General features: G+C 47.8%; 1 protein-coding gene across 1 annotated transcript; it reads right to left on the bottom strand.

Annotated features, from left to right (window-relative positions):
• Positions 1 to 28,899: 28,899 nt before the first annotated feature.
• Positions 28,900 to 141,804, bottom strand: LOC141240294 (beta-2-glycoprotein 1-like). The gene is made up of 8 exons (XM_073668624.1): positions 141,649 to 141,804; positions 76,703 to 76,879; positions 74,110 to 74,206; positions 30,462 to 30,538; positions 30,158 to 30,346; positions 29,869 to 30,048; positions 29,597 to 29,794; positions 28,900 to 29,261 (listed from the first exon to the last, which is right to left on the bottom strand). The coding sequence occupies exons 1-8, from the start codon at positions 141,710 to 141,712 to the stop codon at positions 29,179 to 29,181; spliced, it is 1,065 nt and encodes a 354-aa protein (XP_073524725.1). The 5' UTR covers positions 141,713 to 141,804; the 3' UTR covers positions 28,900 to 29,178.
• Positions 141,805 to 144,179: the final 2,375 nt, after the last annotated feature.

The raw sequence follows: 144,179 nt of genomic DNA, 5'->3' as shown, positions 1-144,179 counted from the left end.
GTGGATTCAGGAGTGACTTATTCACTATCGGTGTACAGGTGGATTCTGGAGTGACTTATTCACTATCGGTGTACAGGTGGATTCAGGAGTGACTTATTCACTATCGGTGTACAGGTGGATTCTGGAGTGACTTATTCACTATCGGTGTACAGGAGGATTCTGGAGTGACTTATTCACTATCGGTGTACAGGAGGATTCTGGAGTGACTTATTCACTATCGGTGTACAGGAGGATTCTGGAGTGACTCATTCACTATCGGTGTACAGGAGGATTCTGGAGTGACTTATTCACTATCGGTGTACAGGAGGATTCTGGAGTGACTTATTCACTATCGGTGTTCAGGAGGATTCTGAAGTGACTTATTCACTATCGGTGTACAGGTGGATTCTGGAGTGACTTATTCACTATCGGTGTACAGGAGGATTCTGGAGTGACTTATTCGCTATCGGTGTACAGGTGGATTCTGGAGTGACTTATTCACTATCGGTGTACAGGTGGATTCTGGAGTGACTTATTCACTATCGGTGTTCAGGAGGATTCTGGAGAGACTTATTCACTATCGGTGTACAGGTAGATTCTGGAGTGACTTATTCACTATCGGTGTACAGGTGGATTCTGGAGTGACTTATTCACTATCGGTGTACAGGTGGATTCTGGAGTGACTTATTCACTATCGGTGTACATGAGGACTCTGGAGTGACATATTCACTATCGGTGTACAGGAGGATTCTGGAGTGACTTATTCACTATCGGTGTACAGGAGGATTCTGGAGTGACTTATTCACTATCGGTGTACAGGTGGAATCTGCAGTGACTTATTCACTATCGGTGTACAGGAGGATTCTGGAGTGACTTATTCACTATCGGTGTACAGGAGGATTCTGGAGTGACTTATTCACTATCGGTGTACATGAGGATTCTGGAGTGACATATTCACTGTCGGTGTACAGGAGGATTCTGGAGTGACATATTCACTGTCGGTGTACAGGAGGATTCTGGAGTGACTTATTCACTGTCGGTGTACAGGAGGATTCTGGAGTGACTTATTCACTATCGGTGTACAGGTGGATTCTGGAGTGACTTATTCACTATCGGTGTACAGGTGGATTCTGGAGTGACTTATTCACTATCGGTGTACAGGTGGATTCTGGAGTGACTTATTCACTATCGGTGAACAGGAGGATTCTGGAGTGACTTATTCACTATCGGTGTACAGGTGGATTCTGGAGTGACTTATTCACTATCGGTGTACAGGTGGATTTTTCAGTGACTTATTCACTATCGGTGTACAGGTGGATTCTGGAGTGACTTATTCACTATCGGTGTACAGGTGGATTCTGAAGTGACTTATTCACTATCGGTGTACAGGTGGATTCTGGAGTGACTTATTCACTATCGGTGTACAGGTGGATTCTGGAGTGACTTATTCACTATCGGTGTACAGGAGGATTCTGGAGTGACTTATTCACTATCGGTGTACAGGTGGATTCTGGAGTGACTTATTCACTATCGGTGTACAGGTGGATTTTTCAGTGACTTATTCACTATCGGTGTACAGGAGGATTCTGGACTGACTTATTCACTATCGGTGTACAGGTGGATTTTTCAGTGACTTATTCACTATCGGTGTACAGGAGGATTCTGGAGTGACTTATTCACTATCGGTGTACAGGTGGATTCTGGAGTGACTTATTCACTATCGGTGTACAGGTGGATTCTGGAGTGACTGATTCACTATCGGTGTACAGGTGGATTTTTCAGTGACTTATTCACTATCGGTGTACAGGAGGATTCTGGAGTGACTTATTCACTATCGGTGTACAGGTGGATTCTGGAGTGACTTATTCACTATCGGTGTACAGGTGGATTCTGGAGTGACTTATTCACTATCGGTGTACAGGTGGATTCTGGAGTGACTTTTTCACTATCGGTGTACAGGAGGATTCTGGAGTGACTTATTCACTATCGGTGTACAGGAGGATTCTGGAGTGACTTATTCACTATCGGTGTACAGGTGGATTCTGGAGTGACTTATTCACTATCGGTGTACAGGAGGATTCTGGAGTGACTTATTCACTATCGGTGTACAGGAGGATTCTGGAGTGACTTATTCACCATCGGTGTACAGGAGGATTCTGGAGTGACTTATTCACTATCGGTGTACAGGAGGATCCTGGAGTGACTTATTCACTATCGGTGTACAGGAAGATTCTGGAGTGACTTATTCACTATCGGTGTACAGGTGGATTCTGGAGTCACTTATTCACTATCGGTGTACAGGAGGATTCTGGAGGGACTTATTCACTATCGGTGTACAGGTGGATTCTGGAGTGACTTATTCACTTTCGGTGTACAGGAGGATTCTGGAGGGACTTATTCACTATCGGTGTACAGGTGGATTCTGGAGTGACTTATTCACTATCGGTGTACAGGAGGATTCTTTAGAGACTTATTCACTATCGGTGTACAGGTGGTTTCTGGAGTGACTTATTCACTATCGGTGTACAGGAGGATTCTGGAGTGACTTATTCACTATCGGTGTACAGGTGGATTTTTCAGTGACTTATTCACTATTGGTGTACAGGTGAATTCTGGAGAGACTTATTCACTATCGGTGTACAGGAGGATTCTGGAGTGACTTATTCACTATCGGTGTACAGGTGGATTCTGGAGTGACTTATTCACTATTGGTGTACAGGTGGATTCTGGAGCGACTTATTCACTATCGGTGTACAGGTGGATTCTGGAGTGACTTATTCACTATCGGTGTACAGGTGGATTCTGGAGCGACTTATTCACTAACGGTGTACAGGAGGATTCTGGAGTCACTTATTCACTATTGGTGTACAGGTGGATTCTGGAGCGACTTATTCACTATCGGTGTACAGGTGGATTCTGGAGCGACTTATTCACTATCGGTGTACAGGAGGATTCTGGAGCGACTTATTCACTATCGGTGTACAGGTACATTCAGGAGTGACTTATTCACTATCGGTGTACAGGTGGATTCAGGAGTGACTTATTCACTATGGGTGTACAGGTGGATTCTGGAGTGACTTATTCACTATCGGTGTACAGGAGGATTCTGGAGTGACTTATTCACTATCGGTGTACAGGTGGATTCTGGAGTGACTTATTCACTATCGGTGTACAGGTGGATTCAGGAGTGACTTATTCACTATCGGTGTACAGGTGGATTCTGGAGTGACTTATTCACTATCGGTGTACAGGTGGAATCTGGAGTGACTTATTCACTATCGGTGTACAGGTGGATTCTGGAGTTACTTATTCACTATCGGTGTACAGGGGGATTCTGGAGTGACTTATTCACTATCGGTGTACAGGAGGATTCTGGAGTGACTTATTCACTATCGGTGTGCAGGAGGATTCTGAAGTGACTTATTCACTATCGGTGTACAGGAGGATTCTGGAGTGACTTATTCACTATCGGGGTACAGGTGGATTCTGGAGTGACGTATTCACTATCGGTGTACAGGAGGATTCTGGAGTGACTTATTCACTATCGGTGTGCAGGAGGATTCTGCAGTGACTTATTCACTATCGGTGTACAGGAGGATTCTGGAGTGACTTATTCACTATCGGGGTACAGGTGGATTCTGGAGTGACTTATTCACTATCGGTGTACAGGAGGATTCTGCAGTGACTTATTCACTATCGGGGTACAGGTGGATTCTGGAGTGACTTATTCACTATCGGTGTACAGGAGGATCCTGAAGTGACTTATTCACTATCGGTGTACAGGAGGATTCTGGAGTGACTTATTTACTATCGGTGTACAGGTGGATTCTGTAGTGACTTATTCACTATCGGTGTACAGGTGGATTCTGGAGTGACTTATTCACTGTCGGTGTTCAGGAGGATTCTGGAGTGACTTATTCACTATCGGTGTACAGGAGGATTCTGGAGTGACTTATTCACTATCGGTGTACAGGAGGATTCTGGAGTGACTTATTCACTATCGGTGTACAGGAGGATTCTGGAGTGACTTATTCACTATCGGTGTACAGGAGGAATCTGGAGTGACTTATTCACTATCGGTGTACAGGAGGATTCTGGAGTGACTTATTCACTATCGGTGTACAGGAGGATTCTGGAGTGACTTATTCACTATCGGTGTTCAGGAGGATTCTGAAGTGACTTATTCACTATCGGTGTACAGGAGGATTCTGGAGTGACTTATTCACTATCGGTGTACAGGAGGATTCTGGAGTGACTTATTCACTATCGGTGTACAGGTGGATTCTGGAGTGACTTATTCAGTATCGGTGTACAGGAGGATTCTGGAGTGACTTATTCACTATCGGTGTACAGGAGGATTCTGGAGTGACTTATTCGCTATCAGTGTACAGGTGGATTCTGGAGTGACTTATTCACTATCGGTGTACAGGTGGATTCTGGAGTGACTTATTCACTATCGGTGTTCAGGAGGATTCTGGAGAGACTTATTCACTATCGGTGTACAGGTAGATTCTGGAGTGACTTATTCACTATCGGTGTACAGGTGGATTCTGGAGTAACTTATTCACTATCGGTGTACAGGAGGATTCTGGAGTGACTTATTCACTATCGGTGTACATGAGGACTCTGGAGTGACATATTCACTATCGGTGTACAGGAGGATTCTGGAGTGACTTATTCACTATCGGTGTACAGGAGGATTCTGGAGTGACTTATTCACTATCGGTGTACAGGTGGAATCTGCAGTGACTTATTCACTATCGGTGTACAGGAGGATTCTGGAGTGACTTATTCACTATCGGTGTACAGGAGGATACTGGAGTGACTTATTCACTATCGGTGTACATGAGGATTCTGGAGTGACATATTCACTATCGGTGTACAGGAGGTTTCTGGAGTGACTTATTCACTATCGGTGTACAGGAGGATTCTGGAGTGACTTATTAACTATCGGTGTACAGGTGGATTCTGGAGTGACTTATTCACTGTCGGCGTACAGGTGGATTCAGGAGTGACTTATTCACTATCGGTGTACAGGTGGAATCTGGAGTGACTTATTCACTATCGGTGTACAGGTGGATTCTGGAGTGACTTATTCACTATCGGTGTACAGGGGGATTCTGGAGTGACTTATTCACTATCGGTGTATAGGAGGATTCTGGAGTGACTTATTCACTATCGGTGTACAGGAGGATTCTGAAGTGACTTATTCACTATCGGTGTACAGGAGGATCCTAGAGTTACTTATTCACTATCGGGGTATAGGTGGATTCTGGAGTGACTTATTCACTATCGGTGTACAGGAGGATTCTGGAGTGACTTATTCACTATCGGTGTACAGGAGGATTCTGGAGTGACTTATTCACTATCGGTGTGCAGGAGGATTCTGCAGTGACTTATTCACTATGGGTGTACAGGAGGATTCTGGAGTGACTTATTCACTATCGGGGTACAGGTGGATTCTGGAGTGACTTATTCACTATCGGTGTACAGGAGGATTCTGCAGTGACTTATTCACTATCGGGGTACAGGTGGATTCTGGAGTGACTTATTCACTATCGGTGTACAGGAGGATTCTGAAGTGACTTATTCACTATCGGTGTACAGGAGGATTCTGGAGTGACTTATTCACTATCGGTGTACAGGTGGATTCTGGAGTGACTTATTCACTATTGGTGTACAGGTGGATTCTGGAGTGACTTATTCACTATCGGTGTTCAGGAGGATTCTGGAGTGACTTATTCACTATCGGTGTACAGGAGGATTCTGGAGTGACTTATTCACTATCGGTGTTCAGGAGGATTCTGGAGTGACTTATTCACTATCGGTGTACAGGAGGATTCTGGAGTGACTTATTCACTATCGGTGTACAGGAGGATTCTGGAGTGACTTATTCACTATCGGTGTACAGGTGGATTCTGGAGTGACTTTTTTAGTATCGGTGTACAGGAGGATTCTGGAGTGACTTATTCACTATCGGTGTAAAGGAGGATTCTGGAGTGACTTATTCGCTATCGGTGTACAGGTGGATTCTGGAGTGACTTATTCACTATCGGTGTACAGGTGGATTCTGGAGTGACTTATTCACTATCGGTGTTCAGGAGGATTCTGGAGAGACTTATTCACTATCGGTGTACAGGTAGATTCTGGAGTGACTTATTCACTATTGGTGTACAGGTGGGTTCTGGAGTGACTTATTCACTATCGGTGTACAGGAGGATTCTGGAGTGACTTATTCACTATCGGTGTACATGAGGATTCTGGAGTGACATATTCACTATCGGTGTACAGGAGGATTCTGGAGTGACTTATTCACTATCGGTGTACAGGTGGATTCTGCAGTGTCTTATTCACTATCGGTGTACAGGTGGATTCTTCAGTGACTTATTCACTATCGGTGTACAGGAGGATTCTGGAGTGACTTATTCAATATCGGTGTACAGGAGGATTCTGGAGTGACTTATTCGCTATCAGTGTACAGGTCTATTCTGGAGTGACTTATTCACTATCGGTGTACAGGTGAATTCTGGAGTGACTTATTCACTATCGGTGTTCAGGAGGATTCTGGAGAGACTTATTCACTATCGGTGTACAGGTAGATTCTGGAGTGACTTATTCACTATCGGTGTACAGGTGGATTCTGGAGTGACTTATTCACTATCGGTGAACAGGAGGATTCTGGAGTGACTTATTCACTATCGGTGTACATGAGGACTCTGGAGTGACATATTCACTATCGGTGTACAGGAGGATTCTGGAGTGACTTATTCACTATCGGTGTACAGGAGGATTCTGGAGTGACTTATTCACTATCGGTGTACAGGTGGATTCTGGAGTGACTTATTCACTATCGGCGTACAGGTGGATTCAGGAGTGACTTATTCACTATCGGTGTACAGGTGGAATCTGCAGTGACTTATTCACTATCGGTGTACAGGAGGATTCTGGAGTGACTTATTCACTATCGGTGTACAGGTGGATTCTGGAGTGACTTATTCACTATCGGCGTACAGGTGGATTCAGGAGTGACTTATTCACTATCGGTGTACAGGTGGATTCTGGAGTGACTTATTCACTATCGGTGTACAGGTGGAATCTGGAGTGACTTATTCACTATCGGTGTACAGGTGGATTCTGGAGTGACTTATTCACTATCGGTGTACAGGGGGATTCTGGAGTGACTTATTCACTATCGGTGTATAGGAGGATTCTGGAGTGACTTATTCACTATCGGTGTGCAGGAGGATTCTGCAGTGACTTATTCACTATCGGTGTACAGGAGGATTCTGAAGTGACTTATTCACTATCGGTGTACAGGAGGATTCTGGAGTGACTTATTCACTATCGGGGTATAGGTGGATTCTGGAGTGACTTATTCACTATCGGTGTACATGAGGATTCTGGAGTGACTTATTCACTATCGGTGTACAGGAGGATTCTGGAGTGACTTATTCACTATCGGTGTGCAGGAGGATTCTGCAGTGACTTATTCACTATCGGTGTACAGGAGGATTCTGGAGTGACTTATTCACTATCGGGGTACAGGTGGATTCTGGAGTGACTTATTCACTATCGGTGTACAGGAGGATTCTGCAGTGACTTATTCACTATCGGGGTACAGGTGGATTCTGGAGTGACTTATTCACTATCGGTGTACAGGAGGATTCTGAAGTGACTTATTCACTATCGGTGTACAGGAGGATTCTGAAGTGACTTATTCACTATCGGTGTACAGGAGGATTCTGGAGTGACTTATTCACTATCGGTGTACAGGTGGATTCTGGAGTGACTTATTCACTATCGGTGTACAGGAGGATTCTGGAGTGACTTATTCACTATCGGTGTTCAGGAGGATTCTGGAGTGACTTATTCACTATCGGTGTACAGGAGGATTCTGGAGTGACTTATTCGCTATCGGTGTACAGGAGGATTCTGGAGTGACTTATTCACTATCGGTGTTCAGGAGGATTCTGGAGTGACTTATTCACTATCGGTGTACAGGAGGATTCTGGAGTGACTTATTCACTATCGGTGTACAGGAGGATTCTGGAGTGACTTATTCACTATCGGTGTACAGGTGGATTCTGGAGTGACTTATTTAGTATCGGTGTACAGGAGGATTCTGGAGTGACTTATTCACTATCGGTGTACAGGAGGATTCTGGAGTGACTTATTCGCTATCGGTGTACAGGTGGATTCTGGAGTGACTTATTCACTATCGGTGTACAGGTGGATTCTGGAGTGACTTATTCACTATCGGTGTTCAGGAGGATTCTGGAGAGACTTATTCACTATCGGTGTACAGGTAGATTCTGGAGTGACTTATTCACTATCGGTGTACAGGTGGATTCTGGAGTGACTTATTCACTATCGGTGTACAGGAGGATTCTGGAGTGACTTATTCACTATCGGTGTACATGAGGATTCTGGAGTGACATATTCACTATCGGTGTACAGGAGGATTCTGGAGTGACTTATTCACTATCGGTGTACAGGAGGATTCTGGAGTGACTTATTCACTATCGGTGTACAGGAGGATTCTGGAGTGACTTATTCACTGTCGGTGTAAAGGTGGAATCTGCAGTGACTTATTCACTATCGGTGTACAGGTGGATTCTGGAGTGACTTATTCACTATCGGTGTACAGGAGGATTCTGGAGTGACTTATTCACTATCGGTGTACAGGAGGATTCTGGAGTGACTTATTCACTATCGGTGTACATGAGGATTCTGGAGTGACATATTCACTATCGGTGTACAGGAGGATTCTGGAGTGACTTATTCACTATCGGTGTACAGGAGGATTCTGGAGTGACTTATTCACTATCGGTGTACAGGTGGATTCTGGAGTGACTTATTCACTATCGGTGTACAGGTGGATTCTGAAGTGACTTATTCACTATCGGTGTACAGGTGGATTCTGGAGTGGCTTATTCACTATCGGTGTACAGGTGGATTCAGGAGTGACTTATTCACTATCGGTGTACAGGTGGATTCTGGAGTGACTTATTCACTATCGGTGTACAGGTGGATTCTGGAGTGACGTATTCACTATCGGTGTACAGGAGGATTCTGGAGTGACTTATTCACTATCGGTGTACAGGAGGATTCTGGAGTGACTTATTCACTATCGGTGTACAGGTAGATTCTGGAGTGACTTATTCACTATCGGTGTACAGGTGGATTCTGGAGTGACTTATTCACTATTGGTGTACAGGTGGATTCTGGAGTGACTTATTCACTATCGGTGTACAGGAGGATTCTGGAGTGACTTATTCACTATCGGTGTACAGGTGGATTCTGGAGTGACTTATTCACTATCGGTGTACAGGTGGATTCTGGAGTGACTTATTCACTATCGGTGTACAGGGGGATTCTGGAGTGACTTATTGACTATCGGTGTACAGGAGGATTCTGGAGTGACTTATTCACTATCGGTGTGCAGGAGGATTCTGCAGTGACTTATTCACTATCGGTGTGCAGGAGGATTCTGAAGTGACTTATTCACTATCGGTGTACAGGAGGATTCTGGAGTGACTTATTCACTATCGGGGTACAGGTGGATTCTGGAGTGACTTATTCACTATCGGTGTACAGGAGGATTCTGGAGTGACTTATTCACTGTCGGTGTGCAGGAGGATTCTGCAGTGACTTATTCACTATCGGTGTACAGGAGGATTCTGGAGTGACTTATTCACTGTCGGTGTGCAGGAGGATTCTGCAGTGACTTATTCACTATCGGTGTACAGGAGGATTCTGGAGTGACTTATTCACTATCGGGGTACAGGTGGATTCTGGAGTGACTTATTCACTGTCGGTGTACAGGAGGATTCTGCAGTGACTTATTCACTATCGGGGTACAGGTGGATTCTGGAGTGACTTATTCACTATCGGTGTACAGGAGGATTCTGAAGTGACTTATTCACTCTCGGTGTACAGGAGGATTCTGGAGTGACTTATTCACTATCGGTGTACAGGTGGATTCTGGAGTGACTTATTCACTATCGGTGTACAGGTGGATTCTGGAGTGACTTATTCACTGTCGGTGTTCAGGAGGATTCTGGAGTGACTTATTCACTATCGGTGTACAGGGGGATTCTGGAGTGACTTATTCACTATCGGTGTACAGGAGGATTCTGGAGTGACTTATTCACTATCGGTGTACAGGAGGATTCTGGAGTGACTTATTCACTATCGGTGTACAGGAGGATTCTGGAGTGACTCATTCACTATCGGTGTACAGGAGGATTCTGGAGTGACTTATTCACTATCGGTGTACAGGAGGATTCTGGAGTGACTTATTCACTATCGGTGTTCAGGAGGATTCTGAAGTGACTTATTCACTATCGGTGTACAGGTGGATTCTGGAGTGACTTATTCACTATCGGTGTACAGGAGGATTCTGGAGTGACTTATTCGCTATCGGTGTACAGGTGGATTCTGGAGTGACTTATTCACTATCGGTGTACAGGTGGATTCTGGAGTGACTTATTCACTATCGGTGTTCAGGAGGATTCTGGAGAGACTTATTCACTATCGGTGTACAGGTAGATTCTGGAGTGACTTATTCACTATCGGTGTACAGGTGGATTCTGGAGTGACTTATTCACTATCGGTGTACAGGTGGATTCTGGAGTGACTTATTCACTATCGGTGTACATGAGGACTCTGGAGTGACATATTCACTATCGGTGTACAGGAGGATTCTGGAGTGACTTATTCACTATCGGTGTACAGGAGGATTCTGGAGTGACTTATTCACTATCGGTGTACAGGTGGAATCTGCAGTGACTTATTCACTATCGGTGTACAGGAGGATTCTGGAGTGACTTATTCACTATCGGTGTACAGGAGGATTCTGGAGTGACTTATTCACTATCGGTGTACATGAGGATTCTGGAGTGACGTATTCACTGTCGGTGTACAGGAGGATTCTGGAGTGACTTATTCACTGTCGGTGTACAGGAGGATTCTGGAGTGACTTATTCACTATCGGTGTACAGTCATGGCCAAAAGTTTTGAGAATGACACCAAAATTATATTTTCACATGATCTGCTGGCCTCTGGTTTTTATTAGTGTTTGTCTGATGTTTATATCACATACAGAAATATAATTGCAATCATATTCTGAGTACCAATAGGTTATATTGACTGTTAGAATGAGTTAATGCAGCAAGTCAATATTTGCAGTGTTGCCCCTTCTTCTTCAAGATCTCTGTAATTCTCCCTGGCATGCTCTCAATCAACTTTTGGACCAAATCCTGACTGATAGCAGTCCATTCTTGCATAATCAATGCTTGCATTTTGCCAGAATTTGTTGGTTTTTGTTTGTCCACCCGTCTCTTGATGATTGACCACAAGTTCTCAATGGGATTAAGATCTGGGGAGTTTCCAGGCCATGGACCCAAAATCTCTATGTTTTGTTCCATGAGCCATTTAGTTATCACCTTTGCTTTATGGCAAGGTGCTCCATCATGCTGGAAAAGGCATTGTTGGGCGCCAAACTGCTCTTGGACGGTTGGGAGAAGTTGCTCTTGGAGGACATTCTGGTACCATTCTTTATTCATGGCTGTGTTTTTAGGCAAGACTGTGAGTGAGCCGATTCCCTTGGCTGAGAAGCAACCCCACACATGAATGGTTTCAGGATGCTTTACAGTTGGCATGAGACAAGACTGGTGGTAGCGCTCACCTCTTCTTCTCCGAATAAACTGTTTTCCAGATGTCCCAAACAATCGAAAAGGGGATTCATCAGAGAAAATGACTTTGCCCCAGTCCTCAGCAGTCCACTCCCTGTACCTTTTGCAGAATATCAGTCGGTCCCTGATGTTTTTTCTGGAGAGAAGTGGCTTCTTTGCTGCCCTCCTTGAAACCAGCCCTTGCTCAAAGAGTCTCCGCCTCACAGTGCGTGCAGAAGCACTCACACCAGCCTGCTGCCATTCCTGAGCAAGCTCGGCACTGCTGGTAGTCCGATCCCGCAGCTGAAACAGTTTTAAGATACGGTCCTGGCGCTTGCTGGTCTTTCTTGGGCGCCCTGGAGCCTTTTTGACAACAATGGAAGCTCTCTCCTTGAAGTTCTTGATGATGCGATAGATTGTTGACTGAGGTGCAATCTTTGTAGCTGCGATACTCTTCCCTGTTAGGCCATTTTTGTGCAGTGCAATTATGGCTGCACGTGTTTCTTTAGAGATAACCATGGTTAACTGAACAGAAACAATGATACCAAGAACCAGCCTCCTTTTAAAGTGTCCAGTGATGCCATTCTTACTTAATCATGACTGATTGATCGCCAGCCCTGTCCTCATCAACACCCACACCTGTGTTAATGGATCAATCACTAAAACGATGTTAGCTGCTCCTTTTAAGGCAGGACTGCAATGATGTTGAAATGTGTTTTGGGGGTTAAAGTTCATTTTCTGGGCAAATATTGACTTTGCAAGTACAGTAATTGCTGTTAAGCTGATCACTCTTTGACATTCAGGAGTATATGCAAATTGCCATTACAAAAAATGAAGCAATAAACTTTGGAAAAATTACTATTTGTCTCATTCTCAATACTTTTGGCCATGACTGTACAGGTGGATTCTGGAGTGACTTATTCACTATCGGTGTACAGGTGGATTCTGGAGTGACTTATTCACTATCGGTGTACAGGTGGATTCTGGAGTGACTTATTCACTATCGGTGAACAGGAGGATTCTGGAGTGACTTATTCACTATCGGTGTACAGGTGGATTCTGGAGTGACTTATTCACTATCGGTGTACAGGTGGATTTTTCAGTGACTTATTCACTATCGGTGTACAGGTGGATTCTGGAGTGACTTATTCACTATCGGTGTACAGGTGGATTCTGAAGTGACTTATTCACTATCGGTGTACAGGTGGATTCTGGAGTGACTTATTCACTATCGGTGTACAGGTGGATTCTGGAGTGACTTATTCACTATCGGTGTACAGGAGGATTCTGGAGTGACTTATTCACTATCGGTGTACAGGTGGATTCTGGAGTGACTTATTCACTATCGGTGTACAGGTGGATTTTTCAGTGACTTATTCACTATCGGTGTACAGGAGGATTCTGGACTGACTTATTCACTATCGGTGTACAGGTGGATTTTTCAGTGACTTATTCACTATCGGTGTACAGGAGGATTCTGGAGTGACTTATTCACTATCGGTGTACAGGTGGATTCTGGAGTGACTTATTCACTATCGGTGTACAGGTGGATTCTGGAGTGACTGATTCACTATCGGTGTACAGGTGGATTTTTCAGTGACTTATTCACTATCGGTGTACAGGAGGATTCTGGAGTGACTTATTCACTATCGGTGTACAGGTGGATTCTGGAGTGACTTATTCACTATCGGTGTACAGGTGGATTCTGGAGTGACTTATTCACTATCGGTGTACAGGTGGATTCTGGAGTGACTTTTTCACTATCGGTGTACAGGAGGATTCTGGAGTGACTTATTCACTATCGGTGTACAGGAGGATTCTGGAGTGACTTATTCACTATCGGTGTACAGGTGGATTCTGGAGTGACTTATTCACTATCGGTGTACAGGAGGATTCTGGAGTGACTTATTCACTATCGGTGTACAGGAGGATTCTGGAGTGACTTATTCACCATCGGTGTACAGGAGGATTCTGGAGTGACTTATTCACTATCGGTGTACAGGAGGATCCTGGAGTGACTTATTCACTATCGGTGTACAGGAAGATTCTGGAGTGACTTATTCACTATCGGTGTACAGGTGGATTCTGGAGTCACTTATTCACTATCGGTGTACAGGAGGATTCTGGAGGGACTTATTCACTATCGGTGTACAGGTGGATTCTGGAGTGACTTATTCACTTTCGGTGTACAGGAGGATTCTGGAGGGACTTATTCACTATCGGTGTACAGGTGGATTCTGGAGTGACTTATTCACTATCGGTGTACAGGAGGATTCTTTAGAGACTTATTCACTATCGGTGTACAGGTGGTTTCTGGAGTGACTTATTCACTATCGGTGTACAGGAGGATTCTGGAGTGACTTATTCACTATCGGTGTACAGGTGGATTTTTCAGTGACTTATTCACTATTGGTGTACAGGTGAATTCTGGAGAGACTTATTCACTATCGGTGTACAGGAGGATTCTGGAGTGACTTATTCACTATCGGTGTACAGGTGGATTTTTCAGTGACTTATTCACTATTGGTGTACAGGTGAATTCTGGAGAGACTTATTCACTATCGGTGTACAGGTGGATTCTGAAGTGACTTATTCACTATCGGTGTACAGGTGGATTCTGGAGTGGCTTATTCACTATCGGTGTAGAGGTGGATTCAGGAGTGACTTATTCACTATCGGTGTACAGGTGGATTCTGGAGTGACTTATTCACTATCGGTGTACAGGTGGATTCTGGAGTGACGTTTTCACTATCGGTGTACAGGAGGATTCTGGAGTGACTTATTCACTATCGGTGTACAGGTGGATTCTGGAGTGACTTATTCACTATTGGTGTACAGGTGGATTCTGGAGTGACTTATTCACTATCGGTGTACAGGAGGATTCTGGAGTGACTTATTCACTATTGGTGTACAGGTGGATTCTGGAGTGACTTATTCACTATCGGTGTACAGGAGGATTCTGGAGTGACTTATTCACTATCGGTGTACAGGTGGATTCTGAAGTGACTTATTCACTATCGGTGTACAGGAGGATTCTGGAGTGACTTATTCACTATCGGTGTACAGGTGGATTCTGGAGTGACTTATTCACTATCGGTGTACAGGTGGATTCTGGAGTGACTTATTCACTATCGGTGTTCAGGAGGATTCTGGAGTGACTTATTCACTAACGGTGTACAGGAGGATTCTGGAGTGACTTATTCACTATCGGTGTACAGGAGGATTCTGGAGTGACTTATTTAGTATCGGTGTACAGGAGGATTCTGGAGTGACTTATTCACTATCGGTGTACAGGAGGATTCTGGAGTGACTTATTCGCTATCGGTGTACAGGTGGATTCTGGAGTGACTTATTCACTATCGGTGTACAGGTGGATTCTGGAGTGACTTATTCACTATCGGTGTTCAGGAGGATTCTGGAGAGACTTATTCACTATCGGTGTACAGGTAGATTCTGGAGTGACTTATTCACTATCGGTGTACAGGTGGATTCTGGAGAGACTTATTCACTATCGGTGTACAGGTAGATTCTGGAGTGACTTATTCACTATCGGTGTACAGGTGGATTCTGGAGTGACTTATTCACTATCGGTGTACAGGAGGATTCTGGAGTGACTTATTCACTATCGGTGTACATGAGGATTCTGGAGTGACATATTCACTATCGGTGTACAGGAGGATTCTGGAGTGACTTATTCACTATCGGTGTACAGGAGGATTCTGGAGTGACTTATTCACTATCGGTGTACAGGTGGAATCTGCAGTGACTTATTCACTATCGGTGTACAGGTGGATTCTTGAGTGACTTATTCACTATCGGTGTACAGGAGGATTCTGGAGTGACTTATTCACTATCGGTGTACAGGAGGATTCTGGAGTGACTTATTCACTATCGGTGTACATGAGGATTCTGGAGTGACATATTCACTATCGGTGTACAGGAGGATTCTGGAGTGACTTATTCACTATCGGTGTACAGGAGGATTCTGGAGTGACTTATTCACTATCGGTGTACAGGTGGATTCTGGAGTGACTTATTCACTATCAGTGTACAGGTGGATTCTGAAGTGACTTATTCACTATCGGTGTACAGGTGGATTCTGGAGTGGCTTATTCACTATCGGTGTACAGGTGGATTCAGGAGTGACTTATTCACTATCGGTGTACAGGTGGATTCTGGAGTGACTTATTCACTATCGGTGTACAGGTGGATTCTGGAGTGACGTTTTCACTATCGGTGTACAGGAGGATTCTGGAGTGACTTTTTCACTATCGGTGTACAGGTGGATTCTGGAGTGACTTATTCACTATTGGTGTACAGGTGGATTCTGGAGTGACTTATTCACTATCGGTGTACAGGTGGATTCTGGAGTGACTTATTCACTATCGGTGTACAGGAGGATTCTGGAGTGACTTATTCACTATCGGTGTACAGGTGGATTCTGAAGTGACTTATTCACTATCGGTGTACAGGTGGATTCTGGAGTGGCTTATTCATATCGGTGTACAGGTGGATTCTGGAGTGACTTATTCACTATCGGTGTACAGGTGGATTCTGGAGTGACTTATTCACTATCGGTGTTCAGGAGGATTCTGGAGTGACTTATTCACTATCGGTGTACAGGAGGATTCTGGAGTGACTTATTCACTATCGGTGTACAGGAGGATTCTGAAGTGACTTATTCACTATCGGTGTACAGGAGGATTCTGGAGTGACTTATTCGCTATCGGTGTACTGGTGGATTCTGGAGTGACTTATTCGCTATCGGTGTACAGGTGGATTCTGGAGTGACTTATTCGCTATCGGTGTACAGGAGGATTCTGGAGTGACTTATTCGCTATCGGTGTACAGGTGGATTCTGGAGTGACTTATTCACTATCGGTGTACAGGTGGATTCTGGAGTGACTTATTCACTATCGGTGTACAGGAGGATTCTGGAGTGACTTATTCGCTATCGATGTACTGGTGGATTCTGGAGTGACTTATTCGCTATCGGTGTACAGGTGGATTCTGGAGTGACTTATTCACTATCGGTGTACAGGTGGATTCTGGAGTGACTTATTCGCTATCGGTGTACAGGTGGATTCTGGAGTGACTTATTCACTATTGGTGTACAGGTGGATTCTGGAGTGACTTATTCACTATCGGTGTACAGGTGGATTCTGTAGTGACTTATTCACTATCGGTGTACAGGTGGATTCTGGAGCGACTTATTCACTAACGGTGTACAGGGGGATTCTGGAGTAACTTATTCACTATTGGTGTACAGGTGGATTCTGGAGCGACTTATTCACTATCGGTGTACAGGTGGATTCTGGAGCGACTTATTCACTATCGGTGTACAGGAGGATTCTGGAGCGACTTATTCACTATCGGTGTACAGGTGGATTCAGGAGTGACTTATTCACTATCGGTGTACAGGTGGATTCTGGAGTGACTTATTCACTATCGGTGTACAGGTGGATTCAGGAGTGACTTATTCACTATCGGTGTACAGGTGGATTCTGGAGTGACTTATTCACTATCGGTGTACAGGAGGATTCTGGAGTGACTTATTCACTATCGGTGTACAGGAGGATTCTGGAGTGACTTATTCACTATCGGTGTACAGGAGGATTCTGGAGTGACTCATTCACTATCGGTGTACAGGAGGATTCTGGAGTGACTTATTCACTATCGGTGTACAGGAGGATTCTGGAGTGACTTATTCACTATCGGTGTTCAGGAGGATTCTGAAGTGACTTATTCACTATCGGTGTACAGGTGGATTCTGGAGTGACTTATTCACTATCGGTGTACAGGAGGATTCTGGAGTGACTTATTCGCTATCGGTGTACAGGTGGATTCTGGAGTGACTTATTCACTATCGGTGTACAGGTGGATTCTGGAGTGACTTATTCACTATCGGTGTTCAGGAGGATTCTGGAGAGACTTATTCACTATCGGTGTACAGGTAGATTCTGGAGTGACTTATTCACTATCGGTGTACAGGTGGATTCTGGAGTGACTTATTCACTATCGGTGTACAGGTGGATTCTGGAGTGACTTATTCACTATCGGTGTACATGAGGACTCTGGAGTGACATATTCACTATCGGTGTACAGGAGGATTCTGGAGTGACTTATTCACTATCGGTGTACAGGAGGATTCTGGAGTGACTTATTCACTATCGGTGTACAGGTGGAATCTGCAGTGACTTATTCACTATCGGTGTACAGGAGGATTCTGGAGTGACTTATTCACTATCGGTGTACAGGAGGATTCTGGAGTGACTTATTCACTATCGGTGTACATGAGGATTCTGGAGTGACATATTCACTGTCGGTGTACAGGAGGATTCTGGAGTGACATATTCACTGTCGGTGTACAGGAGGATTCTGGAGTGACTTATTCACTGTCGGTGTACAGGAGGATTCTGGAGTGACTTATTCACTATCGGTGTACAGGTGGATTCTGGAGTGACTTATTCACTATCGGTGTACAGGTGGATTCTGGAGTGACTTATTCACTATCGGTGTACAGGTGGATTCTGGAGTGACTTATTCACTATCGGTGAACAGGAGGATTCTGGAGTGACTTATTCACTATCGGTGTACAGGTGGATTCTGGAGTGACTTATTCACTATCGGTGTACAGGTGGATTTTTCAGTGACTTATTCACTATCGGTGTACAGGTGGATTCTGGAGTGACTTATTCACTATCGGTGTACAGGTGGATTCTGAAGTGACTTATTCACTATCGGTGTACAGGTGGATTCTGGAGTGACTTATTCACTATCGGTGTACAGGTGGATTCTGGAGTGACTTATTCACTATCGGTGTACAGGAGGATTCTGGAGTGACTTATTCACTATCGGTGTACAGGTGGATTCTGGAGTGACTTATTCACTATCGGTGTACAGGTGGATTTTTCAGTGACTTATTCACTATCGGTGTACAGGAGGATTCTGGACTGACTTATTCACTATCGGTGTACAGGTGGATTTTTCAGTGACTTATTCACTATCGGTGTACAGGAGGATTCTGGAGTGACTTATTCACTATCGGTGTACAGGTGGATTCTGGAGTGACTTATTCACTATCGGTGTACAGGTGGATTCTGGAGTGACTGATTCACTATCGGTGTACAGGTGGATTTTTCAGTGACTTATTCACTATCGGTGTACAGGAGGATTCTGGAGTGACTTATTCACTATCGGTGTACAGGTGGATTCTGGAGTGACTTATTCACTATCGGTGTACAGGTGGATTCTGGAGTGACTTATTCACTATCGGTGTACAGGTGGATTCTGGAGTGACTTTTTCACTATCGGTGTACAGGAGGATTCTGGAGTGACTTATTCACTATCGGTGTACAGGAGGATTCTGGAGTGACTTATTCACTATCGGTGTACAGGTGGATTCTGGAGTGACTTATTCACTATCGGTGTACAGGAGGATTCTGGAGTGACTTATTCACTATCGGTGTACAGGAGGATTCTGGAGTGACTTATTCACCATCGGTGTACAGGAGGATTCTGGAGTGACTTATTCACTATCGGTGTACAGGAGGATCCTGGAGTGACTTATTCACTATCGGTGTACAGGAAGATTCTGGAGTGACTTATTCACTATCGGTGTACAGGTGGATTCTGGAGTCACTTATTCACTATCGGTGTACAGGAGGATTCTGGAGGGACTTATTCACTATCGGTGTACAGGTGGATTCTGGAGTGACTTATTCACTTTCGGTGTACAGGAGGATTCTGGAGGGACTTATTCACTATCGGTGTACAGGTGGATTCTGGAGTGACTTATTCACTATCGGTGTACAGGAGGATTCTTTAGAGACTTATTCACTATCGGTGTACAGGTGGTTTCTGGAGTGACTTATTCACTATCGGTGTACAGGAGGATTCTGGAGTGACTTATTCACTATCGGTGTACAGGTGGATTTTTCAGTGACTTATTCACTATTGGTGTACAGGTGAATTCTGGAGAGACTTATTCACTATCGGTGTACAGGAGGATTCTGGAGTGACTTATTCACTATCGGTGTACAGGTGGATTCTGGAGTGACTTATTCACTATTGGTGTACAGGTGGATTCTGGAGCGACTTATTCACTATCGGTGTACAGGTGGATTCTGGAGTGACTTATTCACTATCGGTGTACAGGTGGATTCTGGAGCGACTTATTCACTAACGGTGTACAGGAGGATTCTGGAGTCACTTATTCACTATTGGTGTACAGGTGGATTCTGGAGCGACTTATTCACTATCGGTGTACAGGTGGATTCTGGAGCGACTTATTCACTATCGGTGTACAGGAGGATTCTGGAGCGACTTATTCACTATCGGTGTACAGGTACATTCAGGAGTGACTTATTCACTATCGGTGTACAGGTGGATTCAGGAGTGACTTATTCACTATGGGTGTACAGGTGGATTCTGGAGTGACTTATTCACTATCGGTGTACAGGAGGATTCTGGAGTGACTTATTCACTATCGGTGTACAGGTGGATTCTGGAGTGACTTATTCACTATCGGTGTACAGGTGGATTCAGGAGTGACTTATTCACTATCGGTGTACAGGTGGATTCTGGAGTGACTTATTCACTATCGGTGTACAGGTGGAATCTGGAGTGACTTATTCACTATCGGTGTACAGGTGGATTCTGGAGTTACTTATTCACTATCGGTGTACAGGGGGATTCTGGAGTGACTTATTCACTATCGGTGTACAGGAGGATTCTGGAGTGACTTATTCACTATCGGTGTGCAGGAGGATTCTGAAGTGACTTATTCACTATCGGTGTACAGGAGGATTCTGGAGTGACTTATTCACTATCGGGGTACAGGTGGATTCTGGAGTGACGTATTCACTATCGGTGTACAGGAGGATTCTGGAGTGACTTATTCACTATCGGTGTGCAGGAGGATTCTGCAGTGACTTATTCACTATCGGTGTACAGGAGGATTCTGGAGTGACTTATTCACTATCGGGGTACAGGTGGATTCTGGAGTGACTTATTCACTATCGGTGTACAGGAGGATTCTGCAGTGACTTATTCACTATCGGGGTACAGGTGGATTCTGGAGTGACTTATTCACTATCGGTGTACAGGAGGATCCTGAAGTGACTTATTCACTATCGGTGTACAGGAGGATTCTGGAGTGACTTATTTACTATCGGTGTACAGGTGGATTCTGTAGTGACTTATTCACTATCGGTGTACAGGTGGATTCTGGAGTGACTTATTCACTGTCGGTGTTCAGGAGGATTCTGGAGTGACTTATTCACTATCGGTGTACAGGAGGATTCTGGAGTGACTTATTCACTATCGGTGTACAGGAGGATTCTGGAGTGACTTATTCACTATCGGTGTACAGGAGGATTCTGGAGTGACTTATTCACTATCGGTGTACAGGAGGAATCTGGAGTGACTTATTCACTATCGGTGTACAGGAGGATTCTGGAGTGACTTATTCACTATCGGTGTACAGGAGGATTCTGGAGTGACTTATTCACTATCGGTGTTCAGGAGGATTCTGAAGTGACTTATTCACTATCGGTGTACAGGAGGATTCTGGAGTGACTTATTCACTATCGGTGTACAGGAGGATTCTGGAGTGACTTATTCACTATCGGTGTACAGGTGGATTCTGGAGTGACTTATTCAGTATCGGTGTACAGGAGGATTCTGGAGTGACTTATTCACTATCGGTGTACAGGAGGATTCTGGAGTGACTTATTCGCTATCAGTGTACAGGTGGATTCTGGAGTGACTTATTCACTATCGGTGTACAGGTGGATTCTGGAGTGACTTATTCACTATCGGTGTTCAGGAGGATTCTGGAGAGACTTATTCACTATCGGTGTACAGGTAGATTCTGGAGTGACTTATTCACTATCGGTGTACAGGTGGATTCTGGAGTAACTTATTCACTATCGGTGTACAGGAGGATTCTGGAGTGACTTATTCACTATCGGTGTACATGAGGACTCTGGAGTGACATATTCACTATCGGTGTACAGGAGGATTCTGGAGTGACTTATTCACTATCGGTGTACAGGAGGATTCTGGAGTGACTTATTCACTATCGGTGTACAGGAGGATTCTGGAGTGACTTATTCACTATCGGTGTACAGGTGGAATCTGCAGTGACTTATTCACTATCGGTGTACAGGAGGATTCTGGAGTGACTTATTCACTATCGGTGTACAGGAGGATACTGGAGTGACTTATTCACTATCGGTGTACATGAGGATTCTGGAGTGACATATTCACTATCGGTGTACAGGAGGTTTCTGGAGTGACTTATTCACTATCGGTGTACAGGAGGATTCTGGAGTGACTTATTAACTATCGGTGTACAGGTGGATTCTGGAGTGACTTATTCACTGTCGGCGTACAGGTGGATTCAGGAGTGACTTATTCACTATCGGTGTACAGGTGGAATCTGGAGTGACTTATTCACTATCGGTGTACAGGTGGATTCTGGAGTGACTTATTCACTATCGGTGTACAGGGGGATTCTGGAGTGACTTATTCACTATCGGTGTATAGGAGGATTCTGGAGTGACTTATTCACTATCGGTGTACAGGAGGATTCTGAAGTGACTTATTCACTATCGGTGTACAGGAGGATCCTAGAGTTACTTATTCACTATCGGGGTATAGGTGGATTCTGGAGTGACTTATTCACTATCGGTGTACAGGAGGATTCTGGAGTGACTTATTCACTATCGGTGTACAGGAGGATTCTGGAGTGACTTATTCACTATCGGTGTGCAGGAGGATTCTGCAGTGACTTATTCACTATGGGTGTACAGGAGGATTCTGGAGTGACTTATTCACTATCGGGGTACAGGTGGATTCTGGAGTGACTTATTCACTATCGGTGTACAGGAGGATTCTGCAGTGACTTATTCACTATCGGGGTACAGGTGGATTCTGGAGTGACTTATTCACTATCGGTGTACAGGAGGATTCTGAAGTGACTTATTCACTATCGGTGTACAGGAGGATTCTGGAGTGACTTATTCACTATCGGTGTACAGGTGGATTCTGGAGTGACTTATTCACTATTGGTGTACAGGTGGATTCTGGAGTGACTTATTCACTATCGGTGTTCAGGAGGATTCTGGAGTGACTTATTCACTATCGGTGTACAGGAGGATTCTGGAGTGACTTATTCACTATCGGTGTTCAGGAGGATTCTGGAGTGACTTATTCACTATCGGTGTACAGGAGGATTCTGGAGTGACTTATTCACTATCGGTGTACAGGAGGATTCTGGAGTGACTTATTCACTATCGGTGTACAGGTGGATTCTGGAGTGACTTTTTTAGTATCGGTGTACAGGAGGATTCTGGAGTGACTTATTCACTATCGGTGTAAAGGAGGATTCTGGAGTGACTTATTCGCTATCGGTGTACAGGTGGATTCTGGAGTGACTTATTCACTATCGGTGTACAGGTGGATTCTGGAGTGACTTATTCACTATCGGTGTTCAGGAGGATTCTGGAGAGACTTATTCACTATCGGTGTACAGGTAGATTCTGGAGTGACTTATTCACTATTGGTGTACAGGTGGGTTCTGGAGTGACTTATTCACTATCGGTGTACAGGAGGATTCTGGAGTGACTTATTCACTATCGGTGTACATGAGGATTCTGGAGTGACATATTCACTATCGGTGTACAGGAGGATTCTGGAGTGACTTATTCACTATCGGTGTACAGGTGGATTCTGCAGTGTCTTATTCACTATCGGTGTACAGGTGGATTCTTCAGTGACTTATTCACTATCGGTGTACAGGAGGATTCTGGAGTGACTTATTCAATATCGGTGTACAGGAGGATTCTGGAGTGACTTATTCGCTATCAGTGTACAGGTCTATTCTGGAGTGACTTATTCACTATCGGTGTACAGGTGAATTCTGGAGTGACTTATTCACTATCGGTGTTCAGGAGGATTCTGGAGAGACTTATTCACTATCGGTGTACAGGTAGATTCTGGAGTGACTTATTCACTATCGGTGTACAGGTGGATTCTGGAGTGACTTATTCACTATCGGTGAACAGGAGGATTCTGGAGTGACTTATTCACTATCGGTGTACATGAGGACTCTGGAGTGACATATTCACTATCGGTGTACAGGAGGATTCTGGAGTGACTTATTCACTATCGGTGTACAGGAGGATTCTGGAGTGACTTATTCACTATCGGTGTACAGGTGGATTCTGGAGTGACTTATTCACTATCGGCGTACAGGTGGATTCAGGAGTGACTTATTCACTATCGGTGTACAGGTGGAATCTGCAGTGACTTATTCACTATCGGTGTACAGGAGGATTCTGGAGTGACTTATTCACTATCGGTGTACAGGTGGATTCTGGAGTGACTTATTCACTATCGGCGTACAGGTGGATTCAGGAGTGACTTATTCACTATCGGTGTACAGGTGGATTCTGGAGTGACTTATTCACTATCGGTGTACAGGTGGAATCTGGAGTGACTTATTCACTATCGGTGTACAGGTGGATTCTGGAGTGACTTATTCACTATCGGTGTACAGGGGGATTCTGGAGTGACTTATTCACTATCGGTGTATAGGAGGATTCTGGAGTGACTTATTCACTATCGGTGTGCAGGAGGATTCTGCAGTGACTTATTCACTATCGGTGTACAGGAGGATTCTGAAGTGACTTATTCACTATCGGTGTACAGGAGGATTCTGGAGTGACTTATTCACTATCGGGGTATAGGTGGATTCTGGAGTGACTTATTCACTATCGGTGTACATGAGGATTCTGGAGTGACTTATTCACTATCGGTGTACAGGAGGATTCTGGAGTGACTTATTCACTATCGGTGTGCAGGAGGATTCTGCAGTGACTTATTCACTATCGGTGTACAGGAGGATTCTGGAGTGACTTATTCACTATCGGGGTACAGGTGGATTCTGGAGTGACTTATTCACTATCGGTGTACAGGAGGATTCTGCAGTGACTTATTCACTATCGGGGTACAGGTGGATTCTGGAGTGACTTATTCACTATCGGTGTACAGGAGGATTCTGAAGTGACTTATTCACTATCGGTGTACAGGAGGATTCTGAAGTGACTTATTCACTATCGGTGTACAGGAGGATTCTGGAGTGACTTATTCACTATCGGTGTACAGGTGGATTCTGGAGTGACTTATTCACTATCGGTGTACAGGAGGATTCTGGAGTGACTTATTCACTATCGGTGTTCAGGAGGATTCTGGAGTGACTTATTCACTATCGGTGTACAGGAGGATTCTGGAGTGACTTATTCACTATCGGTGTACAGGAGGATTCTGGAGTGACTTATTCACTATCGGTGTTCAGGAGGATTCTGGAGTGACTTATTCACTATCGGTGTACAGGAGGATTCTGGAGTGACTTATTCACTATCGGTGTACAGGAGGATTCTGGAGTGACTTATTCACTATCGGTGTACAGGTGGATTCTGGAGTGACTTATTTAGTATCGGTGTACAGGAGGATTCTGGAGTGACTTATTCACTATCGGTGTACAGGAGGATTCTGGAGTGACTTATTCGCTATCGGTGTACAGGTGGATTCTGGAGTGACTTATTCACTATCGGTGTACAGGTGGATTCTGGAGTGACTTATTCACTATCGGTGTTCAGGAGGATTCTGGAGAGACTTATTCACTATCGGTGTACAGGTAGATTCTGGAGTGACTTATTCACTATCGGTGTACAGGTGGATTCTGGAGTGACTTATTCACTATCGGTGTACAGGAGGATTCTGGAGTGACTTATTCACTATCGGTGTACATGAGGATTCTGGAGTGACATATTCACTATCGGTGTACAGGAGGATTCTGGAGTGACTTATTCACTATCGGTGTACAGGAGGATTCTGGAGTGACTTATTCACTATCGGTGTACAGGAGGATTCTGGAGTGACTTATTCACTGTCGGTGTAAAGGTGGAATCTGCAGTGACTTATTCACTATCGGTGTACAGGTGGATTCTGGAGTGACTTATTCACTATCGGTGTACAGGAGGATTCTGGAGTGACTTATTCACTATCGGTGTACAGGAGGATTCTGGAGTGACTTATTCACTATCGGTGTACATGAGGATTCTGGAGTGACATATTCACTATCGGTGTACAGGAGGATTCTGGAGTGACTTATTCACTATCGGTGTACAGGAGGATTCTGGAGTGACTTATTCACTATCGGTGTACAGGTGGATTCTGGAGTGACTTATTCACTATCGGTGTACAGGTGGATTCTGAAGTGACTTATTCACTATCGGTGTACAGGTGGATTCTGGAGTGGCTTATTCACTATCGGTGTACAGGTGGATTCAGGAGTGACTTATTCACTATCGGTGTACAGGTGGATTCTGGAGTGACTTATTCACTATCGGTGTACAGGTGGATTCTGGAGTGACGTATTCACTATCGGTGTACAGGAGGATTCTGGAGTGACTTATTCACTATCGGTGTACAGGAGGATTCTGGAGTGACTTATTCACTATCGGTGTACAGGTAGATTCTGGAGTGACTTATTCACTATCGGTGTACAGGTGGATTCTGGAGTGACTTATTCACTATTGGTGTACAGGTGGATTCTGGAGTGACTTATTCACTATCGGTGTACAGGAGGATTCTGGAGTGACTTATTCACTATCGGTGTACAGGTGGATTCTGGAGTGACTTATTCACTATCGGTGTACAGGTGGATTCTGGAGTGACTTATTCACTATCGGTGTACAGGAGGATTCTGGAGTGACTTATTCACTATCGGTGTACAGGTGGATTCTGAAGTGACTTATTCACTATCGGTGTACAGGTGGATTCTGGAGTGGCTTATTCATATCGGTGTACAGGTGGATTCTGGAGTGACTTATTCACTATCGGTGTACAGGTGGATTCTGGAGTGACTTATTCACTATCGGTGTACAGGTGGATTCTGGAGTGACTTATTCACTATCGGTGTTCAGGAGGATTCTGGAGTGACTTATTCACTATCGGTGTACAGGAGGATTCTGGAGTGACTTATTCACTATCGGTGTACAGGAGGATTCTGGAGTGACTTATTCACTATCGGTGTACAGGAGGATTCTGGAGTGACTTATTCACTATCGGTGTACAGGAGGATTCTGGAGTGACTTATTCACTATCGGTGTACATGAGGATTCTGGAGTGACATATTCACTATCGGTGTACAGGAGGATTCTGGAGTGACTTATTCACTATCGGTGTACAGGTGGATTCTGGAGTGACTTATTCACTATTGGTGTACAGGTGGATTCTGGAGTGACTTATTCACTATCGGTGTACAGGAGGATTCTGGAGTGACTTATTCACTATCGGTGTACAGGTGGATTCTGAAGTGACTTATTCACTATCGGTGTACAGGTGGATTCTGGAGTGGCTTATTCACTATCGGTGTACAGGTGGATTCTGTAGTGACTTATTCACTATCGGTGTACAGGTGGATTCTGGAGTGACTTATTCACTATCGGTGTTCAGGAGGATTCTGGAGTGACTTATTCACTATCGGTGTACAGGAGGATTCTGGAGTGACTTATTCACTATCGGTGTACAGGAGGATTCTGGAGTGACTTATTCACTATCGGTGTACAGGAGGATTCTGGAGTGACTTATTCACTATCGGTGTACAGGAGGATTCTGGAGTGACTTATTCACTATCGGTGTACAGGAGGATTCTGGAGTGACTTATTCACTATCGGTGTACAGGAGGATTCTGGAGTGACTTATTCACTATCGGTGTACAGGTGGATTCTGGAGTGACTTATTCAGTATCGGTGTACAGGAGGATTCTGGAGTGACTTATTCACTATCGGTGTACAGGAGGATTCTGGAGTGACTTATTCGCTTTCGGTGTACAGGTGGATTCTGGAGTGACTTATTCACTATCGGTGTACAGGTGGATTCTGGAGTGACTTATTCACTATCGGTGTTCAGGAGGATTCTGGAGAGACTTATTCACTATCGGTGTACATGAGGATTCTGGAGTGACATATTCACTATCGGTGTACAGGAGGATTCTGGAGTGACTTATTCAGTATCGGTGTACAGGTGGATTCTGGAGTGACTTATTCACTATCGGTGTACAGGAGGATTCTGGAGTGACTTATTCACTATCGGTGTACATGAGGATTCTGGAGTGACATATTCACTATCGGTGTACAGGAGGATTCTGGAGTGACTTATTCACTATCGGTGTACAGGTGGATTCTGGAGTGACTTATTCACTATCGGTGTACAGGTGGATTCTGGAGTGACTTATTCACTATCGGGGTACAGGTGGATTCTGGAGTGACTTATTCACTATCGGTGTACAGGTGGATTCTGGAGTGACTTATTCACTATCGGTGTACAGGAGGATTCTGGAGTGACTTATTCACTATCGGTGTACATGAGGATTCTGGAGTGACATATTCACTATCGGTGTACAGGAGGATTCTGGAGTGACTTATTCACTATCGGTGTACAGGTGGATTCTGGAGTGACTTATTCACTATCGGTGTACAGGTGGATTCTGGAGTGACTTATTCACTATCAGTGTACAGGTGGATTCTGGAGTGACTTATTCACTATCGGTGTACAGGAGGATTCTGGAGTGACTTATTCACTATCGGTGTACAGGTGGATTCTGGAGTGACTTATTCACTATCAGTGTACAGGTGGATTCTGGAGTGACTTATTCACTATCAGTGTACAGGTGGATTCTGGAGTGACTTATTCACTATCGGTGTACAGGTGGATTCTGGAGTGACTTATTCACTATCGGTGTACAGGTGGATTCTGGAGTGACTTATTCACTATCAGTGTACAGGTGGATTCTGGAGTGACTTATTCACTATCAGTGTACAGGTGGATTCTGGAGTGACTTATTCACTATCGGTGTACAGGTGGATTCTGGAGTGACTTATTCACTATCAGTGTACAGGTGGATTCTGGAGTGACTTATTCACTATCGGTGTACAGGTGGATTCTGGAGTGACTTATTCACTATCGGTGTACAGGTGGATTCTGGAGTGACTTATTCACTGTCGGTGTACAGGTGGATTCAGGAGTGACTTATTCACTGTCGGTGTACAGGTGGATTCTGGAGTGACTTATTCACTATCGGTGTACAGGTGGATTCTGGAGTGACTTATTCACTATCGGTAACACATGAAGCACGGTTGTGATCGATATCTATTAATAAGGAAGCTAATCATTTCCTCCAGAATATTTATTTCCTTTGCTCCTCGTCTTATCTGTGATGTTGGTCAGTGGATCAGTTTTTTATCATTCGAATGTTTCTACTTCAGACTTCTGTGATCCGATTTCTCGCACATAATCGCCTTCATCCATGACGATCCATTCTCCTTTATCATCTGTTTCTTTACTAGATCATTTAGAATTATAGAATTTGGAGCTTTTCTATCCTCTGTTATGATGGAGAGGTGCGGAGCCTTTGGTTTATTACTCCGCTCGGTGGCGCTCCGCCGTCTCGCTATACTCCACGCTGCTGCGTTTCCTGGGGGCACGGCGTCATCGTTGAGGGGTCACTAGAGAGTAAGTGGAGAAGTCCTGGTTCTGGAGAAAAAAAAAACAGAAAAGTGGAGTCTGAGTCCATTATCTGTGCTGCGATATAGCCGTGGACGGCGCTGTAGTGATGGCGTCCATTACCGCCGGATGCAGGAGGATAGGGGTGGTTGTCTTCTACATTCACTATTCATACACCTGCGGTGTCATTGCTTCATACTCTTCCCAAAAGTGAGTGCACCCCAGCCTGGCAGCGGATTGTCTGCCACCGGAGCCAGACAGGAGCCGGGTGACAACCTCTGCGGTAGCTTTACGCTGCCATGTTGGTCGTCACCCAGCTTTTCCAGTAACAGAGGAGTCAGCACGGGAGAACAGGGGGCACTTACTTTTGTAGCAGGCGGGTACGGTGAAGTTGCCGTTGTGGCACCGGCTCGGCACGCTGTGGGCGCACTTCTCCGTCTTGTTCTTGCAGTAATAGGTGATGACGTCTCCATGTTGGATCTGCTGCCGGGAGATCTCGTCCACTCGTGTCTTCCGCCCATTGTGCAGGACGTTGGCCTTCGGTGTGGGCACGTGGCACGGGGCTGTAATAATGGCGACACCGTGAAGTGAGCGCTCCACGATGGCGGAGGTGCCGCAGAGCGACGGCGGATCTTACCCTGGCAGAGAGGCTTCGGGGTCCAGTCTCCATCTTTATCGCAGTAGGAGGAGCGGGAGCCGACCAGGGCGTACGGCGGGTTACACCCGTACGTGACCACCTCTTTGTAGTTGTACTTGCGGTACGGGGCGAAGCTCATGTACCCGTTGGCGATCTCCGCCGGCCGCTGACATTTCACATCTACAAGGAATAATCAGGATGATATCTGTCCCTGGGACGCGCTCCGGGAGCTGCACGGGGCCATAGTGGTTGTCACCCGGCTCCCCAGACTCCTGGCGGCTGATCTTACCCCGACATTCTGGAACGTGGCTCCAGGTGCCGTTGGCGCGGCACGTAGCCGTCTCGTTTCCGATCAGGGCGTAGTTGAGGTTGCAGCCGTAGCGCACCACGTCCCGGTAGGTGGAGACGTTCCCTTCCCGGGGCTGATAAAAGTCCAGTCGCCCCAATCTTGGGATCTCGGGATAAGGGCACGTCACATCTTAAAGGGGAAAGAACCATTTTTACAACCTATGGAACAAGGATCTCAGTGCTGCCGAGCTCCACCATGTACCCCAGTATCTCCAGGTGCCCCTAAATTGACTATGTGGACTTACTCTCACAGACTGGTAAAGGGGCGCTCCAGGCTCCGCTCGCCAAACACTCACTTTCATTGGCGCCATGTAATCGATGCCTGGAAGAGGACACAGCTGAGGGTTTGTTACAATGTATCAGAGATTAGGAAGTTCTTTCCTGTTTATTGTATAGCGGTGGATTTATGTGAGCCCCGTCCTTGCTACCCCCTGCGATGTGGGGGGCTCTAATTACAGCTTCTTACACCATTTACAGTAATTGCTTCTCAGCACACGGAGCGTCCGAAAGAAGTGGAAGACGCCGCTCCCTCATTACCGTAATCTCATGTGACAGCTGAAATCACCGCTCATCATTCAGGGAAAGGGAGGACGACGGTTCTGTGGGGTCTGTCGTCAGGAATGATTGCCGGGGGCAGGACCGGCCTGACCGCTGCTGCTGGTCACACGGGACCAGGGAAATAAACTGTACAAAATTCTGATCCCCTGGAGCGGACGCTCTGCCTCTCCCGGAGGTCTCAGATACTTCCCTGCAACAGTCAATGGTGGATGATTCTGACATGACAGGCAGCAGACCAGCGAGACCAGGGATTGCCTGCAGTGGTCACATGAGTAGAGGAGGGAGCGTAGGAGCGAGAGTTCTTTTGTTTTCTATGCAGTTTACTTTTTACCATATAATTTATTCATAAAAACACAAGTAAGGTCGTCAAACATTATAACACTTGTTGGGCAAAAATTATTACTTTGATAACTTTTTATTTTCCCTCCAGACTCCATTGTTCTCCTGCTTCTCCTCTCTCCAGAATTCACTGTCCTGCTCCTCCCTCCAGACTTTTATTTCTTCCTCCTTTGTGCGCCTCCTCTGTCCTCTTTTTTCTCCTACCTTCAGACACTTCTGTCCTCCTCCCCCTCCCTCCATACTCCCCTGTCCTCCTTCTCCTCCCTCCAGACTCCTCTGTCCTCTTCCTCCCTCCAGATTCCTGTGTCCTCCACCTTCCTCCACACATCTCTGTCCTCCTCCCTCCAGACTCCTGTCCACCTCCTCCCTCCAGACCCCTCTGTCCTCCTCTTCCCTCCAGACTCCACTGTCCACCTCCTCCCTCCAAAAACCTCTTTCCTCTTCCTCCCTCCATACATCTCAGTCCTCCTCCTTTAAGACTTCTTTGTCCTCCTCCTCCTCCTTCTTCTGTCCTCCTGTTTCTTCCAGACTCCTCTGTCCTCCTCCATCCAGACTCCTCTGTCCTCCTCCTCAATCCAGACTCCTATGTCCTTCTCCTCCTCCCTCCAGACTTTTATGTCTTCCTCCAGACTCCATTGTTATCCTCCTCCTCCTCCCTCCAGGAATTCACTGTCCTCCACTACCCTCCAGACTCCTCTGTCCTCCGTTTTCTCCTACCTTCAGACACCTCTGTCCTTCTCCTCCCTCCAGACTCCTCTGTCTCCACTGTCCTCCTCTCTCCTGTCCTCCTCCTCCCTCCAGACTCCTCTGTCCTCCTCCTCCCTCCAGACTCCTCTGTCCTCCTCCTCCCTCCAGACTCCTCTGTCCTCTTCTACCTCCCCTCCAGACTCCACTGTCCATCTACTTCTCCTTCCTCCAGACGCCCCTGTCTTCCTCCATTGTTTTCCTCCTTCTTCTCTGTCCAGAATTCACTGTCCTCCTCTACCCTCCAGACTCCTCTGTCCTCCGTTTTCTCCTACCTTCAGACACCTCTGTCCTTCTCCTCCCTCCAGACTCCTCTGTCTCCACTGTCCTCCTCTCTCCTGTCCTCCTCCTCCCTCCAGACTCCTCTGTCCTCCTCCTCCCTCCAGACTCCTCTGTCCTCCTCCTCCCTCCAGACTCCTCTGTCCTCTTCTACCTCCCCTCCAGACTCCACTGTCCATCTACTTCTCCTTCCTCCAGACGCCCCTGTCTTCCTCCATTGTTTTCCTCCTTCTTCTCTGTCCAGAATTCACTGTCCTCCTCTACCCTCCAGACTCCTCTGTCCTCCGTTTTCTCCTACCTTCAGACACCTCTGTCCTTCTCCTCCCTCCAGACTCCTCTGTCTCCACTGTCCTCCTCTCTCCTGTCCTCCTCCTCCCTCCAGACTCCTCTGTCCTCCTCCTCCCTCCAGACTCCTCTGTCCTCTTCTACCTCCCCTCCAGACTCCACTGTCCATCTACTTCTCCTTCCTCCAGACGCCCCTGTCTTCCTCCATTGTTTTCCTCCTTCTTCTCTGTCCAGAATTCACTGTCCTCCTCCTCCCTCCAGACTCCTCTGTCCTCCTCCTCCCTACAGACTTCCATGTCTTCCTCCTTCCTCCAGACTCCATTGTTCTCCTCTCTCCAGAATGGGCAGCACGGTGGCTCAGTGGTTAGCACTGTAGCCTTGCAGCACTGGGGTCCTGGGTTCAAATCCCACCAAGGACATCTGCAAGGTGTTTGTATGTTTTTCCAGTATTTGCAGGGGTTTCTTCCAGGGTCTCTGGTTTCCTTCCACACTCCAAAGACTGATAGGGAGCGTAGATTGTGAGCCCCAATGGGGACAGCGCCGATATTGTCTGAATTGTAAAGCGCTGCAGAATATGTTGGTGCTATATAAATAAAAATATTATTATTAATTCACTGTCCTACTCCCCCTCCTGACTCATCTGTCCTATTTTTACTCCTACCTCCAGACTCCTCCGTCCTCCTCCTCCTCCCTCCAGACTCCTGTGTCCTCCTCCTTCTTCCACACATGTCAGTCCTCCTCCCTCCAGACTCCTCTGTCCACCTCCTCCCTCCAGACCCCTCTGTCCTCCTCTTCCCTCCAGACTCCACTGTCCACCTCCTCCGTCCAGACACCTCTTTCCTCTTCCTCCCTCCATACATCTCAGTCCTGCTCCTTTCAGACTCCTCTGTCCTCCTCCCTCCAGACTCCTCTGTCCTCCTCCCTCCAGACTCCTATGTCCTTCTCCTCCTCTCTCCACACTCCTATGTCCTTCTCCTCCTCCCTCCCGACTTTTATGTCTTCCTCCAGACTCCATTGTTCTCCTCTTCCTCCTCCCTCCAGGAATTCACTGTCCTCCTCCACCCTCCAGACTCCTCTGTCCTCCTTTTTCTCCTACCTTCAGACACCTCTGTCCTTCTCCTCCCTCCAGACTCCTCTGTCTCCACTGTCCTCCTCCTCTCTCCGAACTCCTCTGTCCTCCTCTTCCCTCCAGACTCCTCTGTCCTCCTCTACCTCCCCTCCAGACTCCACTGTCCTTCTACTTCTCCTCCCTCCAGACTCCTCTGTTCTCCTCCTCCTCCCAGACTCCTCCATGCTCCTCCCACTAGACTCATTAGACTCCTCTATCCTCCTTCTCTTTCCTCCAGACTCCTCTGTCCTCCTCTTCTTACTTTCAAACTCCTCTTTCCTTCTCATCCTTCCTCCAGACTCCTCTGTCATCCTCCTCCATCCAGACTCTTCTGTCCTCCTCCTCCCTCCAGACTCCTCTGTCCTCCTCCCTCCAAACTCATTTGTCCTCCTCGCTCCAAACTCCTTTGTCCTCCTCCTCCCTCCATACATCTGTCCTCTTCTTCTTCCTCTGTCCTCCTCCTCCCTCCAGACTCCTCTGTCCTCCTCCTCCTCCCTCCAGACTCTGTCCTCCTGCTCCTCCCTCCAGACTCTGTCCTCCTGCTCCTCCCATCACACTTCTCTGTCCTTTTCCTCCCTCCAGACTCCTGTGTCCTCCTTCTTCCACACATGTCAGTCCTCCTCCCTCCAGACTCCTCTGTCCACCTCCTCCCACCAGACCCCTCTGTCCTCCTCTTCCCTCCAGACTCCACTGTCCACCTCCTCCTTCCACACACCTCTTTCCTCTTCCTCCCTCCATACATCTGAGTCCTCCTCCCTCCAGACTCCTCTGTCCTCCTCCCTCCACACTCCTATGTCCTTCTCCTCCTCCCTCCCGACTTTTATGTCTTCCTCCAGACTCCATTGTTCTCCTCTTCCTCCTCCCTCCAGGAATTCACTGTCCTCCTCCACCCTCCAGACTCCTCTGTCCTCCTTTTTCTCCTACCTTCAGACACCTCTGTCCTTCTCCTCCCTCCAGACTCCTCTGTCTCCACTGTCCTCCTCCTCTCTCCGAACTCCTCTGTCCTCCTCTTCCCTCCAGACTCCTCTGTCCTCCTCTACCTCCCCTCCAGACTCCACTGTCCTTCTACTTCTCCTCCCTCCAGACTCCTCTGTTCTCCTCCTCCTCCCAGACTCCTCCATGCTCCTCCCACTAGACTCATTAGACTCCTCTATCCTCCTTCTCTTTCCTCCAGACTCCTCTGTCCTCCTCTTCTTACTTTCAAACTCCTCTTTCCTTCTCATCCTTCCTCCAGACTCCTCTGTCATCCTCCTCCATCCAGACTCTTCTGTCCTCCTCCTCCCTCCAGACTCCTCTGTCCTCCTCCCTCCAAACTCATTTGTCCTCCTCGCTCCAAACTCCTTTGTCCTCCTCCTCCCTCCATACATCTGTCCTCTTCTTCTTCCTCTGTCCTCCTCCTCCTCCCTCCAGACTCTGTCCTCCTGCTCCTCCCTCCAGACTCTGTCCTCCTGCTCCTCCCATCACACTTCTCTGTCCTTTTCCTCCCTCCAGACTCCTGTGTCCTCCTTCTTCCACACATGTCAGTCCTCCTCCCTCCAGACTCCTCTGTCCACCTCCTCCCACCAGACCCCTCTGTCCTCCTCTTCCCTCCAGACTCCACTGTCCACCTCCTCCTTCCACACACCTCTTTCCTCTTCCTCCCTCCATACATCTCAGTCCTCCTCCCTCCAGACTCCTCTGTCCTCCTCCCTCCACACTTCTATGTACTTCTCCTCCTCCCTCCCGACTTTTATGTCTTCCTCCAGACTCCATTGTTCTCCTCTTCCTTCTCCCTCCAGGAATTCACTGTCCTCCTCCACCCTCCAGACTCCTCTGTCCTCCTTTTTCTCCTACCTTCAGACACCTGTCCTTCTCCTCCCTCCAGACTCCTCTGTCTCCACTGTCCTCCTCCTCTCTCCGAACTCCTCTGTCCTCCTCTTCCCTCCAGACTCCTCTACCTCCCCTCCAGACTCCACTGTCCTTCTACTTCTCCTCCCTCCAGACTCCTCTGTCCTCCTCCTCCTCCCAGACTCCTCCATGCTCCTCCCACTAGACTCCTCTATCCTCCTCCTCTTTCCTCCAGACTCCTCTGTCATCCTCTTCTTACTTTCAAACTGCTCTTTCCTTCTCATCCTTCCTCCAGACTCCTCTGTCATCCTCCTCCATCCAGACTCTTCTGTCCTCCTCCTCACTCCAAACTCCTTTGTCCTCCTCCTCCCTCCATACATCTGTCCTCTTCTTCTTCCTGTCCTTCCCATCCTCCCTCCAGACTCCATAGTCACTCTCCTCCACCCAGACTTTTCTGTCCTCCTCCTCCATGCTCCTCCCACTAGACTCCTCTATCCTCCTCCTCCCTCCACACTCCTCTTTCCTCCTCTTCTTTCCTCCAGACTCATGTGTCTTCCTCCCTCCATACCCCTCTGTTCTCTTCTTCCTTTCAAACTCCTCTTTCCTTCTCATCCTTCCTCCAGACTCCTCTGTAATCCTCCTCCATCCAGACTGTAATCCTCCTCCCTCCAAATTCCTTTGTCTTCCTCCTCCCTCCATACATCTGTCCTCCTCTTCTTCCTTTCAAATGCCTCTGTCCTTCTCCTCCTCCATCCAGACTCCTCTGTCCTCCTCCTCCCCCCTCCAAACTCCTCTGCTCCTCCTCCTCCCTCCAGACTCCTCTGTCCTCTTCCTCCCTCCAGACTCCACTGTCCTCCTCCTTCTCCTCACTCCAGATTCCTCCATCCTCTAGACTCCTCTGACCTCCTCATCCTTCCAGACTCCTCTGTTCCTCCTCCACCTTCCAGACTTCTCTGTCCTCCTCCTCCTTCCAGACCCCACTGTCCTCCTCCTTCTCTTCCCTCCCAACTCCTTTGTTCTCCTCTTCCCTCCAGACTCCTCTGTCCTCCTCCTTCCTCCAGACTCCTCTGTCCTCCTCTTTCCTCCAGACTCCTCTGTCCTCCTCTTCCCTCCAGACTCCTCTGTCCTTCTCTTCCCTCCAGACTCCTCTATCCTCCTCTTCCCTCCAGTGTCAGGACTCAAACCCAGAAGCTCTCGTGCGCCAGGCGGCAGCTCTTGTGCACCAGGCGGCCAGCTCTCGTGCACCAGGCGGCCAGCTCTTGTGCACCAGGCGGCCAGCTCTTGTGCACCAGGCGGCAGCTCTCGTGCACCAGGCAGCAGCTCTTCCCTCTGAGCTATTCAGCTCGCTGGACAGTTCCTGGCTAACCCAGATTCTAGTACCTGTGTTGTTCCTGAGCGGCTCCACCCTGTGATTTCCTGATTGAACACCCTATATAAACCTGGCCGGGCACCTCTTTCCTTGCAAGATTATTGAGCTCCCAGCCTCCAGTCTAGTCTAGTCTCCCTTCACCAGCTGCCTCATACAAGACTATACCGCTGTTCCTGAGTACCGATTCCTGACTTTTCCTGACTACGCTACCTACAGGAGAAGTCCCAGAAGACTGGAGAAGAGCAAATGTTGTTCCTATCTTCAAAAAGGGGAAGAAGGTGGACCCAGGGAACTATAGGCCGGTGAGTCTGACTTCTATACCAGGAAAGATCTTTGAACAAATTATTAAACAACATGTATGTAAGTACCTGGATAAGAATGAAGTGATTAACCAGAGTCAGCATGGGTTTGTAACTAACAAGTCATGTCAGACTAACTTAATTTCCTTCTATGACAGAATCACTGACTGGGTGGATCAGGGAAATGCTGTAGATATAGTATATCTTGACTTCAGCAAAGCATTTGACAAAGTACCTCACACCATCCTTATTGAAAAAATGACCAAGTATGCAATGGACCAGGCAACTGTTAGGTGGATTCATAACTGGCTTAGTGATCGGACTCAAAGGGTGGTTGTAAATGGCTTCACATCCAGCTGGATGAATGTCTCAAGTGGGGTACCACAGGGCTCCGTCCTGGGACCTGTATTGTTCAACATCTTTATCAATGATTTAGATGAAGGAATTGAGGGTAAACTGATTAAATTTGCTGATGACACAAAGCTAGGAGGGATAGCTAATACTAGAGAAGAGAGAGAGAGGATTCAAAAAGACCTAAATAAACTGGAGCAGTGGGCAGCAACCAACAGAATGGTTTTTAACAGGGAAAAATGCAAAGTACTACATCTGGGCAATAAAAATGAAAAAAGCATATACAGAATGGGAGGAATAGAGCTAAGCAACAGTACATGTGAAAAAGACTTAGGTATACTAATAGATCATAGACTGAACATGAGTCAACAGGGTGATGCAGCAGCAAAAAAGGCAAATACAATTCTGGGATGTATTAACAGAAGCATACAGTCTAGATCACGTGAAGTCATTATCGGTCTTTACTCCTCTTTGGTCAGACCTCATCTGGATACTGTGTCCAGTTCTGGGAGGTATTAGGAGAAGCATACAGTCTAGATCACGTGAAGTAATTATCTCCCTCTACTCCTCCTTGGTCAGACCTCATCTGGATACTGTGTCCAGTTCTGGGAGGTATTAGGAGAAGCATACAGTCTAGATCACGTGAAGTAATTATCTCCCTCTACTCCTCCTTGGTCAGACCTCATCTGGAATACTGTGTACAGTTTTGGGCACCACATTTTAAAAAAGACATAGACAAACTGGAGCAAGTTCAGAGAAGAGCGACCAGAATGGTGACTGGTCTGCAAACCATGTCCTATGAGGAACGGTTGCAGGATTTGGGAATGTTTAGCTTGCAAAAAAGAAGACTGAGAGGAGACTTAATAGCTGTCTACAAATATGTCAAGGGCTGTCACATTGTAGAAGGATCATCTTTATTCTCATTTGCACAAGGAAAGACTAGAAGCAATGGGATGAAACTAAATGGGAGGAGACACAGATTAGATATTAGAAAAAACTTTTTGACAGTTAGGGTGATTAATGAGTGGAACAGGCGGCCACGAGAGGTGGTGAGTTCCCCTTCAATGGACGTCTTCAAACAGAGGCCGGACAAACATCTGTCTGAGATGATCTAGTGAATCCTGCTTTGAGCAGGGGGTTGGACCAGATGACCCAGGAGGTCCCTTCCAACTCTACCATTCTATGATTCTATGATTCTATGACCTGCCGATGCTGCCCCTAGTGGTTGTAATATCACTACTCCAACCCAGGTCAGTTCCTATCAGAATAATCTCCTGCACAATATGGAGTCTGTGCAGCCACCGTGAGACAACAAGTTGCTGATCTTCAGGATTTTGGTGCCACAAACCAAGAAAACTTTTCTAAGTTGCAAACTCAGGTGTTGGGTCAACAAAAAGAAATTATTGAGTTGCAGAAGCAACTTCTGGATTAGCGCAACTCAGGCCCAGAATCCAACGCATGCATGCCGCTGCCCGCAAAGCTCAGTGGGGATCGCCATCATTACCGTGGATTCCTTAACCAATGTCACATCTACCTCCAGATGCAACCTTCTCCGTTTACCAGCGACAGGAAGAAGGTTCATCACTAATCTCCTGACCGTCGCCTGGGCCTCACCTTACGTGGAAAAGAATTGTGACCTCCTAAATGACCTCGTTTCCTTCATCACAGCTATGGATCAAGGGTCTGATGACCTGAATCGTTGTGCTACCGCTGAAATCAAGTTGCATAGTCTACCTCAAGGGCGGCGCTCTGGAGCTGAATACACCTCACAATGCCGCCGCTGGGTGGCAGACACCACATGGTATTTAGCTGCCCAGAGGAGTCAATATCGACGAGGATTATCAGAGCTAATAAAGGATGAACTAGTAAGGGTCAATGTGGCACCCTGCTGTTCACAGGTACCACAGGACCCAGGGTGCATGGATGGACTTCTCCACAAGAGGCCCTCACTATATACAAACACCTCCACCCTTCCACCTCATACCAGCAGAGGGAGCCCGTTAGGGATATATATATATATATATAGAGGGTGGAGCTAGGCAGGTCAGTTCAGACAGAGAGTTGAGTCTGAGAGCGTGCTGACGCTGAGAGCAGCGAAGACGCAGCGCGTCTGCTGCAGTTCTGAGGGCCCTGAGTGAGGCCGAAGGCAAGAGGAGAAAGGAGAGAGGAGTTTAGGGGGCAGAGGAGCATCATAGGCTAACCCCGAATATACAAACCGGACCCCGGGTCCGCGCCTACAGGGTCCTTTATACCAAGTAGGGACCACCGGCATTCCAGGAGGACTACAAGTCCCCGGCAGACCTGAAGCTAGACCCATTACAGGACCAGGAACCACGAAGGCCCCGGCGACCAGGGAGAGTGGTTACCAGCAGAAGGTCCTACTACCGAGCGACAGGTGAAGGAACAGCATGACACAGAAGCTAGGCCCAGTTGCAGGCTGGCCAGGAGCATACAGAGAGGGAGACACGGACCAGGAGGCCTTATACCCGCTCACTGGGGAGAAGTCCTGAAGTGCACCCATCCTACTAAGTACCCTGGACCGTACCTGCCGTCTACACCAGTAAAGGTATTGAAGTGAATCCCCTGTCTCTGTCAGTTACTCCTGCTGCGCCATCCCGCCAGCATCACCACCCAGCAAACTCCACACTGCCCCGGGGGCCTGCTCCACCTGTGGGGAGCAAAAACACCTCAGCTGCCATCCCATCACCCCCCGGAGGTCTGCAGCAGCGCTGGTAATCCTTACCAGGTACCACAGGTGGCGTCACAAACTATTTACTTTGTTTTTATCTCTATCCAAGTTACAATCCCCTTTTTGGTTGACCGCCCTGGGCCACGGACCAGGCCAGCCACTGTGACATATCCCCCCAGCATGCATAGGCCCGGGCACCGAGTACCCCACTGCCCTGGGGGCGCGTCATCAAGACCCCTGATAATTTAGGGGACTTTATTCAATTGTGCATCGGAATTGATCAGAGACTCACTGAACGAAGAAAGGAAAGACGGCGAGTATTTGGAAACAACTCTAACTACTCCTTTACTCAATCAGCATTAAAAAAACACTGTCCTAATAAAAGGACTATGGCGTTCACCAGTGCCAAAACTGCACCAATCTGGACCTTTCTGAACGGCTAGATCCGGTTATGCCGACCATCTCACCTGTAATGCAGGATAAAGGCAAAGAGCAATCACCATCGTCTCATTTTGTCGTTCCCATACAGGTCATAATCGGGAGCCAAGAAACACAATATTCTGCCATTTTAGATTCTCGAGCAGGAGGGAATTTCATGGACTTACAAGTAGGACTAAATCCAGGCCAAGCGATATGGAAACTGTGGATGGATCACCTTTATCTTCTGGACCTTTTACTCACGAGACAATTGAACTTGAAATCAGTTGTGACAAAAGTCACTGGTAAAGTACTAGAGGGGAGATATGTAGCACTGAGATTATTAGCTCCAGTAATTCTACATAGGAAAAATGTTCCGGCACATAAAGGAATGAGGGGTTAATCAGCCATCTTTAGTGCTTGGATTATTAAACACCTGTAGAGAGGGAGGAATTCAGAGGATAAATGTCAAGGGTGTGTCAGGTGTAATAGACAGTCGCTCTGAATCTGGCTGTAGAAGGTCACTGAGCTTGACATTACAGATGCCTTCTTAATCCTTCTTCCTTTAGGACCCAGTGGTGACACACCCTTGCCTGGGAGTTAAAAACACTCAGTTTGCTCCAGGGAATCGCTGGTGATACTTCTATGTACCTTTGTGCAGGCTTGGAGCACTAGCAGTCAGCTAGCTTCTTCTCTGGTGCCCTTGGAGGACAGTTGGTGTTACTCCTCTGGTATCTGCTCAAGCTAAGTTTATCCCCTTTGTTTGTCTACCTTGTTGTCTTTAGTTTGTAGTGGGGCCTGACCAGTGCTTACCCCTCCCCCCCCTATCTAGGGCCAAGCTCTAGAGACATCCAGGGCTTAGGGTCCTGCTCGGCGATAGGTGTGGAAATTATATAGGGACGGTAGGGAAGACAGGGTGATATTAGATCTGCTTAGGGGTCTCCACTCCCTCTTTTCCTAATGTTTGGGCTTCCTCCCCCTCTTCCCTTCGTGTTGCACTTAGTCTTTCCCACACCTTGCGTGACAATAAATTCCCAGCCTTTTAGAGCAATTGGTGTGGGGAGAGCCTGGAGTGAAAGCTCTGAGCTGTATTGCCATGTGAACATAAGCTAAACCTTGTGTTGTTTGTTCCTGAAGCGGGCGGTTACCTGTAGAAACAAGGACTGTGACATGCGTTATGTTTTGTTTTTCCTGTTAGGCCAGGAAGGCCGTGTTTGTTTTGCTAACATTACCATGGTTTATGCAGTGCTCTTAATAAACCGCAGAAGATTTAAAGAGACAGTACTCCTGTGTCTACCTCTATGTGCAACCAAGTGAGCCGATCTACCACAGTTGGTGGAGAATGCGGGCAAGATCCCCAGGAAGCAAGTGTGATGGCTGGGAACAAACTGCATGTCCTGGGTGAAGGCGGCTGTGAGGATAGAACAGCGGTCAGACAAAATGGAGGAGCTGATCAAGCACCTGGTCCAAAGCCAGCACCAGCAACAGCTGCAGCAGCACCAGGAGCAGCACCAGCAGCAGCTACAGCATCGGGAGCAGCTTCTACAACAGCAGCAGCAGATTGAATTACTCAGGCGATTTATGGCACGGCAGCAGCTCTGACCCCAATGTCAGCTCATTATTTCTCTCTCCGGAAGGCAGTGAGGAGAGTCTTGCAGAAGATCACCCCAGGTGATGACATAGAGGCCTTTTTAACCATTTTTGAAAGGGTCGCCAATAGAGAAACTCCCGCCAGAGCAGTGGGCAGAAGTCCTGGCACCATGCTTAATGAGGAATCCACAAAAGGCCTACTATGATTTGGCTTTACAGGACACCAAAGAATATGAAAAATTGGAAACAGAACTTTTAGCGCTCTCGGGGGTGACAATGTCTGTCAGGGCACAACGGGTCCACCGCTGGGCATATCACCGTGACAAACCCACTCACTACCAAGTGTTTGATCTGCTGCACCTCATCCAAAAGTGGTTACAACCAGAGTCCTCTACCCCAGAGCAGATGGTGGAGTGAGTAGTATTGGACTGGTTCGGGTACTCCCTTTCGAGCCCGATTTAGACTTGGGTTTCTCAGGGAGATCCCCGGAACGCTGATGACTTGGTTGGACTGGTTGAAAGGTATCAGGGGGTCAACGGTTCTTGGGGAGGCAACCCACTCCATACTGGGGGGTGTAGGTTAAAAAGCGGGCGGGGTGTCTAAAGTCCAAGGGAGCATCAAAGATCACGCCAAGGCCCTCATTGGGGGATGTAATTTGCTGGAGATGTCACGGCCCAGGTCATATAGCTACCCATTATCCCCTCACAACCGAGCAAATGGACTGTAGCATGGGACGCTGATGTTCATTCTACACATATCCAGCTTGCAGGGTGGGCTGTCCACCCAGAAAAGGGCCCCAAGCTTGTCCTGTAAAGGTGAATGGCCTGCAAAAGACTGGACTACTAGACTCAGTAAGTTTGGTAACCCTCGTGAGGGCCACACTCCCTCTCCAATTAATCCCTGGGAAGAAAGTTGGTGTCCACTGCATTCACGGGGATGCTAAAGACTATCCGGTGGCCAGAGTGGTAATTGAGATGGCCCGAGGTACCGAGTCTCATGAGGTCGGTGTGGTCCCATATTTGTTGCACCCAATGATCATAGGCCAGGACTTTGTGTTCTTTTGGGACTTCTGGGGGAGGGGCAGAGACATAGATTACTCAGGTAAGAAACGTGGGTTGACCCTAAAAAAGTCTCATCAACCTCAGAGTCTGACGGGTTTTCCTTCTGTGTATTGGGAGAAGGTAGTATTTCCTGAGGCAGACATTCCTAAGATAGGGGTGACCAGAGAAAATTTGGGATTCACCCAACATAGGGACCTATCACTAAAAGAAGCGTTCAATAATGTAACTGTCATAAACGGCATAGCACGGGAGTCGGGGGCTGACATCAGGTTTCCCTATTTTATGTTGAGTGGGTTCTTATTGCACCAAGTTAATAAGGTGAGGGAGGAGATAGTGGAGCAGCTGGTCGTACGAAGACAAAGACCTATAGACAAAGGGTGTTGGACAGAGCCCATTCACATGTCTTGGGTGGCCATCTAGGGGTGGACAAAACTCAAGAACGGGTCATGCAGAGGTTCTATTGGCCCAGAAGTCACCAGGTAATCCTAAGATATTGAAAGTCCACCTGCCAGTTAACTGCTACCACCTCTCTCTTCCAAAATCCTCTCATGCCAATATCCATCAAGGCAGCGCAACAGAGGGATCCCGTTGAACCTCTATGCGGGCTGGACAAGGCAGAAGGGGACACTGAGGATGGCAGAGACACTGTCACCGGCCCAGAAACAACAGGGCCGAGGACAGCTTCAGCGGAACCAGGACCTGTTCTCAGAGTTGCTAGAACGTACGTAGGTGGTTAAACATGAAATCCTGATGGAATCACATGTGCGGATGACTGCGGGAGAGTCGTGTTTCTGCAACAACCACAGGAAACTAAATGTGATGTCGAAATGTGATGCGTATCCGATGACCTGCATTGATGATCTTGTAGAGAAGCTAAGGTCAGCCAGATACATCACCACCCTGGACGTAACGAAAGGTTACTCCCAAATCCTTCTTTCTCAAAGTGCCAAGAAGAAAGACGGCCTCTTCTACACCTGACGGTTGCTTCCAGCATACCAGAATTCTGTTCGGTCTGCCTGGAGCCCCAGCTACCTTCTGGAGGGCCATGGACCAGACCTTAGTCCCTCACAAAAAGTATGCCTCAGCTTACCTCGACCATATTGTGATATTCAGCCCGGATTGGGGAATCATCTGCAGAAGGTCCAAGCCGTGCTGGATGTGCTGAGGAAAGTGAGGTTTACCATAAACCCCAAAAAGTGTGCCATCGGGAAAATACCTGGGCTACATCATCGGAAGAAACAAAGTAAAGCTGCAAGTGTATAAGGTGGAGGCAAACTTTGCTGAAACAGCTCTCCAAGGAACAGTTCCAGGCATTTCTGGGAATGGTGGGATACAATGAGCGGTGTAGCCCGAATTTTGACATGATTGCCGCATCCCTGACCAACCTTCTTAAGGGTACGAAGACAGTGTTGACCAAATGGCGTCTTGAAGCAGAGATGGCGTTCCAAGAGTTTAACTCAGGGCTACAGGACTTCAACTTTCATGTGGAATACAGGCCTGGGAAGCTACTTGGTAACTCAGGTGCCCTGTTTAGACTTCCCTGTTTGGTGACTGAAGGTACCAAAACCTACAGCTTTGGGCAGAGGGGGGGGATATGTGACAAAGTCACTGGCAAAGGACCGGAGGGGAGATATGTAGCACTGATATTGTTAGCTGCAGTAATTTAAACATAGAAAAAGTGTTCCAGCACACAAAGTATAAAGGGGTTAATCAGCCATTTTTAGAGTTAGTGTGATTAAACACCTGTAGAGAGGGAGGAGGTCAGAGGATAAATTCCCAGCCTTTTAGAGCATTTGTCATGTGAAGGCAAGCTAAACATTGAGTTGTTTGTTCCTGAAGTGGGCGGTTAGCCATAGCAACAAGAACTGAGCAATACGTTATGTTTTATTTTTCCTGTTAGACCGGGAAGTCCGTGTTTGTTTGGCTAACATTGCCGTGATGTCAGGGAAATATTGAGGAATATTGAAAGTCTGTCATATATATTGACCATTTCTCCCAAGCCTCTCTTCACCCCCTCCCTTATCCCCCTCACCACTGGTCAGTACAAAGCTGTCTCCATAAAAAATCTCAGCACAAAGCCCCAATTAACACAGTCATGAGTAAGGCCTTAAACAAACTGCCGGCAGCCAAGACGTGGTATAACTTAGTTAAGATGTGAGCATCTTGTCCCTGGAAGATGCAGGGGGTGATTAAAACACAGGATTGCAATAATTTGCGTGTAACTGTTGGAGCTTGCTTCCCGAGCTTCAAAAAGAAATCTCCAGACGCTTCAACTCCGAAATGAAATATGAGATATTGTAAGTTTCATGCGTCCGACAATAACGGGACCTATATTTTTAGTGGCAGAATCAGCCAAGGAGCAATATGCATATTCCCTGTCACTGTAAGTGTCTGCGTAGAGCTGTAGCGCAAAAACACCAGGATAGCAGACTGCAACTATACGATGTGTGGTCTCTACATGAAGGTAAAATCATAATAGAAAATATGGTATCACTTTTGGGAGTATATGTCTATCACAGCGGAAGACCCTGTTTGATAACAGTTTAAACGGAACGTCTCCCTCCATCTATATTGATTCATCACAGCGGTCTTTATAGTGTAAGTTTCTCTTTTTTTATCTTGTTTTATTTGTGTAACTGCTTATGTATTTTAATGTCTCCTTTGTAACATCCTTGTATATATTGTTCCTAAACACTGCCTCCATTTTGGATTAAATATAAAATGTAATAGTTATACTTCTTTTGTCCTGTAATCGTTCCCTCCCCCGAAGCCATACATGCTACCAAAACGCAGGTGTCCAGCAAGGCCTGTATTATATTTCAAACTCGGCCGGTGGTGGCAGCGAATAATATTAATAATCGGGCTATTGTGAAGCTGACAGAGACCGTACAGAGGGCATAAACACATATTCCATGCGTTGGAATCCCGAGTTGTGACGCCATACGCTCACAGGTCGCTTGCCGATACCTAAGGAGTGAGTAGTCTGGATCGCGTGCTCGCGATTCCAGACGAAATACTGACAGCGTGACGGTACGGTAAGATATTGCGTGATCTCCTGGGTGTCGTCGCTGTGGGAATTCCATAAACACGTGGTTTATGCAGTACTCTTAATAAACCACATTCGATTTATAGAGACAGTGTCCCTGTGTCTACCTCTGTGTGCAACCAAGTGAGCCGATTTACAACAGTGTATTGAACCAAATCATCATGAAGCTGTTAGTTTTCATCTTATTTCCTTGCCAAAATTTCCAGTTATTCTAGGAATTCCCTGGTTTTCAACCCATAACCCTTCCATCAACTGGGCATCGATGACCATTACCTTTCCTTCTGAGTACTGTAAGAACAATTGCCTTGCTAATTTATCTGTTCTCAAACAAATTCAAGTATCTGAGATTTCCCATCAGAATTATGATAAACTACCACCTGAGTACCAGCAGTTCAGTGAGGTCTGCCGTAAGAAGAAAGCCGGTCAGCTGCCTCCTCATCGTTCTTATGACTGTTCCATTGAATTGCTTCCTGGGCATCCATTCCGTTTGGGCGAATTTACAATCTCTCTTAACCAGAATTGAAATATCACCCTGTCTCCCCTACCGTCCCTATATTGGTTCCTCACCAATCGCCAAACAGGAAACCTAAGCCCTATATATCCCTAGAGCTAAGCCCTGGATAGGGAATGGGGGAGGATGAGCACTGATCAGTCCCCACTATAAACTAAAGATAACAAGGGAGACAAACACAGGGGGGAGAAACTTAGCTTGAGCAGACTTCAGAGAGATTACACCAAACGTTCTCCAGAACACCAGAGAGGAAGTAAGCAGACTGCAATAGCTCTAAGCCTTCACAAGGGAACATGTGAATATCACCGGCACCTCCCTGCAGCAAACTGAAAGTATTTAATCACCCAGGCAAGGGTGTCAATCAAAGCAGGAGGGAGGTAGCCGCTGGGTCCTAAAGTAGGAAGATTTAAGAAGGCGTCTGTAATGCCAAACTAGGTGACCTTCTGCAACCAGCTGCAGAACAACTGTCTGCTACATCTGACACACCAGTGACAGTTCTGCCAAGATTTTCACCAAACTCGATCTAAAAGGGGCTTATAATCTCATATGAATTCGCTGGGAAGATGAGTGGAAAACCGCCTTTAGAACTAAATATGGACATTATGAATACCTGATTATGGCTTTCGACCTTAGTAACGCCCCTGCCACCGGTCAGCACTTCATTAATGATGTTTTTTGAGATTTCTTGGATTGATTTGTTGTTGTTTATCTCGATGACATTCTTATATTTTCAGACACCTCGGAGGACCATCGCAGGAATGTCCAGTTAGTCCTGGAACGTCTACAGGAGAATCATCTCTATATCAAACTCGAAAAATGTGAATTTGAACAAGCCAGTACTCAATTTCTGGGATATATCATCTCTCCAGAAGGTCTGAGCATGGATCCCAGTAATATCAGAGCGGTAGATGACCGGCCTACCCCAAGAAATTTAAAAGACATCCAGCGCTTTACAGGAATTTGCAAATTTCTATAGAAAATTCATTAGAAACTTTTTAAAAGTCATTTTGCCAATTACTTCACTCATAAAGAAAACTAAAGTGTATTTCTGGTCTCCAGAGGCACAAGAGGCTTTTGACAAACTAAAGACTAATTTTACTTCGGCACCATTGCTAGTTCACCCAAATCCTGAACTGGCGTTTGTGGTTGAAGTAGACGCCTCGGACTCTGCGGTGGGAGCCATTTTGTCACAGCGTGTTGGAGACAATATACATCTTCATCCATGTGCATTCCTTTCTCATACCTTGTCATCTTCAGGAAAGAACTATGATATTGGAAATAAAGTACTGTTAGCTATTAAAGTCGTCTTCCCCGAATGGAGACATCTTTTGGAAGGGGCTGATCATCTGGTGACTGTCCTTACTGACCCCAAAAATATAGAATTCATCCGTACAGCTAAAGAGGTTGTCTGCAAGACCAAGACAAGAACGCTGGGCCTTATTTTACTCCAAGGTTTAATTTTGTAATTTCAAGAAACGGCAAGGCTGACGCTCTGTCCAGGACACCCCAGGAGAGGTCTAACACTGACTATACTATTCTTCATCCAAAAATTTTTGGGGAATACTGGACACTAAAGAATTTTTTACGAAGATTAAAGATGGACTTTTTTCTTAACCATCCTTCTAAAGTCATTGATTTTTCTTCAAGGAGGAGTTTTGGATGCAGAAGCACCAGATATATGTTCCTGAATCTGCTCGACTTGAAGTCCTCAGACTTGGTAGGACACCCTGGAGTCATGAAAACTGAAGAGCTACTGCTCCATTTTGTTGGTGGCCTAATTGTAGGAGGGATGTGAGAAAATCTGTTTCCTCCTGAGAAACATGTGCACGGTACAAGGCACCACGATCTTCTCCTTTAGGACTTCTTCAGCCTCTTCCAGTTCCATCCAAGCCTTGGGGATCAATCTCAATGGATTTTATGGTGGACCTACCTCCATCTGACTGTTCTCCTTGTTGTGGTGGATGGGCTCACAGCGATGGCCCATTTTATTCCACCTAAAGGGATTCCTACAGTTGAATTAATGGTCGGAGAGATAGTCAGGCTGCGTGGAATTCCTGACAAGGTCATTCCTGATAGACGTCTTCAGTTTACATCACAGTTTTGGAAAAGCTTCTCTACAGAAATTCATAGGAACGTTTCAAATTTCTGCACAAATTAACCAAGTTGCTTTCCTCTTAAAACTTCCTAACAGCCTGAAAATTCACCCTGCGCTCCATGTATCCTGGCTGAAAGCTTTCAGTGAGAACCTGTTTCCAGGAAGAACTCGGCCACCTCCTCCACCAGAAATAGTCCATGGTGGATAAAATTCTGGACTCCAGAAGATTTGGTGAATGGAAGGGTTACGGACCGGAAGATAATTCTTGGGAGTCGGAGTGCAATGTCCATGCACCCAAGCTTATGAGTAGAGATGAGCGTTGTTCGACTCGAACTGTTCGCCAATCTCAAATTCGAGCTGTTTTGGACGGTGTTCGAGCCGTTCGACGAACCCGAACGATTTGCAAAAAATTCGGCTGTTCGAGGTTATGTTCGATAACTGTTCGTGCACCAAAATCATAACCGGATTTTTTTCTCAGTAATGATGAAAATTAATGTTAATCCGCAGTTTGAGTGTACAGCGGGGTGGGGGGAGGGGCAGGGGATGGATCTCTGCAGGAATAATGAAGATCTCCATTTTTTTTTCTCTTTCCCGCATTTGCAGTGGGGAGGTGCAATCTGTCAGCCTATCAGCAGCGCACACACGGAGCGAAGTGCTTTTTTCACACAAGCAAGGGCATGTGTCATTGGCAGTGTATGTCACATGTCCTTGCCCTATAAGACCAAGCCATTTTCCCCGTCGCCACCATTTTCTCACTGCTGCAGCTGCGTGTTAGACGGCACCGCTGCTGCTGTGGGCGCTATACTTTGTAACTGTGTGAATTGCAAGCGAATTTGCTCTTAATTAGACAGATAGGTTTAGGGAGTAGGGATTAATTGTAATTGCAGTCCTTTTCAGGGCTAGGTTACATCAGTTCCTATCAGTTTTTGCCAGGCAGGTCTGTGCCAGTGCTGTGCAAGTTTTTTTCACAGCATTTGGCTGAATCTAGCTAAGCCAATCCTTTTTGGCCTATTGCAGTGTGTGTTAGTCAATGGAGTAGCCTATCTGTGTTGCAAGCTATACCACCTGTGTATCTAATACCAATTTTTTACTGCATCTAGCCAAGTAAAACCATTTGGGCCTGTAGCAGTGTCTGTTACTCATTGTAGTAGCCCATCTGTACCAAGCTACACCACCTGTGTATCTAATAAAATTGTTTTACTGCAGCTAACCCAGCCAATCCTTTTGGGCTAGTACCACAGTTTGGCCACTCAACTCTGCTCGGTTCCCATCCATTGTTTTTTTGTGCAAACAACTCCAGAGTTGTGAATTAGTTAACCACCAAAATGAGTGGAAAAAGGCCTGCTGCTGGTGGAAAGGGGAAAAAAGGTTGTGTCCGTGGGGTAGGTGTTAAAGCAACAGTAACATCTGCAGAAGAAAGACCATCTTCCAGCCAAACTAAGATGTCTACTTCTTTTCGTGGACAATGTGATAAGATCCCTTTCTTACGGCCACGCCAATCGCTACAAATTCCAGATGAGGCTCAAAAACAGCAGGTGCTTCAACGGATATCAAGTGCTCCTTCAAGTGGGCTCTCCTCCACATCAACTTCAACATCACAAATACTCCAGTCCTCAGAGGTGTCACCCCAATCGCACTTGGTTCCTCACAGCTCCCAAGTCTCCAGCTGCCCGTCTGAGTATGGGGTAGAACAGATGGTTGAGTCTGCAGAGCTGTTTACTCATACTATAGCCTGGGAATCAGAGGTCTGCTCCAAAGCTTCAGTGTCTGCTAGTCAGCGGAGTAGCCACCGCCTGTAGATCTAATTACAAATTTTTAACTGCATCTAGCCCAGGCAATACTTTGGGCCTAGTAGCAGTGTCTGCTAGTCAGTGGAGTATCCCAGCTGTTAAGCAAGCTACACCACCTGTTGTTTGGACACTTAATTTTTTTCAAAGGAAACGCTTCGGACCCCCGGGACACTCAGTGAAGAGCATCGGGGAGGCGCCCCAAGGCAAAGGGCCTGGGACTGGTGGAAGCACGCCTTGCGGTGGACCGCCAAGCTCGATCCTTATAAAAGCTTTTTAACTGCAGCAGCTTTAGTGGACGCTACTGGAGCTGGAAGTGTATTCATTCAAATTACAGAGCCAATTTAAATTACAGAGCTTAGACCTGCCTCCACCGCGGGGGGGCTCGACCCACCAGCGGACAGGCACCACTATTGGGAGAGGGGGGGCTGGCCGTCAGGGTCCACCGCTGCTCTGGCACAAACCCGGCGGAGGTCGCACAGGCAGGAACGGACTGGCGTGTAGGCTTCGCACTCCAGCGTAGTCCCTTTGCCCGCTCGCGCTCGTAACCTCAAAGGGATGCGCAAGCGGCTTCTCTTCCCAGGGCTGTTCCCCGCCCAGCAGGAACATGGGGGAGCTCAGGTCGGCCTTCCACTGTACTCCCTTACCTCCCTCGCCCTCTTTCCTTCTTCCGTTCTCCATCAAACCCCTCGGCTCTGTGGTGTCCGCTCTCCCTCCAGCTCTCTCCTTCTCACAGGTGGACTACCGCGTGTATTCACACTGTGGCGAATCTTTTGGGCCCAGGCATAAGAAATTGGCGAGGTAATGGATAATATGTGCCCCCTTAGAAACGTCCATTACAACCCATTCGAGGAAGCAACTAAACGCCTCAAATAGTGAGCAGGATCTGGAGCACCCCATGGGCAAACAGCGATCTATATAGTATGCTCCTTCCCAGAAGCAGCCCAATAGGTGGACACTATTCGGAGGCACAGGTAGTAAGTAACCGGAACGCCGCATCAATGTCTGTTTTGGCCATTAGGGTGACCCTTCCCAACTTCTTGATCCGCCTGATTGCCTGATGTACAGTATATACTACTGTACTTGGTTCCGCGTCGATGTTGTCGTTTACTGACCTGCTCCTTGGATATGACAAATGGCGGATTAGTCCGAATGTATTGGGTTCCGTTTTTGCCACAACTCACAACGGGGATACCACTACGTCTTGTAAGGAAAGTGTTCTGAATGGAACCGCCGTTCTACCTAAAGATATTTCTTTTTTTAATTTTCTTGTCACGACGTCTGGGTGTTGGTAGGCTGATTTTAGATTTTTACTCCAGCCTTTCTTGATTTTAGAAGGGCATGACATGCCTATATCTGTGTCTCCCCCTCCTTTTACTCCTCCACCTCTTTTCTTTTCGCATGACTATATGTACTTGTCACTTTTCCATGTGTTAGTTGTGTCTTCTGAGCAGTTTGTCAGCTTTTGGACACCTTTGAAGGTGTTTTCTATGTGTTTCTATGTGTTTTTATTTGCCCTGCCATTGGTTTTAACGGTGTTCACCGAACCGAACCCAAACACTACGGGGGTGGCTCAACTCTACTTATGAGAGACATTCATCAGAGACATCCAGAGAGGCCAGCACCTGAGATGTCCAGAGGCCATCCTTGAAGGAGGGGACTACCGTCAAGACTCAAACCCAGCAGCGCTTGTGCGCCAGGCGGCAACTCTTCCCGCTGAGCTATTCAGCTCACTGGACAGTTGCTGCCAACCTAGATTCTAGTACCTGTGTTGTTCCTGAGAGGCTCCACCCTGTGTTGTTCCTGAGTGGCTCCACCCTGTGTTACTCCTGAATGGCTCCACCCTGTGTTACTCCTGAATGGCTCCACCCTGTGTTACTCCTGAGCGGCTCCACCCTGTGTTATTCCTGAGCGGCTCCACCCTGTGTTACTCCAGAGCGGCTCCACCCTGTGTTACTCCTGAGCGGCTCCACCCTGTGTTGTTCCTGAGTGGCTCCACCCTGTGTTACTCCTGAGTGGCTCCACCCTGTGTTGTTCCTGAGAGGCTCCACCCTGTGTTGTTCCTGAGTGGCTCTGTGGCACCCCAGGGGTCTGGTTTCCACAGTAATAGCAGTATTACGTCTGTGAGCAGGTGGGAGGTCTCCTGGTCAGGAATCCTAAGCATGCCACACCTCCTGCTCAGTCCTGGGAGGGGAAGAACTTCCCCTACATAAACTGGGGCTGAGGCAGGGTTAGAGAGAGGAGTTCCAGACAGAGACGGAGTCTGGTCTGGACACGCAGAAACAGGGACAGAGAGACATCAGGAGCTCTGTAGGAGCCTAGGAGAAGCGCCAGGGGCTGGAGCTGTGCAGAGCTCGCCCTGGGAGAAGGTACTAAAACCGGACACAGGAGTCCGAGGCTGTGGGGACTAAGATATACCCAGCAGCAGAATCCATCCGGCAGGGGATTCCAGGTCCTCTGGCCATAAAAGCCCGGAGGCTCAGTCACAACGAAGGGACCAGCACCGCCATCCCGGAGCGGAGGCTAACAGGAGGCCCCAGGTCACCAGCCATACGGATGAGCACCACACGGTATACCCAGGGACGTGGGCTACTTGTAACCGCCGAAAGCAGGGTAGCCAGGAAGGGTACAGACTAACGGGAAGGCCTACAACTCCACCTGGCCAGGGGAACTCCGGCTTACTCGCAGACTAACCAGGCCCCAACTACTAGCCAGTACTCCCGGGGGAATTTGCCTTGTACCATCAGTAAAGGCCCTGAACTGTACCCTCGCGTCTCCGTGCTTCCTTGTCGCACCGTTAGTGCTGGGACATCCACACCATCACTCCCAACATCACCCAAATCCGCTGCCCTGAGGCCATACCTCTCCCGTTGGGGGTTATATTAACATTGCTGCACACCTATACCACCGGCCTCAGCGGTCTGCCCTGCAGCGGCGGTTTCATAACCGCATTCAACGGGTGGCGTAGTCGGACACTAATACCATCATACCAATAACTGCCACTTAGTTTGACCACCCTGGGCGCGGACCGGGTCACCGCCACACGAAGACTACTACCCCCATCGGATCCGGCTCCGGGTATCCCCCGCGCGCACGCGCGCCGTACTACAGCACTGGCCCAGGGGGTGAGTCAACTTTGGCGTAGTTGGCAGGATTACGTGCCCGCAACCACCGGGTACTGCGTGCCTGAAAAAAAGAGACTTTTATACTTACCTGTGGTGAAGATTCCCGCCATCCGACGCCATCTTCTGCCTTCTTGCCGCCATCCGTGGAGTTTTCCCGCCATTGGACGCCATCCTGAGGGCGTCGCGCGGGAAGAAGAGGGGCGTGGACTCCGAAAGCGCGCGAGAACTGAAGCCCCGCCTCACGTCCGGACGTTGCGTAAGGTCCTGGAAGGAGCCCAGCGGACGCCGACGTCACAGGAGCGCGACGGAAGGTCCTCAACCCTGACGATCGACTGCGGAGCCGCGGCCTACGGAAGAGGATCATCGCAAGGTAGGCCACGGTCCACTAGGGGGGAGGAGGATGTCGGATACGGAGGAGAGTTTCACCGCCACAGCCGCCGCCAGCGCCACCGCTGCTGCGGTCATGCCTTTCACCATGCCCTATATCCCGGGAGCGGCCTGGCTACCCCAGTACTCAGGGGAGTCACATACCCTAAATGACTTCAGAGAAAGGCTGGATAGCCTCTTCCAGGTGTATCCCCTCACGGAGGCGCAAAAAGTGAGCATCCTGGTGGCCCAATTAATCGGGGCAGCCCAAAGGGAGGTAAAGTCCTGGCCACCTGGGAGGAGGACTGTCAGAGACATACTAACCCGGCTGAGGGACACTTTTGACACCCGCACCTCAGCCGAAATAAAACTAAGATTTTATGGGTGCAAACAACGGGCACATGAGAGTATAAGAGACTATGCTCTAAACCTACAAGAGGCCCTGAGAGCCATTAAGCAGGCAGACCCTGACAGCGTGGGAAATGAAGATAAGCTGTTGACTGAACAATTCATTGAGGGTCTACTGTGCAATGCCCACCGAACCCAGTTGCGGGCAATGGCCTTACAGGACCCTGACCTGGACTTTGCACAGTTCAAGGACAGAGCCATCCGGGTGCTCCGAGAACCGGCACCAGGTGGCGCTGTGACCCACAGGCGCCCTGCTATCACTTATCACCAGGAGGCGGCGCCCTTGTCTGCAGGGCCTGTGGGAGCTGATGCGCAGGCTTTAAACAGTGACCCGGCTACAGACCTGCACCATCAGGTCCAAGAGCTAACTAAAAGCGTTGCCGCGCTAACCCGAACTGTGCAGTCTTTACAGGTTTCTACTGCAGGGAAGATCGAGCTGGCATCCGGACCGGAGGACATCCCGTGGCGCCGACCAAGGAGGACCCCACCGGCCAGAGGAAGACCCAGCGACCGATACAACGAGGACGGACGACCTATTTGCCGCCGCTGCAATCAACCCGGACATGTGGCAAGGTACTGTCATTTAAACGGGCACAACCTGGGGTAGAGGGCCAACCCCCAGGCATAAGACCATCAGGCCCATCAAACTGGCGTGATAAATACGTAGGGGGACGTCCAATCTTGCCTGTGGTACTGGATGGCATTCCTATGAGTGCCCTACTAGACACTGGGTCACAGGTCACCACCATCCCGTACGTGCTCTTCAAGCAGTACTGGAATGATTCGGACATAACCCGCTACCCAGACGACGACCTGAGTATCATCGCCAGCAATGGTCAGCCCGTGCCGCAGGTGGGATTCAAGGAGGTGACCATTAAAATCGGTAAAGTCGAACTGGCGGCACAAGGACTGATTATAGTGGACATAGACCGTCATGAGAGTCACCCTAGAATCACCCTGGGAACCAATGTAATTGAAAATTGTCTTGCAGAGGTGATTCTCATTTTACAGCAGGTTGCCAAGAACGCCAGTTCCAGCCAGCAGCGAGTGCTCCAAAAAGAGATCCGGGCACTGATGAAGCGGCAACAGGTGGAACTATCTGGTGGTGAGATTGGTAGCGTGAGAATGTGTGACCCGTTCCCTATTGCCATGCCCCCAAAAAGTGAGATGATGATTTGGTGCCGGGCAGCTATTGGTCTAAGAGGTAGAGACTACCAAGCAATGGTAGAACCCGTCTACTCAGACAGTAGGCCCACCATTCTGACAGCACGGGGGGTGGTTGATGTACGCCATGGGAGGGTGCCCGTTCGCATCATAAATATCGGTGAGATAGAAGTACACCTGCCCTGGTATGCCACGCTAGCCAAATTGTTCACCATAAACCAGAATTCTGTACAGGCCGTAGAACCCTTGCCTCCATCTCAACCAGAGGAAGGTAACGGCTCTAAGAAACCAGTGGAGGACTGGTGTCAGCAACTACATCTGGGTACTGACTCCACTCCCTCACATCAGAAACAAGGAGTCTATCGGGTGGTTCAAGAGTACGAGAGAGTGTTTAGTAAACACCCGTTAGACTTCGGGCGAGTAAAGGGGGTAGAACACCACATCCCCACGGGAGACCATCCTCCCATAAAGGAGAGATACCGATCCGTACCCCCTGCACACTACCAACACGCCAAGCGGATGCTTAGAGACATGAAGGAGGCTGGGGTAATCAGGGACAGCTGTAGCCCCTGGGCAGCTCCACTAGTCTTAGTGAAAAAGAAGGACAACACTATGAGAATGTGTGTAGATTACCGGAAAATCAACCGTATCACACACAAAGATGCGTACCCGTTACCAAGGATAGAAGAGTCCTTAGCTGCATTAAAATCTGCTAATTTCTTCTCTACTTTGGATCTCACTAGCGGGTACTGGCAGGTTCCTGTAGCAGAGGCGGACCGAGAGAAGACCGCATTCACCACCCCGATGGGTCTCAGCAAATTTAACTGTATGCCGTTCGGGCTCTGCAACGCACCAGGAACCTTCCAACGGTTGATGGAGTGCTGTCTGGGACACCGGAACTTCGAGACGGTCCTGTTATACCTGGACGATGTCATCGTCTATTCCAAGACCTACGAGGACCACCTGAAACACCTGGCAGAAGTGTTCGAAGCTCTGGCAAACTACGGCCTAAAGGTGAAACCCTCCAAGTGTCACCTCCTGAAACCAAAGGTGCAATACCTGGGACACGTGGTGAGTGCTGACGGAGTGGCTCCTGACCCTGATAAGATCACCGTGATTAAGGACTGGCCAAGACCCTCCAGCATAAAGGAAGTGCGGCAGTTCCTCGGGTTGGTAGGCTACTACCGAAGATTCATTCCCGGTTTCACCAAAATGGCAGCCCCTATGCAGGACCTCCTGATAGGTCAATCTCGAAAAGCCAAAAACCAGAAGCCGCCCTTCAGGTGGGAAAAGCTGGAAGAGGAGTCCTTTTGCCAGCTGAAGATGGCCCTCACGGGGGATGAAATCCTGGCATATCCAGACTACAGCCAGCCCTTTATCCTCCACACGGATGCAAGTAACATCGGGCTAGGAGCCGTGCTGTCCCAGATCCAGCAAGGAAAAGAACGGGTAATCGCTTACGCTAGCCGAAAGCTACGACCCACCGAGAGGAACCCTGAGAATTATAGCTCATTCAAACTGGAGTTCCTGGCAGTAGTGTGGGCAGTGACCGAACGTTTCAAGCATTACCTTGCCTCCTCCAAATTCATCGTGTACACGGATAACAACCCGTTGACACACCTGGACACTGCAAGGCTCGGTGCTCTGGAACAGAGATGGATGGCTCGCCTGTCCAACTTTGAATTCACCATCAAATACCGGGCAGGACGCTCAAATGCCAACGCGGATGCCCTGTCTAGAATGCCGAACTTACCGGACGTAGGGGAAGATCCAGAAGATCTGGAAGAAGTTGAGCTCCCTGCGTTCCACCGTCATGGGATTACCCTGTATTCCCACCGTGTGAAGGACAGGTGCTCCGCGACGTTCAATCCCTTGCCCCACTACAACTGGGCGGAGACGCAAGACAGTGATCCTGCAGTCCGTCTGGTGAAGGAAATGCTGACCCAAGCTGATGCCAGTCTGGACCCAGACGCCCCAGAGGAGACTAAGCAACTGTGGAAGGAGAAAAGTAGGCTGTTCCTCTACAGGGAGAAGTTGTGCCGGAGAATGGTTAACTCTCGAACACATGAGTTGACCTGGCAGGTAGTGGTCCCCAGACGAGACGCGGCTATGATTCTGGAGGCGTACCACAACGGAGCAGGACATTTCGGGTGGAAGAAGCTGGAGTTCTTGTTGCGTGAACGGTTCTACTGGGTAGGCATGAGAGGAGCCATCGAGAGGTGGTGCAGAGACTGTGGACCGTGCCACCTAAGAAGGAAGGACCGTGCCAGCCAGAAGACTCCCTTGCAGCCCATCATCACCCGACAGCCACTGGAACTGGTAGCCCTGGACCATGTGAAACTGGCTCCAAGCAGATCTGGGTATGTCTACGCCCTCACAATCGTAGATCATTTCTCCCGGTTCCTGGTGGTGGTTCCGGTCAAAGACTTAACGGCTCAAACAGCAGCTAGAGCCTTCCAGCAGCACTTCTGCCGTCCACACGGGTACCCGGACCAAGTGCTGACAGACCAAGGGCCAGCCTTCGAAGTGGAAGTCTTCCAGGAGTTCTGCAACCTGTATGGCTGCACGAAGATAAGAACAACGCCCTATCACCCACAAACTAATGGACTCTGCGAGAAGATGAACCAGGTGGTGATAGACCTCCTGAAAACATTGCCCCTGGAAGAACGCAGTCTGTGGCCTGAGAAGCTGCCTGATCTGGTGGACCTATACAACCACATCCCTGTAGGTTCTACCAACTGTACCCCGGCTTACCTAATGAGAGCGAGACCTGGTAAGCTGCCTATCGACCTGGATATGGGAGTCCTGACGCCCGAGGACACCTCGCCAGAGGCAGACTGGGATACAGGACGGCAGCAGCAGTATCGGAAAGTGCAGGAGAGCGTGGAGCGAAGTCTGTCTCAAGCTAGAGAAAGGCAAGAGAGGGCTTATAATCAGTATGCTCCCGCTGTTCCCCTGGTACCTGGAGAGCAGGTCTTGAAGAGGAAAAGACGGCTCCACAAGTTGGACGACCAGTGGGAGAAGGACCCGTACACCGTACTGCCATCAAGCCATGAGAACCCAAAGATTTGCGTGATCAGTAAGGATGGGGGAGAAACTACAGCCGTTGTCTCCAGAGACCACCTGAAGAAGTGTCCCGAGCAGCTGCAAAGCCCTGAAGAAGAAGATCAAGAAAACCCTCGACCCGCAGAGGAAAGGGAAGAAATGATCAGGACTGTACTCGGAGACTTCCCCCGGTCTTGGACACAAGTAAACGGTGCTGTCGTGGTACCCGTCCTCACCTTTCTCCAGCCAGCCCCGCAAGTGCCTACAGAGGAACCAGTAGAGCTGGAAGAGCAGCCGGCCCAAGAGGCAGAAGAGTCCACACCAGCAGTACAGGAGGATCAACCCTCTGCTAGTAGTGAGCCTGCCGTGCCCCTAGTGAGCCAAAGAGTGCGCAGAAAGCTGCCCAGCCTGCCCATAACACCTCCTACACCCTGTAGTGCAGGACCAGTTAGTGAGCTCCGTAGGTCCACTAGGGTTACCAGAGGCCAGTTGCCCGTACGTTGGAGAATCTAAGTTGGCTAGTTGCTTTAACTATTTTATGTTTACCTGTTTTGTTGTAGCCGTTGCTAATTATGTTTTTCAGTTACAGATTTCTTTATATGGACTGACAGGTTATGGACAGTGAGTAACCGGAACTCTGTTGTAAATATGTTTGGAGCGTAACCCAGGAATGGACTAAAGACTGTTGAAGACTCGGGGCAGGACAGACCCCTACCTGGTTACGGCTCCCTGTTCTTTGGTGAAATGGGCACCCTTATTGCCTCCCGGTTACGGACACGCCGTGACCATCTCATGTATTTAATTGTTATTGTTTATACCCTGTTATGTTTTGGAAAAAAAAATTTATGTTTAGTCCGGGAGTACTAAATTTCACTAGGGGGGAATGTGGCACCCCAGGGGTCTGGTTTCCACAGTAATAGCAGTATTACGTCTGAGAGCAGGTGGGAGGTCTCCTGGGCAGGAATCCTAAGCATGCCACACCTCCTGCTCAGTCCTGGGAGGGGAAGAACTTCCCCTACATAAACTGGGGCTGAGGCAGGGTTAGAGAGAGGAGTTCCAGACAGAGACGGAGTCTGGTCTGGACACGCAGAAACAGGGACAGAGAGACATCAGGAGCTCTGTAGGAGCCAAGGAGAAGCGCCAGGGGCTGGAGCTGTGCAGAGCTCGCCCTGGGAGAAGGTACTAAAACCGGACACAGGAGTCTGAGGCTGTGGGGACTAAGATATACCCAGCAGCAGAATCCATCCGGCAGGGGATTCCAGGTCCTCTGGCCATAAAAGCCCGGAGGCTCAGTCACAACGAAGGGACCAGCACCGCCATCCCGGAGCGGAGGCTAACAGGAGGCCCCAGGTCACCAGCCATAAGGGTGAGCACCACACGGTATACCCAGGGACGTGGGCTACTTGTAACCGCCGAAAGCAGGGTAGCCAGGAAGGGTACAGACTAACGGGAAGGCCTACAACTCCACCTGGCCAGGGGAACTCCGGCTTACTCGCAGACTAACCAGGCCCCAACTACTAGCCAGCACTCCCGGGGGAATTTGCCTTGTACCATCAGTAAAGGCCCTGAACTGTACCCTCGCGTCTCCGTGCTTCCTTGTCGCACCGTTAGTGCTGGGACATCCACACCATCACTCCCAACATCACCCACATCCGCTGCCCTCAGGCCATACCTCTCCCGTTGGGGGTTATATTAACATTGCTGCACACCTATACCACCGGCCTCAGCGGTCTGCCCTGCAGCGGCGGTTTCATAACCGCATTCAACGGGTGGCGTAGTCGGACACTAATACCATCATACCAATAACTGCCACTTAGTTTGACCACCCTGGGCGCGGACCGGGTCACCGCCACACGAAGACTACTACCCCCATCGGATCCGGCTCCGGGTATCCCCCGCGCGCACGCGCGCCGCACTACAGCACTGGCCCAGGGGGTGAGTCAGCTCCACCCTGTGTTACTCCTGAGCGGCTCCACCCTGTGTTGTTCCTGAGAGGCTCCACCCTGTGTTGTTCCTGAGTGGCTCCACCCTGTGTTACTCCTGAGTGGCTCCACCCTGTGTTGTTCCTGAGAGGCTCCACCCTGTGTTGTTCCTGAGTGGCTCCACCCTGTGTTACTCCTGAGCGGCTCCACCCTGTGTTGTTCCTGAGAGGCTCCACCCTGTGTTGTTCCTGAGTGGCTCCACCCTGTGTTACTCCTCAGCGGCTCCACCCTGTGTTACTCCAGAGTGGCTCCACCCTGTGTTGTTCCTGAGTGGCTCCACCCTGTGTTACTCCTGAGCGGCTCCACCCTGTGTTATTCCTGAGCGGCTCCACCCTGTGTTACTCCAGAGTGGCTCCACCCTGTGTTATTCCTGAGCGGCTCCACCCTGTGTTACTCCTGAGCGGCTCCACCCTGTGTTGTTCCTGAGAGGCTCCACCCTGTGTTACTCCTGAGCGGCTCCACCCTGTGTTATTCCTGAGCGGCTCCACCCTGTGATACTCCAGAGCGGCTCCACCCTGTGTTACTCCAGAGCGGCTCCACCCTGTGTTACTCCTGAGCGGCTCCACCCTGTGTTACTCCTGAGTGGCTCCACCCTGTGTTACTCCTGAATGGCTCCACCCTGTGTTACTCCTGAGCGGCTCCACCCTGTGTTACTCCAGAGTGGCTCCACCCTGTGTTACTCCTGAATGGCTCCACCCTGTGTTATTCCTGAGCGGCTCCACCCTGTGTTACTCCTGAGTGGCTCCACCCTGTGTTACTCCTGAATGGCTCCACCCTGTGTTATTCCTGAGCGGCTCCACCCTGTGTTACTCCAGAGCGGCTCCACCCTGTGTTACTCCAGAGTGGCTCCACCCTGTGTTGTTCCTGAGCGGCTCCACCCTGTGTTGTTCCTGAGCGGCTCCACCCTGTGTTATTTCTGAGCGGCTCCACCCTGTGTTACTCCTGAATGGCTCCACCCTGTGTTACTCCAGAGTGGCTCCACTCTGTGTTATTCCTGAGCGGCTCCACCCTGTGTTACTCCAGAGTGGCTCCACCCTGTGTTATTCCTGAGCGGCTCCACCCTGTGTTACTCCTGAGCGGCTCCACCCTGTGTTACTCCAGAGTGGCTCCACCCTGTGTTATTCCTGAATGGCTCCACCCTGTGTTATTCCTGAGCGGCTCCACCCTGTGTTACTCCTGAGTGGCTCCACCCTGTGTTATTCCTGAGCGGCTCCACCCTGTGTTATTCCTGAGCGGCTCCACCCTGTGTTACTCCAGAGCGGCTCCACCCTGTGTTACTCCTGAGCGGCTCCACCCTGTGTTACTCCTGAGTGGCTCCACCCTGTGTTACTCCTGAATGGCTCCACCCTGTGTTACTCCTGAGCGGCTCCATCCTGTGTTACTCCAGAGTGGCTCCACCCTGTGTTACTCCTGAATGGCTCCACCCTGTGTTATTCCTGAGCGGCTCCACCCTGTGTTACTCCTGAGTGGCTCCACCCTGTGTTACTCCTGAATGGCTCCACCCTGTGTTATTCCTGAGCGGCTCCACCCTGTGTTACTCCAGAGCGGCTCCACCCTGTGTTACTCCAGAGTGGCTCCACCCTGTGTTGTTCCTGAGTGGCTCCACCCTGTGTTACTCCAGAGTGGCTCCACCCTGTGTTATTCCTGAGCGGCTCCACCCTGTGTTACTCCTGAATGGCTCCACCCTGTGTTACTCCAGAGTGGCTCCACCCTGTGTTATTCCTGAGCGGCTCCACCCTGTGTTACTCCTGAGCGGCTCCACCCTGTGTTATTCCTGAGCGGCTCCACCCTGTGTTACTCCTGAGCGGCTCCACCCTGTGTTACTCCTGAATGGCTACACCCTGTGTTACTCCAGAGTGGCTCCACCCTGTGTTACTCCTGAATGGCTACACCCTGTGTTACTCCTGAATGGCTCCACCCTGTGTTACTCCAGAGTGGCTCCACCTTGTGTTACTCCAGAGTGGCTCCACCTTGTGTTACTCCTGAGCGGCTCCACCCTGTGTTACTCCTGAATGGCTCCACCCTGTGTTACTCCTGAGCGGCTCCACCCTGTGTTACTCCTGAGCGGCTCCACCCTGTGTTGTTCCTGAGCGGCTCCACCCTGTGTTGTTCCTGAGCGGCTCCACCCTGTGTTGTTCCTGAGTGGCTCCACCCTGTGTTACTCCAGAGTGGCTCCACCCTGTGTTATTCCTGAGCGGCTCCACCCTGTGTTACTCCTGAGTGGCTCCACCCTGTGTTACTCCTGAGTGGCTCCACCCTGTGTTACTCCTGAGTGGCTCCACCCTGTGTTGTTCCTGAGCGGCTCCACCCTGTGTTGTTCCTGAGCGGCTCCACCCTGTGTTGTTCCTGAGCGGCTCCACCCTGTGTTGTTCCTGAGTGGCTCCACCCTGTGTTACTCCAGAGTGGCTCCACCCTGTGTTATTCCTGAGCGGCTCCACCCTGTGTTACTCCTGAGTGGCTCCACCCTGTGTTACTCCTGAGTGGCTCCACCCTGTGTTACTCCTGAGTGGCTCCACCCTGTGTTACTTCTGAATGGCTCCACCCTGTGTTACTCCTGAATGGCTCCACCCTGTGTTACTCCTGAGCGTCTCCACCCTGTGTTAAATCCTGAATGGCTCCACCCTGTGTTACTCCTGAGTGGCTCCACCCTGTGTTGTTCCTGAATGGCTCCATCCTGTGTTGTTCCTGATCGAACACCCTACATAAACCTGGCCTGGCACCTCCTTCCTTGCGAGATTATTGAGCTCCCAGCCTTTAGTCAAGCGCTCCCTTCACCTGCTGTCTCATACAAGACTATACTGCTGCTCCCGTGTACCAACCTCTGGCTATTGCTGACTACACTACCTTCCGGTGCTGCCCCTAGTGGTTGCAATACCACTAATCCAACCCAGGTCAGTTCCTATGGATGATACCATTAGTTATAGGTCGGGGGGGACGGGACACTATCGCCTCCTGTGGATTATACCATTAGTTGTCGAGGAGGATACCATTAGTTCATTAGTTATCAGCCGGGGGGCACTATCGCCTTTTGTGAATGATACCATTAGTTGTAGGGGGGGACACTATCGTCTCCTGCGGATGATACCATTAGTTATCAGTCGGGGGGGGCGCTATCGCCTTCTGTGGATGATACCATTAGTTGTCGAGGAGGAGGGACACTATCGCCTCCTGTGGATGATACCATTAGTTATCAGTCGGGGGGGAAAACTAACGCCTCTTGTGGATGATACCATTACTTGTCGGGGGGGACGACACTATCATCTCCTGTGGATGATACCATCATTAGTTATCAGCCAGGGTGGCGGGTGGCGCTATCGCCTTCTGTGGATGATACCATTAGTTTCGGGGGGGCACTATCGCCTCCTGTGGAAGATACCATTAGTTGTTGGGGAGATACTATCGCCTCCTGTGGATGATCCCATTAGTTATCAGTCGGGGGGCACTATCGTCTTCTGTGGATGATACCATTAGTTGTTGGGAGGGCACTATCGCCTCCTAAATATGATCCCATTAGTTATCAGTCGGGGGGACACTATCGCCTTCTGTGGATGATCCCATTAGTTATCAGTCCGGAGTACACTATCGCCTCCTGTGGATGATACCATTAGTTGTTGGGAGGGCACTATCGCCTCCTAAATATGATCCCGTTAGGTATCAGTCGGGGGGACACTATCACCTCCTCTGGATGATACCATTAGTTATCAGTCGGGGGGACACTATCGACTTCTGTGGATGATCTCATTAGTTATCAGTCCGAAGTACACTATCGCCTCCTGTGGATGATACCATTAGTTGTCGAGGAGGGGGGATTCTAACGCCTCCTGTGGATGATACCATTAGTTGTCGAGGAGGTGGGACACTATCGCCTCCTGTGGATGATACCATTAGTTATCAGTCTGGGGTGGAAACTAACGCCTCTTATGGATGATACAATTAGTTATCAGTCGGGGGGGGGGGCAATATCACCTTCTGTAGATGATACCATTAGTTGTAGGGGGGGACGCTATTGCCTCCTGTGGATGATACCAGTTATCAGTCGGGGGGGAAACTAATGCCTCTTGTGGATGATACCATTAGTTGTCGGGGGGGTGGGGACACTTTCGTCTCCTGTGGATGATACCATTAGTTGTCAGGGGGGGACACTATCGCTTCCTATGGATGATTCCATTAGTTATCAGTCAGGGGGGCACTATCACCTTCTGTGGATGATACCATTAGTTGTTGGGGGGGCACTATCGCCTCCTGTATATGATCCCATTAGTTATCAGTCGGGGGGACACTATCGCCTTCTGTGGATGATGCCATTAGTTATCAGTCGGGGGGACACTATCACCTCCTGTGGATGATCCCATTAGTTATCAGTCAGGGGGGCACTATCGCCTTCTGTGGATGATACCATTAGTTGTTGGGGGGGCACTATCGCCTCCTTTATATGATCCCATTAGTTATCAGTCGGGGGGACACTATCGCCTTCTGTGGATGATGCCATTAGTTATCAGTATGGTCACTGTCAGCTTCACGATAGCCCAATTAATATTATTTTTCGCTGCCACCACCGTCCAGATATGAAATATAATACAGGCCTGGGTGGACGCCTGCGTTCTGGTAGCGTATATGGCTTTGGGGGAGGGAACGATTACAGGACAAAAGAAACAGAACTATTACATTTTATATTTAATCCAAAAGGGAGTCAGTGTTTAGGAAAAATATATACAAGAATTTTACAAAGGAGACATTAAAATACATAAGCAGTTACACAAAATAATAAGGATTAAGGAAGAAACTTACTATACGATCGCTGAGTCGATTCAATATAGGTGGAGGAGGGGCTTCCCGATTTGATTAGACTGTTATCGAACAGGTTCCGTTGCTTATAGTCCTTATACCCCTCTGGCAATGAATGAATGAATCTCCAACCTCAGCAAACTATTTTATGCTTAAGGGAGAGACCTGTCCACACCCCCTTGTGTTGACATCACATGGGCTGGGGCTCCACCCTTCATGTTTGAATTAAAAATATGTTTTTGGGGATAACTTATCGCTGGTTGATCCCAGAAGCCCAAAAATGATACCATATTTTCTATTATGATTTTACCTTCATTTAGAGACCACACATGATATAGTTGCAGTTTGCTATTTTGCCACTTTTGCGCCACAGCTCCCTGGTTTGGCTTGCAGCAATGAGAAAATATGCATACGTTCCTTGGCTTTCCCTGCCACTAAAAATATAGGTTCCGTTATTATCGGACGTATGGAACTTACAATATTCCATATATTGTATCGGTGCAGAAAATCCTGCAGTCTGGGGAATTGTTAAACTCTCATGGAGACTAAACGAGCCATTTCCTCCTTCCTTTCATCTCTGCCCCTATACTGGAAGGTATCAATCTATCCCAGGTCTGTGATAAGAGTTAAGAGGAAATGCATTAGTATGCTATGTGGGTCCTGTAGCCTTCTCTTTATGCCAGCATCTGGCTAATTGGCTGTTTTTCCTGTGTGCTGGGACTTGCACACAGACAGCTGCGTGGAGTGTCAGCTCTGGTCTCGTGACAAATGATGGATAAGGGAGAAGTGAGGGGGGCTTCAAGGAGGGAGAAATGGTTAATATTTTCTTAATATTTCCCTGACATTAATATCTACCTGACCCCATTAGTTATTATCAGTTGGGAGGACACTATCGCCTCCTGTGGATGATACCACTAGTTATCAGTCGGTGGGGGGGCACTATCGCCTCCTGTGGATGATATCATTAGTTATCAGTCGGGGGGACACTATCACCTCCTGTGGATGATACCATTAGTTATCAGTCGGGCGGACACTATCGCCTCCTGTGGATGATACCACTAGTTATCAGTCGGTGAGGGGGCACTATCGCCTCCTGTGGATGATACCATTAGTTATCAATCGGGGGGACACTATCACCTCCTGTGGATGATACCATTAGTTATCAGTCGGTGGGGGGCACTTTCACCTCCTGTGGATGATACCATTAGTTATCAGTCGGGGGGACACTATCACCTCCTGTGGATGATACCATTAGTTATCAGTCGGGCGGACACTATCGCCTCCTGTGGATGATACCATTAGTTATCAGTCGGGGGGGGGGCACTATCGCCTCCTGTGGATGATACCATTAGTTATCAGTCGGGGGGGGGGCACTATCACCTCCTGTGGATGATACCATTAGTTGTCGAGGAGGGGGGATTCTAACGCCTCCTGTGGATGATACCATTAGTTGTCGAGGAGGTGGGACACTATCGCCTCCTGTGGATGATACCATTAGTTATCATTCTGGGGTGGAAACTAACGCCTCTTATGGATGATACAATTAGTTATCAGCCGGGAAGGGGGGGCAATATCACCTTCTGTAGATGATACCATTAGTTGTAGGGGGGGACGCTATTGCCTCCTGTGGATGATACCAGTTATCAGTCGGGGGGGAAACTAATGCCTCTTGTGGATGATACCATTAGTTGTCGGGGGGGTGGGGACACTTTCGTCTCCTGTGGATGATACCATTAGTTGTCAGGGGGGGACACTATCGCTTCCTATGGATGATTCCATTAGTTATCAGTCAGGGGGGCACTATCACCTTCTGTGGATGATACCATTAGTTGTTGGGGGGGCACTATCGCCTCCTGTATATGATCCCATTAGTTATCAGTCGGGGGGACACTATCGCCTTCTGTGGATGATGCCATTAGTTATCAGTCGGGGGGACACTATCACCTCCTGTGGATGATCCCATTAGTTATCAGTCAGGGGGGCACTATCGCCTTCTGTGGATGATACCATTAGTTGTTGGGGGGGCACTATCGCCTCCTTTATATGATCCCATTAGTTATCAGTCGGGGGGACACTATCGCCTTCTGTGGATGATGCCATTAGTTATCAGTATGGTCACTGTCAGCTTCACGATAGCCCAATTAATATTATTTTTCGCTGCCACCACCGTCCAGATATGAAATATAATACAAGCCTGGGTGGACGCCTGCGTTCTGGTAGCGTATATGGCTTTGGGGGAGGGAACGATTACAGGACAAAAGAAACAGAACTATTACATTTTATATTTAATCCAAAAGGGAGTCAGTGTTTAGGAAAAATATATACAAGGATTTTACAAAGGAGACATTAAAATACATAAGCAGTTACACAAAATAATAAGGATTAAGGAAGAAACTTACTATACGATCGCTGAGTCGATTCAATATAGGTGGAGGAGGGGCTTCCCGATTTGATTAGACTGTTATCGAACAGGTTCCGTTGCTTATAGTCCTTATACCCCTCTGGCAATGAATGAATGAATCTCCAACCTCAGCAAACTATTTTATGCTTAAGGGAGAGACCTGTCCACACCCCCTTGTGCTGACATCACATGGGCTGGGGCTCCACCCTTCATGTTTGAATTAAAAATATGTTTTTGGGGATAACTTATCGCTGGTTGATCCCAGAAGCCCAAAAATGATACCATATTTTCTATTATGATTTTACCTTCATTTAGAGACCACACATGATATAGTTGCAGTTTGCTATTTTGCCACTTTTGCGCCACAGCTCCCTGGTTTGGCTTGCAGCAATGAGAAAATATGCATACGTTCCTTGGCTTTCCCTGCCACTAAAAATATAGGTTCCGTTATTATCGGACGTATGGAACTTACAATATTCCATATATTGTATCGGTGCAGAAAATCCTGCAGTCTGGGGAATTGTTAAACTCTCATGGAGACTAAACGAGCCATTTCCTCCTTCCTTTCATCTCTGCCCCTATACTGGAAGGTGTCAATCTATCCCAGGTCTGTGATAAGAGTTAAGAGGAAATGCATTAGTATGCTATGTGGGTCCTGTAGCCTTCTCTTTATGCCAGCATCTGGCTAATTAGCTGTTTTTCCTGTGTGCTGGGACTTGCACACAGACAGCTGCGTGGAGTGTCAGCTCTGGTCTCGTGACAAATGATGGATAAGGGAGAAGTGAGGGGGGCTTCAAGGAGGGAGAAATGGTTAATATTTTCTTAATATTTCCCTGACATTAATATCTACCTGACCCCATTAGTTATTATCAGTTGGGAGGACACTATCGCCTCCTGTGGATGATACCACTAGTTATCAGTCGGTGGGGGGGCACTATCGCCTCCTGTGGATGATACCATTAGTTATCAGTCGGGGGGACACTATCACCTCCTGTGGATGATACCATTAGTTATCAGTCGGGCGGACACTATCGCCTCCTGTGGATGATACCACTAGTTATCAGTCGGTGAGGGGGCACTATCGCCTCCTGTGGATGATACCATTAGTTATCAATCGGGGGGACACTATCACCTCCTGTGGATGATACCATTAGTTATCAGTCGGTGGGGGGCACTTTCACCTCCTGTGGATGATACCATTAGTTATCAGTCGGGGGGACACTATCACCTCCTGTGGATGATACCATTAGTTATCAGTCGGGCGGACACTATCGCCTCCTGTGGATGATACCATTAGTTATCAGTCGGGGGGGGGGCACTATCGCCTCCTGTGGATGATACCATTAGTTATCAGTCGGGGGGGGGCACTATCACCTCCTGTGGATGATACCATTAGTTATCAGTCGGGGGGGGGGCACTATCACCTCCTGTGGATGATACCATTGGTTATCAGTCGGGGGGGGGGCACTATCACCTGCTGTGGATGATCCCATTAGTTATCAGTCCGGGGGCACTATCGCCTCCTGTGGATGATACCATTAATTATCAGTCAGGAGGGGACACTATCACCTCCTGTGGATGATACCATTAGTTATCAGTCAGGGGGGACACTATTGCCTCCTCTGGATGATACCTTTAGTTATCAGTCGGGGGGGGACACTATCACCTCCTGTGGATTATACCATTAGTTATTAGTCGGGGGGGGACACTATCACCTCCTGTGGATGATACCATTAGTTGTCAGTTGGGGGGGACACTATCCCCTTCTGTAGATGATACCATTAGCTATCAGTCGCAGGGGATACTATCACCTCCTGTGGATGATACCATTAGTTATCAGTCGGGGGGGCACTAACACCTCCTGTGGATGATCCCATTAGTTATCAGTCGGGGGGGACACTATCACCTCCTGTGGATGATACCATTACTTATCAGTCGGTGAAGGGGGCACTATCACCTCCTGTGGATGATACCATTAGTTATCAGTCGGGGGGTCACTATCACCTCCTGTGGATGATACCATTAGTTATTAGTCGGGGGGGGACACTATCACCTCCTGTGGATGATACCATTAGTTATCAGTCGGGGGGGACACTTTCACCTCCTGTGGGTGATACCATTAATTATCAGTTGGGGGGGACACTATCCCCTTCTGTAGATGATACCATTAACTATCAGTAGCGGGGACACTATCGCCTCCTATGGATGATCCTATTAGTTATCAGTCGGGGGGGACACTATCGCCTCCTCTGGATGATCCCATTAGTTATCAGTCGGGGGGGGGACATTATCACCTCCTGTGGATGATACCATTAGTTATCGGTCAGGGGGGACACTATCACCTCCTGTGGATGATACCATTAGTTATCAGTTGGGGGTACACTATCACCTCCTGTGGATGATACCATTAGTTATCAGTCGGGGGGGACACTATAACCTCCTGTAGATGATACCATTAGTTATCAGTCGGGGGGGACACTATCACCTCCTGTGGATGATCCCATTAGTTATCAGTCAGGGGGACACTATCACCTCCTGTGGATGATCCCATTAGTTATCAGTCGGGGGGGGACACTATCACCTCCTGTGGATGATCCCATTAGTTGTCAGGGGGGACACTATCACCTCCTGTGGATGATCCCATTAGTTGTCAGGGGGGACACTATCACCCCCTGTGGATGATCCCATTGGTTATCATTCGAGGGGACACTATCACCTCCTGTGGATGATGCCATTAGTTATCAGTCGGGGGGGACACTATCACCTCCTTGATGATACCATTAGTTGTCGGGGGGGACACTATCACCTCCTTGATGATACCATTAGTTGTCGGGGGGACACCATCACCTCCTTGATGATACCATTAGTTGTCGGGGGGGACACTATCACCTCCTTGATGATACCATTAGTTATCAGTCGGGGGGGACACTATCGCCTCCTGTGGATGATACCATTAGTTATCAGTCGGGGGGGACACTATCACTTCCTTGATGATACCATTAGTTGCCGGGGGGGACACTATTGCGTCCTGTCGATGATCCCATTAGTTATCAGTCGGGAGGACACTATCACCTCCTGTGGATGATCCCATTAGTTGTCAGGGGGGACACTATCACCTCCTGTGGATGATCCCATTAGTTGTCAGGGGGGACACTATCACCCCCTGTGGATGATCCCATTAGTTATCATTCGGGGGGACATTATCGCCTACTGTGGATGATACCATTAGTTATCAGTCGGGGGGGACACTATCACCTCCTTGATGATACCATTAGTTGTCAGGGGGGACACTATTGCCTCCTGTGGATGATACCATTAGTTATCAGTCGGGGGGGACACTATCACCTCCTTGATGATACCATTAGTTGTCGGGGGGGGGACACTATCACCTCCTTGATGATACCATTAGTTATCAGTCTGGGGGGACACTATCACTTCCTTGATGATCCAATTAGTTGTCGGGGGGGACACTATCACCTCCTTGATGATACCATTAGTTGTCGGGGGGGACACTATCACCTCCTTGATGATACCATTAGTTGACGGGGGGTGACACTATCACCTCCTTGATGATACCATTAGTTGTCGGGTGGGACACTATCACCTCCTTGATGATACCATTAGTTGTCGGGGGGGACACTATCACCTCCTTGATGATACCATTAGTTGTCGGGGGGGGACACTATCACTTCCTTGATGATACCATTAGTTATCAATCGGGGGGGACACTATCACCTCCTTGATGATACCATTAGTTGTCGGGGGGGACACTATCACCTACTTGATGATACCATTAGTTTTCGGGGGGACACTATCACTTCCTTGATGATACCATTAGTTGTCTGGGGGGGGACACTATCACCTCCTTGATGATACCATTATTTGTCGGGGGGGGGACACTATCACCTCCTTGATGATACCGTTAGTTGTCGGGGGGGTACACTATCACCTCCTTGATGATACCATTAGTTGTCGGGGGGGACACTATCACCTCCTTGATGATACCATTAGTTGTCGGGGGGGGACACTATCACCTCCTTGATGATACCATTAGTTGTCGGGGGGTGACACTATCACCTCCTTGATGATACCATTAGTTGTCGGGGGGGACACTATCACCTCCTTGATGATACCATTAGTTGTCGGGGGGGGACACTATCACTTCCTTGATGATACCATTAGTTATCAGTCGGGGGGGACACTATCACCTCCTTGATGATACCATTAGTTGTCGGGGGGGACACTATCACCTCCTTGATGATACCATTAGTTGTCGGGGGGGACACTATCACTTCCTTGATGATACCATTAGTTGTCGGGTGGGACATTATCACCTCCTTGATGATACCATTAGTTGTCGGGTGGGACACTATCACCTCCTTGATGATACCATTAGTTGTCGGGGGGGACACTATCACTTCCTTGATGATACCATTAGTTGTCGGGGGGGACACTATCACTTCCTTGATGATACCATTAGTTGTCGGGGGGGGACACTATCACTTCCTTGACGATACCATTAGTTGTCGGGGGGGACACTATCACTTCCTTGATGATACCATTAGTTGTCGGGTGGGACACTATCACCTCCTTGATGATACCATTAGTTGTCGGGGGGGGACACTATCACTTCCTTGACGATACCATTAGTTGTCGGGGGGGACACTATCACTTCCTTGATGATACCATTAGTTGTCGGGTGGGACACTATCACCTCCTTGATGATACCATTAGTTGTCGGGTGGGACACTATCACCTCCTTGATGATACCATTAGTTGTCGGGGGGACACTATCACTTCCTTGATGATACCATTAGTTGTCGGGGGGGACACTATCACTTCCTTGATGATACCATTAGTTGTCGGGTGGGACACTATCACCTCCTTGATGATACCATTAGTTGTTGGGGGGGACACTATCACTTCCTTGATGATACCATTAGTTGTCGGGTGGGACACTATCACCTCCTTGATGATACAATTAGTTGTCGGGGGGGACACTATCACTTCCTTGATGATACCATTAGTTGTCGGGGGGGACACTATCACTTCCTTGATGATACCATTAGTTGTCGGGTGGGACACTATCACCTCCTTGATGATACCATTAGTTGTCGGGGGGGGACACTATCACTTCCTTGATGATACCATTAGTTGTCGGTGGGGGACACTATCACTTCCTTGATGATACCGTTAGTTGTCGGGGGGGGGACACTATCACTTCCTTGATGATACCATTAGTTGTCGGGGTGGACACTATCACTTCCTTGATGATACCATTAGTTGTCGGGGGGGGACACTATCACTTCCTTGATGATACCGTTAGTTGTCGGGGGGGGACACTATCACTTCCTTGATGATACCATTAGTTGTCGGGGGGGGACACTATCACTTCCTTGATGATACCGTTAGTTGTCGGGGGGGACACTATCACTTCCTTGATGATACCATTAGTTGTCGGGTGGGACACTATCACCTCCTTGATGATACCATTAGTTGTCGGGGGGGGACACTATCACTTCCTTGATGATACCGTTAGTTGTCGGGGGGGGACACTATCACTTCCTTGATGATACCATTAGTTGTCGGGGGGGGACACTATCACTTCCTTGATGATACCGTTAGTTGTCGGGGGGGACACTATCACTTCCTTGATGATACCATTAGTTGTCGGGGGGGACACTATCACCTCCTTGATGATACCGTTAGTTGTCGGGGGGGGGACACTATCACTTCCTTGATGATACCATTAGTTGTCGGGGGGGACACTATCACTTCCTTGATGATACCATTAGTTTTCGGGGGGGACACTATCACTTCCTTGATGATACCATTAGTTGTCGGGGGGGGACACTATCACTTCCTTGATGATACCATTAGTTGTCGGTGGGGGACACTATCACTTCCTTGATGATACCGTTAGTTGTCGAGGGGGGACACTATCACTTCCTTGATGATACCATTAGTTTTCGGGGGGGACACTATCACTTCCTTGATGATACCATTAGTTGTCGGGGGGGGACACTATCACTTCCTTGATGATACCGTTAGTTGTCGGGGGGGGACACTATCACTTCCTTGATGATACCGTTAGTTGTCGGGGGGGGACACTATCACTTCCTTGATGATACCATTAGTTGTCGGGGGGGACACTATCGCCTCCTGTGGACGTTTTTCTCCTCATTGATGTGACATTGATGAGACTGGGGCTCCCACAATGCACTGCGGCGGACGCTCTCTATCGCGCTCTCTGTCCTCTCACCCTTCATCACACGAGAAGCGGGCGACGCTCTGATACGTCACCTCCGTATAGCGCACGCTGCCATCCTGCGGGGCGCCGGGGGCGGGGCACTGCTGTCCTGGAGGAGAAACACAGGGGTAATGAGGGGAGGAGCCAGGTGTGGGGCGTGTGATATATGTAAATTAGGGGAGGAGCCAGATGTGATATATGTAAATGAGGGGAGGAGCCAGATGTGTGGGGCGTGTGATATATGTAAATGAGGGGAGGAGCCAGATGTGTGGGGCGTGTGATATATGTAAATGAGGGGAGGAGCCAGGCGTGGGGGGGCATGTAATATATGTAAATGAGAGGAGGAGCCAGGCGTGGGCGTGCAATATATGTAAATGAAGGGAGGAGCCAGGTGTGGGCGGGTAATATATATCAATGAGAGGAGGAGCCAGGTGTGGGGCGTGTGATATATGTAAATGAGGGGAGGAGCCAGGCGTGTGGGGTGTGTGATGTATGTAAATGAGTTGAGGAGCCAGGCGTGGGGGGATGTAATATATGTAAATGAGAGGAGAAGCCAGGCGTGGGCATGTAATATATGTAAATGAAGGGAGGAGCCAGGTGTGGGCGTGTAATATATCTAAATGAGAGGAGGAGACAAGTGTGGGGGTGTACTATATGCAAATGAGGGGAGGAGCCATGTTCAGGGTGTGTTCTGTATGGAAATAGTGGGAGGAGCCCGGTGCAAGGCCTGTTCCATATGTAAATGAGGTGAGGAGCCAGGTGCAGATCGTGTTCTGTATGTAAATTATGGGTGGAGCCAGGTGTGGGGCGTGTTCTGTATGTAAATGAAGGGAGGAGCCAGGTGGGGTGTGTAACATATTTAAATGATGGGCAGAGCTGTGTTCGTTGCATGTTCTGTATGGAAATAAGAGGAGGAGCCGAGTGCTGGGCGTGTTCTGTGTGTAAATGATGGGCGGAGCCATATCTGGGCATAAGTTGTATATAAATGATGGGCGGAGCCATGTTCGGGGGCGTGTTCTGTGTGTAAATGATGGGCGGAGCCATGTCTGGGGCATAAGCTGTATATAAATGATGGGCGGAGCCATGTTCAGGGCGTGTTCTGTATGTAAATGATGGGCGAAGCCATGTTCAGGGCGTGTTCTGTATGTAAGTGATGGGCGGAGCAATGTTTGGGTTGTGTTCTGTATGCAAATGATGGGTGTAGCCATGTTCAGGGCGTGTTCTGTATGTAAATGATGGGTGGAGCCATGTTTGGGTTGTGTTCTGTATGTAAATGATGGGTGTAGCCATGTTCGGAGTGTGTCCTGTATGTAAATGATGGGTGGAGCCTTGTTCTGGGCGTGTTCTGCATGCAAATGATGGGTGTAGCTATGTTCGGGGCGTGTCCTGTATGTAAATGATGGGTGGAGCCATGTTCGGGGCGTGTCCTGTATGTAAATGATGGGTGGAGCCATGTTCAGGGCATGTTCTGTATGTAAATTATGGGTGGAGCCGTGTTCTGGGCGTGTTCTGTATGTAAATGATGGGTGGAGCCATGTTCAGGGTGTGTTCTGTATGTAAATGATGGGTGGAGCCATGTTCGGGTCGTATTCTGTGTGTAAATGATGGGTGGAGCCCTGTTTGGGGCGTGTCCTGTATTTAAATGATGGGTGGAGCCATGTTCGATTCGTGTTCTGTATGTAAATGATGGGTGGAGCCATGTTTGGGGCGTGTCCTGTATTTAAATGATGGGTGGAGCCATGTTCGGTTCGTGTTCTGTATGTAAATGATGGGTGGAGCCATGTTTGGGGCGTGTCCTGTATTTAAATGATGGGTGGAGCCATGTTCGGTTCGTGCTCTGTATGTAAATGATGGGTGGAGCCATGTTTGGGGCGTGTCCTGTATGTAAATGATGGGTGGAGCCATGTTCGGATCGTATTCTGTATGTAAATGGTGGGTGGAGCCATGTTTGGGGCGTTCCTGTATTTAAATGATGGATGGAGCCATGTTCGGTTCGTGTTCTGTATGTAAATGATGGGTGGAGCCATGTTTGGGGCATGTTCTGTATGTAAATGATGGGTGGAGCCATGTTTTGGGCGTGTCCTGTATTTAAATGATGGGTGAAGCCATGTTCGGTTCGTGCTCTGTATGTAAATGATGGGTGGAGCCATGTTTGGGGCGTGTCCTGTATGTAAATGATGGGTGGAGCCATGTTCGGGTCGTATTCTGTATGTAAATGGTGGGTGGAGCCATGTTTGGGGCATGTCCTGTATGTAAATGATGGGTGGAGCCATGTTCGGTTCGTGCTCTGTATGTAAATGATGGGTGGAGCCATGTTTGGGGCATGTCCTGTATGTAAATGATGGGTGGAGCCATGTTCTGGGCATGTTCTGTATGTAAATGATGGGTGGAGCCATGTTCGGGGCGTGTCCTGTATGTAAATGATGGGTGGAGCCATGTTCGGTTCGTGTTCTGTATGTAAATGATGGGTGGAGCCATGTTTGGGGCATGTCCTGTATGTAAATGATGGGTGGAGCCATGTTCTGGGCATGTTCTGTATTTAAATGATGGGTGGAGCCATGTTCGGGGCATGTCCTGTATGAGAATGGTGGGTCCCAGTACTTACTCTTGCACCGCAGGCTGGCGTGCTCCCAGTGTCCCAGCGTCTGGCACACCGCCCGATCATTCCCAGAATCCTTCACAAATCCCGGGACACAGAGGTAAGTGACAACATCCAGCGGAATATAGACGATCCGACCCGGGCGGAAGAAAGCGTTCAGCACCTCCGGGGGCCGGGAGCAGACTACAGGCGGGGGAGGGGAGCCGAGTACATGAAATAGAAGAAGAAACCTGCCATATGAGATCACCGGAAAATATAACACAAGGTCGCCACAGAACATCTGAAAACATGTAAGAAGCCTTAAAATGTAAAAAACACAGCAACCTACAATATGTAACTGATCAGAATAGATATGGGGGATATGGGTCTATATGGAGATATGTGGTGATATATGAGGATATATGGGGATATATGGGGATATATGGTGATATATGGGGATATATGGAGATATATGGGGATATATGGTGATATATGGAGATATATGGTGATATATGGAGATATATGGGGATATATGGGGATATATGGGTCTATATGGGGATATATGGGGATATATGGTGATATATGGAGATATATGGTGATATATGGAGATATATGGAGATATATGGGGATATATGGTGATATATGGGGATATATGGGGATATATGGAGATATTTGGTGATATATGGTGATATGTGGTGATATATGGGTCTATATGGAGATATATGGGGATATATGGAGATATATGGGGATATATGGAGATATTTGGTGATATATGGTGATATGTGCTGATATATGGGTCTATATGGAGATATGTGGTGATATATGGTGATATGTGGTGATATATGGAGATATATGGGGATATATGGTGATATATGGTGATATATGGTGATATGTGGTGATATATGGGGATATATGGGGATATATGGGGATATATGGAGATATATGGGGATATATGGGGATATATGGTGATATATGGGTCTATATGGAGATATGTGGTGATATATGGTGATATGTGGTGATATATAGAGATATATGGGGATATATGGGGATATATGGAGATATATGGAGATATATGGGGATATATGGGGATATATGGGGATATATGGAGATATGTGGAGGTATGTGGTGATATATGGGGATATATGGGGATATATGGTGATATATGGGGATATATGGGGATATATGGAGATATATGGGGATATATGGAGATATGTGGTGATATATGGGGATATATGGGGATATATGGAGATATATGGGGATATATGGGGATATATGGAGATATATGGGGATATATGGTGATATATGGAGATATATGGTGATATGTGGTGATATATGGAGATATATGGGGATATATGGTGATATATGGGGATATATGGTGATATATGGTGATATATGGTGATATGTGGTGATATATGGGGATATATGGGGATATATGGGGATATATGGAGATATATGGGGATATATGGGGATATATGGTGATATATGGGTCTATATGGAGATATGTGGTGATATATGGTGATATGTGGTGATATATGGAGATATATGGGGATATATGGGGATATATGGAGATATATGGAGATATATGGGGATATATGGGGATATATGAAGATATGTGGTGATATATGGGGATATATGGGGATATATGGTGATATATGGGGATATATGGGGATATATGGAGATATATGGGGATATATGGAGATATGTGGTGATATATGGGGATATATGGGGATATATGGAGATATATGGAGATATATGGGGATATATGGGGATATATGGAGATATATGGGGATATATGGGGATATATGGAGATATGTGGATATATATGATATATGGGGATATATGGAGATATATAGAGGTATATGGAGATATATGGGGATATATGGGGATATATGGAAATATATGGGGATATATGGAGATATATGGAAATATATGGTGATATGTGGTGATATATGGGGATATATGGAGATATATGGGGATATATGGAGCTATATGGTGATATATGGAGATATGTGGAGGTATGTAGTGATATATGGGGATATATGGTGATAAGTGGTGATATATGGGGATATATGGAGATATATGGAGATATATGGAGATATATGGTGATATATGGAGATATATGAAGATATATGGGGATATATGGAGATATATGGGGATATATGGAGATATGTGGAGGTATGTGGTGATATATGGGGATATATGGAGATATATGGGGATATATGGCGATATATGGAGATATATGGGGATATATGGGGATATATGGGGATATATGGAGATATGTGGTGATATATGGAGATATATGGTGATATATGGGGATATATGGTGATATATGGTGATATGTGGTGATATATGGAGATATATGGTGATATATGGTGATATATGGGGATATATGGTGATATGTGGTGATATATGGAGATATATGGTGATATATGGGGATATATGGAGATATATGGGGATATATGGAGATATATGGAGATATGTGGAGGTATGTGGAGGTATGTGGAGATATATGGGGATATATGGAGATATATGGTGATATATGGGGATATATGGTGATATATGGGGATATATGGGGATATGTGGTGATATATGGAGATATATGGTGATATATGGAGATGTATGGGGATATATGGAGATATATGGAGATATATGGAGATATGTGGAGGTATGTGGAGATATATGGGGATATATGGAGATATGTGGAGGTATGTGGTGATATATGGTGATATGTGGTGATATATGGAGATATATTGTGATATATGGTAATATATGGGGATATATGGTGATATGTGGTGATATATGGAGATATATGGTGATATATGGAGATATATGGAGATATATGGAGATATATGGAGATATATGGAGATATGTGGAGGTATGTGGAGATATATGGGGATATATGGAGATATATGGTGATATATGGGGATATATGGTGATATATGGGGATATATGGTGATATATGGGGATATATGGGGATATATGGGGATATATGGAGATATATGGGGATATATGGTGATATATGGGGATATATGGGGATATATGGTGATATATGGGGATATATGGTGATATATGGGGATATATGGTGATATATGGAGATATATGGTGATATATGGGGATATAGGGTTTTTTCGAGCAGTTATGAGAGATGCGGGGATTGGCTGCTCACCCCCAGGACGTGTGTATAAAATGGAGACCAAGTGTCGCATTCAGTGTCTGTGGCTGGAGGTGTGGAGACCCCCAGCGTGTCTGTGCTACAGGACACTGATCGTGAGCGGGCGAGCCCGCCATATTGTATGGACTGTTTCTGTTTTGTTACACTGTGTTATATGACCACTAATCAGGAGGTGAAGAGCAAACAGTAGAGTATAAGATACCAGGGGAGCAGAGGATTAGATACACGGCTCAGCAGTCAGTATCACACAGGATAGGATTAGATACACAGCTCAGCAGACAGTATCACACAGGAGAGGATTAGATACACGGCTCAACAGACAGTATCACACAGGAGAGGATTAGATACACGGCTCAGCAGTCAGTATCACACAGGAGAGGATTAGATACACGGCTCAGCAGTCAGTATCACACAGGATAGGATTAGATACACAGCTCAGCAGACAGTATCACACAGGAGAGGATTAGATACACGGCTCAACAGACAGTATCACACAGGAGAGGATTAGATACACGGCTCAGCAGTCAGTATCACACAGGATAGGATTAGAAACACGGCTCAGCAGACAGTATCACACAGGATAGGATTAGATACACGGCTCAGCAGTCAGTATCACACAGCAGAGGATTAGATACACGGCTCAACAGACAGTATCACACAGGAGAGGATTAGATACACGGCTCAGCAGTCAGTATCACACAGGAGAGGATTAGATACACGGCACAGCAGACAGTATCACACAGGAGAGGATTAGATACACGGCTCAGCAGTCAGTATCACACAGGATAGGTTTAGATACACGGCTCAGCAGTCAGTATCACACAGGATAGGATTAGATACACGGCTCAGCAGACAGTATCACACAGGAGAGGATTAGATACACGGTTCAGCAGTCAGTATCACACAGGATAGGATTAGATACACGGCTCAGCAGTCAGTATCACACAGGAGAGGATTAGATACACGGCTCAGCAGACAGTATCACACAGGATAGGATTAGATACACAGCTCAGCAGTCAGTATCACACAGGAGAGGATTAGATACACGGCTCAGCAGTCAGTATCACACAGGATAGGATTAGATACACGGCTCAGCAGACAGTATCACACAGGAGAGGATTAGATACACGGCTCAGCAGTCAGTATCACACCGGAGAGGATTAGATACACAGCTCAGCTGACAGTATCACACAGGAGAGGATTAGATACACGGCTCAGCAGACAGTATCACACAGGATAGGATTAGATACACGGCTCAGCAGTCAGTATCACACAGGATAGGATTAGATACACGGCTCAGCAGACAGTATCACACAGGAGAGGATTAGATACACGGCTCAGCAGTCAGTATCACACAGGATAGGATTAGATACACGGCTCAGCAGACAGTATCACACAGGAGAGGATTAGATACACGGCTCAGCAGACAGTATCACACAGGAGAGGATTAGATACACGGCTCAGCAGTCAGTATCACACAGGAGAGGATTAGATACACGGCTCAGCAGACAGTATCACAGAGGAGAGGATTAGATACACGGCTCAGCAGACAGTATCACACAGGAGAGGATTAGATACACGGCTCAGCAGACAGTATCACACAGGAGAGGATTAGATACACGGCTCAGCAGACAGTATCACAGAGGAGAGGATTAGATACACGGCTCAGCAGTCAGTATCACACAGGATAGGATTAGATACACGGCTCAGCAGACAGTATCACACAGGAGAGGATTAGATACACGGCTCAGCAGACAGTATCACACAGGAGAGGATTAGATACACGGCTCAGCAGACAGTATCACACAGGAGAAGATTAGATACACGGCTCAGCAGACAGTATCACACAGGATAGGATTAGATACACGGGTCAGCAGACAGTATCACACAGGAGAGGATTAGATACACAGCTCAGCAGTCAGTATCACACAGGAGAGGATTAGATACACAGCTCAGCAGACAGTATCACACAGGATAGGATTAGATACACGGCTCAGCAGACAGTATCACACAGGAGAGGATTAGATACACGGCTCAGCAGACAGTATCACACAGGAGAGGATTAGATACACGGCTCAGCAGTCAGTATCACACCGGAGAGGATTAGATACACAGCTCAGCAGACAGTATCACACAGGAGAGGATTAGATATACCGCTCAGCAGACAGTATCACACAGGAGAGGATTAGATACACGGCTCAGCAGTCAGTATCACACAGGATAGGATTAGATACACCGCTCAGCAGACAGTATCACACAGGAGAGGATTAGATACACGGCTCAGCAGTCAGTATCACACAGGATAGGATTAGATACACGGCTCAGCAGACAGTATCACACAGGAGAGGATTAGATACACGGCTCAGCAGACAGTATCACACAGGAGAGGATTAGATACACGGCTCAGCAGACAGTATCACACAGGAGAGGATTAGATACACGGCTCAGCAGTCAGTATCACACCGGAGAGGATTAGATACACAGCTCAGCTGACAGTATCACACAGGAGAGGATTAGATACACAGCTCAGCAGACAGTATCACACAGGATAGGATTAGATACACGGCTCAGCAGTCAGTATCACACAGGAGAGGATTAGATACACGGCTCAGCAGACAGTATCACACAGGAGAGGATTAGATACACGGCTCAGCAGACAGTATCACACAGGAGAGGATTAGATACACGGCTCAGCAGTCAGTATCACACCGGAGAGGATTAGATACACAGCTCAGCTGACAGTATCACACAGGAGAGGATTAGATACACAGCTCAGCAGACAGTATCACACAGGATAGGATTAGATACACGGCTCAGCAGACAGTATCACACAGGAAAGGATTAGATACACGGCTCAGCAGACAGTATCACACAGGAGAGGATTAGATACACGGCTCAGCAGTCAGTATCACACAGGAGAGGATTAGATACACAGCTCAGCAGTCAGTATCACACAGGATAGGATTAGATACACGGCTCAGCAGTCAGTATCACTCAGGAGAGGATTAGATACGTGGCTCAGCAGTCAGTATCACACAGAATAGGATTAGATACACGGCTCAACAGACAGTATCACACAGGAGAGGATTAGATACACGGCTCAGCAGACAGTATCACACAGGAGAGGATTAGATACACGGCTCAGCAGACAGTATCACACAGGAGAGGATTAGATACACAGCTCAGCAGACAGTATCACACAGGAGAGGATTAGATACATGGCTCAGCAGACAGTATCACACAGGAGAGGATTAGATACACGGCTCAGCAGACAGTATCACACAGGAGAGGATTAGATACACGGCTCAGCAGACAGTATCACTCAGGAGAGGATTAGATACGTGGCTCAGCAGTCAGTATCACACAGAATAGGATTAGATACACGGCTCAACAGACAGTATCACACAGGAGAGGATTAGATACACGGCTCAGCAGACAGTATCACACAGGAGAGGATTAGATACACGGCTCAGCAGACAGTATCACACAGGAGAGGATTAGATACACAGCTCAGCAGACAGTATCACACAGGAGAGGATTAGATACATGGCTCAGCAGACAGTATCACACAGGAGAGGATTAGATACACGGCTCAGCAGACAGTATCACACAGGAGAGGATTAGATACACGGCTCAGCAGACAGTATCACACAGGATAGGATTAGATACACGGCTCAGCAGACAGTATCACACAGGATAGGATTAGATACACGGCTCAGCAGACAGTATCACACAGGATAGGATTAGATACATGGCTCAGCAGACAGTATCACACAGGAGAGGATTAGATACACGGCTCAGCAGTCAGTATCACACAGGAGAGGATTAGATACACGGCTCAGCAGACAGTATCACACAGGAGAGGATTAGATACACAGCTCAGCAGTCAGTATCACACAGGATAGGATTAGATACACGGCTCAGCAGTCAGTATCACACAGGAGAGGATTAGATACACGGCTCAGCAGACAGTATCACACAGGATAGGATTAGATACACGGCTCAGCAGACAGTATCACACAGGAGAGGATTAGATACACGGCTCAGCAGACAGTATCACACAGGAGAGGATTAGATACACGGCTCAGCAGACAGTATCACACAGGAGAGGATTAGATACACGGCTCAGCAGTCAGTATCACACAGGAGAGGATTAGATACACGGCTCAACAGACAGTATCACACAGGATAGGATTAGATACACGGCTCAGCAGACAGTATCACACAGGAGAGGATTAGATACACGGCTCAGCAGACAGTATCACACAGGATAGGATTAGATACACGGCTCAGCAGACAGTATCACACAGGATAGGATTAGATACACGGCTCAGCAGACAGTATCACACAGGAGAGGATTAGATACACGGCTCAGCAGACAGTATCACACAGGAGAGGATTAGATACACGGCTCAGCAGTCAGTATCACACAGGAGAGGATTAGATACACGGCTCAGCAGTCAGTATCACACAGGAGAGGATTAGATACACGGCTCAGCAGACAGTATCACACAGGATAGGATTAGATACACGGCTCAGCAGACAGTATCACACAGGATAGGATTAGATACACGGCTCAGCAGACAGTATCACACAGGATAGGATTAGATACACGGCTCAGCAGACAGTATCACACAGGAGAGGATTAGATACACGGCTCAGCAGACAGTATCACACAGGAGAGGATTAGATACACGGCTCAGCAGTCAGTATCACACAGGAGAGGATTAGATACACGGCTCAGCAGACAGTATCACACAGGACAGGATTAGATACACGGCTCAGCAGACAGTATCACACAGGAGAGGATTAGATACACGGCTCAGCAGACAGTATCACACAGGAGAGGATTAGATACACGGCTCAGCAGACAGTATCACACAGGAGAGGATTAGATACACGGCTCAGCAGTCAGTATCACACAGGAGAGGATTAGATACACGGCTCAGCAGTCAGTATCACACAGGAGAGGATTAGATACACAGCTCAGCAGACAGTATCACACAGGAGAGGATTAGATACACGGCTCAGCAGACAGTATCACACAGGAGAGGATTAGATACACGGCTCAGCAGTCAGTATCACACAGGAGAGGATTAGATACACGGCTCAGCAGACAGTATCACACAGGATAGGATTAGATACACGGCTCAGCAGACAGTATCACACAGGAGAGGATTAGATACACGGCTCAGCAGACAGTATCACACAGGAGAGGATTAGATACACGGCTCAGCAGTCAGTATCACACAGGAGAGGATTAGATACACGGCTCAGCAGACAGTATCACACAGGATAGGATTAGATACACGGCTCAGCAGACAATATCACACATGATAGGATTAGATACACGGCTCAGCAGACAGTATCACACAGGAGAGGATTAGATACACGGCTCAGCAGACAGTATCACACAGGATAAGATTAGATACACGGCTCAGCAGACAGTATCACACAGGAGAGGATTAGATACACAGCTCAGCAGACAGTATCACACAGGAGAGGATTAGATACACGGCTCAGCAGACAGTATCACACAGGAGAGGATTAGATACACCGCTCAGCAGTCAGTATCACACAGGATAGGATTAGATACACGGCTCAGCAGTCAGTATCACACAGGAGAGGATTAGATACACGGCTCAGCAGACAGTATCACACAGGATAGGATTAGATACATGGCTCAGCAGACAGTATCACACAGGAGAGGATTAGATACACGGCTCAGCAGACAGTATCACACAGGAGAGGATTAGATACACCGCTCAGCAGACAGTATCACACAGGAGAGGATTAGATACACGGCTCAGCAGACAGTATCACACAGGATAGGATTAGATACACGGCTCAGCAGACAGTATCACACAGGAGAGGATTAGATACACGGCTCAGCAGACAGTATCACACAGGATAGGATTAGATACACGGCTCAGCAGACAGTATCACACAGGAGAGGATTAGATACACTGCTCAGCAGACAGTATCACACAGGATAGGATTAGATACATGGCTCAGCAGACAGTATCACACAGGAGAGGATTAGATACACGGCTCAGCAGACAGTATCACACAGGAGAGGATTAGATACAAGGCTCAGCAGACAGTATCACACAGGAGAGGATTAGATACACGGCTCAGCAGACAGTATCACACAGGAGAGGATTAGATACACAGCTCAGCAGACAGTATCACACAGGAGAGGATTAGATACACAGCTCAGCAGACAGTATCACACAGGAGAGGATTAGATACACAGCTCAGCAGACAGTATCACACAGGAGAGGATTAGATACACGGCTCAGCAGACAGTATCACACAGGAGAGGATTAGATACACGGTTCAGCAGACAGTATCACACAGGAGAGGATTAGATACACAGCTCAGCAGACAGTATCACACAGGAGAGGATTAGATACACGGCTCAGCAGACAGTATCACACAGGAGAGGATTAGATACACGGCTCAGCAGTCAGTATCACACAGGAGAGGATTAAATACAAGGCTCAGCAGTCAGTATCACACAGGATGAGATTAGATACACAGCTCAGCAGACAGTATCACACAGGAGAGGATTAGATACACGGCTCAGCAGACAGTATCACACAGGAGAGGATTAGATACACGGCTCAGCAGTCAGTATCACACAGGAGAGGATTAGATACAAGGCTCAGCAGACAGTATCACACAGGATAGGATTAGATACACAGCTCAGCAGACAGTATCACACAGGAGAGGATTAGATACACGGCTCAGCAGACAGTATCACACAGGAGAGGATTAGATACACAGCTCAGCAGACAGTATCACACAGGAGAGGATTAGATACACGGCTCAGGAGACAGTATCACACAGGAGAGGATTAGATACACGGCTCAGGAGACAGTATCACACAGGAGAGGATTAGATACACGGCTCAGGAGACAGTATCACACAGGATAGGATTAGATACACGGCTCAGCAGACAGTATCACACAGGAGAGGATTAGATACACGGCTCAGGAGACAGTATCACACAGGAGAGGATTAGATACACAGCTCAGCAGACAGTATCACACAGGAGAGGATTAGATACACGTCTCAGCAGACAGTATCACACAGGAGAGGATTAGATACACGGCTCAGCAGACAGTATCACACAGGAGAGGATTAGATACAAGGCTCAGCAGACAGTATCACACAGGATAGGATTAGATACACAGCTCAGCAGACAGTATCACACAGGAGAGGATTAGATACACGGCTCAGCAGACAGTATCACACAGGAGAGGATTAGATACACTGCTCAGCAGACAGTATCACACAGGATAGGATTAGATACACGGCTCAGCAGACAGTATCACACAGGATAGGATTAGATACACAGCTCAGCAGACAGTATCACACAGGAGAGGATTAGATACACGGCTCAGCAGTCAGTATCACACAGGAGAGGATTAGATACACAGCTCAGCAGACAGTATCACACAGGAGAGGATTAGATACACGGCTCAGCAGTCAGTATCACACAGGAGAGGATTAGATACAAGGCTCAGCAGACAGTATCACACAGGATAGGATTAGATACACAGCTCAGCAGACAGTATCACACAGGAGAGGATTAGATACATGGCTCAGCAGACAGTATCACACAGGAGAGGATTAGATACACGGCTCAGCAGACAGTATCACACAGGATAGGATTAGATACACAGCTCAGCAGACAGTATCACACAGGAGAGGATTAGATACACGGCTCAGGAGACAGTATCACACAGGAGAGGATTAGATACACGGCTCAGGAGACAGTATCACACAGGAGAGGATTAGATACACGGCTCAGGAGACAGTATCACACAGGAGAGGATTAGATACACGGCTCAGCAGACAGTATCACACAGGAGAGGATTAGATACACAGCTCAGCAGACAGTATCACACAGGAGAGGATTAGATACACGGCTCAGGAGACAGTATCACACAGGAGAGGATTAGATACACGGCTCAGCAGACAGTATCACACAGGAGAGGATTAGATACACAGCTCAGCAGACAGTATCACACAGGATAGGATTAGATACAAGACTCAGCAGACAGTATCACACAGGAGAGGATTAGATACACGGCTCAGCAGACAGTATCACACAGGAGAGGATTAGATACACGGCTCAGGAGACAGTATCACACAGGATAGGATTAGATACACGGCTCAGCAGACAGTATCACACAGGAGAGGATTAGATACACGGCTCAGGAGACAGTATCACACAGGATAGGATTAGATACATGGCTCAGCAGACAGTATCACACAGGAGAGGATTAGATACACGGCTCAGCAGACAGTATCACACAGGAGAGGATTAGATACACGGCTCAGCAGACAGTATCACACAGGAGAGGATTAGATACAAGACTCAGCAGACAGTATCACACAGGAGAGGATTAGATACACGGCTCAGCAGACAGTATCACACAGGAGAGGATTAGATACACGGCTCAGCAGACAGTATCACACAGGAGAGGATTAGATACAAGACTCAGCAGACAGTATCACACAGGAGAGGATTAGATACACAGCTCAGCAGACAGTATCACACAGGAGAGGATTAGATACACGGCTCAGCAGACAGTATCACACAGGATAGGATTAGATACACGGCTCAGCAGTCAGTATCACACAGGAGAGGATTAGATACACGGCTCAGCAGACAGTATCACACAGGATAGGATTAGATACACAGCTCAGCAGTCAGTATCACACAGGAGAGGATTAGATACACGGCTCAGCAGTCAGTATCACACAGGAGAGGATTAGATACACGGCTCAGCAGACAGTATCACACAGGATAGGATTAGATACACAGCTCAGCAGTCAGTATCACACAGGAGAGGATTAGATACACGGCTCAGCAGACAGTATCACACAGGATAGGATTAGATACACGGCTCAGCAGACAGTATCACACAGGAGAGGATTAGATACACAGCTCAGCAGTCAGTATCACACAGGATAGGATTAGATACACGGCTCAGCAGACAGTATCACACAGGAGAGGATTAGATACACAGCTCAGCAGACAGTATCACACAGGAGAGGATTAGATACACGGCTCAGCAGACAGTATCACACAGGAGAGGATTAGATACACGGCTCAGCAGACAGTATCACACAGGAGAGGATTAGATACACGACTCAGCAGTCAGTATCACACAGGAGAGGATTAGATACACGGCTCAGCAGACAGTATCACACAGGAGAGGATTAGATACACGGCTCAGCAGACAGTATCACACAGGAGAGGATTAGATACACGACTCAGCAGTCAGTATCACACAGGAGAGGATTAGATACACGGCTCAGCAGACAGTATCACACAGGAGAGGATTAGATACACAGTTCAGCAGTCAGTATCACACAGGATAGGATTAGATACACGGCTCAGCATACAGTATCACACAGGAGAGGATTAGATACACGGCTCAGCAGACAGTATCACACAGGAGAGGATTAGATACACGGCTCAGCAGACAGTATCACACAGGAGAGGATTAGATACACGGCTCAGCATACAGTATCACACAGGAGAGGATTAGATACACGGCTCAGCAGACAGTATCACACAGGAGAGGATTAGATACACGGCTCAGCAGACAGTATCACACAGGAGAGGATTAGATACACGGCTCAGCAGTCAGTATCACACAGGAGAGGATTAGATACACGACTCAGCAGACAGTATCACACAGGAGAGGATTAGATACACGTCTCAGCAGACAGTATCACACAGGAGAGGATTAGATACACTGCTCAGCAGACAGTATCACACAGGAGAGGATTAGATACACAGCTCAGCAGTCAGTATCACACAGGAGAGGATTAGATACACGACTCAGCAGACAGTATCACACAGGAGAGGATTAGATACACTGCTCAGCAGTCAGTATCACACAGGAGAGGATTAGATACACGACTCAGCAGTCAGTATCACACAGGAGAGGATTAGATACACGACTCAGCAGACAGTATCACACAGGAGAGGATTAGATACACGGCTCAGCAGACAGTATCACACAGGAGAGGATTAGATACACGGCTCAGCAGACAGTATCACACAGGACAGGATTAGATACACGGCTCAGCAGTCAGTATCACACAGGAGAGGATTAGATACACGGCTCAGCAGACAGTATCACACAGGAGAGGATTAGATACACAGCTCAGCAGTCAGTATCACACAGGAGAGGATTAGATACACAGCTCAGCAGACAGTATCACACAGGATAGGATTAGATACACGGCTCAGCAGTCAGTATCACACAGGATAGGATTAGATACACGGCTCAGCAGACAGTATCACATAGGGAAGGATTAGATACACGGCTCAGCAGTCAGTATCACACAGGAGAGGATTAGATACACAGCTCAGCAGACAGTATCACACAGGATAGGATGAGATACACGGCTCAGCAGACAGTATCACACAGGATAGGATTAGATACACGTCTCAGCAGACAGTATCACATAGGGAAGGATTAGATACACGGCTCAGCAGTCAGTATCACACAGGAGAGGATTAGATACACGGCTCAGCAGACAGTATCACACAGGAGAGGATTAGATACACGGCTCAGCAGACAGTATCACACAGGAGAGGATTAGATACACGGCTCAGCAGACAGTATCACACAGGATAGGATTAGATACACGGCTCAGCAGTCAGTATCACACAGGAGAGGATTAGATACACGGCTCAGCAGACAGTATCACACAGGAGAGGATTAGATACACGGCTCAGCAGACAGTATCACACAGGAGAGGATTAGATACACGGCTCAGCAGACAGTATCACACAGGATAGGATTAGATACACGGCTCAGCAGACAGTATCACATAGGGAAGGATTAGATACACGGTTCAGCAGTCAGTATCACACAGGAGAGGATTAGATACATGGCTCAGCAGACAGTATCACTCAGGAGAGGATTAGATACATGGCTCAGCAGTCAGTATCACACAGGAGAGGATTAGATACACGGCTCAGCAGAGAGTATCACACAGGAGAGGATTAGATACACGGCTCAGCAGACAGTATCACACAGGATAGGATTAGATACACGGCTCAGCAGACAGTATCACACAGGAGAGGATTAGATACACGGCTCAGGAGACAGTATCACATAGGGAAGGATTAGATACACGGCTCAGCAGTCAGTATCACACAGGAGAGGATTAGATACATGGCTCAGCAGACAGTATCACACAGGAGAGGATTAGATACATGGCTCAGCAGACAGTATCACTCAGGAGAGGATTAGATACACGGCTCAGCAGTCAGTATCACACAGGAGAGGATTAGATACATGGCTCAGCAGACAGTATCACACAGGAGAGGATTAGATACATGGCTCAGCAGACAGTATCACTCAGGAGAGGATTAGATACACAGCTCAGCAGACAGTATCACACAGGATGGGATTAGATACACAGCTCAGCAGTCAGTATCACACAGGATAGGATTAGATACACGGCTCAGCAGACAGTATCACACAGGAGAGGATTAGATACACAGCTCAGCAGACAGTATCACACAGGAGAGGATTAGATACACAGCTCAGCAGTCAGTATCACACAGGAGAGGATTAGATACACGGCTCAGCAGACAGTATCACACAGGATAGGATTAGATACACGGCTCAGCAGACAGTATCACACAGGAGAGGATTAGATACACGGCTCAGCAGACAGTATCACACAGGATAGGATTAGATACACGGCTCAGCAGACAGTATCACACAGGAGAGGATTAGATACACGGCTCAGCAGACAGTATCACACAGGATGGGATTAGATACACGGCTCAGCAGTCAGTATCACACAGGATAGGATTAGATACACCGCTCAGCAGACAGTATCACACAGGAGAGGATTAGATACACGGCTCAGCAGACAGTATCACACAGGAGAGGATTAGATACACGGCTCAGCAGACAGTATCACACAGGATGGGATTAGATACACAGCTCAGCAGTCAGTATCACACAGGATAGGATTAGATACACCGCTCAGCAGTCAGTATCACACAGGAGAGGATTAGATACACAGCTCAGCAGACAGTATCACACAGGAGAGGATTAGATACACAGCTCAGCAGTCAGTATCACACAGGAGAGGATTAGATACACGGCTCAGCAGACAGTATCACACAGGAGAGGATTAGATACACGGCTCAGCAGACAGTATCACACAGGATAGGATTAGATACACCGCTCAGCAGACAGTATCACTCAGGAGAGGATTAGATACACAGCTCAGCAGACAGTATCACACAGGATGGGATTAGATACACGGCTCAGCAGTCAGTATCACACAGGATAGGATTAGATACACCGCTCAGCAGACAGTATCACTCAGGAGAGGATTAGATACACAGCTCAGCAGACAGTATCACACAGGATGGGATTAGATACACGGCTCAGCAGTCAGTATCACACAGGATAGGATTAGATACACTGCTCAGCAGACAGTATCACACAGGAGAGGATTAGATACACGGCTCAGCAGACAGTATCACACAGGAGAGGATTAGATACACGGCTCAGCAGACAATATCACACAGGAGAGGATTAGATACACAGCTCAGCAGTCAGTATCACACAGGATAGGATTAGATACACCGCTCAGCAGTCAGTATCACACAGGAGAGGATTAGATACACAGCTCAGCAGACAGTATCACACAGGAGAGGATTAGATACACAGCTCAGCAGTCAGTATCACACAGGAGAGGATTAGATACACGGCTCAGCAGACAGTATCTCACAGGAGAGGATTAGATACACGGCTCAGCAGACAGTATCACACAGGATAGGATTAGATACACAGCTCAGCAGTCAGTATCACACAGGAGAGGATTAGATACACGGCTCAGCAGTCAGTATCACACAGGAGAGGATTAGATACACGTCTCAGCAGACAGTATCACACAGGAGAGGATTAGATACACGGCTCAGCAGACAGTATCACACAGGAGAGGATTAGATACACGGCTCAGCAGACAGTATCACACAGGATAGGATTAGATACACGGCTCAGCAGACAGTATCACACAGGATAGGATTAGATACACAGCTCAGCAGTCAGTATCACACAGGATAGGATTAGATACACGGCTCAGCAGTCAGTATCACACAGGAGAGGATTAGATACACGGCTTAGCAGACAGTATCACACAGGAGAGGATTAGATACACGGCTTAGCAGACAGTATCACACAGGAGAGGATTAGATACATAGCTCAGCAGACAGTATCACACAGGAGAGGATTAGATACACGGCTCAGCAGTCAGTATCACACAGGAGGGGATGAGATACACAGCTCAGCAGTCAGTATCACACAGGATAGGATTAGATACACGGCTCAGCAGACAGTATCACACAGGAGAGGATTAGATACACGGCTCAGCAGACAGTATCACACAGGAGAGGATTAGATACACAGCTCAGCAGACAGTATCACACAGGAGAGGATTAGATACACGGCTCAGCAGACAGTATCACACAGGAGAGGATTAGATACACAGCTCAGCAGACAGTATCACACAGGATAGGATTAGATACACGGCTCAGCAGACAGTATCACACAGGAGAGGATTAGATACACGGCTCAGCAGACAGTATCACACAGGAGATGATTAGATACACGGCTCAGCAGACAGTATCACACAGGAGAGGATTAGATACACAGCTCAGCAGACAGTATCACACAGGGTAGGATTAGATACACGGCTCAGCAGACAGTATCACACAGGATAGGATTAGATACACAGCTCAGCAGACAGTATCACACAGGATAGGATTAGATACACAGCTCAGCAGACAGTATCATACAGGAGAGGATTAGATACACGGCTCAGCAGACAGTATCACACAGGAGAGGATTAGATACACGGCTCAGCAGACAGTATCACACAGGAGAGGATTAGATACACGGCTCAGCAGACAGAATCACACAGGAGAGGATTAGATACACGGCTCAGCAGACAGTATCACACAGGATAGGATTAGATACACGGCTCAGCAGACAGTATCACACAGGATAGGATTAGATACACGGCTCAGCAGACAGTATCACACAGGATAGGATTAGATACACAGCTCAGCAGACAGTATCACACAGGAGAGGATTAGATACACGGCTCAGCAGACAGTATCACACAGGAGAGGATTAGATACACGGGTCAGCAGTCAGTATCACACAGGATAGGATTAGATACACGGCTCAGCAGACAGTATCACACAGGATAGGATTAGATACACGGCTCAGCAGACAGTATCACACAGGAGAGGATTAGATACACGGCTCAGCAGTCAGTATCACACAGGAGAGGATTAGATACACGGCTCAGCAGACAGTATCACACAGGAGAGGATTAGATACACGGCTCAGCAGACAGTATCACACAGGAGAGGATTAGATACACGGCTCAGCAGACAGTATCACACAGGAGAGGATTAGATACACGGCTCAGCAGACAGTATCACACAGGAGGGGATAAGATACACGGCTCAGCAGACAGTATCACACAGGAGAGGATTAGATACACAGCTCAGCAGACAGTATCACACAGGAGAGGATTAGATACACAGCTCAGCAGACAGTATCACACAGGAGAGGATTAGATACACGGCTCAGCAGACAGTATCACACAGGATAGGATTAGATACACGGCTCAGCAGTCAGTATCACACAGGATAGGATTAGATACAAGGCTCAGCAGTCAGTATCACACAGGATAGGATTAGATACACGGCTCAGCAGTCAGTATCACACAGGAGAGGATTAGATACACGGCTCAGCAGTCAGTATCACAAAGGATAGGATTAGATGCACGGCTCAGCAGACAGTATCACACAGGATAGGATTAGATACACGGCTCAGCAGACAGTATCACAAAGGATAGGATTAGATACACGGCTCAGCAGACAGTATCACACAGGATAGGATTAGATACACGGCTCAGCAGTCAGTATCACACAGGATAGGATTAGATACACAGCTCAGCAGTCAGTATCACACAGGAGAGGATTAGATACACGGCTCAGCAGTCAGTATCACACAGGATAGGATTAGATGCACGGCTCAGCAGACAGTATCACACAGGATAGGATTAGATACACGGCTCAGCAGACAGTATCACAAAGGATAGGATTAGATACACAGCTCAGCAGACAGTATCACACAGGAGAGGATTAGATACGCGGCTCAGCAGTCAGTATCACACAGGAGAGGATTAGATACGCGGCTCAGCAGTCAGTATCACACAGGATAGGATTAGATACACGGCTCAGCAGACAGTATCACACAGGATAGGATTAGATACACAGCTCAGCAGTCAGTATCACACAGGAGAGGATTAGATACACGGCTCAGCTGTCAGTATCACACAGGATAGGATTAGATACACGGCTCAGCAGACAGTATCATAAAGGATAGGATTAGATACACAGCTCAGCAGACAGTATCACACAGGAGAGGATTAGATACACGGCTCAGCAGACAGTATCACACAGGAGAGGTTTAGATACACGGCTCAGCAGACAGTATCACACAGGAGAGGATTAGATGCACGGCTCAGCAGACAGTATCACACAGGAGAGGATTAGATACACGGCTCAGCAGACAGTATCACACAGGAGAGGATTAGATACACGGCTCAGCAGACAGTATCACACAGGAGAGGATTAGATACACGGCTCAGCAGACAGTATCACACAGGAGAGGATTAGATACACGTCTCAGCAGTCAGTATCACACAGGATAGGATTAGATACACGGCTCAGCAGACAGTATCACACAGGAGAGGATTAGATACACGGCTCAGCAGACAGTATCACACAGGAGAGGATTAGATACACGGCTCAGCAGACAGTATCACACAGGAGAGGATTAGATACACAGCTCAGCAGACAGTATCACACAGGAGAGGATTAGATACACGGCTCAGCAGTCAGTATCACACAGGAGAGGATTAGATACACGGCTCAGCAGACTGTATCACACAGGAGAGGATTAGATACACAGCTCAGCAGACTGTATCACACAGGATAGGATTAGATACACAGCTCAGCAGTCAGTATCATACAGGAGAGGATTAGATACACAGCTCAGCAGACAGTATCACACAGGAGAGGATTAGATACACAGCTCAGCAGACAGTATCACACAGGAGAGGATTAGATACACGGCTCAGCAGTCAGTATCATACAGGAGAGGATTAGATACACGGCTCAGCAGACAGTATCACACAGGATAGGATTAGATACACGGCTCAGCAGTCAGTATCACACAGGAGAGGATTAGATACACAGCTCAGCAGACAGTATCACACAGGAGAGGATTAGATACACGGCTCAGCAGTCAGTATCACACAGGAGAGGATTAGATACACGGCTCAGCAGTCAGTATCATACAGGAGAGGATTAGATACACGGCTCAGCAGTCAGTATCACACAGGAGAGGATTAGATACACGGCTCAGCAGTCAGTATCACACAGGAGAGGATTAGATACACGGCTCAGCAGTCAGTATCATACAGGAGAGGATTAGATACACGGCTCAGCAGGCAGTATCACACAGGAGAGGATTAGATACACGGCTCAGCAGTCAGTATCATACAGGAGAGGATTAGATACACGGCTCAGCAGACAGTATCACACACGATAGGATTAGATACACAGCTCAGCAGACAGTATCACACAGGAGAGGATTAGATACACAGCTCAGCAGACAGTATCACACAGGAGAGGATTTGATACACAGCTCAGCAGTCAGTATCACACAGGATAGGATTAGATACACAGCTCAGCAGACAGTATCACACAGGAGAGGATTAGATACACAGCTCAGCAGACAGTATCACACAGGAGAGGATTAGATACACAGCTCAGCAGACAGTATCACACAGGAGAGGATTAGATACACGGCTCAGCAGACAGTATCACACAGGATAGGATTAGATACACGGCTCAGCAGACAGTATCACACAGGAGAGGATTAGATACACAGCTCAGCAGACAGTATCACACAGGAGAGGATTAGATACACGGCTCAGCAGACAGTACCACACAGGAGAGGATTAGATACACGGCTCAGCAGTCAGTATCACACAGGAGAGGATTAGATACACAGCTCAGCAGAGAGTATCACACAGGAGAGGATTAGATACACGGCTCAGCAGACAGTATCACGCAGGAGAGGATTAGATACACAGCTCAGCAGACAGTATCACACAGGAGAGGATTAGATACACAGCTCAGCAGACAGTATCACACAGGAGAGGATTAGATACACAGCTCAGCAGACAGTATCACGCAGGAGAGGATTAGATACACGGCTCAGCAGACAGTATCACACAGGAGAGGATTAGATACACAGCTCAGCAGACAGTATCACGCAGGAGAGGATTAGATACACAGCTCAGCAGACAGTATCACACAGGAGAGGATTAGATACACAGCTCAGCAGACAGTATCACACAGGAGAGGATTAGATACACGGCTCAGCAGACAGTATCACACAGGATAGGATTAGATACACGGCTCAGCAGTCAGTATCACACAGGAGAGGATTAGATACACGGCTCAGCAGACAGTATCACACAGGAGAGGATTAGATACACGGCTCAGCAGTCAGTATCACACAGGAGAGGATTAGATACACGGCTCAGCAGACAGTATCACACAGGATAGCATTAGATACACGGCTCAGCAGACAGTATCACACAGGATAGGATTAGATACACGGCTCAGCAGACAGTATCACACAGGAGAGGATTAGATACACGGCTCAGCAGACAGTATCACACAGGATAGGATTAGATACACGGCTCAGCAGACAGTATCACACAGGAGAGGATTAGATACACGGCTCAGCAGTCAGTATCACACAGGAGAGGATTAGATACACGGCTCAGCAGACAGTATCACACAGGAGAGGATTAGATACACGGCTCAGCAGACAGTATCACACAGGAGAGGATTAGATACACGGCTCAGCAGAGAGTATCACACAGGAGAGGATTAGATACACGGCTCAGCAGACAGTATCACACAGGAGAGGATTAGATACACGGCTCAGCAGACAGTATCACACAGGAGAGGATTAGATACACAGCTCAGCAGACAGTATCACACAGGAGAGGATTAGATACACAGCTCAGCAGTCAGTATCACACAGGATAGGATTAGATACACGGCTCAGCAGTCAGTATCACACAGGAGAGGATTAGATACACAGCTCAGCAGACAGTATCACACAGGAGAGGATTAGATACACGGCTCAGCAGACAGTATCACACAGGAGAGGATTAGATACACGGCTCAGCAGACAGTATCACACAGGATAGGATTAGATACACGGCTCAGCAGACAGTATCACACAGGAGAGGATTAGATACACGGCTCAGCAGTCAGTATCACACAGGATAGGATTAGATACACGGCTCAGCAGACAGTATCACACAGGAGAGGATTAGATACACGGCTCAGCAGACAGTATCACACAGGAGAGGATTAGATACACAGCTCAGCAGTCAGTATCACACAGGATAGGATTAGATACACGGCTCAGCAGACAGTATCACACAGGAGAGGATTAGATACACGGCTCAGCAGTCAGTATCACACAGGAGAGGATTAGATACACGGCTCAGCAGACAGTATCACACAGGATAGGATTAGATACACGGCTCAGCAGACAGTATCACACAGGATAGGATTAGATACACAGCTCAGCAGTCAGTATCACACAGGATAGGATTAGATACACGGCTCAGCAGACAGTATCACACAGGAGAGGATTAGATACACAGCTCAGCAGTCAGTATCACACAGGAGAGGATTAGATACACGGTTCAGCAGTCAGTATCACACAGGATAGGATTAGATACACGGCTCAGCAGACAGTATCACACAGGAGAGGATTAGATACACGGCTCAGCAGTCAGTATCACACAGGAGAGGATTAGATACACGGTTCAGCAGTCAGTATCACACAGGATAGGATTAGATACACGGCTCAGCAGACAGTATCACACAGGAGAGGATTAGATACACGGCTCAGCAGTCAGTATCACACAGGAGAGGATTAGATACACGGCTCAGCAGTCAGTATCACACAGGAGAGGATTAGATACACGGCTCAGCAGACAGTATCACACAGGATAGGATTAGATACACGGCTCAGCAGACAGTATCACACAGGAGAGGATTAGATACACGGCTCAGCAGACAGTATCACACAGGATAGGATTAGATACACAGCTCAGCAGACAGTATCACACAGGAGAGGATTAGATACACGGCTCAGCAGACAGTATCACACAGGATAGGATTAGATACACGACTCAGGAGACAGTATCACACAGGATAGGATTAGATACACGGCTCAGCAGACAGTATCACACAGGAGAGGATTAGATACACGGCTCAGCAGACAGTATCACAGAGGATAGGATTAGATACACAGCTCAGCAGACAGTATCACACAGGAGAGGATTAGATACACAGCTCAGCAGACAGTATCACACAGGAGAGGATTAGATACACGGCTCAGCAGACAGTATCACACAGGAGAGGATTAGATACACAGCTCAGCAGACAGTATCACACAGGATAGGATTAGATACACGGCTCAGCAGACAGTATCACACAGGAGAGGATTAGATACACGGCTCAGCAGTCAGTATCACACAGGATAGGATTAGATACACGGCTCAGCAGACAGTATCACACAGGAGAGGATTAGATACACGGCTCAGCAGTCAGTATCACACAGGATAGGATTAGATACACGGCTCAGCAGACAGTATCACACAGGAGAGGATTAGATACACGGCTCAGCAGTCAGCATCACACAGGATAGGATTAGATACACGGCTCAGCAGACAGTATCACACAGGAGAGGATTAGATACACGGCTCAGCAGACAGTATCACACAGGAGAGGATTAGATACACGGCTCAGCAGACAGTATCACACAGGAGAGGATTAGATACACGGCTCAGCAGTCAGTATCACACAGGAGAGGATTAGATACACGGCTCAGCAGACAGTATCACACAGGATAGGATTAGATACACGGCTCAGCAGACAGTATCACACAGGAGAGGATTAGATACACGGCTCAGCAGTCAGTATCACACAGGATAGGATTAGATACACGGCTCAGCAGACAGTATCACACAGGAGAGGATTAGATACACGGCTCAGCAGACAGTATCACACAGGATAGGATTAGATACACAGCTCAGCAGACAGTATCACACAGGAGAGGATTAGATACACGGCTCAGCAGTCAGTATCACACAGGATAGGATTAGATACACGGCTCAGCAGACAGTATCACACAGGATAGGATTAGATACACGGCTCAGCAGACAGTATCACACAGGAGAGGATTAGATACACGGCTCAGCAGACAGTATCACACAGGAGAGGATTAGATACACGGCTCAGCAGACAGTATCACACAGGAGAGGATTAGATACACGGCTCAGCAGTCAGTATCACACAGGAGAGGATTAGATACACGGCTCAGAAGACAGTATCACGCAGGAGAGGATTAGATGCACGGCTCAGCAGACAGTATCACACAGGATAGGATTAGATACACAGCTCAGCAGTCAGTATCACACAGGTGAGGATTAGATACACGGCTCAGCAGACAGTATCACACAGGATAGGATTAGATACACAGCTCAGCAGACAGTATCACACAGGAGAGGATTAGATACACGGCTCAGCAGACAGTATCACACAGGAGAGGATTAGATACACGGCTCAGCAGTCAGTATCACACAGGATAGGATTAGATACACGGCTCAGCAGTCAGTATCACACAGGAGAGGATTAGATACACGGCTCAGCAGACAGTATCACACAGGATATGATTAGATACATGGCTCAGCAGACAGTATCACACAGGAGAGGATTAGATACACGGCTCAGCAGACAGTATCACACAGGATATGATTAGATACACGGCTCAGCAGTCAGTATCACACAGTAGAGGATTAGATACACGGCTCAGCAGGCAGTATCACACAGGAGAGGATTAGATACACGGCTCAGCAGTCAGTATCACACAGGATAGGATTAGATACACGGCTCAGCAGACAGTATCACACAGGAGAGGATTAGATACACGGCTCAGCAGACAGTATCACACAGGAGAGGATTAGATACACGGCTCAGCAGACAGTATCACACAGGAGAGGATTAGATACACGGCTCAGCAGTCAGTATCACACCGGAGAGGATTAGATACACAGCTCAGCTGACAGTATCACACAGGAGAGGATTAGATACACAGCTCAGCAGACAGTATCACACAGGAGAGGATTAGATACACGGCTCAGCAGACAGTATCACACAGGAGATGATTAGATACACGGCTCAGCAGACAGTATCACACAGGAGAGGATTAGATACACGGCTCAGCAGTCAGTATCACACCGGAGAGGATTAGATACACAGCTCAGCTGACAGTATCACACAGGAGAGGATTAGATACACAGCTCAGCAGACAGTATCACACAGGATAGGATTAGATACACGGCTCAGCAGACAGTATCACACAGGAAAGGATTAGATACACGGCTCAGCAGACAGTATCACACAGGAGAGGATTAGATACACGGCTCAGCAGTCAGTATCACACAGGAGAGGATTAGATACACAGCTCAGCAGTCAGTATCACTCAGGAGAGGATTAGATACACGGCTCAGCAGTCAGTATCACACAGGATAGGATTAGATACACGGCTCAGCAGACAGTATCACACAGGATAGGATTAGATACACGGCTCAGCAGACAGTATCACACAGGAGAGGATTAGATACACAGCTCAGCAGTCAGTATCACTCAGGAGAGGATTAGATACACGGCTCAGCAGTCAGTATCACACAGGATAGGATTAGATACACGGCTCAGCAGTCAGTATCACTCAGGAGAGGATTAGATACGTGGCTCAGCAGTCAGTATCACACAGAATAGGATTAGATACACGGCTCAACAGACAGTATCACACAGGAGAGGATTAGATACACGGCTCAGCAGACAGTATCACACAGGAGAGGATTAGATACACGGCTCAGCAGACAGTATCACACAGGAGAGGATTAGATACACAGCTCAGCAGACAGTATCACACAGGAGAGGATTAGATACACAGCTCAGCAGACAGTATCACACAGGAGAGGATTAGATACACAGCTCAGCAGACAGTATCACACAGGAGAGGATTAGATACACGGCTCAGCAGACAGTATCACACAGGAGAGGATTAGATACACGGCTCAGGAGACAGTATCACACAGGATAGGATTAGATACACGGCTCAGCAGACAGTATCACACAGGAGAGGATTAGATACACGGCTCAGGAGACAGTATCACACAGGAGAGGATTAGATACACAGCTCAGCAGACAGTATCACACAGGAGAGGATTAGATACACGGCTCAGCAGACAGTATCACACAGGATAGGATTAGATACACGGCTCAGCAGACAGTATCACACAGGAGAGGATTAGATACACGGCTCAGGAGACAGTATCACACAGGAGAGGATTAGATACACAGCTCAGCAGTCAGTATCACACAGGAGAGGATTAGATACACGGCTCAGGAGACAGTATCACACAGGAGAGGATTAGATACACAGCTCAGCAGACAGTATCACACAGGAGAGGATTAGATACACGGCTCAGGAGACAGTATCACATAGGAGAGGATTAGATACACAGCTCAGCAGACATTATCACACAGGAGAGGATTAGATACACGGCTCAGCAGACAGTATCACACAGGAGAGGATTAGATACACGGCTCAGCAGACAGTATCACACAGGAGAGGATTAGATACACGGCTCAGCAGACAGTATCACACAGGAGAGGATTAGATACACGGCTCAGGAGACAGTATCACACAGGAGAGGATTAGATACACGGCTCAGCAGTCAGTATCACACAGGAGAGGATTAGATACACGGCTCAGGAGACAGTATCACACAGGAGAGGATTAGATACACAGCTCAGCAGACAGTATCACACAGGAGAGGATTAGATACACGGCTCAGCAGACAGTATCACACAGGATAGGATTAGATACACGGCTCAGCAGACAGTATCACACAGGATAGGATTAGATACACGGCTCAGCAGACAGTATCACACAGGAGAGGATTAGATACACGGCTCAGCAGACAGTATCACACTGGAGAGGATTAGATACAAGACTCAGCAGACAGTATCACACAGGAGAGGATTAGATACACAGCTCAGCAGACAGTATCACACAGGAGAGGATTAGATACACGGCTCAGCAGACAGTATCACACAGGAGAGGATTAGATACACGGCTCAGCAGACAGTATCACACAGGATAGGATTAGATACACGGCTCAGCAGACAGTATCACACAGGAGAGGATTAGATACACAGCTCAGCAGTCAGTATCACACAGGATAGGATTAGATACACGGCTCAGCAGACAGTATCACACAGGAGAGGATTAGATACACAGCTCAGCAGACAGTATCACACAGGAGACGATTAGATACACGGCTCAGCAGACAGTATCACACAGGAGAGGATTAGATACACGGCTCAGCAGTCAGTATCACACAGGATAGGATTAGATACACGGCTCAGCAGACAGTATCACACAGGAGAGGATTAGATACACGGCTCAGCAGACAGTATCACACAGGAGAGGATTAGATACACGGCTCAGCAGACAGTATCACACAGGAGAGGATTAGATACACGGCTCAGCAGACAGTATCACACAGGAGAGGATTAGATACACAGCTCAGCAGTCAGTATCACACAGGAGAGGATTAGATACACGGCTCAGCAGACAGTATCACACAGGATAGGATTAGATACACGGCTCAGCAGACAGTATCACACAGGAGAGGATTAGATACACAGCTCAGCAGTCAGTATCACACAGGATAGGATTAGATACACGGCTCAGCAGACAGTATCACACAGGAGAGGATTAGATACACAGCTCAGCAGACAGTATCACACAGGAGAGGATTAGATACACGGCTCAGCAGACAGTATCACACAGGAGAGGATTAGATACACGGCTCAGCAGACAGTATCACACAGGAGAGGATTAGATACACGACTCAGCAGTCAGTATCACACAGGAGAGGATTAGATACACGGCTCAGCAGACAGTATCACACAGGAGAGGATTAGATACACGGCTCAGCAGACAGTATCACACAGGAGAGGATTAGATACACGACTCAGCAGACAGTATCACACAGAATAGGATTAGATACACGGCTCAGCAGACAGTATCACACAGGATAGGATTAGATACACGGCTCAGCATACAGTATCACACAGGAGAGGATTAGATACACGGCTCAGCAGACAGTATCACACAGGAGAGGATTAGATACACAGTTCAGCAGACAGTATCACACAGGAGAGGATTAGATACACGGCTCAGCAGACAGTATCACACAGGAGAGGATTAGATACACGGCTCAGCATACAGTATCACACAGGAGAGGATTAGATACACGGCTCAGCAGACAGTATCACACAGGAGAGGATTAGATACACGGCTCAGCAGACAGTATCACACAGGAGAGGATTAGATACACGGCTCAGCATACAGTATCACACAGGAGAGGATTAGATACACGGCTCAGCAGACAGTATCACACAGGAGAGGATTAGATACACGGCTCAGCAGTCAGTATCACACAGGAGAGGATTAGATACACGGCTCAGCAGTCAGTATCACACAGGAGAGGATTAGATACACGACTCAGCAGACAGTATCACACAGGAGAGGATTAGATACACGGCTCAGCAGACAGAATCACACAGGAGAGGATTAGATACACAGCTCAGCAGTCAGTATCACACAGGAGAGGATTAGATACACAGCTCAGCAGACAGTATCACACAGGATAGGATTAGATACACGGCTCAGCAGTCAGTATCACACAGGATAGGATGAGATACACGGCTCAGCAGACAGTATCACACAGGATAGGATTAGATACACGGCTCAGCAGACAGTATCACATAGGGAAGGATTAGATACACGGCTCAGCAGACAGTATCACACAGGATAGGATTAGATACACGGCTCAGCAGACAGTATCACACAGGAGAGGATTAGATACACGGCTCAGCAGACAGTATCACACAGGAGAGGATTAGATACACGGCTCAGCAGACAGTATCACACAGGATAGGATTAGATACACGGCTCAGCAGTCAGTATCACACAGGAGAGGATTAGATACACGGCTCAGCAGACAGTATCACACAGGAGAGGATTAGATACACGGCTCAGCAGACAGTATCACACAGGAGAGGATTAGATACACGGCTCAGGAGACAGTATCACATAGGGAAGGATTAGATACACGGCTCAGCAGACAGTATCACACAGGATGGGATTAGATACACAGCTCAGCAGTCAGTATCACACAGGATAGGATTAGATACACCGCTCAGCAGTCAGTATCACACAGGAGAGGATTAGATACACAGCTCAGCAGACAGTATCACACAGGAGAGGATTAGATACACAGCTCAGCAGTCAGTATCACACAGGAGAGGATTAGATACACGGCTCAGCAGACAGTATCACACAGGAGAGGATTAGATACACGGCTCAGCAGACAGTATCACACAGGATAGGATTAGATACACAGCTCAGCAGTCAGTATCACACAGGAGAGGATTAGATACACGGCTCAGCAGTCAGTATCACACAGGAGAGGATTAGATACACGTCTCAGCAGACAGTATCACACAGGAGAGGATTAGATACACGGCTCAGCAGACAGTATCACACAGGAGAGGATTAGATACACGGCTCAGCAGTCAGTATCACACAGGAGAGGATTAGATACACGGCTCAGCAGTCAGTATCACACAGGAGAGGATTAGATACACGGCTCAGCAGACAGTATCACACAGGAGAGGATTAGATACACGGCTCAGCAGACAGTATCACACAGGATAGGATTAGATACACAGCTCAGCAGTCAGTATCACACAGGAGAGGATTAGATACACGGCTCAGCAGACAGTATCACACAGGAGAGGATTAGATACACAGCTCAGCAGTCAGTATCACTCAGGAGAGGATTAGATACACGGCTCAGCAGACAGTATCACACAGGGGAGGATTAGATACACGGCTCAGCAGTCAGTATCACACAGGAGAGGATTAGATACACGGCTCAGCAGTCAGTATCACACAGGAGAGGATTAGATACACGTCTCAGCAGACAGTATCACACAGAAGAGGATTAGATACACGGCTCAGCAGACAGTATCACACAGGATAGGATTAGATACACGGCTCAGCAGTCAGTATCACACAGGAGGGGATGAGATACACAGCTCAGCAGTCAGTATCACACAGGATAGGATTAGATACACGGCTCAGCAGACAGTATCACACAGGAGAGGATTAGATACACGGCTCAGCAGACAGTATCACACAGGAGAGGATTAGATACACGGCTCAGCAGTCAGTATCACACAGGAGGGGATGAGATACACAGCTCAGCAGTCAGTATCACACAGGATAGGATTAGATACACGGCTCAGCAGACAGTATCACACAGGAGAGGATTAGATACACGGCTCAGCAGACAGTATCACACAGGAGAGGATTAGATACACAGCTCAGCAGACAGTATCACACAGGAGAGGATTAGATACACGGCTCAGCAGACAGTATCACACAGGAGAGGATTAGATACACAGCTCAGCAGACAGTATCACACAGGATAGGATTAGATACACGGCTCAGCAGACAGTATCACACAGGATAGGATTAGATACACGGCTCAGCAGACAGTATCACACAGGATAGGATTAGATACACGGCTCAGCAGACAGTATCACACAGGAGAGGATTAGATACACGGCTCAGCAGACAGTATCACACAGGAGATGATTAGATACACGGCTCAGCAGACAGTATCACACAGGAGAGGATTAGATACACAGCTCAGCAGACAGTATCACACAGGGTAGGATTAGATACACGGCTCAGCAGACAGTATCACACAGGATAGGATTAGATACACAGCTCAGCAGACAGTATCACACAGGATAGGATTAGATACACAGCTCAGCAGACAGTATCACACAGGAGAGGATTAGATACACGGCTCAGCAGACAGTATCACACAGGAGAGGATTAGATACACGGCTCAGCAGACAGTATCACACAGGAGAGGATTAGATACACGGCTCAGCAGACAGTATCACACAGGAGAGGATTAGATACACGGCTCAGCAGACAGTATCACACAGGAGAGGATTAGATACACGGGTCAGCAGTCAGTATCACACAGGATAGGATTAGATACACGGCTCAGCAGACAGTATCACACAGGATAGGATTAGATACACGGCTCAGCAGACAGTATCACACAGGAGAGGATTAGATACACGGCTCAGCAGTCAGTATCACACAGGAGAGGATTAGATACACGGCTCAGCAGACAGTATCACACAGGAGAGGATTAGATACACGGCTCAGCAGACAGTATCACACAGGAGAGGATTAGATACACGGCTCAGCAGACAGTATCACACAGGAGAGGATTAGATACACGGCTCAGCAGACAGTATCACACAGGAGGGGATAAGATACACGGCTCAGCAGACAGTATCACACAGGAGAGGATTAGATACACAGCTCAGCAGACAGTATCACACAGGAGAGGATTAGATACACGTCTCAGCAGTCAGTATCACACAGGATAGGATTAGATACACGGCTCAGCAGACAGTATCACACAGGAGAGGATTAGATACACGGCTCAGCAGACAGTATCACACAGGATAGGATTAGATACACGGCTCAGCAGACAGTATCACACAGGAGAGGATTAGATACACGGCTCAGCAGACAGTATCACACAGGATAGGATTAGATACACGGCTCAGCAGTCAGTATCACACAGGATAGGATTAGATACACGGCTCAGCAGACAGTATCACACAGGATAGGATTAGATACACGGCTCAGCAGACAGTATCACACAGGATAGGATTAGATACACGGCTCAGCAGTCAGTATCACACAGGATAGGATTAGATACACGGCTCAGCAGACAATATCACACAGGAGAGGATTAGATACACGGCTCAGCAGACAGTATCACACAGGATAGGATTAGATACACAGCTCAGCAGACAGTATCACACAGGATAGGATTAGATACAGGGCTCAGCAGACAGTATCACACAGGAGAGGATTAGATACACGGCTCAGCAGACAGTATCACACAGGATAGGATTATATACACGGCTCAGCAGACAGTATCACACAGGAGAGGATTAGATACAGGGCTCAGCAGACAGTATCACACAGGAGAGGATTAGATACACGGCTCAGCAGACAGTATCACACAGGATAGGATTAGATACACAGCTCAGCAGACAGTATCACACAGGATAGGATTAGATACACGGCTCAGCAGTCAGTATCACACAGGAGAGGATTAGATACACGGCTCAGCAGACAGTATCACCCAGGATAGGATTAGATACACAGCTCAGCAGACAGTATCACACAGGATAGGATTAGATACACAGCTCAGCAGACAGTATCACACAGGATAGGATTAGATACACGGCTCAGCAGACAGTATCACACAGGATAGGATTATATACACGGCTCAGCAGACAGTATCACACAGGAGAGGATTAGATACACGGCTCAGCAGACAGTATCACACAGGAGAGGATTAGATACACGGCTCAGCAGACAGTATCACACAGGAGAGGATTAGATACACAGCTCAGCAGACAGTATCACACAGGATAGGATTAGATACACGGCTCAGCAGACAGTATCACACAGGATAGGATTAGATACACGGCTCAGCAGTCAGTATCACACAGGAGAGGATTAGATACACGGCTCAGCAGACAGTATCACACAGGAGAGGATTAGATACACGGCTCAGCAGACAGTATCACACAGGATAGGATTATATACACGGCTCAGCAGACAGTATCACACAGGATAGGATTAGATACACGGCTCAGCAGACAGTATCACACAGGATAGGATTAGATACACGGCTCAGCAGACAGTATCACACAGGAGAGGATTAGATACACGGCTCAGCAGTCAGTATCACACAGGATAGGATTAGATACACGGCTCAGCAGACAGTATCACACAGGATAGGATTAGATACACGGCTCAGCAGACAGTATCACACAGGAGAGGATTAGATACACGGCTCAGCAGTCAGTATCACACAGGATAGGATTAGATACACGGCTCAGCAGACAGTATCACACAGGATAGGATTAGATACACGGCTCAGCAGTCAGTATCACACAGGATAGGATTAGATACACGGCTCAGCAGACAGTATCACACAGGAGAGGATTAGATACACGGCTCAGCAGACAGTATCACACAGGAGAGGATTAGATACAGGCTCAGCAGACAGTATCACACAGGAGAGGATTAGATACACGGCTCAGCAGACAGTATCACACAGGATAGGATTAGATACATGGCTCAGCAGACAGTATCACACAGGATAGGATTAGATACACGGCTCAGCAGTCAGTATCACACAGGAGAGGATTAGATACACAGCTGAGCAGACAGTATCACACAGGAGAGGATTAGATACACAGCTCAGCAGACAGTATCACACAGGATAGGATTAGATACACGGCTCAGCAGACAGTATCACACAGGATAGGATTAGATACACGGCTCAGCAGACAGTATCACACAGGATAGGATTAGATACACCGCTCAGCAGTCAGTATCACACAGGATAGGATTAGATACACGGCTCAGCAGTCAGTATCACACAGGAGAGGATTAGATACACGGCTCAGCAGACAGTATCACACAGGAGAGGATTAGATACACGGCTCAGCAGTCAGTATCACACAGGAGAGGATTAGATACACGGGTCAGCAGACAGTATCACACAGGATAGGATTAGATACACCGCTCAGCAGTCAGTATCACACAGGAGAGGATTAGATACACGGCTCAGCAGACAGTATCACACAGGAGAGGATTAGATACGCGGCTCAGCAGACAGTATCACACAGGATAGGATTAGATACACCGCTCAGCAGTCAGTATCACACAGGAGAGGATTAGATACACGGCTCAGCAGACAGTATCACACAGGAGAGGATTAGATACACAGCTCAGCAGACAGTATCACACAGGAGAGGATCAGATACACGGCTCAGCAGACAGTATCACACAGGAGAGGATTAGATGCGCGGCTCAGCAGACAGTATCACACAGGAGAGGATTAGATACACGGCTCAGCAGACAGTATCACACAGGAGAGGATCAGATACACGGCTCAGCAGACAGTATCACACAGGAGAGGATTAGATACACAGCTCAGCAGACAGTATCACACAGGAGAGGATTAGATACACGGGTCAGCAGACAGTATCACACAGGATAGGATTAGATACACCGCTCAGCAGTCAGTATCACACAGGAGAGGATTAGATACGCGGCTCAGCAGACAGTATCACACAGGATATGATTAGATACACCGCTCAGCAGTCAGTATCACACAGGAGAGGATTAGATACGCGGCTCAGCAGACAGTATCACACAGGAGAGGATTAGATACGCGGCTCAGCAGACAGTATCACACAGGATAGGATTAGATACACCGCTCAGCAGTCAGTATCACACAGGAGAGGATTAGATACACGGCTCAGCAGACAGTATCACACAGGAGAGGATTAGATTCGCGGCTCAGCAGTCAGTATCACACAGGAGAGGATTAGATACACGGCTCAGCAGACAGTATCACACAGGAGAGGATTAGATACACGGCTCAGCAGACAGTATCACACAGGAGAGGATTAGATACACGGCTCAGCAGACAGTATCACACAGGATAGGATTAGATACACGGCTCAGCAGACAGTATCACACAGGATAGGATTAGATACACAGCTCAGCAGTCAGTATCACACAGGAGAGGATTAGATACACGGCTCAGCAGTCAGTATCACAAAGGATAGGATTAGATGCACGGCTCAGCAGACAGTATCACACAGGATAGGATTAGATACACCGCTCAGCAGTCAGTATCACACAGGAGAGGATTAGATACACGGCTCAGCAGACAGTATCACACAGGAGAGGATTAGATACACGGCTCAGCAGACAGTATCACACAGGATAGGATTAGATACACGGCTCAGCAGACTGTATCACACAGGAGAGGATTAGATACACGGCTCAGCAGTCAGTATCACACAGGAGAGGATTAGATACACGGCTCAGCAGACAGTATCACACAGGATAGGATTAGATACACGGCTCAGCAGACTGTATCACACAGGAGAGGATTAGATACACGGCTCAGCAGTCAGTATCACACAGGAGAGGATTAGATACACGGCTCAGCAGACTGTATCACACAGGAGAGGATTAGATACACGGCTCAGCAGTCAGTATCACACAGGAGAGGATTAGATACACGGCTCAGCAGTCAGTATCACACAGGAGAGGATTAGATACACGGCTCAGCAGACTGTATCACACAGGAGAGGATTAGATACACGGCTCAGCAGTCAGTATCACACAGGAGAGGATTAGATACACGGCTTAGCAGACAGTATCACACAGGAGAGGATTAGATACGCGGCTCAGCAGACAGTATCACACAGGAGAGGATTAGATACGCGGCTCAGCAGACAGTATCACACAGGATAGGATTAGATACACCGCTCAGCAGTCAGTATCACACAGGAGAGGATTAGATACACGGCTCAGCAGACAGTATCACACAGGAGAGGATTAGATACGCGGCTCAGCAGTCAGTATCACACAGGAGAGGATTAGATACACGGCTCAGCAGACAGTATCACACAGGAGAGGATTAGATACACGGCTCAGCAGACAGTATCACACAGGAGAGGATTAGATACACGGCTCAGCAGACAGTATCACACAGGATAGGATTAGATACACGGCTCAGCAGACAGTATCACACAGGATAGGATTAGATACACAGCTCAGCAGTCAGTATCACACAGGAGAGGATTAGATACACGGCTCAGCAGACAGTATCACAAAGGATAGGATTAGATGCACGGCTCAGCAGACAGTATCACACAGGATAGGATTAGATACACGGCTCAGCAGACAGTATCACAAAGGATAGGATTAGATACACGGCTCAGCAGACAGTATCACACAGGATAGGATTAGATACACGGCTCAGCAGTCAGTATCACACAGGATAGGATTAGATACACAGCTCAGCAGTCAGTATCACACAGGATAGGATTAGATACACGGCTCAGCAGACAGTATCACAAAGGATAGGATTAGATACACAGCTCAGCAGACAGTATCACACAGGAGAGGATTAGATACACGGCTCAGCAGTCAGTATCACACAGGATAGGATTAGATGCACGGCTCAGCAGACAGTATCACACAGGATAGGATTAGATACACGGCTCAGCAGACAGTATCACAAAGGATAGGATTAGATACACAGCTCAGCAGACAGTATCACACAGGAGAGGATTAGATACGCGGCTCAGCAGTCAGTATCACACAGGAGAGGATTAGATACGCGGCTCAGCAGTCAGTATCACACAGGAGAGGATTAGATACATGGCTCAGCAGACAGTATCACACAGGAGAGGATTAGATACACGGCTCAGCAGTCAGTATCACACAGGAGAGGATTAGATACACGGCTCAGCAGACAGTATCACACAGGATAGGATTAGATACACAGCTCAGCAGTCAGTATCACACAGGAGAGGATTAGATACACGGCTCAGCAGTCAGTATCACACAGGATAGGATTAGATACACGGCTCAGCAGACAGTATCATAAAGGATAGGATTAGATACACAGCTCAGCAGACAGTATCACACAGGAGAGGATTAGATACACGGCTCAGCAGACAGTATCACACAGGAGAGGATTAGATACACGGCTCAGCAGACAGTATCACACAGGAGAGGATTAGATACACGGCTCAGCAGACAGTATCACACAGGAGAGGATTAGATGCACGGCTCAGCAGACAGTATCACACAGGAGAGGATTAGATACACGGCTCAGCAGACAGTATCACACAGGAGAGGATTAGATGCACGGCTCAGCAGACAGTATCACACAGGAGAGGATTAGATACACGGCTCAGCAGACAGTATCACACAGGAGAGGATTAGATACACGTCTCAGCAGTCAGTATCACACAGGATAGGATTAGATACACGGCTCAGCAGACAGTATCACACAGGAGAGGATTAGATACACGGCTCAGCAGACAGTATCACACAGGAGAGGATTAGATACACGGCTCAGCAGACAGTATCACACAGGAGAGGATTAGATACACGGCTCAGCAGTCAGTATCACACAGGAGAGGATTAGATACACGGCTCAGCAGACAGTATCACACAGGAGAGGATTAGATACACGGCTCAGCAGACTGTATCACACAGGAGAGGATTAGATACACAGCTCAGCAGACTGTATCACACAGGATAGGATTAGATACACGGCTCAGCAGTCAGTATCACACAGGAGAGGATTAGATACACAGCTCAGCAGACAGTATCACACAGGAGAGGATTAGATACACAGCTCAGCAGACTGTATCACACAGGATAGGATTAGATACACAGCTCAGCAGTCAGTATCATACAGGAGAGGATTAGATACACAGCTCAGCAGTCAGTATCACACAGGAGAGGATTAGATACACGGCTCAGCAGACAGTATCACACAGGAGAGGATTAGATACACGGCTCAGCAGACAGTATCACACAGGATAGGATTAGATACACGGCTCAGCAGACAGTATCACACAGGAGAGGATTAGATACACGGCTCAGCAGACAGTATCACACAGGAGAGGATTAGATACACGGCTCAGCAGACAGTATCACACAGGATAGGATTAGATACACGGCTCAGCAGACAGTATCACACAGGAGAGGATTAGATACACGGCTCAGCAGTCAGTATCACACAGGAGAGGATTAGATACACGGCTCAGCAGACAGTATCACACAGGAGAGGATTAGATACACGGCTCAGCAGACAGTATCACACAGGAGAGGATTAGATACACGGCTCAGCAGAGAGTATCACACAGGAGAGGATTAGATACACGGCTCAGCAGACAGTATCACACAGGAGAGGATTAGATACACAGCTCAGCAGACAGTATCACACAGGAGAGGATTAGATACACAGCTCAGCAGACAGTATCACACAGGAGAGGATTAGATACACAGCTCAGCAGTCAGTATCACACAGGATAGGATTAGATACACGGCTCAGCAGACAGTATCACACAGGAGAGGATTAGATACACAGCTCAGCAGACAGTATCACACAGGAGAGGATTAGATACACGGCTCAGCAGACAGTATCACACAGGAGAGGATTAGATACACAGCTCAGCAGTCAGTATCACACAGGATAGGATTAGATACACGGCTCAGCAGACAGTATCACACAGGAGAGGATTAGATACACAGCTCAGCAGTCAGTATCACACTGGATAGGATTAGATACACGGCTCAGCAGACAGTATCACACAGGAGAGGATTAGATACACAGCTCAGCAGTCAGTATCACACAGGAGAGGATTAGATACACGGCTCAGCAGACAGTATCACACAGGAGAGGATTAGATACACGGCTCAGCAGTCAGTATCACACAGGAGAGGATTAGATACACGGCTCAGCAGTCAGTATCACACAGGAGAGGATTAGATACACGGCTCAGCAGACAGTATCACACAGGATAGGATTAGATACACGGCTCAGCAGACAGTATCACACAGGAGAGGATTAGATACACGGCTCAGCAGACAGTATCACACAGGATAGGATTAGATACACAGCTCAGCAGACAGTATCACACAGGAGAGGATTAGATACACGGCTCAGCAGACAGTATCACACAGGATAGGATTAGATACACGGCTCAGCAGACAGTATCACACAGGAGAGGATTAGATACACGGCTCAGCAGTCAGTATAACACAGGAGAGGATTAGATACACGGCTCAGCAGACAGTATCACACAGGATAGGATTAGATACACGGCTCAGCAGACAGTATCACACAGGAGAGGAATAGATACACAGCTCAGCAGACAGTATCACACAGGATAGGATTAGATACACGGCTCAGCAGACAGTATCACACAGGATAGGATTAGATACACGGCTCAGCAGACAGTATCACACAGGATAGGATTAGATACACGACTCAGCAGACAGTATCACACAGGATAGGATTAGATACACGGCTCAGCAGACAGTATCACACAGGAGAGGATTAGATACACGGCTCAGCAGACAGTATCACACAGGAGAGGATTAGATACACAGCTCAGCAGACAGTATCACACAGGAGAGGATTAGATACACGGCTCAGCAGACAGTATCACACAGGAGAGGATTAGATACACAGCTCAGCAGACAGTATCACACAGGATAGGATTAGATACACGGCTCAGCAGACAGTATCACACAGGATAGGATTAGATACACGGCTCAGCAGACAGTATCACACAGGAGAGGATTAGATACACGGCTCAGCAGACAGTATCACACAGAATAGGATTAGATACACGGCTCAGCAGACAGTATCACACAGGAGAGGATTAGATACACGGCTCAGCAGTCAGTATCACACAGGAGAGGATTAGATACACGGCTCAGCAGACAGTATCACACAGGAGAGGATTAGATACACAGCTCAGCAGTCAGTATCACACAGGAGAGGATTAGATACACGGTTCAGCAGTCAGTATCACACAGGATAGGATTAGATACACGGCTCAGCAGACAGTATCACACAGGAGAGGATTAGATACACGGCTCAGCAGTCAGTATCACACAGGAGAGGATTAGATACACGGCTCAGCAGTCAGTATCACACAGGAGAGGATTAGATACACGGCTCAGCAGACAGTATCACACAGGATAGGATTAGATACACGGCTCAGCAGACAGTATCACACAGGAGAGGATTAGATACACGGCTCAGCAGACAGTATCACACAGGATAGGATTAGATACACAGCTCAGCAGACAGTATCACACAGGAGAGGATTAGATACACGGCTCAGCAGACAGTATCACACAGGATAGGATTAGATACACGGCTCAGCAGACAGTATCACACAGGAGAGGATTAGATACACGGCTCAGCAGTCAGTATAACACAGGAGAGGATTAGATACACGGCTCAGCAGACAGTATCACACAGGATAGGATTAGATACACGGCTCAGCAGACAGTATCACACAGGAGAGGATTAGATACACGGCTCAGCAGACAGTATCACACAGGATAGGATTAGATACACGGCTCAGCAGACAGTATCACACAGGATAGGATTAGATACACGACTCAGCAGACAGTATCACACAGGATAGGATTAGATACACGGCTCAGCAGACAGTATCACACAGGAGAGGATTAGATACACGGCTCAGCAGACAGTATCACACAGGAGAGGATTAGATACACAGCTCAGCAGACAGTATCACACAGGAGAGGATTAGATACACGGCTCAGCAGACAGTATCACACAGGAGAGGATTAGAAACACAGCTCAGCAGACAGTATCACACAGGATAGGATTAGATACACGGCTCAGCAGACAGTATCACACAGGATAGGATTAGATACACGGCTCAGCAGACAGTATCACACAGGAGAGGATTAGATACACGGCTCAGCAGACAGTATCACACAGAATAGGATTAGATACACGGCTCAGCAGACAGTATCACACAGGAGAGGATTAGATACACGGCTCAGCAGTCAGTATCACACAGGATAGGATTAGATACACGGCTCAGCAGACAGTATCACACAGGATAGGATTAGATACACGGCTCAGCAGACAGTATCACACAGGAGAGGATTAGATACACGGCTCAGCAGACAGTATCACACAGGAGAGGATTAGATACACGGCTCAGCAGACAGTATCACACAGGAGAGGATTAGATACACGGCTCAGCAGTCAGTATCACACAGGAGAGGATTAGATACACGGCTCAGCAGACAGTATCACACAGGAGAGGATTAGATACACGGCTCAGCAGTCAGTATCACACAGGATAGGATTAGATACACGGCTCAGCAGACAGTATCACACAGGAGAGGATTAGATACACGGCTCAGCAGACAGTATCACACAGGAGAGGATTAGATACACGGCTCAGCAGACAGTATCACACAGGAGAGGATTAGATACACGGCTCAGCAGTCAGTATCACACAGGATAGGATTAGATACACGGCTCAGCAGACAGTATCACACAGGAGAGGATTAGATACACGGCTCAGCAGACAGTATCACACAGGATAGGATTAGATACACGGCTCAGCAGACAGTATCACACAGGAGAGGATTAGATACACGGCTCAGCAGACAGTATCACACAGGAGAGGATTAGATACACGGCTCAGCAGTCAGTATCACACAGGAGAGGATTAGATACACGGCTCAGAAGACAGTATCACGCAGGAGAGGATTAGATACACGGCTCAGCAGACAGTATCACACAGGAGAGGATTAGATACACGGCTCAGCAGACAGTATCACACAGGATAGGATTAGATACACAGCTCAGCAGTCAGTATCACACAGGTGAGGATTAGATACACGGCTCAGCAGTCAGTATCACACAGGAGAGGATTAGATACACGGCTCAGCAGTCAGTATCACACAGGAGAGGATTAGATACACGGCTCAGCAGTCAGTATCACACAGGTGAGGATTAGATACACGGCTCAGCAGTCAGTATCACACAGGAGAGGATTAGATACACGGCTCAGCAGTCAGTATCACACAGGAGAGGATTAGATACACAGCTCAGCAGTCAGTATCACACAGGTGAGGATTAGATACACGGCTCAGCAGTCAGTATCACACAGGAGAGGATTAGATACACGACTCAGCAGACAGTATCACACAGGAGAGGATTAGATACACGGCTCAGCAGACAGTTTCACACAGGATAGGATTAGATACACAGCTCAGCAGTCAGTATCACACAGGTGAGGATTAGATACACGGCTCAGCAGACAGTATCACACAGGAGAGGATTAGATACACAGCTCAGCAGAGAGTATCACACAGGATAGGATTAGATACACGGCTCAGCAGACAGTATCACACAGGATAGGATTAGATACACAGCTCAGCAGTCAGTATCACACAGGTGAGGATTAGATACACGGCTCAGCAGACAGTATCACACAGGATAGGATTAGATACACAGCTCAGCAGACAGTATCACACAGGAGAGGATTAGATACACGGCTCAGCAGACAGTATCACACAGGATAGGATTAGATACACGGCTCAGCAGACAGTATCACACAGGAGAGGATTAGATACACGGCTCAGCAGACAGTATCACACAGGATAGGATTAGATACACGGCTCAGCAGTCAGTATCACACAGGATAGGATTAGATACACGGCTCAGCAGTCAGTATCACACAGGAGAGGATTAGATACACGGCTCAGCAGACAGTATCACACAGGAGAGGATTAGATACACGGCTCAGCAGACAGTATCACACAGGAGAGGATTAGATACACGGCTCAGCAGTCAGTATCACACAGGATAGGATTAGATACACGGCTCAGCAGTCAGTATCACACAGGAGAGGATTAGATACACGGCTCAGCAGACAGTATCACACAGGATATGATTAGATACATGGCTCAGCAGACAGTATCACACAGGAGAGGATTAGATACACGGCTCAGCAGACAGTATCACACAGGATATGATTAGATACACGGCTCAGCAGTCAGTATCACACAGTAGAGGATTAGATACACGGCTCAGCAGGCAGTATCACACAGGAGAGGATTAGATACACGGCTCAGCAGTCAGTATCACACAGGAGAGGATTAGATACACGGCTCAGCAGACAGTATCACACAGGATAGGATTAGATACACGGCTCAGCAGACAGTATCACACAGGATAGGATTAGATACACAGCTCAGCAGTCAGTATCACACAGGAGAGGATTAGATACACGGCTCAGCAGACAGTATCACACAGGATAGGATTAGATACACAGCTCAGCAGAGAGTATCACACAGGATAGGATTAGATACACGGCTCAGCAGACAGTATCACACAGGAGAGGATTAGATACACGGCTCAGCAGACAGTATCACACAGGATAGGATTAGATACACGGCTCAGCAGTCAGTATCACACAGGATAGGATTAGATACACGGCTCAGCAGACAGTATCACACAGGAGAGGATTAGATACACGGCTCAGCAGTCAGTATCACACAGGAGAGGATTAGATACACGGCTCAGCAGACAGTATCACACAGGATAGGATTAGATACACGGCTCAGCAGACAGTATCACACAGGAGAGGATTAGATACACGGCTCAGCAGACAGTATCACACAGGAGAGGATTAGATACACGGCTCAGCAGACAGTATCACACAGGATAGGATTAGATACACGGCTCAGCAGACAGTATCACACAGGAGAGGATTAGATACACGGCTCAGCAGACAGTATCACACAGGAGAGGATTAGATACACGGCTCAGCAGTCAGTATCACACAGGAGAGGATTAGATACACGGCTCAGCAGACAGTATCACACAGGAGAGGATTAGATACACGGCTCAGCAGTCAGTATCACACAGGAGAGGATTAGATACACGGCTCAGCAGACAGTATCACACAGGATAGGATTAGATACACGGCTCAGCAGACAGTATCACACAGGAGAGGATTAGATACACGGCTCAGCAGACAGTATCACACAGGAGAGGATTAGATACACGGCTCAGCAGACAGTATCACACAGGAGAGGATTAGATACACGGCTCAGCAGACAGTATCACACAGGATAGGATTAGATACACGGCTCAGCAGTCAGTATCACACAGGAGAGGATTAGATACACGGCTCAGCAGACAGTATCACACAGGAGAGGATTAGATACACGGCTCAGCAGTCAGTATCACACAGGATAGGATTAGATACACCGCTCAGCAGTCAGTATCACACAGGAGAGGATTAGATACACAGCTCAGCAGTCAGTATCACACAGGAGAGGATTAGATACACGGCTCAGCAGACAGTATCACACAGGATAGGATTAGATACACCGCTCAGCAGACAGTATCACACAGGATAGGATTAGATACACGGCTCAGCAGTCAGTATCACACAGGAGAGGATTAGATACACGGCTTAGCAGTCAGTATCACACAGGAGAGGATTAGATACACGGCTCAGCAGTCAGTATCACACAGGAGAGGATTAGATACACGGCTCAGCAGACAGTATCACACAGGATAGGATTAGATACACGGCTCAGCAGTCAGTATCACACAGGAGAGGATTAGATACACCGCTCAGCAGACAGTATCACACAGGATAGGATTAGATACACGGCTCAGCAGTCAGTATCACACAGGAGAGGATTAGATACACGGCTTAGCAGTCAGTATCACACAGGAGAGGATTAGATACACGGCTCAGCAGTCAGTATCACACAGGAGAGGATTAGATACACGGCTCAGCAGACAGTATCACACAGGATAGGATTAGATACACGGCTCAGCAGACAGTATCACACAGGATAGGATTAGATACACGGCTCAGCAGTCAGTATCACACAGGATAGGATTAGATACACAGCTCAGCAGACAGTATCACACAGGAGAGGATTAGATACACGGCTCAGCAGACAGTATCACACAGGAGAGGATTAGATACACAGCTCAGCAGTCAGTATCACACAGGAGAGGATTAGATACACGGCTCAGCAGACAGTATCACACAGAATAGGATTAGATACACGGCTCAGCAGTCAGTATCACACAGGAGAGGATTAGATACACGGCTCAGCAGACAGTATCACACAGGAGAGGATTAGATACACGGCTCAGCAGACAGTATCACACAGGAGAGGATTAGATACACGGCTCAGCAGTCAGTATCACACAGGAGAGGATTAGATACACGGCTCAGCAGACAGTATCACACAGGAGAGGATTAGATACACGGCTCAGCAAACAGTATCACACAGGATAGGATTAGATACACCGCTCAGCAGTCAGTATCACACAGGAGAGGATTAGATACACGGCTCAGCAGACAGTATCACACAGGATAGGATTAGATACACCGCTCAGCAGTCGGTATCACACAGGAGAGGATTAGATACACGGCTCAGCAGACAGTATCACACAGGAGAGGATTAGATACACGGCTCAGCAGACAGTATCACACAGGATAGGATTAGATACACGGCTCAGCAGACAGTATCACACAGGAGAGGATTAGATACACAGCTCAGCAGACAGTATCACACAGGAGAGGATTAGATACACGGCTCAGCAGACAGTATCACACAGGAGAGGATTAGATACACGGCTCAGCAGACAGTATCACACAGGAGAGGATTAGATACACGGCTCAGCAGTCAGTATCACACAGGATAGGATTAGATACACCGCTCAGCAGTCAGTATCACACAGGAGAGGATTAGATACACGGCTCAGCAGACAGTATCACACAGGAGAGGATTAGATACACGGCTCAGCAGACAGTATCACACAGGATAGGATTAGATACACCGCTCAGCAGTCAGTATCACACAGGAGAGGATTAGATACACGGCTCAGCAGACAGTATCACACAGGAGAGGATTAGATACACGGCTCAGCAGACAGTATCACACAGGATAGGATTAGATACTCAGCTCAGCAGACAGTATCACACAGGAGAGGATTAGATACACAGCTCAGCAGACAGTATCACACAGGAGAGGATTAGATACACGGCTCAGCAGACAGTATCACACAGGAGAGGATTAGATACACGGCTCAGCAGTCAGTATCACACAGGATAGGATTAGATACACGGCTCAGCAGACAGTATCACGCAGGAGAGGATTAGATACACAGCTCAGCAGTTAGTATCACACAGGATAGGATTAGATACACGGCTCAGCAGACAGTATCACACAGGAGAGGATTAGATACACGGCTCAGCTGACAGTATCACACAGGAGAGGATTAGATACACGGCTCAGCAGACAGTATCACACAGGAGAGGATTAGATACACGGCTCAGCAGACAGTATCACACAGGAGAGGATTAGATACACGGCTCAGCAGACAGTATCACACAGGAGAGGATTAGATACACAGCTCAGCAGACAGTATCACACAGGATAGGATTAGATACACGGCTCAGCAGTCAGTATCACACAGGAGAGGATTAGATACACGGCTCAGCAGACAGTATCACACAGGATAGGATTAGATACACGGCTCAGCAGACAGTATCACACAGGAGAGGATTAGATACACGGCTCAGCAGACAGTATCACACAGGATAGGATTAGATACACGGCTCAGAAGACAGTATCACGCAGGAGAGGATTAGATACACGGCTCAGAAGACAGTATCACACAGGAGAGGATTAGATACACAGCTCAGCAGACAGTATCACACAGGATAGGATTAGATACACAGCTCAGCAGTCAGTATCACACAGGAGAGGATTAGATACACGGCTCAGCAGACAGTATCACACAGGAGAGGATTAGATACACGGCTCAGCAGACAGTATCACACAGGAGAGGATTAGATACACGGCTCAGCAGACAGTATCACACAGGATAGGATTAGGTACACGGCTCAGCAGACAGTATCACACAGGAGAGGATTAGATACACGGCTCAGCAGACAGTATCACACAGGATAGGATTAGATACACGGCTCAGCAGACAGTATCACACAGGAGAGGATTAGATACACAGCTCAGCAGTCAGTATCACACAGGAGAGGATTAGATACACGGCTCAGCAGACAGTATCACACAGGAGAGGATTAGATACACGGCTCAGCAGACAGTATCACACAGGAGAGGATTAGATACACGGCTCAGCAGACAGTATCACACAGGATAGGATTAGATACACGGCTCAGCAGTCAGTATCACACAGGAGAGGATTAGATACACGGCTCAGCAGACAGTATCACACAGGATAGGATTAGATACACGGCTCAGCAGACAGTATCACACAGGAGAGGATTAGATACACGGCTCAGCAGACAGTATCACACAGGAGAGGATTAGATACACGGCTCAGCAGACAGTATCACACAGGAGAGGATTAGATACACGGCTCAGCAGTCAGTATCACACAGGATAGGATTAGATACACCGCTCAGCAGTCAGTATCACACAGGAGAGGATTAGATACACAGCTCAGCAGTCAGTATCACACAGGAGAGGATTAGATACACGGCTCAGCAGACAGTATCACACAGGATAGGATTAGATACACCGCTCAGCAGACAGTATCACACAGGATAGGATTAGATACACGGCTCAGCAGTCAGTATCACACAGGAGAGGATTAGATACACGGCTCAGCAGTCAGTATCACACAGGAGAGGATTAGATACACGGCTCAGCAGACAGTATCACACAGGATAGGATTAGATACACCGCTCAGCAGTCGGTATCACACAGGAGATTATTAGATACACGGCTCAGCAGACAGTATCACACAGGAGAAGATTAGATACACGGCTCAGCAGTCAGTATCACACAGGAGAGGATTAGATACACGGCTCAGCAGACAGTATCACACAGGAGAGGATTAGATACACGGCTCAGCAGACAGTATCACACAGGAGAGGATTAGATACACGGCTCAGCAGACAGTATCACACAGGAGAGGATTAGATACACGGCTCAGCAGTCAGTATCACACAGGAGAGGATTAGATACACAGCTCAGCAGACAGTATCACACAGGAGAGGATTAGATACACGGCTCAGCAGTCAGTATCACACAGGATAGGATTAGATACACGGCTCAGCAGTCAGTATCACACAGGATAGGATTAGATACACGGCTCAGCAGACAGTATCACACAGTAGAGGATTAGATACACGGCTCAGCAGACAGTATCACACAGGAGAGGATTAGATACACGGCTCAGCAGACAGTATCACACAGGAGAGGATTAGATACACGGCTCAGCAGACAGTATCACACAGGATAGGATTAGATACACAGCTCAGCAGACAGTATCACACAGGATAGGATTAGATACACGGCTCAGCAGTCAGTATCACACAGGAGAGGATTAGATACACGGCTCAGCAGACAGTATCACACAGGATAGGATTAGATACACTACTCAGCAGTCAGTATCACACAGGAGAGGATTAGATACACGGCTCAGCAGACAGTATCACACAGGATAGGATTAGATACACGGCTCAGCAGACAGTATCACACAGGAGAGGATTAGATACACGGCTCAGCAGACAGTATCACACAGGAGAGGATTAGATACACGGCTCAGAAGACAGTATCACGCAGGAGAGGATTAGATACACGGCTCAGAAGACAGTATCACACAGGAGAGGATTAGATACACAGCTCAGCAGACAGTATCACACAGGATAGGATTAGATACACAGCTCAGCAGTCAGTATCACACAGGAGAGGATTAGATACACGGCTCAGCAGACAGTATCACACAGGAGAGGATTAGATACACGGCTCAGCAGACAGTATCACACAGGAGAGGATTAGATACACGGCTCAGCAGACAGTATCACACAGGATAGGATTAGGTACACGGCTCAGCAGACAGTATCACACAGGAGAGGATTAGATACACGGCTCAGCAGACAGTATCACACAGGATAGGATTAGATACACGGCTCAGCAGACAGTATCACACAGGAGACGATTAGATACACAGCTCAGCAGTCAGTATCACACAGGAGAGGATTAGATACACAGCTCAGCAGACAGTATCACACAGGATAGGATTAGATACACAGCTCAGCAGTCAGTATCACACAGGAGAGGATTAGATACACGGCTCAGCAGACAGTATCACACAGGAGAGGATTAGATACACGGCTCAGCAGACAGTATCACACAGGAGAGGATTAGATACACGGCTCAGCAGACAGTATCACACAGGATAGGATTAGGTACACGGCTCAGCAGACAGTATCACACAGGAGAGGATTAGATACACGGCTCAGCAGACAGTATCACACAGGATAGGATTAGATACACGGCTCAGCAGACAGTATCACACAGGAGACGATTAGATACACAGCTCAGCAGTCAGTATCACACAGGAGAGGATTAGATACACAGCTCAGCAGTCAGTATCACACAGGATAGGATTAGATACACAGCTCAGCAGACAGTATCACACAGGATAGGATTAGATACACAGCTCAGCAGTCAGTATCACACAGGATAGGATTAGATACACGGCTCAGCAGACAGTATCACACAGGATAGGATTAGATACACGGCTCAGCAGACAGTATCACACAGGAGAGGATTAGATACACGGCTCAGCAGACAGTATCACACAGGAGAGGATTAGATACACGGCTCAGCAGACAGTATCACACAGGAGAGGATTAGATACACGGCTCAGCAGACAGTATCACACAGGATAGGATTAGATACACGGCTCAGCAGACAGTATCACACAGGAGAGGATTAGATACACGGCTCAGCAGACAGTATCACACAGGAGAGGATTAGATACACAGCTCAGCAGTCAGTATCACACAGGAGAGGATTAGATACACGGCTCAGCAGTCAGTATCACACAGGATAGGATTAGATACACGGCTCAGCAGACAGTATCACACAGGAGAGGATTAGATACACGGCTCAGCAGACAGTATCACACAGGATAGGATTAGATACACGGCTCAGCAGTCAGTATCACACAGGAGAGGATTAGATACACGGCTCAGCAGACAGTATCACACAGGAGAGGATTAGATACACGGCTCAGCAGACAGTATCACACAGGAGAGGATTAGATACACGGCTCAGCAGACAGTATCACACAGGAGAGGATTAGATACACGGCTCAGCAGTCAGTATCACACAGGAGAGGATTTGATACACGGCTCAGCAGACAGTATCACACAGGAGAGGATTAGATACACAGCTCAGCAGACAGTATCACACAGGAGAGGATTAGATACACGGCTCAGCAGACAGTATCACACAGGATAGGATTAGATACACCGCTCAGCAGTCAGTATCACACAGGAGAGGATTAGATACACGGCTCAGCAGACAGTATCACACAGGAGAGGATTAGATACACGGCTCAGCAGACAGTATCACACAGGATAGGATTAGATACACCGCTCAGCAGTCGGTATCACACAGGAGAGGATTAGATACACGGCTCAGCAGACAGTATCACACAGGAGAGGATTAGATACACGGCTCAGCAGACAGTATCACACAGGATAGGATTAGATACACGGCTCAGCAGACAGTATCACACAGGATAGGATTAGATACACAGCTCAGCAGACAGTATCACACAGGAGAGGATTAGATACACGGCTCAGCAGACAGTATCACACAGGAGAGGATTAGATACACGGCTCAGCAGACAGTATCACACAGGAGAGGATTAGATACACGGCTCAGCAGTCAGTATCACACAGGAGAGGATTAGATACACGGCTCAGCAGACAGTATCACACAGGAGAGGATTAGATACACGGCTCAGCAGACAGTATCACACAGGATAGGATTAGATACACCGCTCAGCAGTCAGTATCACACAGGAGAGGATTAGATACACGGCTCAGCCGACATTATCACACAGGAGAGGATTAGATACACAGCTCAGCAGACAGTATCACACAGGATAGGATTAGATACACAGCTCAGCAGACAGTATCACACAGGATAGGATTAGATACACAGCTCAGCAGACAGTATCACACAGGAGAGGATTAGATACACGGCTCAGCAGACAGTATCACACAGGATAGGATTAGATACACGGTTCAGCAGACAGTATCACACAGGAGAGGATTAGATACACGGCTCAGCAGACAGTATCACACAGGAGAGGATTAGATACACGGCTCAGCAGACAGTATCACACAGGAGAGGATTAGATACACGGCTCAGCAGTCAGTATCACACAGGATAGGATTAGATACACGGCTCAGCAGACAGTATCACGCAGGAGAGGATTAGATACACAGCTCAGCAGTTAGTATCACACAGGATAGGATTAGATACACGGCTCAGCAGACAGTATCACACAGGAGAGGATTAGATACACGGCTCAGCTGACAGTATCACACAGGAGAGGATTAGATACACGGCTCAGCAGTCAGTATCACACAGGAGAGGATTAGATACACGGCTCAGCAGACATTATCACACAGGATAGGATTAGATACACAGCTCAGCAGTTAGTATCACACAGGAGAGGATTAGATACACGGCTCAGCAGACATTATCACACAGGATAGGATTAGATACACGGCTCAGCAGACAGTATCACACAGGAGAGGATTAGATACACAGCTCAGCAGTTAGTATCACACAGGATAGGATTAGATACATGGCTCAGCAGTCAGTATCACACAGGATAGCATTAGATACACGGCTCAGCAGACAGTATCACGCAGGAGAGGATTAGATACACGGCTCAGCAGACAGTATCACACAGGAGAGGATTAGATACACGGCTCAGCAGACAGTATCACACAGGAGAGGATTAGATACACGGCTCAGCAGTCAGTATCACACAGGATAGGATTAGATACACGGCTCAGCAGACAGTATCACGCAGGAGAGGATTAGATACACAGCTCAGCAGTTAGTATCACACAGGATAGGATTAGATACACGGCTCAGCAGACAGTATCACACAGGAGAGGATTAGATACACGGCTCAGCTGACAGTATCACACAGGAGAGGATTAGATACACGGCTCAGCAGTCAGTATCACACAGGATAGGATTAGATACACGGCTCAGCAGACAGTATCACACAGGAGAGGATTAGATACACAGCTCAGCAGTTAGTATCACACAGGATAGGATTAGATACACGGCTCAGCAGTCAGTATCACACAGGATAGGATTAGATACACGGCTCAGCAGTCAGTATCACACAGGAGAGGATTAGATACACGGCTCAGCAGACAGTATCACACAGGATAGGATTAGATACACGGCTCAGCAGACAGTATCACACAGGAGAGGATTAGATACACGGCTCAGCAGACAGTATCACACAGGATAGGATTAGATACACGGCTCAGCAGACAGTATCACACAGGATAGGATTAGATACACAGCTCAGCAGACAGTATCACACAGGATAGGATTAGATACACGGCTCAGCAGTCAGTATCACACAGGAGAGGATTAGATACACGGCTCAGCAGACAGTATCACACAGGATAGGATTAGATACACGGCTCAGCAGTCAGTATCACACAGGAGAGGATTAGATACACGGCTCAGCAGTCAGTATCACACAGGAGAGGATTAGATACACGGCTCAGCAGTCAGTATCACACAGGAGAGGATTAGATACACGGCTCAGCAGACAGTATCACACAGGATAGGATTAGATACACAGCTCAGCAGACAGTATCACACAGGATAGGATTAGATACACGGCTCAGCAGTCAGTATCACACAGGAGAGGATTAGATACACGGCTCAGCAGACAGTATCACACAGGAGAGGATTAGATACACGGCTCAGCAGACAGTATCACACAGGATAGGATTAGATACACGGCTCAGCAGACAGTATCACACAGGATAGGATTAGATACGCGGCTCAGCAGACAGTATCACACAGGATAGGATTAGATACACAGCTCAGCAGACAGTATCACACAGGATAGGATTAGATACACGGCTCAGCAGTCAGTATCACACAGGATAGGATTAGATACACTACTCAGCAGTCAGTATCACACAGGAGAGGATTAGATACACGGCTCAGCAGACAGTATCACACAGGATAGGATTAGATACACGGCTCAGCAGACAGTATCACACAGGAGAGGATTAGATACACGGCTCAGCAGACAGTATCACACAGGATAGGATTACATACACGGCTCAGAAGACAGTATCACGCAGGAGAGGATTAGATACACGGCTCAGAAGACAGTATCACACAGGAGAGGATTAGATACACAGCTCAGCAGACAGTATCACACAGGATAGGATTAGATACACAGCTCAGCAGTCAGTATCACACAGGAGAGGATTAGATACACGGCTCAGCAGACAGTATCACACAGGAGAGGATTAGATACACGGCTCAGCAGACAGTATCACACAGGAGAGGATTAGATACACGGCTCAGCAGACAGTATCACACAGGAGAGGATTAGAAACACGGCTCAGCAGACAGTATCACACAGGAGAGGATTAGATACACGGCTCAGCAGACAGTATCACACAGGAGAGGATTAGAAACACGGCTCAGCAGACAGTATCACACAGGATAGGATTAGATACACGGCTCAGCAGACAGTATCACACAGGAGAGGATTAGATACACGGCTCAGCAGACAGTATCACACAGGAGAGGATTAGAAACACGGCTCAGCAGACAGTATCACACAGGAGAGGATTAGAAACACGGCTCAGCAGACAGTATCACACAGGATAGGATTAGGTACACGGCTCAGCAGACAGTATCACACAGGAGAGGATTAGATACACGGCTCAGCAGACAGTATCACACAGGATAGGATTAGATACACGGCTCAGCAGACAGTATCACACAGGAGAGGATTAGATACACGGCTCAGCAGACAGTATCACACAGGATAGGATTAGATACACGGCTCAGCAGTCAGTATCACACAGGAGAGGATTAGATACACGGCTCAGCACACAGTATCACACAGGATAGGATTAGATACACGGCTCAGCAGACAGTATCACACAGGAGAGGATTAGATACACGGCTCAGCAGACAGTATCACACAGGATAGGATTAGATACAAGGCTCAGCAGACAGTATCACACAGGAGAGGATTAGATACAAGGCTCAGCAGACAGTATCACACAGGAGAGGATTAGATACACGGCTCAGCAGTCAGTATCACACAGGAGAGGATTAGATACACGGCTCAGAAGACAGTATCACACAGGATAGGATTAGATACAAGGCTCAGCAGACAGTATCACACAGGAGAGGATTAGATACACGGCTCAGCAGACAGTATCACACAGGAGAGGATTAGATACACGGCTCAGCAGACAGTATCACACAGGAGAGGATTAGATACACAGCTCAGCAGTCAGTATCACACAGGAGAGGATTAGATGCACGGCTTAGCAGACAGTATCACACAGGAGAGGATTAGATACACGGCTCAGCAGACAGTATCACACAGGATAGGATTAGATACACGGCTCAGCAGACAGTATCACACAGGAAAGGATTAGATACACGGCTCAGCAGACTGTATCACACAGGAGAGGATTAGATACACGGCTCAGCAGGCAGTATCACACAGGATAGGATTAGATACACGGCTCAGCAGACAGTATCACACAGGATAGGATTAGATACACGGCTCAGCAGTCAGTATCACACAGGAGAGGATTAGATACACGGCTCAGCACACAGTATCACACAGGATAGGATTAGATACACGGCTCAGCAGACAGTATCACACAGGAGAGGATTAGATACACGGCTCAGCACACAGTATCACACAGGAGAGGATTAGATACACGGCTCAGCAGACAGTATCACACAGGAGAGGATTAGATACACGGCTCAGCAGTCAGTATCACACAGGAGAGGATTAGATACACAGCTCAGCAGACAGTATCACACAGGATAGGATTAGATACACGGCTCAGCAGACAGTATCACACAGGAGAGGATTAGATACACGGCTCAGCAGACAGTATCACACAGGAGAGGATTAGATACACGGCTCAGCAGACAGTATCACACAGGAGAGGATTAGATACGCGGCTCAGCAGACAGTATCACACAGGATAGGATTAGATACACGGCTCAGCAGTCAGTATCACACAGGAGAGGATTAGATACACGGCTCAGCAGACAGTATCACACAGGATAGGATTAGATACACGGCTCAGCAGTCAGTATCACGCAGGAGAGGATTAGATACACGGCTCAGCAGACAGTATCACACAGGAGAGGATTAGATACGCGGCTCAGCAGACAGTATCACACAGGAGAGGATTAGATACACGGCTCAGCAGTCAGTATCACACAGGAGAGGATTAGATACACGGCTCAGCAGACAGTATCACACAGGATAGGATTAGATACACAGCTCAGCAGTCAGTATCACGCAGGAGAGGATTAGATACACGGCTCAGCAGACAGTATCACACAGGATAGGATTAGATACACAGCTCAGCAGACAGTATCACACAGGATAGGATTAGATACACGGCTCAGCAGACAGTATCACACAGGATAGGATTAGATACACGGCTCAGCAGACAGTATCACACAGGAGAGGATTAGATACACGGCTCAGCAGACAGTATCACACAGGATAGGATTAGATACACGGCTCAGCAGTCAGTATCACACAGGAGAGGATTAGATACACGGCTCAGCAGTCAGTATCACACAGGAGAGGATTAGATACACGGCTCAGCAGACAGTATCACACAGGATAGGATTAGATACACGGCTCAGCAGACAGTATCACACAGGAGAGGATTAGATACACAGCTCAGCAGACAGTATCACACAGGAGAGGATTAGATACACGGCTCAGCAGACAGTATCACACAGGAGAGGATTAGATACACGGCTCAGCAGACAGTATCACACAGGAGAGGATTAGATACACGGCTCAGCAGACAGTATCACACAGGAGAGGATTAGATACACGGCTCAGCAGACAGTATCACACAGGATAGGATTAGATACACGGCTCAGCAGACAGTATCACACAGGAGAGGATTAGATACACGGCTCAGCAGACAGTATCACACAGGATAGGATTAGATACACGGCTCAGCAGACAGTATCACACAGGATAGGATTAGATACACGGCTCAGCAGACAGTATCACACAGGATAGGATTAGATACACGGCTCAGCAGACAGTATCACACAGGAGAGGATTAGATACACGGCTCAGCAGACAGTATCACACAGTAGAGGATTAGATACACGGCTCAGCAGACAGTATCACACAGGACAGGATTAGATACATGGCTCAGCAGACAGTATCACACAGTAGAGGATTAGATACACGGCTCAGCAGACAGTATCACACAGGATAGGATTAGATACATGGCTCAGCAGACAGTATCACACAGTAGAGGATTAGATACACGGCTCAGCAGACAGTATCACACAGGAGAGGATTAGATACACGGCTCAGCAGACAGTATCACACAGGAGAGGATTAGATACACGGCTCAGCAGTCAGTATCACACAGGATAGGATTAGATACACGGCTCAGCAGTCAGTATCACACAGGATAGGATTAGATACACGGCTCAGCAGACAGTATCACACAGGAGAGGATTAGATACACGGCTCAGCAGACAGTATCACACAGGATAGGATTAGATACACGGCTCAGCAGACAGTATCACACAGGAGAGGATTAGATACACGGCTCAGCAGACAGTATCACACAGGATAGGATTAGATACACGGCTCAGCAGACAGTATCACACAGGAGAGGATTAGATACACGGCTCAGCAGTCAGTATCACACAGGATAGGATTAGATACACGGCTCAGCAGACAGTATCACACAGGAGAGGATTAGATACACGGCTCAGCAGACAGTATCACACAGGATAGGATTAGATACACGGCTCAGCAGACAGTATCACACAGGAGAGGATTAGATACACGGCTCAGCAGTCAGTATCACACAGGAGAGGATTAGATACACGGCTCAGCAGACAGTATCACACAGGAGAGGATTAGATACACGGCTCAGCAGACAGTATCACACAGGATAGGATTAGATACACGGCTCAGCAGACAGTATCACACTGGAGAGGATTAGATACACGGCTCAGCAGACAGTATCACACAGGAGAGGATTAGATACACGGCTCAGCAGACAGTATCACACAGGAGAGGATTAGATACACGGCTCAGCAGACAGTATCACACAGGAGAGGATTAGATACACGGCTCAGCAGACAGTATCACACAGGAGAGGATTAGATACACGGCTCAGCATACAGTATCACACAGGAGAGGATTAGATACACGGCTCAGCAGACAGTATCACACAGGAGAGGATTAGATACACAGCTCAGCAGTCAGTATCACCCAGGAGAGGATTAGATACACGGCTCAGCAGACAGTATCACACAGGAGAGGATTAGATACACGGCTCAGCAGACAGTATCACACAGGAGAGGATTAGATACACGGCTCAGCAGACAGTATCACACAGGAGAGGATTAGATACACAGCTCAGCAGTCAGTATCACCCAGGAGAGGATTAGATACACGGCTCAGCAGACAGTATCACACAGGAGAGGATTAGATACACGGCTCAGCAGACAGTATCACACAGGAGAGGATTAGATACACGGCTCAGCAGACAGTATCACACAGGAGAGGATTAGATACACGGCTCAGCAGACAGTATCACACAGGATAGGATTAGATACATGGCTCAGCAGACAGTATCACCCAGGAGAGGATTAGATACACGGCTCAGCAGACAGTATCACACAGGAGAGGATTAGATACACGGCTCAGCAGACAGTATCACACAGGATAGGATTAGATACACGGCTCAGCAGACAGTATCACACAGGAGAGGATTAGATACACGGCTCAGCAGACAGTATCACACAGGAGAGGATTAGATACACAGCTCAGCAGACAGTATCACACAGGAGAGGATTAGATACACAGCTCAGCAGTCAGTATCACACAGGATAGGATTAGATACACGGCTCAGCAGTCAGTATCACACAGGATAGGATTAGATACACGGCTCAGCAGACAGTATCACACAGGAGAGGATTAGATACACGGCTCAGCAGACAGTATCACACAGGAGAGGATTAGATACACGGCTCAGCAGACAGTATCACACAGGATAGGATTAGATACACGGCTCAGCAGTCAGTATCACACAGGATAGGATTAGATACACGGCTCAGCAGACAGTATCACACAGGAGAGGATTAGATACACGGCTTAGCAGTCAGTATCACACAGGATAGGATTAGATACACGGCTCAGCAGACAGTATCACACAGGATAGGATTAGATACACGGCTCAGCAGTCAGTATCACACAGGAGAGGATTAGATACACGGCTCAGCAGACAGTATCACACAGGAGAGGATTAGATACACGGCTCAGCAGACAGTATCACACAGGATAGGATTAGATACACGGCTCAGCAGTCAGTATCACACAGGAGAGTATTAGATACCCGGCTCAGCAGTCAGTATCACACAGGAGAGGATTAGATTCACGGCTCAGCAGACAGTATCACGCAGGAGAGGATTAGATACACGGCTCAGCAGACAGTATCACACAGGATAGGATTAGATACACGGCTCAGCAGTCAGTATCACACAGGAGAGGATTAGATACACGGCTCAGCAGACAGTATCACACAGGATAGGAGTAGATACACAGCTCAGCAGTCAGTATCACACAGGATAGGATTAGATACACGGCTCAGCAGACAGTATCACACAGGATAGGATTAGATACACGGCTCAGGAGACAGTATCACACAGGATAGGATTAGATACACGGCTCAGCAGACAGTATCACACAGGATAGGATTAGATACACAGCTCAGCAGACAGTATCACACAGGAGAGGATTAGATACACGGCTCAGCAGACAGTATCACACAGGATAGGATTAGATACACGGCTCAGCAGACAGTATCACACAGGATAGGATTAGATACACGGCTCAGGAGACAGTATCACACAGGATAGGATTAGATACACGGCTCAGCAGACAGTATCACACAGGATAGGATTAGATACACGGCTCAGCAGACAGTATCACACAGGATAGGATTAGATACACGGCTCAGCAGACAGTATCACACAGGAGAGGATTAGATACACGGCTCAGGAGACAGTATCACACAGGATAGGATTAGATACACGGCTCAGCAGACAGTATCACACAGGATAGGATTAGATACACGGCTCAGCAGACAGTATCACACAGGAGAGGATTAGATACACGGCTCAGCAGACAGTATCACACAGGAGAGGATTAGAAACACGGCTCAGCAGACAGTATCACACAGGATAGGATTAGATACACGGCTCAGCAGACAGTATCACACAGGAGAGGATTAGATACACGGCTCAGGAGACAGTATCACACAGGATAGGATTAGATACACGGCTCAGGAGACAGTATCACACAGGATAGGATTAGATACACGGCTCAGCAGACAGTATCACACAGGATAGGATTAGATACACGGCTCAGCAGACAGTATCACACAGGAGAGGATTAGATACACGGCTCAGCAGACAGTATCACACAGGAGAGGATTAGATACACGGCTCAGCAGACAGTATCACACAGGAGAGGATTAGATACACGGCTCAGCAGTCAGTATCACACAGGAGAGGATTAGATACACGGCTCAGCAGACAGTATCACACAGGAGAGGATTAGATACACGGCTCAGCAGACAGTATCACACAGGAGAGGATTAGATACACGGCTCAGCAGACAGTATCACACAGGAGAGGATTAGATACACGGCTCAGCAGACAGTATCACACAGGATAGGATTAGATACACGGCTCAGCAGACAGTATCACACAGGATAGGATTAGATACACGGCTCAGCAGACAGTATCACACAGGAGAGGATTAGATACACGGCTCAGCAGACAGTATCACACAGGAGAGGATTAGATACACGGCTCAGGAGACAGTATCACACAGGAGAGGATTAGATACACGGCTCAGCAGTCAGTATCACACAGGATAGGATTAGATACACGGCTCAGCAGACAGTATCACACAGGAGAGGATTAGATACACAGCTCAGCAGACAGTATCACACAGGAGAGGATTAGATACACGGCTCAGCAGACAGTATCACACAGGAGAGGATTAGATACACGGCTCAGCAGACTGTATCACACAGGAGAGGATTAGATACACGGCTCAGCAGTCAGTATCACACAGGATAGGATTAGATACACAGCTCAGCAGACAGTATCACACAGGAGAGGATTAGATACACGGCTCAGCAGACAGTATCACACAGGGGAGGATTAGATACACGGCTCAGCAGTCAGTATCACACAGGATAGGATTAGATACACAGCTCAGCAGACAGTATCACACAGGAGAGGATTAGATACACAGCTCAGCAGACAGTATCACACAGGAGAGGATTAGATACACGGCTCAGCAGTCAGTATCACACAGGATAGGATTAGATACACAGCTCAGCAGACAGTATCACACAGGAGAGGATTAGATACACAGCTCAGCAGACAGTATCACACAGGAGAGGATTAGATACACGGCTCAGCAGACAGTATCACACAGGAGAGGATTAGATACAAGGCTCAGCAGTCAGTATCACACAGGATAGGATTAGATACACAGCTCAGCAGACTGTATCACACAGGAGAGGATTAGATACACAGCTCAGCAGACAGTATCACACAGGAGAGGATTAGATACAAGGCTCAGCAGACAGTATCACACAGGATAGGATTAGATACACAGCTCAGCAGACTGTATCACACAGGAGAGGATTAGATACACGGCTCAGCAGTCAGTATCACACAGGATAGGATTAGATACACAGCTCAGGAGACAGTATCACACAGGAGAGGATTAGATACACGGCTCAGCAGACAGTATCACACAGGGGAGGATTAGATACACGGCTCAGCAGACAGTATCACACAGGATAGGATTAGATACGCGGCTCAGCAGACAGTATCACACAGGAGAGGATTAGATACACGGCTCAGCAGACAGTATCACACAGGAGAGGATTAGATACACGGCTCAGCAGACAGTATCACACAGGATAGGATTAGATACACAGCTCAGCAGACAGTATCACACAGGAGAGGATTAGATACACGGCTCAGCAGACAGTATCACACAGGATAGGATTAGATACACAGCTCAGCAGTCAGTATCACACAGGAGAGGTTTAGATACACAGCTCAGCAGACAGTATTACACAGGGGAGGATTAGATACACGGCTCAGCAGACAGTATCACACAGGAGAGGATTAGATACACGGCTCAGCAGACAGTATCACACAGGAGAGGATTAGATACACGGCTCAGCAGACAGTATCACACAGGAGAGGATTAGATACACGGCTCAGCAGACAGTATCACACAGGAGAGGATTAGATACACGGCTCAGCAGACAGTATCACACAGGAGAGGATTAGATACAAGGCTCAGCAGACAGTATCACACAGGAGAGGATTAGATACACAGCTCAGCAGACAGTATCACACAGGAGAGGATTAGATACACGGCTCAGCAGACAGTATCACACAGGAGACGATTAGATACACGGCTCAGCAGACAGTATCACACAGGAGAGGATTAGATACAAGGCTCAGCAGACAGTATCACACAGGAGAGGATTAGATACACGGCTCAGCAGTCAGTATCACACAGGAGAGGATTAGATACACGGCTCAGCAGACAGTATCACACAGGAGAGGATTAGATACACGGCTCAGCAGTCAGTATCACACAGGAGAGGATTAGATACACGGCTCAGCAGACAGTATCACACAGGAGAGGATTAGATACACGGCTCAGCAGTCAGTATCACACAGGAGAGGATTAGATACACGGCTCAGCAGTCAGTATCACACAGGAGAGGATTAGATACACGGCTCAGCAGACAGTTTCACACAGGATAGGATTAGATACACGGCTCAGCAGACAGTATCACCCAGGATAGGATTAGATACACGGCTCAGTAGTCAGTATCACACAGGAGAGGATTAGATACACGGCTCAGCAGACAGTATCACACAGGAGAGGATTAGATACACGGCTCAGCAGACAGTATCACACAGGAGAGGATTAGATACGCGGCTCAGCAGACAGTATCACACAGGAGAGGATTAGATACACGGCTCAGCAGACAGTATCACACAGGAGAGGATTAGATACACGGCTCAGCAGTCAGTATCACACAGGAGAGGATTAGATACACGGCTCAGCAGTCAGTATCACACAGGAGAGGATTAGATACACGGCTCAGCAGACAGTATCACACAGGAGAGGATTAGATACACGGCTCAGCAGACAGTATCACACAGGAGAGGATTAGATACGCGGCTCAGCAGACAGTATCACACAGGAGAGGATTAGATACACGGCTCAGCAGACAGTATCACACAGGAGAGGATTAGATACACGGCTCAGCAGTCAGTATCACACAGGAGAGGATTAGATACACGGCTCAGCAGTCAGTATCACACAGGAGAGGATTAGATACACGGCTCAGCAGACAGTTTCACACAGGATAGGATTAGATACACGGCTCAGCAGACAGTATCACCCAGGATAGGATTAGATACACGGCTCAGTAGTCAGTATCACACAGGAGAGGATTAGATACACGGCTCAGCAGTCAGTATCACACAGGAGAGGATTAGATACACGGCTCAGCAGTCAGTATCACACAGGAGAGGATTAGATACACGGCTCAGCAGACAGTATCACACAGGATAGGATTAGATACACGGCTCAGCAGACAGTTTCACACAGGATAGGATTAGATACACGGCTCAGCAGACAGTATCACACAGGAGAGGATTAGATACACGGCTCAGCAGACAGTATCACACAGGATAGGATTAGATACACGGCTCAGCAGACAGTATCACACAGGAGAGGATTAGATACACGGCTCAGCAGTCAGTATCACACAGGAGAGGATTAGATACACGGCTCAGCAGACAGTATCACACAGGAGAGGATTAGATACACTGCTCAGCAGACAGTATCACACAGGAGAGGATTAGATACACGGCTCAGCAGTCAGTATCACACAGGATAGGATTAGATACACGGCTCAGCAGACAGTGTCACACAGGAGAGGATTAGATACTCGGCTCAGCAGACAGTATCACACAGGATAGGATTAGATACACGGCTCAGCAGTCAGTATCACAGGATAGGATTAGATACACGACTCAGCAGACAGTATCACACAGGATAGGATTAGATACACGGCTCAGCAGACAGTATCACACAGGATAGGATTAGATACACGGCTCAGCAGACAGTATCACACAGGATAGGATTAGATACACGGCTCAGCAGTCAGTATCACACAGAATAGGATTAGATACACGGCTCAGCAGACAGTATCACACAGGATAGGATTAGATACACGGCTCAGCAGACAGTATCACACAGGATAGGATTAGATACACGGCTCAGCAGACAGTATCACACAGGATAGGATTAGATACACGGCTCAGCAGACAGTATCACACAGGAGAGGATTAGATACACGGCTCAGCAGACAGTATCACACAGGAGAGGATTAGATACACGGCTCAGCAGACAGTATCACACAGGAGAGGATTAGATACACGGCTCAGCAGACAGTATCACACAGGAGAGGATTAGATACATGGCTCAGCAGACAGTATCACACAGGAGAGGATTAGATACACGGCTCAGCAGACAGTATCACACAGGATAGGATTAGATACACGGCTCAGCAGACAGTATCACACAGGAGAGGATTAGATACATGGCTCAGCAGACAGTATCACACAGGAGAGGATTAGATACACGGCTCAGCAGACAGTATCACACAGGAGAGGATTAGATACACGGCTCAGCAGACAGTATCACACAGGATAGGATTAGATACATTGTTGTCTGGATCTAGGTGATACCTCGGACTTTGTCCTCACTTTCCTCATGTGACCGCTCGTTTCTCTGGGGTCATTACTTGTCGGGGGTCCGGGACTCTCTGGGGGATTTCTCTCTGTTGTGTATACCCCCGTCCACCGTCACATACGTTACACATCTATAGACCCCGGCTCGTTATAATACACTATATACAGTGTATCAGGCGGACGGTCAGACATGGCGGTGTATCAGGCGGTCGGTCAGACATGGCGGTGTATCAGGCGGACGGTCAGACATGGCGGTGTATCAGGCGGACGGTCAGACATGGCGGTGTATCAGGCGGTCAGTCAGACATGGCGGTGTATCAGGCGGACGGTCAGACATGGCGGTGTATGAGGCAGTCAGTCAGACATGGCGGTGTATCAGGCGGACGGTCAGACATGGCGGTGTATCAGGCGGACGGTCAGACATGGCGGTGTATCAGGCGGACGGTCAGACATGGCGGTGTATCAGGAGGACGGTCAGACATGGCGGTGTATCAGGCGGTCGGTCAGACATGGCGGTGTATCAGGCGGTCGGTCAGACATGGCGGTGTATCAGGCGGTCGGTCAGACATGGCGGTGTATCAGGCGGTCGGTCAGACATGGCGGTGTATCAGGCGGACGGTCAGACATGGCGGTGTATCAGGAGGACGGTCAGACATGGCGGTGCATCAGGCGGTCGGTCAGACATGACGGTGTATCAGGCGGACGGTCAGACATGGCGGTGTATTAGGCGGTCGGTCAGACATGGCGGTGTATCAGGCGGTCGGTCAGACATGGCGGTGTATCAGGCGGACGGTAAGACATGGCAGTGTATCAGGCGGTCGGTCAGACATGGCGGTGTATCAGGCGGACGGTCAGACATGGCGGTGTATCAGGCGGTCAGTCAGACATGGCGGTGTATCAGGCGGTCGGTCAGACATGGCGGTGTATCAGGCGGACGGTCAGACATGGCAGTGTATCCGGCGAACCGTTAGACATGGCGGTGTATCAGGCGGACGGTCAGACATGGCGGTGTATCAGGCGGTCGGTCAGACATGGCGGTGTATCAGGCGAACCGCTAGACATGGCGGTGTATCAGGTGGACGATCAGACATGGCAGTGTATCAGCCGGTCGGTCAGACATTGCGGTGTATCAGTCGGGCAGTCAGACATGGCGGTGTATCAGGCGGACCGTTAGATATGGCGGTGCATTAGGCGGACAGTCAGACATGGCGGTGTATCAGGCAGTCAGTCAGACATGGCGGTGTATCAGGCGGACGGTCAGACATGGCGGTGTATCAGGCGGTCAGTCAGACATGGCGGTGTATCAGGCGGACGGTCAGACATGGCGGTGTATGAGGCAGTCAGTCAGACATGGCGGTGTATCAGGCGGACGGTCAGACATGGCGGTGTATCAGGCGGACGGTCAGACATGGCGGTGTATCAGGCGGACGGTCAGACATGGCGGTGTATCAGGCGAACCGCTAGACATGGCGGTGTATCAGGTGGACGATCAGACATGGCAGTGTATCAGGCGGTCGGTCAGACATGGCGGTGTATCAGGCGGACGGTCAGACATGGCGGTGTATCAGGCGGACGGTCAGACATGGCGGTGTATGAGGCGGACCGTTAGACATGGCGGTGTATCAGGCGGTCAGTCAGACAGGGCGGTGTATCAGGCAGACGGTCAGATATGGCGGTGTATCAGGCGGTCGGTCAGACATGGCGGTGTATCAGGCGGTCGGTCAGACATGGCGGTGTATCAGGCGGACGGTCAGACATGGCGGTGTATCAGGCGGACGGTCAGACATGGCGGTGTATCAGGCGGACGGTCAGACATGGCGGTGTATCAGGCGGTCAGTCAGACATGGAGGTGTATGAGGCGGACGGTCAGACATGGCGGTATATCAGGCGGACGGTCAGACATGGCGGTGTATCCGCACATTTTCCATATCACGCACCTTTTCCTGCTGCCGAGAAGCCGAAGAGACAAAGCGCAGCGACGACGAGAAGAATCCGCGACATGATCCCAAGAGCTGACGATCAGACTGTAGCGCAGACCCGGGCGGTCACTCTTACAGGAAAGATCAATGTAATCATTAACCCGGTGTCCTGACGGTCAGAGATGTCATCGCACGACGCGCAGACAGGTGCTCATCTACCCCCGCTGACAACCTGCCTGTATACTGACAGAGCGCCGCAGCTGGAGACCACTGATATAATCTGACAATATCCCATCTGTACATGACGCACCGGGGTCACTATAACTTCTGCGCCCAGGAGCTGACGCTCTACTGGATCTGCAGTACACGGTGCAGGTGTCTCCTCTGTACAGATAGTAATATAGTGAGTGCAGTACCTGATCTCCTCCTGCAGGTGTCTCCTCTGTACAGGTAGTAATATAGTGAGTGCAGTACACGGTGCAGGTGTCTCCTCTGTACAGGTAGTAATATAGTGAGTGCAGTACCTGATCTCCTCCTGCAGGTGTCTATTCTGTACAGGTAGTAATATAGTGAGTGCAGTACCTGATCTCCACCTGCAGGTGTCTCCTCTGTACAGGTAGTAATATAGAGAGTGCAGTACCTGATCTCCTCCTGCAGGTGTCTCCTCTGTACAGGTAGTAATATAGTGAGTGCAGTACCTGATCTCCGCCTGCAGGTGTCTCCTCTGTACAGGTAGTAATATAGTGAGTGCAGTACCTGATCTCCACCTGCAGGTGTCTCCTCTGTACAGATAGTAATATAGTGAGTGCAGTACCTGATCTCCACCTGCAGGTGTCTCCTCTGTACAGGTAGTAATATAGTGAGTGCAGTACCTGATCTCCTGCAGATGTCTCCTCTGTACAGGTAGTAATATAGTGAGTGCAGTGCCTGATCTCCACCTGCAGATGTCTCCGCTGTACAGTTAGTAATATAGTAAGTGCAGTACCTGATCTCCTCCTGCAGGTGTCTCCTCTGTACAGGTAGTAATATAGTGAGTGCAGTACCTGATCTCCACCTGCAGGTGTCTCCTCTGTACAGGTAGTAATATAGTGAGTGCAGTACCTGATCTCCACCTGCAGGTGTCTCCTCTGTACAGGTAGTAATATAGTGAGTGCAGTACCTGATCTCCACCTGCAGGTGTCTCCTCTGTACAGGTAATAATATAGTGAGTACAGTACCTAATCTCCTCCTGCAGGTGTCTCCTCTGTACAGGTAGTAATATAGTGAGTGCAGTACCTGATCTCCACCTGCAGGTGTCTCCTCTGTACAGGTAGTAATATAGTGTGTGCAGTACCTGATCTCCTCCTGCAGGTGTCTCCTCTGTACAGGTAGTAATATAGTGAGTGCAGTACCTGATCTCCACCTGCAGGTGTCTCCTCTGTACAGGTAGTAATATAGTGAGTGCAGTACCTGATCTCCGCCTGCAGGTGTCTCCTCTGTACAAGTAGTAATATAGTGAGTGCAGTACCTGATGTCCACCTGCAGGTGTCTCATCTGTACAGGTAATAATGTAGTGAGTGCAGTATCTGATCTCCTCCTGCAGGTGTCTCCTCTGTACAGGTAGTAATTTAGTGAGTGCAGTACCTGATCTCCACCTGCAGGTGTCTCCTCTGTACAGGTAGTAATATAGTGAGTGCAGTACCTGATCTCCTCCTGCAGTTGTCTCCTCTGTACAGGTAGTAATATAGTGAGTGCAGTACCTGATCTCCACCTGCAGGCGTCTCCTCTGTACAGGTAGTAATATAGTGAGTGCAGTACCTGATCGCCTCCTGCAGATGTCTCCTCTGTACAGGTAGTAATATAGTGAGTGCAGTACCTGATCTCCGCCTGCAGGTGTCTCCTCTGTACATTTAGTAATATAGTGAGTGCAGTACCTGATCTCCTCCTGCAGGTGTCTCCTCTGTACAAGTAGTAATATAGTGAGTGCAGTACCTGATCTCCTCCTGCAGGTGTCTCCTCTGTACAGGTAGTAATATAGTGAGTGCAGTACCTGATCTGATCCTGCAGGTGTCTCCTCTGTAAAGGTAGTAATATAGTGGGTGCAGTGCCTGATCTCCACCTGCAGGTGTCTCTTCTGTACAGGTAGTAATATAGTGAGTGCAGTACCTGATCTCCTCCTGCAGGTGTCTCCTCTGTACAGATAGTAATATAGTGAGTGCAGTACCTGATCTCCTCCTGCAGGTGTCTCCTCTGTACAGATAGTAATATAGTGAGTGCAGTACCTGATCTCCACCTGCAGGTGTCTCCTCTGTACAGGTAATAATATAGTGAGTGCAGTACCTGATCTCCACCTGCAGGTGTCTCCTCTGTACAGGTAGTAATATAGTGAGTGCAGTACCTGATCTCCTCCTGCAGGTGTCTCCTCTGTACAGGTAGTAATATAGTGAGTGCAGTACCTGATCTCCTCCTGCAAGTGTCTCCTCTGTACAGGTAGTAATATAGTGAGTGCAGTACCTGATCTCCTCCTGCAGGTGTCTCCTCTGTACAGATAGTAATATAGTGAGTGCAGT

Source organism: Phyllobates terribilis, unplaced genomic scaffold (assembly GCF_046119375.1).
Source record: "Phyllobates terribilis strain yellow unplaced genomic scaffold, ASM4611937v1 Scaffold_819__1_contigs__length_631989, whole genome shotgun sequence".
In the NCBI taxonomy this organism is placed as follows: Eukaryota; Metazoa; Chordata; class Amphibia; order Anura; family Dendrobatidae; genus Phyllobates; species Phyllobates terribilis.
The sequence above is the reverse complement of the archived record's forward strand: the minus strand, read 5'-3'. Positions and strand labels throughout refer to the sequence as shown.

Coding starts and splice junctions, on each gene's coding strand:
- LOC141240294 (XM_073668624.1), bottom strand. CDS start 141,712: ATGTCGCGGATTCTTCTCGTCGTCGCTGCGCTTTGTCTCTTCGGCTTC. Junction 76,880..141,648: donor CTTCTCGGCAGCAGGAAAAG/GTGCGTGATATG, acceptor CCCCGCCTGTAG/TCTGCTCCCGGCCCCCGGAG. Junction 30,049..30,157: donor CCACGTTCCAGAATGTCGGG/GTAAGATCAGCC, acceptor TATTCCTTGTAG/ATGTGAAATGTCAGCGGCCG.